Here is a 144,179-nt window from a genome sequence, read left to right as displayed (position 1 = left end):
AAAGATACTTAATTATGTATTTTTCTTAATCTAGGTGAAAGAGGAAGAATTTTAAGAAAACAACCATAAAGATGGATTCCTTGGGTCGAATTATGGTGGGAAGCAAGATTTGAGCTCGAACAAACTAAGCATTAAAAAGATTCCAAAAAGATACCTTGAAGATTCCATAAAGATTCTATCGGAAATGATGGAAGTGGATGTCATATGAATCATCACAATCTGAGGATTTCAAATGTCTCGTTATTTTTGGATTTCGAGGTGCGAGCAAAGAGTTATCATCATTTAAAGTTTGAAATTTATAAAAAGGAATATTCTAGTTAAATCTCCACCATTGATCAAAAGAGAGAATTAAGGCAATTTGAGGGCCAAGATAAAAACAAGTGGCAATAATTGGTTAATTTATCATTAATGAGGCACATGTCATGTCACATGCTTCATTAAGGGTAAATTAGACTAATTAACTATTTTTTTTAGGAGGAATTAGATAAAAGGAAAATAGTAGAGAGCAAGTAATATACAGTTTCCTTTTTACACATGAAATTCGTCCAACCCTCTTCATGGCTTAAAAAAGGTATCTTCCAAGACTCCCACATTGAAAATAAAGAGAGAAAAAGATTCCCAAGGCCCTATATATATAGCCCCCACCACATTGAAGGAAGATATACAAGTTTAGAGAGTTATTTAAGAGCTTTTAGGAGGCTTAAATAGAAACAAACCAAATTTTGGGAGTTTCTAAGATTCTCTTAAGGGTTCTAGGGTTTTAAAGTTTTAGAGTTTTAGAAGATCAATTGGAGAGCTTGGAGGAGGCAGAGAGACGTGGGCTTGCTTGGAGAAGAAGGCTACGACTTTGAGAGCTCTTGGAGGAGAATTTCTTCAATAGTTTTTATTCTCTTTTCCTTTCTCTTTAATTGTGAATCTTATTATTTTTAATAATTATGGATGTTGAAATTATTTTTACCATGAACTAATTTTCATAGCTAGGGCTATGATGTAGCCCTAACTATGAAGGTTTAATTATTTTAATATATGTTGAGTTTTATTTAATTAGTAATATGTTTTGTTAATAAATCATTGGTATACTTAATGCTTTCATAAGCCGGAAGGAATGAATGATTTTAATAATATTTGAGCTTGGAAAAGGATAATATTATGGATCTCCAATGATTTACATGAATGCATAATTGATTGGAAAATAATTATGTCTCATGCCATATTATTTGCTTAATCTATGCTTGATGAATTTGCATGATTTAATTTATAAGACGGAAGGAATAAATTAGGTTATGTGAATATTATCAATTGTGAGTGGAAACTACTTTTGATTAATTTTGTGATTAAGTGTGGTTAACAAAATTACTAGTTAATTAAATTCACATATTTAAGTAATTAAATTGGAATAGTTAGTGGTGAAATCAAATGCCCTAGTATTCATAATTATTCAATTCTCTCTCTTACTTGAAATTGATCTAATTTTAATTGATTGCTTTTGTTTAATTTAGTTTATTTAGTTTTCAATTGCCATCTTAAATTTTAGTTCAAATATTATCAAAACCTAATTATCTTTGGTACTTAATACTTAATCCCTTGAGTACGACAACCCTATTTTTCCACTTTATTACTTGAAAACGATTTGTGCACTTGTGAGTTGATTTTACACATCACCTTCCTATTTAGTTGTTGCTCTATTTTGATTATCATATGCAACATCTCCTCAAGATCCACGTATCAGTGCAAATCCACTTGATTAGCAATGTTCTTTTTCAAACCCACAAGAAATCGAGCCATTGTAGATTCCTTGTTCTTGACCATATTAACTTTAAGCATTAGAGACTCCATCTCTTGGTGGTACTCCTCTACAGTCCTTGAACCCTGAAAACAAGTTTGTAACTTTTGATAAATACTGCGATAATAATGGATAGGTGCAAATCTTTTTCTCATTAAAGTTTTTATCTCTCCCCATGTGGAAATTGGTGCTTGGCCAACTCTCCTTCTAGTAGTACATTCCTTATCCCACCACTTTAGAGTGTAGTTAAGAAACTCTACACTAGCTAGCTTGACCTTCTTAGATTTCGTGTAATCATGACAGTCAAAAATCATCTCAACTCTTTGCTCCCACTCAAGGTAAGCATTGGGATCCATCTTGCCATGGAATGAAGGTATTTTAAGCTTGATACCCCCATTGTCTTCCTCATGGTTCCTTCTTCTTGTACTAGTTGAATCGACCTCTTCATCTCCATAACCATCTACATCACTTCTATTAGTATGGTCATCTTTTTACACACCTTTTTCTTCTATTTCTTCCAACTTGTAGGGCGATTTATTGTATGGAAGCATGCATCCTTCATTTGACTTCATTAATTTCTCCTCGAAGCTCTTTTATTTTCGCCTTCAGTTCAACCTTGAATTCTGCCTTAAGCTTTTCTGCCATGTCACCAATTAGAACTTATAAAAATCTTGGATCAAAATCTGTTTTTTGTGCCATTTATTCTAGAAAAAGATTAGTAATAAAAGCATAATAATATAAAAGATCCTCACAATTTCACTCCTTCATTGTTTCACTCAAATGAGGTCTCAACACTCATGTTTGCAGACTAATATTGGCTTTTACTCTTTAGCTCATACTCTCTTGCCTATTTTCTCTCTTGGTCAAATCTATTGGTTCTTTGCAAACTAGATCCTAAACAATACTAAGCAGAAAATTAGGTCCGATTAACTTATCAACAAGATTAACTGACTTAGAAAAACAAGAAAGAAGGAAAAAAAGAACAAAAAAAAAAACAAATAATAGAAAACTAGTTTCGACTAATGAAAGAAATTGACCCAAGAATTGAAACAAAATAACCCCAAAAGCAAATCTAGAAATAACAAGTGATTTAGATAGCAAAATTAACGACTAGAATTCAGCAAAAAAAGACCAAACAAAAGCCAAATTCTTCAAAGAGAATAATTGATGCAGTTTCGACCAAAATTTAAGAATAGGAAATAGCAATCAATTTTTTTGTTTTTTTTTTGAGGTGAATGGATACAAGGATACCAAAAATTCCATGAGAATGCAATCTAACCTAATGCTAAATTGCAGCAAAAAACACAAAAATCAAATTTAAAAGATAATCAAACCTAAAACTTAGAATCCTTTCTGTGATACCAAATTGATACGAGCTTAAGCAATCCAACCTCGATTTATACAAATTAATCAATCATCTAATTGATTCAACATCTATGGAATGAATGATGCCACAAAAGGGTTGTTTTTACTTTATCAATAAGTCAAGGTTTGAACTTTAATTCTCTTGGTAGAAAAGTTCATAGGATAGTTGTTAGATAACCGAAAGGTTTAACTCTTACAAGTATTAAATTTGCTGAAGATTAAAAGATGTTATGTCAATGAAATTGAAGCCTTTTCATAGGCAAAAGTACTGATGAGAACATGACTAGAAGCACCTCAAGATGGAGTCGAGAGCCACTTCAAATCTCTACGGGACCAATAACCAGGGCTAGAGTAAAGAGGTTCAAAGAAGTACTAAATTGTTTAATCCAGGACGTGTTCACATCTCAAGAAGCAAGTTCGTTGCTGAAGATGAACCAAAATTGGTCCATATGATTGGGATGGAGGATGCCACCATGAAAGAGAGCTTAACGCATGGAATTTTGTACAACATGGCGATGTGGCAAGTTTTGATGACATGGATGGTGACGTGACATCATATGGTAACATGGCACTTTTTCCACGTGGAAGGTGGTGATATGCACCTACATGACATTCAATTAAACTTGACCGAATCTTATAGTTAGGAAACATTAAATTTCTATTTATGTCTTGATTGGATTTTAGCATGTTGCCTATTTTACTTTTCTAATTTAGTTTTATTAGATTTTTAAATTGCTTTCCTATTTTGTTAGAGTTGACATGGCCAAGGAATTAAAGACCATTTAAATTAGGAAACTAGGAGCCAAATTGGGTTTTCTCAACCTAAATTTCGGCCATATTAGTTTAGGAAAGCTTTGTAATTTATTTTGCCTATTTGAAGGCACATAAGTCATGAATAAAGAGAGATTACAATTTTGATTAAAAAGTGAGAGTGATTCTCTTAGTTTTCTAAGAACTATATCGAATTTTTCAAGCTTTACTTGTAGAGTTCAAATTTGACTTATCAATAGGTTATTCCGCACCCTATTATAGCGTCTTCACCATACCAAGGTTCTTACCTCAAATATAGATAAAGGGTCGAGGTCTTCCAATAATAACTTGTAGTTAGACGGTCCACATCAATCTTTGTTACGGGTTTAAAAGTAAGTCACAATAAGTTCGTATCAAGTACATGCAAATAAGATTAGGAAACTAAAATTGTTTCCTAAAACCCTAAATTCTTAACTTATTTCTTAATTTAAATTTGGCTAGTCAATTCTCTTATAGTTTAAGAAAGTGACTAATTACATGATAATTAAGATTAAGAAACTAGTTAACAATTAATTGTCCAACTAAAAATTAATTAAAAACAAGTAAAAGTTAAAGGTTTATTAATTTTAAAATAAGACTAAAATTTTAAAACTTAGAGAACAAGTAACTTGGTTATCAAGTAAGACACATAATTGGCCTAAGAGATAATTTTAAATTTTGAAAAATATTGTTATCTTCTAATAATTTAAACTTAATATTTAAGATCTTAAAATAGATATTTAAAAACATAAAAATATATTAATATATAATTAGTTGTAATAAAAAAATTATATATATAAACATGTATAATCGATTCAAACAGAACAAGCTCACTTTGGTCAGTCTGAATCAGTTTGTACCCAATCCTAGTGTAGTCTAGTGGTAGAAGCTTTGTGTTTTCATAAAAATGTTTTATTTCTATTCGAATGTGGCTATTTCCATTTAAGATTTTTTCCGTTTTGTTTTTTTAAAGGATTTTCCGTTATATCTTCCATTGTAATTTAAAATACACGTACAGTTCAAAATTGATAGATAAAGGCTATCATGAGACAATCATATGTTGAAAGTTAACTAGCAACTTGTTTAGCAAGAACGGTTTTTCCTACACCACCCATTCCATTACCACCAACTTTGTTTACACAAATGTTTCTTCAATGCCTCCAAGATCTTGCTCAAAGTCTCTATTCTGGAACCAAAAGCTTGATAATTCTCGATCATACTAGCTCCCAGGCAAACGATAAGAAATCCATGGAAAATTAAGTCCTTTCAATTACTAGGGAGATAACTTCATAATGATTGAGGTTATTTTTTTCCTTGATTTTTCACTATCACAATTATATATATATATATAGCCCGGCCGTTATCAGGACATTTTGATGAAACAGCAATAAAATTGACGCAGTTTGATGGAATTGATGCATGATGAAACTGCAATGAAATTGATGCAGACTCCTCATCATATAGCATGTTGATGTTAGCATGTTGCCAGAGAATCATGTTGCATAATGCGCATAATGCAAGGTCCACACCAAATTCTATCATATGCTTGATAAAAAACTGATTATATACGTACATATTATTTAACTATTTTATCCGTAACACAAGATAGATTGATCATTTTTTTTTTTTTCCCAATAATCATGTTGAACTTTTTTCTTTTTTTTTTTTTTTTTTTTTTTTTTTTTTAAGTTTAGATAAGAAATATATAGGGGAAAAAAGGCAAAAAGCAAAACGGAAAAAAAAAATAAATAATGAAAAAAAAAAAAAAATGGGAAGCATAACTTGATTGGCTTTTTGCATCATTGCCCCATTTTCCCATTTTGCATTTTTGTCCAACCAACAGCGTAACCTAATGGTTGGAAACATACTTTTGTCCGGACAAAATTCACTATCAAAATTCTTATTCAAAGTTACATTTACACATTGATTACTTTTTTTCATATAACCATCAATCTGCCATTGCTCCTTTACTTCTCTGCTCCTCTGCATCCAGAACACCCTGAATGCACGTACGAAAATCCAGTCAATGCATTAATAGGATAAAAGCACGTACGAAAATCCAGTCAATGCATTAATAGGATAAAAGCAAAGAGAGAGATTAATTTGGATAAGCGAGTTTTCAGGGACAAAACCTTGATAATCATTATAGCTGCATCCTTGTGTAGAACCTCATTATATTCATGGCAAGCAAAATTCTACAACGTGCAAAAATTTAGTAAGTTTGATCTTCTTCAATTAAGCAATTCCAAATTAGTAGAAGGGTTAATAGAGATTGCAAACAGACTTGAATGCAATTTGGGCAACCAGTGTTTCCGGAGCAGCAACAAAATGAGAGAAGCTCCAGAGCAGCAGCTAATAGCTCCATGAAAAATGGTTGGACCTATTACACATTTACATAAACCTTAATATGAAAAATTGATAAAATACATAGGAACTAAGTCAGATGCTTTCCGAACTTTTGATGTTGAATAAAACCAAAGGATATACATAAATTGAACAATTTTCAGAGCATATTCTTAAAAGACGTAATTATTTTCAAAACTCTATAAATTATTAACTTTCAAGTTCATGACATTGACCTGCATTGACACACCCATCCCTCCAGGATGTTGATCATATAATAGAATCCTTTCTGGGTAATAGCGGGTATCATGAGGGTTAGGACACTCCGGTGCCAAGTCCAACGAGTCACATATTATGCGTCTTCGAATCAAAGCATCAAGAATGCAATTAGAATTCACAACTACCAGTAAAGAAGAATTATAAAAGATAAATAAAAATGACAAAAACTGCCAAGTCAACAATTTTTTATCTAAAACTTACAGAGGCACCACATTTAAAACAGCGTGAGAGGCAGCATGCAATCCTGCACGAAAATCCAAATTGTTCATCGTAACTGCTAGTTTTGTTGATTGTGGAACTGGAACCCATACAGCCTGATAATAAAACACCATAGGGAACCAAAAAAAAAAAAAAAAAAAAAAAAAAAAAAAAAAAAAAAAAAACCCGTGAAAAAATAGCTAGATAAACATAATTGAGTCAAAAACATTGTTAATTTATTCAAATCCACCTGTGATGTATATGAAAAATTGGGAAGGGTAAGATCAACTGTTTCTATTATTTGGTTACTTCCTCTCTCCACACGATGGAAGCCAAACCAAGAAGTTGTTACTTTGCAAGGGTCTGCTCTGGCAGCTGTTCCCACCCTCGTTGGATAGGCCTAAGCAACAGCAGGATACAGAGCAACTGAGGATTTTATTATATCAACAAAATAAGCATGCTAGCAAGGTGTTGAGATGAGCACTTGCATAAAGATGCAGAACAGAGGTCATGAAAAATTCTTGGAGATTCTTCCATCCCCACTTATGTAGTGTCATAATAAATTCAAAAACTTAATCACAACATACAGGAGCACCTTTCAGCTTTAGTCACTTCAAAAGGACTGAAAAAAAGAAGAGGAAGAATACGATAATAATAAACATTACAAAAATTGACATACAATATGGCCGCTGATGACATGAATATCAGTGCAATCTCGTGGTCGAGTGTAATACTTCAAATCAGCCTCTACACAGAAAGCAATCTTACTAGAAAACTCTAAGCTTTCGACTAGGTAAGTCTTTCCTTGACGAATATAAACAGCACCTTCATATACCTAAATGATTAAATAAAAATTGAAACATAACAAGTTACTGATCAGATCGATATGCAAAATATTGTTAGTTTACCATAAAAATTTGACAAGAATGAGATTAAAGTGCATTATATTACATCACTACCTGAAAGAAAGCCTTGCTTTCCTCAATCTCTTCAAGGATTTCATTCCTTTGTTTATCTACAACTCGATACTTCTCAGTTTCTATTGCTCGGATACTAACTGAATGTGAGGGCAGTTTCTACAGGGAAACACATAGTGCTTAATATTTGGAAGCCAATTTCTTATAATTACTCCATAACATTTGGAAACAAGAATCACAGTTGAGAGGATGACGAAAGATGGCATATTTGCTAACTGAACAAGAAGACTAAAATTGAAGGATGCAATCAAATAAGATACCGCATGCCCAATATAGTTCCATAGTTTAGAAGGAGAATCAGATGATGTATCAGAACTCAAATATCCACTATTTTTTAGAGACATTATGGCAGTGCTCAAACCAAAACCAAAATATTTCTCGTCATAAAGCAGACTCAGTGGATGTTCATAAGCAGCACAAACCAAATGTTGTTCAATAACCTACAAGAAATAACATAAGAAGAGTAGCTTAAGTTTTACAACTCGAGTACCAGAATAGACATTGCGGACAAAGAAAAGTGAAAACCTGCTTGTTTTGAGCATCAATATGACAACATTCAATTGGGCTTCCAAAGAGTTTCCTTGGAAATTTCATAAAATGCTGATCGAGAGGGCCATCAAAGGCAACATAGACAGCAAGAGATGGTGTTTCTCTCCTCCCAGCCCGGCCAGCTTGTTGCCACAAGCTGCAGATACACAAATTAAATGGTGAAAAAGGTAAGTATACATTATAAAAACTACTTGACTGAAAGAAATACGTTACTAATGGAAAGAAACATGACAGGCCCACCTGGCAATGCTACCAGGAAAACCAAGATGCAGAGTCACGTCAATGTGACCAACATCAATACCCAATTCAAGGGCATTTGTGGCAGCAATTCCACAGAGCTTCCCACTAAAAAAATCTCTTTCTATGCTTCTCCTATCCTGCTCCATTAAGTGGTGAACAGCAAAACCCAACAACGACATATGTTGGTAAGTACTAAACAGGTTCAGCATGGGATTGGGCCCAAAGAAAACATGAACATGAAATACATACTAGAATGATGAAGATTTAAAAGTATGCAAAAATTCTACCAAACAGCAAAAATATATTGCGGCTCAAATGCATTTTCCTTACGTCTCTATCTTTAGTTATAAACTGGATAAGATTAAATTTCCCCTCTCCTCTTCTCTGTTCCACGCATAGATACTGCTTTTAAGTATTATGACATCTCATATATCAAACTGGTATACAACTGTATTAAATGGATAATACATCATCAAGCAAACAATTCATCAACCAATACTCGAGTATTTTAAACCAATGATGAGGGTTTTCATGTCAAGTCATAAGGCAACCACACCACATAGACTCACTTGGTTGCTAAATGAAAGCTAATACAGCAAGACAAAAGATATGCTAATGACAGAGACAGGAAACAATCACAATCATCAAGATGATCGAGAAAATAAAAAAAATAAAAAATGCAAATTGGTAGCAACTGTCAATTAAAACACATTTATTGAGCAACATGGAAATCCTAAGTCAATTTTAATAAGCCAAAGCCACTGCCGCATGTTCAAATATACAGATCAAAATAATTGGTGAAAAGTGGTGGTGCCGCTTATTATGGTGGTCGCCCCACTGTGAAGCTTCCAAGTGCTATAAGAGAATGATGGACCCTTGAATATTGAGAAAATCAATAATTCAGACATATCAGAACTTCTAGACTCATCTGTAGTTAATTTGCAAGGGCACCAAAAAATAATTTCCAAATGAAAAACTCCGTTTTGCATTGAGCATATGAAAACATAAAAGGAAATCTATGCTCAATGCTTAAGGGAATCATGCATGAAGGGTCGACAGCCTACTGACCTCGGCAATGTACCCAGCACGATAAGCACATATAGAGTCAATGAGATGAGGTGCAGTCTCCTCAAGAATTTCACGCCTATCACAGCCATAAATATTTGATTTCAATAGTTTATACAATTCCTAACACTTAAAAGAAAATTTAACATCTACCCCAGCAAGTACAAGCAAATAATAGAAGACACAATAATCAGCCTTAAAGGCCATACCATAAAATATATGCATATAAGATCAACCTACATCAATCAACATACTTACGTGTAGCATAAGACAAGTTCACATAGTTTGCGTGACCTACAGAAAGCAATGCAACGAAGTCCATGTTGAACCATTTCTGCAAAGAGCCGTGAAACATCCAAAATTGGGCTGCTAAGGTGAACAAAACAATTCATATTAAAGTACTCATTCCGAAACCAATAAAACCATATGCATAAATGCTACGTACAAAGTAACTCATAATATGTATATCCATCTATGCAGTATCAGAAATAGAAAACATGGAGTTTATATGGACAGGCCTAAACATGAGGTGTCTTAACAACCAAATGCAATAGATCAAAGAGCATTCGTCCATGAACACAGGAAAAGAGTTGTACTTGATAAAAATTTTACATTATGATTGGAGGATGTAGAATTCACATGGAGATAGCAAATAAGTCATTAATACCATGTTTCCACGAATGGGAAGTTGTTAACCTTTCTTAACAAAATAATATGTATGACATGAAAAGCCACCAGGGTAGCCAAAGTGTATGCTGCTTGTTCAGAAAAAAACATGGTATAATGAAAGAAAATGCGAAATGCCTTTAAATTCTCTAAGTGCAAAAATGTTGTAAATTGTTACCTTGATTTTTTAACTTTAGCAATTCCTTCAGCAGATTTTGTAGTACACATGGTACTATTTGTTTCATTTGACACCTGTAATAAAGTAGCATTAGTCAATTATTATAAAAGCTACTTCTTATAATTTTGTGTGGTCATGACAGTAACAAAGCAAGTACAGTTTCTTGATGCAGAACAGGATTCCAAAGGATGAAAAGCTTTCTAGCAGAAGGACTTCCATCGTTCTCAATCAGCTCTGCCTTTGGCAGATTTGCAAGTTCCTGATGAATCAGAAAAATCATGTTTTTAATCCATATATATAACTAGAATAAAAAATTTAAATTGATGAAACCATTATAATTTTCAAATACGAAATTATCATAAACTAAAACTCTGACTCAACAATGTATTCATCTGGAACTTGATCAACTTAGATCTGTATATGTGTGTGGGTGTGTGCTTATGTGCACAGGAAGTGTGAGCTTTCAAATCCAATATCAGAATATTCAGAAAGAGCGGAAGCATAGAGAAAAGGGAAAGAATTACAATTAGGCCTCTAAATAATAGAGTAAAGCAATCCAAACATAATGACACTAAATTGACTAACTATTCCATTTCAGTATAAACTCCAACATACTCTCAAATTAATGTAGAGTCTAGTTTCTTGAATAACATACACATGTTACAGAACACTCTCTCATGGTTGAGAGAACTTGAAATCTGGTGAGTGTCTACTTGAATGGCTGAAATTTTCATGATAGAGGATTAACCAAAAATTGCAATTACACCTTGAAAATTTTCCTCACATCCTTTATAAGAAGACGGATACGAACAGGACAAATGAGCAACTTCACCAGTAGGCAACATGACTTGATTAATATTTTAGGAATTTCTTCAACAAAAACTTTTAAGACAGATTTATTATTGGAAAAATGCCAATTGGCTTGACAAACTCAAAACAAGAATATTCAAATTTCAGAATAATAGAGAAAGAGAAGAAGAATATGGAAGAGAGAGAAAAGGAAAGAGGGAGAAGAGGAGAGAAAACCATATAGGGAAACATAACTGAATATTCAATAATCATTTTTTTTACCCCTTTAGGGATGCAAATCTAGAAATATAGAAGAAAAGAAAATCTTCTCTTTGCCATATGAGTAAATTATATCTCATAATTTATACAACATAAAATGAAACAAAACCTTGCAGCACAAAAAAATAAATAAATAAAACAGTGTAATTATAAGCCAGAAATCTTTACTTTACAATGCTCAAGAGGATTGGCAGAAGTTGCAGTAGAAAACACAAAAGAAGGATCACTTCCATACACTGCACATTGAAGCAACAGCAGAGTAATTTGTACATGCTACATAAAAAAGAAGAGAGAGGAGAAGAGGGGGGGGAAGGCGGCAGGGGACATGTACTTTGCAGAAAATGTACCATGTGAGCATAGCCGGCGAAGTCTTCTTAATATAAGAGCAGTATGGCAACCAAATGCTCCCTTATAAGCATGAGCCTCATCAACAACTACAAATCTAACAAAAAACACAAAAGTAAAGCTTCATCTTGCTAAATGATGAATGAAATTAATTATTTCAGTGACAGAGAACATAATAGTGCTCAAAATATCAAGGTATACAAGAACTTAAATCAGGATAACAGAAAAGATAAAACAATTCTAGGAGCTGGTTAGTGACAGAAATTAGAGATCAAAGAATTAAAAACAATACCTAAGATTTGATAAAATACGCTCAAATTGTTTATGGTGTGGTAATATTGACATATGCAACATGTCTGGATTTGTGATCAACTGTATGAAAGCAGACAACATATTCCAGCATAAGTTAAGTAGGTGAAATGAGAGTAGGAAAACCGTAACTAAATATGGAGTTATTATTTACCAGTCTAACATTATCACGAAGCCATTTTCTTTCCTCTTTTGGAGTGTCACCATCATAAACACCAATGTTTAAGCTACCATCAAGTTCTTTTTTCAAAACTAATAAAGCTCGTAGTTGATCTTGAGCTAAAGCCTGAATGCATGAAAATTGTCAATCCAAGTGTTATTGAAAAGTAATATCATGATAATGCTTCGCACTTCGGTAGTAAAGAAGTAGAACACGTATGCAAACAAACATGAATGAGATATGTGTAACAGGATAAGATTACTGTGTTCAACATACCTTTGTTGGAAATAAGTACAGGGCACATGCCAACAAATTCTGTGACAGCAGTTCCAGAACTGGCAGATTATAGCAAAGAGATTTGCCACTGGATGTCATTGTTGCCACAACAACATTCTTTCCAGCAAGGGATGCTTGTATTGACTCTGCCTTTAAGAATCATGAGAGCGAATACAACTTAGTGAAATGATCGTTTTCAGTTACATAGCAGCAACTATCATATCCTACCTGGTGGCTATACAATTTAGAAACTCCAAAATCTTTAAGAGCAGATATCATGTTTTGTGAGATTTCTTTAGGGATTTCCGTATAATTTGCTTTCCTGGCATCAATGTCTTCAACATGCACTATCTGCATTAGTCAAAACTGTCAGAATGCAGGCTCAACAAACTAAAATTTAAGAAACAGGTAACAAAAACCATGAATGGCAGATCCACTCAGCTGTCAAGCATAACTTACGTACATATGTTATATGTTGAAAAACAAATAAATGTCTAATGTTTGTTGCGATGCCAGGTCCAAAGAACAACAATGAATAATCTGTGCTCTTTTCTCTTCCCCACCTTAACCAAAAAAAAAAAAAAAAAATCAAGTAGAAAAGAACCTTTCCTTTGATCCAACTCCCTTCCTAAGATGATCGACCATTTCCACAGGTCGCAGCTCATTGGTGGCCTGCTTAATCAAGAAGCTTTTAGAAAGGTGTGTAATTCTTACTCCGATCTAGTATTAAAATATTAATATTTAAGCATGAACTTGTGGTTATGGAGAATATACAAAAACTTCAACATAAGAATTTAATATTCTTAGTAGTCAAGAATCTTCGACTCGCGCATAATTTTATTAGGAATCTTGGAGAAATCAAACTAATGCATTCTATATAAATAATCTCCAATATGCAACTCAAAACGCTTAAAATACATCACCAATATCTTGTTATATTAGCCAGCCATTGAACTTCCTATGCTTATAATTATCCATTCACCATTCCCAATATTTATGCACAACTTTGAATTCCCTCTTATTGGCAAGTCACAACGCTATAAATCAAAAATCACAACAAAAGAGAAGAGGTGGAGTTGGATTTCCGGATAAAGGAACAAAACATTAGCATCATATGATACATTGATCAACAGCAATAAATTCCACTGCAAGTAGTGCACTTCAGCCTATAAGAATATAAATCTAATCTAGATATCACTAACTGACATCACCCTTTTTCTGAACTTGGTGAGACATGAAAAGGAAAACACAATAGCCATGAAATATGTAAATTGAGGATTAAGACATACATTGCATCTCTTTGGACCTGAATAGGAACTTGAAGTGCCATTGCTTCCTTTTGCCTTTCTTCTATTATTACTACTAGCAGCAGTGACACGGTCCTTAAGAGATAGAAGTAAGCCTTCCAAAGAGAAGGTTGCCTTCTCATTTCCAGTAATAAACTGCATGAAAATTCTCTGATTACCAATTATCCACACAATTCTTTGACTAATGAACAGAAAGTATTGATGTTTTAATGTAAAGGATATTTCCAATAATAAAGAATCTTTCTAGATGTTTAGCAAGTAAATTTATAGCTGGAACAGCAGAAAAGTGGTTCCACATTGCCAATGAAAAATGCTTTCATATACATATGTGTTTTTTCATGATAAAGTTCTGAATAAAATTCCAAGTAATGACACAAGGACTTAATAACATAGGTTGAGGGGAAAATTATATATCTAAGAAAAATGAATTTTGCATTTCCTTGATCAGTTGAATTATAATTCACATGTATTCATCATAAAAACTTGCTAGCACTCATCAGTCTTCTGTGCTGTCAACTATAAGTGTTTAATAACTCTAAGATGCAAAAATGAGACGGAAACATTTAAATATACCATCAACTGCTCAACAGCCTTCCACAGATCAGATTTGAAAGAATTTTCCCGTCTCTTCAATGCACATACAATTTCTGCTACGTTCATTTGTCTGGAAACTATTGAACAGGAGCATAAGGCCAATGAAAGAAAAATTGTCCTATCGGCAACTAAGGAAGATAATAAGGAAAAAGAAATGGATTCTTCAACTCTACCAGATTTATGCTTATATTTGACTTGCTCTTGGTATTCTGTTGGACGCTTAATAATAACGAGTGCATCAACATGGCTTCTTTCTAAGATAGCGTTATTTGCAAAACTTACCACCTGAACAAGAAATAGTAATAATGACTACAACAACAGCAATAATAATAAAAAAAACATATATATAATAAGATCAGAAGACCAGTAGATGCTAAAACACAGAAATAGGACAGCAAAGGAGGTAACCACGTGAACTTGGTTTCTTTAATAGAAATGCATGCAAAAAATGTTCCAAAGGAGCAACATCAGAGACAAGGTTTCGAACAAGCGATTATTTTTCACATTCTAAAAATGTTCCTTGCAAAAGTAAAAAATGTTAGCCTGCTTTCTATTAGAAGAGGCCCCAAAATATATAGAGCATAGTACCATGTTTGGGCACTTCATAAAGATTAAACTCTTTCAGACTTTCTTAATTCTACTTTTTACATTAGATGAATGTGTTCCAAGCAATAAAGACTCGTTATGCTACATAACATAAGGCTGTCATGAACAATTAAACTGGGTTTAGCTTTTTAAAGTATTATGCTATTGAAAAATATAAATATTAGATTAGATTTAAAGTATTATGCTATTGAAAATTACAAATATTAGATTAGACGAAAGTGTTTGAAGAGTTACATAATTTTAAAACTGGGTGATACAGCTAGTCTATAACTTAAGGTTATCATGAACTTTTAGAGTATGAGAGTGATAATATAACAAATCCTCTAATAAAAAAACACGAAACATATTATGCTATTGTTAACATAAGTTTCTTAATCAATTACCTTAGGAGAAATAATAGAAAGATGCTCTAGGTCTCTGATACAAAGTTTAACTCCAAATTTCCCAAGCTGGTCCAGCGCTTCCTCCAAAAGGTTTAAAGTTGTTCTTGCCTGTTGTAATTGAAGAAATGCAGAAAAAACATTTAAGAAGGCAAATGCCTTCAGTAGTATCTTCAACCATGTTGGACACAAGCATGTACTACCATCATTTGTAGGCAGTCCAATTCCGAAAGCCTGTGAACAGGATCTTATTGACAACATGCAGTTTCCAGAATGCAAGTCTGATAAACAATTCACCAAGTTCAAAAACTCAATGAATTTTTCACACTTATATTCATCAAGGACATCCATACTCTTCGGGGCCCATAGTATATCATATAAAAGGTCATCACATTCAATACTGCCCCTTTTGCGTTTTGCCTCAGAAGACCAGGAATTAGCAAGTCCCGCCGAGGCGTCTCTTCTATTCCTGAGATTACCAGCTATCTCGAATTCTGGTGCTTTTGCAACTGGATCGTCACTCAAATACGATAAATCATGCATCATATCCGACCAGGCCGATTCAGCAAACTTCGAGATTGAAGGTTGATTGGGAACTTTCATTGAGGCTTTAGGCTGACTAGAATTCTGGGTCTGATTAGAGTCCCTCTTCGCAAACGGAACCAGCACAAGAAATTCACTATTACCCATGTCTAGCGTACCTACCTTCCTTTGCAATTTCAATTTAACACCCTGACGCAAATAAAACCCCAAAATGGTATATATATCAAATATCGATATCCCAATAAAAGAAATTTCAAAGCTATGATACAAGCTTCAACCTATTTATCATTATATAACATGTGTAACAATTGAAAAATAAACAGCTTTTTTCTCATTCATTTTCCTACGTTTTTGCAGAAACTAGACAGGGCGAAGAAAAAGAAAATACCTTGTAAAATAGGTGAAAATTGGGGGAGCGATGCGCGGGAGGGAAAGTCTGCTTGAGCAACAGCTTGAGGTCTTCAACGGAGGAGTTGACGGAAACCCAAAGAGTGGTGGAGTCGCCGCTTATCGTACGGACCTGGATTTCTATATCGCTCGTCGCCATTCTCGCATTCTCGCACTCCCACACGCACTCAACTCTCTCTATGCACAACTGCGTAATTTGGCGGGATTCATAGTCAATACGTCACAAGCAAATAAATTCTTGAACTTTATTTCATTCTAGAGTTTTAATGGCCATCCACACTGTACCTGTATTTTAGGGCTTATTTAGCTTTTTGCTCTCTTTTTTTTTTTTTTAACATAATAATAATAGTAATAATAAGAATAATAATAATAATAATATAATATATCATATACCCGTATTTTAGGTTTTTTTTTTACCTCTTTATCCTCTTTTTTATGAAATAAAAAAATATAATATATTGGTTTTTTCTTTTTTCGTGGGATTTTTTTTTTCCTCTTTGTTCTCCGTGGTTCTTACTTTTTTATTAGTAGATTTTGACTTCTAGAAATTGAGAAAATATAACCTAAATACAATTCACTTCTTTACAATAGATTTTGCATGTCCTACGAGATTAAAAAAATAATAATAATAAAGATAAATTAAAAAAAAAAATCTTTGTTCCTGTTCAATGAGAGAATCAAATAGCAACCTTAAGCACTCTAAAAAAAGCTCATGACCCAATTTATTTAATTTATTTGTTTTGATTGTTAAAATGGGTCAAAAGAAAAAGATAATAAAAATGAAATGCATATAAAAGAAATGAACAAGCCATGTCCGTTTCAATCAATCAAGCTTTCCGTCAAGTGAGATAGCTTTCCGTCAAGTGAGATTAGTTTAATTGATTAACCACAAACAGTACATCCAAAAAGTAGCCAAAATGGAGAGAGAAAGTTGCTTTAGCTCCTTACTTGAAAACTAACTTTACACCTCACCCCACGAGCTCAAAGGTGAGTATCTTTGCTGTTTAAAGGGTGTTTATGTTCTTCCTATGCAAGATAGTTATTCCCTAATCCAATCATTAAATAGCCTTGAAGTAGTTTAATAAAACTTTTAAATATTCCAAAATCATCCTCAATAATCAAAAGCTAATTGATAAAGATATTTTATATGTAAACTACTTTTATAAAAAACTATAAATTGCATTAATCTTTTTTTTCATTTCCTTTGTTTTCCATTAATAATCATTGGAAAACAATTATTATAAGTACTTGATGTTCTTTTGGTTTCATTTCCTTCTATCCTCAAACTTATCTTTTCTTTTCTTTTCTATCATTCCATCGAAACAATGCAAAATTGTCAAATGAAGTTTACTTAGTTAGCATGTCATTCATATCCACTTATGTAAGTTTGTGAATTCAAGATAATGAGATGAAAAGAAATTGTTGTAAATGATCCCCAAAAAAAAAAAAAAATCATAGCTTTAAATTGATCATTCCTCTCCTACTTCTTTGATAATTAACTTTAAAACATACATAATTTGTAAGATTTTTCTTTCATTTGCTAAATTTTATATGATGTTCTTTTACCCAACTGATTGTTCTTTTCCTTTTCTTGTTCCCTTTTTGTTCTCTTTATCCTCTAGGTATGGAAGACCTTACTTTGTCCACCCATTTTGATTTCTTGACGTCCATTCTTAATTTTTGAATGTGGATTTTTTTAGAAGCTCAAGAGCTTTTCTTCTACATATCTGTCTAAAAACTCTTAGAAGCTATAGTTTCAATATGATATAGGAAAGATAATTTCAAGGTCGCTAGAGAGATGCTCCAAAGATGTAAGATTTTGAAACTTCTATTAGTCCATTATATCTTGGAAAATAGGTGCATTTAGATTCACTAGCATCGGTGAAAAGTGAATCTATCATAAGGATACTATGTAAACAATGGCTTCAAACTTAAATTCCAAAGTTCAATCTTACGTTCAATTTCAATCCAATAGGTTATGTTATTTTAAGCTTTTTGTATGTAATGTTTATAAGCTTATTATAGATCAAGCTTATTGTTATTATTGTTATTATTTTGTAATTTATATTTATATATTATTTTTTCACCCTCCATCCTTGCTATTATGTATATTATATTTTATGTAATTTTTCTAACAATCCTAAGAAAAAATCTCTAAGCAAAGTGTACAGGTGCTAGAGAATACACCGCTTAGTGTATCCTTATTTTCTTGTATATTTCAACAATAAGCTAATCATGTGGTATTAGGAAATTTTAAATTTCTCATTTTATGTTTTATGTGAACAATCCTTTTGATAAGCATTAGGTTGGAATTTTTTGGATAGACTTTGAGGATCAATAGAATACTTTGATCTTGGTTGTTGATTCTTGATTAAAATGTGGGGTTCACCAAAATACCCATATCTAGTGATCTGTTTTTTTTTTTTTTTTTAAATTTCCTAGGAGGTTTTAATATTGTTGAACTTTATATTTTTTGGGAATTTCTATATTAATCAAGAATTCTTATATGTTTGGATGGAATCATGTAGCACTTTTAGAAGAAAACCCATAATACTTTCTTAATTTTTTTTAAAGGAAAAAAACATTACTTTTGTAAGATTGAAATCTAGTTTAATTCTACATATTAGTAGATTGGAGCATTTTTTTGGTATAAATCTTCGAATTCACAATATCAGGGTATTCCAACTGATACTTTGCTACTTGATTTGATTTTGTTTTGGTTTTTTTGTTTTTTTTTTTTTTTTTTTTTTGGGAACTTGACTTGGTAGTAAAAGGTTTGTTGAGTGGTTTTTTGTTTGTATGCATAGTCAATTTGGTTTATTAAACCTTATTTTCAGTTAAAATTAAGACACCCATAAATTTTTATCTTTGGGCATTAGCGTTCAAATTTTGATTGGGTATGGCTACCCAAGCAAAGACTAAGAGATCATCATCGAGATGGCTGGCATTTTGAGGCCGAAGAAGCATGGTTTTACGGCAGTTACAGAAAACTTGTTTCATATTTTCTTTAATGTAAATATTATATATTCATATATATATATATATATATATTTATATTCTTTGACTAAATTGAATTCATTTTTAGATTGCCCATGAAGAGATGAAGAGAATGGGACCAACCGTATCTAAAATGGTAGTTAGAGTTGTGACTTTTGATCAGGCTCGTTCAGGTCAAAATCGACCTTGTTAAAGGTTGAAGAAGAGATGCTTGGTGTCACATTCCCACACCTTCGAGTGTGCAAAGTGGGCAGGTAGTAAGCCAACCATTAGTACAAACAACCCACAAGATATTAGTAAGATGCAAGTACCAAGCAAGCAACAAAGAAAACAACAATAATCGATAGTTAAAAGTGCAATCACATAAGGTAATCGAATAAAATGCACTTGTTTTATTGGGTTTCGATGGAGAGAACAATAGAGAAGTTTATAAGCATGCTATAAAAGTTCTTACCTATACTGGTGGTCTCGCTTAACACCTTTCCGACTAGCCACCCCCTTCCAAAGAACTTATTTAGCCATTTTCGGTGGTCTAGCTTAACACCTTGTCGACTAACCACCCCCTTCCAAAGAACTTATTTAGCCATTTTCATCCTAGAGGAATATATATCAAAATATGTGACGAATCATAATGGCACTATTTCTTATAATGCAAAATATAAATCCAAGAAAATGACCATCGGCTTGATTCATGACCCCTGATGAACTTAGCTTAGTGATTACAGCCAAAATGCAAAGGTGCATGTGACTTTCATATCCTCCCCCACTCAATCTATCAATGTCCTCGACAACACAGCTGCTTTGAATTCTTTGATCATCTGCCTGTAGGGTGTCAAGTTGACCTCTTTCTCTCAACTGGTCTCTTCATCTACCAATCCGTTCTACTTGATGAAGTACTTCAGTATTGGTTGTCGGTGGACATGTTTGATTCTCTCGATTAGGATCTCCTCTGCTTCCTTTACTATCTTTGATAGTTTGATGTTGACATCGGCTCTTGCTTGATTGTTGCGCACTAGATCTTCCATGTTCGGGTAGTATGGCTTGAGATTGCTGATGTAAAATACTGGGTGCACCTTCATCTACTCTAGGGTCACCACCTTATATGAGGCTCTCTCAACTTTGGCGATGATTGTTGTTGGCCCTTCATACTTCTTCATCAATTTAGGTTCCCTATCTCATAGCCAGTGAAATTGTTCTCATGTTAACTTTATCACTACCATATCTACCACTCTGAATTCTATAGGTCTCTACTCTTTGTATGTCCATTTCTTTATCCGGTTGGCCACTTTCTTTAAGTAAGCTTTAGCTATCTCCATGTTGCTCCTCCATTCCTTTGTGAAGTTGAAAGCCGTTGGATTCTTATCCTGATACTCATTTACTGTATGTGGCAATAAGGGCTTCTAACCATTAACTATTTCAAATGGACATTTGCTCGTGAGGGAGCCCTTCTATACATTGAAGCAAAATTGGGCTACATCAAGGAGTTATGCCCAATTCTTCTAATTGGCACTAACAAAGTGTCGTAGGTATTCCTATAACATGTCATTGAATCTTTCAGTCTGTCCATCTGTTTATGGATGATAGCTAAAGGAGATGTTGAGTTGGGACTCAAAAAGTTTAAATAGTTTCGTCCAGAAAGACCCTGTGAATTTATTTAACATTTTGATCACTGACAATATGTTGGGGCACACCCTAGTGCTTTACCACAAACTTGAAAAATAGGCGAGAAGTCTCCTCAGCTGTGTAGTAATTTAAGGTTGGGATTAAAGTTGCATATTTTGAAAATATATCCACAACCACCAAAATACTAGAGAGATCTCTAATATTTGGAAGATTGGTGATGGAATCAAGTGACACATTCTCCTATGGACAGGAGGGGCGAGAAGTGGCTCCAAAAACCTTGGTGTTTTCTATCTTTCCACTTTGTCCTGTTGACACACAAGAAAAGTTTAGGTGTAGTCTAAAACATCCTCGTGCATTTGTGGCTAGTAATACCCTTTAATCAATGCGTATGTCCTTTGTCATCCTGGATGTTCAGCTCATAGGGTATCGTGTCACTCCTGCAATAGCATCTTTCTTAAATCTCTAGATATTGGGACGAACAATCTATACCTTTTCGTCCACACTAGGCCATCTTCCTTCCAGAATTGGCATGTTTTCCCTTTTTACACAATTTTAGGATGTTTTGTGCGTAGGAATCTCCCCCTAAGTGCTACCTTATGAGCTCTCGCATTGAAGTAGCTATAGTGCTAACTGCCACGTTAGCTACCATCCTTAATACTACCAGCTCCATCTTATGACTTAATGCATTAGTAGCCTGATTCTTGGTCCCCCGCTTTGTGTCTGAAGTGAAGGTCTAACTTTGTAATAAATTTATGGCAACAAATGATACGAACCTAGAGTGACTTGCCTCTAAACTTATAATAAGGATTGATGTGGACCATCTAACTATAAGTTATGAATGGAAGACCTCAACCCTTTACCAATATTTGAGATAAGAACCTTGGTATGATGAAAATGCCACAATAGGGTGCGGAATATCCTATTGATAAGTCAAATTTGAACTCCACAAGTAAAGCTTGAAAAATTCAATATAGTTCTTAGAGAACCAAGAGAATCACTCTCACTTTTTAATCAAAATTGTAATTTGCCTTTATTGATGACTTACGTGCCTTTAAATAGGCAAAATAAATTACAAAGCTTTCCTAAACTAATATGGCCATAGGTTTAGGAAACCTAATTTGGTTAGGTTTAGAAACCTAATTTGGCTCCTAGTTTTCTAATTTAAATGGCCTTTAATTCCTTGACCAGTCAACTCTAACAAAAATAGGAAAGTAATTTAAAAACCTAATAAAACTAAATTAGAAAAGTAAAATAGGCAACATGCCAAAATCCAATCAATACATAAATAGAAATTTAATGTTTACTAACTATATGATTCGGCCAAGCTTAATTGAATGCCATGTAGGCGCATATCACCATCCACATGACAAAAGTGTCATGTCACCATATGATACCACGTCACCATCCATGTCATCAAAACTTGCCACATCACCATATTGTAGGATTCCTTGCGTTCAGCACTCTTTCATTGTGGCATCCTCCGTCCCAATCATATAGACCAATTTGGGTTCATCTTCAGTAATGAACTTGTTTCCTTGAGATGTGAACACCTCCTAGATTAAACCATTTAGTGTCTCTTTAAACTTCTTTACTCTAGCCCTGGTTATTGGTCTCGTAGAGATTTGAAGTGGCTCTCGAATCCATTTTGAGGTGCTCCTAGCCATGTCCTTATCATTCTCCTTCTTTTGAAAATGATTTGTCCTCAAATTATCACCTGCACAAAAAGGAGATAAATCAGCAACATTAAAGATTACACTAACATTATACTCACCTGGAAGATCTAATTTGTAAGCATTGTCATTAAGTTTCTTCAATACTTGGAATGGACCATTTCCATTGGGCATGAGTTTAGACTTTCTTTGTGCTCGAAATCTTTCCTTTCTCAAATGCAACCAAACCCATTCTCCAGGCTCAAAAACAACTTGTTGGTGCCCTTTGTTTGCTTGCTTCATGTATTGTTGGGTTCTCTGCTCAATGTTAGCTCTAGCTCTAGCCTTCTCATGTAGTTGTCTAACAAAATCAACTTTCTTTTTCCGATCTAAATTAGCATGCTCATTCAAAGGTAATAGTGTTAAATCCAATGGAGTTAAAGGATTAAAGCCATATACAATTTTAGAAGGTGAAAATTTAATGGTTGAGTGTACAGATCTATTATAAGCAAATTCAACATGAGGTAAACATTCTTCCTAAGTTTTGATATTCTTAATTATCAAAGTATGCAACAAATTAGACAAAGTTCTATTTACCACCTCTGTTTGTCAATCAATTTGTGGAATTTTCATCTCTATCAAACACAATTGTTCTAGGCATTCCATGCAACCTAACAATTTCTTTAAAGAACAAATCAGCAATATGAGATGCATCATCTGTTTTATGACATGTAATAAAATGTGTCATTTTAAAGAATCTATCCATAACCACAAAAATTAAATTCCTACCATTCCTTATTCTAGGTAACCCTAAAACAAAGTCCATAGAAATGTCTACCCAAGGGTGGTTAGGTATAGGAAGTGGCATGTATAACCCATGTGGTTGCATTCGTGATTTAGATTGCTTACATTTAATGCATCTATCATAGATTCTTTCTACATCTCTTTTTATTTGTGACCAATAAAAGTGTTCTTGTAGAACAGCTAAGGTTTTAGCTATTTTAAAGTATCCCATTGTTAGGTCTAAAATATTGATGATTTTATGCCATATTTATAGCTTAATATTTGTTAGTTTGTGTTAATTTGTTATGGAAAGATACTTAATTATGTATTTTTCTTAATCTAGGTAAAAGAGGAAGAATTTTAAGAAAACAACCATAAAAATGGATTCCTTGGGTTGAATTATGGTGGGAAGCAAGATTTGAACTCGAACAGACTAAGCATTAAAAAGATTCCAAAAAGATACCTTGAAGATTCTATAAAAATTCTATCGGGAATTTCATGATGGAAGTGGATATCATATGAATCATCAAGATCTGAGGATTTCAAATGTCTCGTTATTTTTGGATTTCGAGATGCGAGCAAAGAGTTATCATCATTTAAAGTTTAGAATTTATAAAAAGTAATATTATAGTTAAATCTCCACCATTGATCAGAAGAGGGAATCAAGGCAATTTGAGGGCCAAGATAAAAACAAGTGGTAATAATTGGTTAATTTATCATTAATGAGGCACATGTCATGTCACATGCTTCATTAAGGGTAAATTAGACTAATTAACTATTTTTTTAGGAGGAATTAGATAAAAGGAAAGTAGTAGAGAGCAAGTAATATACAGTTTCCTTTTTACACATGAAATTCGTCCAACCCTTTTCATGGCCTAAAAAAGGTATCTTCCAAGACTCCCACATTGAAAATAAAGAGAGAAAAAGATTCTCAAGGCCCTATATATATAGCCCCCACCACATTGAAGGAAGATATACAAGTTTAGAGAGTTATTTAAGAGCTTTTAGGAGGCTTAAATAGAAACAAACCAAATTTTGGGAGTTTCTAAGATTCTCTTAAGGGTTCTAGGGTTTTAAAGTTTTAGAGTTTTAGAAGATCAATTGGAGAGCTTGGAGGATGCAGAGAGACGTGGGCTTGCTTGGAGAAGAAGGCTACGACTTTGAGAGCTCTTGGAGGAGAATTTCTTCAATAGTTTTTATTCTCTTTTCCTTTCTCTTTAATTGTGAATGTTATTAACTTTTAATAATTATGGATGTTGAAATTATTTTTACTATGAACTAATTTTCATAGCTAGGGCTATGATGTAGCCCTAACTATGAAGGTTTAATTATTTTAATATATGTTGAGTTTTATTTAATTAGTAATATGTTTTGTTAATAAATCATTGGTATACTTAATGCTTTCATAGGCCGGAAGGAATGAATGATTTTAATAATATTTAAGTTTGGAAAAGGATAATATTATGGATTTCCAATGATTTACATGAATGCATAATTGATTGGAAAATAGTTATGTCTCATGCCATATTATTTGCTTAATCTATGCTTGATGAATTTGCATGATTTAATTTATAGGCCGGAAGGAATAAATTAGGTTATGTGAATATTATCAATTGTGAGTGGAAACTACTTTTGATTAATTTTGTGATTAAGTGTGGTTAACAAAATTACTAGTTAATTAAATTCACATATTTAAGTAATTAAATTGGAATAGTTAGTGGTGAAATCAAATGCCCTAGTATTCATAATTATTCTCTCTCTTACTTGAAATTGATCTAATTTTAATTGATTGCTTTTGTTTAATTTAGTTTATTTAGTTTTCAATTGCCATCTTAAATTTTAGTTCAAATATTACCAAAACCTAATTATCTTTGGTATTTAATTCTTAATCCCTTGGGTACGACAACCCTATTTTTCCACTTTATTACTTGAAAACGATTCGTGCACTTGCGAGTTGATGTTACACATCAAGTTCTTCCTAAGTTTTGATATTCTTAATTATCAAAGTATGCAACAAATTAGACAAAGTTCTATTTACCACCTCTGTTTGTCAATCAATTTGTGGAATTTTTATCTCTATCAAACACAATTGTTCTAGGCATTCCATGCAACCTAACAATTTCTTTAAAGAACAAATCAGCAATATGAGATGCATCATCTGTTTTATGACATGTAATAAAATGTGTCATTTTAAAGAATCTATCCATAACCACAAAAATTAAATTCCTACCATTCCTTATTCTAGGTAACCCTAAAATAAAGTCCATAGAAATGTCTACCTAAGGGTGGTTAGGTATAGGAAGTGGCATGTATAACCCATGTGGTTGCATTCGTGATTTAGATTGCTTACATTTAATGCATCTATCATAAATTCTTTCTACATCTCTTTTTATTTGTGACCAATAAAAGTGTTCTTGTAGAACAGCTAAGGTTTTAGCTATTTTAAAGTATCCCATTAATCCCCCACCATGAGATTCTCTAATAAGTAAATCACGCAAAGGACAACTTGGCACACAAAGTTTATCTTCCCTAAACAAAAATCCCTCAAATCTGTAAAACTTTCCCTCAGCATGCTTTTCACAAAGTTTGTAAGTTTCACCAAAGTCATGATCTAAAGCATATAATTCTTTAATTTGTTCAAAACCAAGTAATTTAGCATCCAAATTAGAAAGTAGCATATACTTGCGGGATAATGTATCAGCTACAATATTTTCCTTACCTTGCTTATAGTAAATAACATAGGGAAACATCTCAAGGAATTCCATCCATTTACCATGGCACCTATTTAGCTTTCCTTGTCCCTTTATATGCTTCAAGGACTCATGATTTGTATGAACCACAAACTCTTTTGGCCACAAGTAGTGCTGCCATCTCTCTAATGATGAGGACATGACAAGGAGCACCTCAAAATGGGGTCGAGAGCCACTTTAAATCTCTACAGGATCGATAACCAAAGCTAAAGCAAAGTGGTTTAAAGAAGCACTAATGGTTCAATTTAGGAGGTGTTCACATTTCAAGGAAGCAGGTTCATCACTGAAGATGAACCAAAATTGGTCCATATGATTAGAACGGTGAATGCCAACATGAAAGAGAGCTTAACGCAAGGAATCCTACAACATGGTGATGTGGCAAGTTTTGATAACATGGATGGTGACGTGGCTAACTATGGTGGCATGACATTTTTGCCACGTGGAGGGTGATATGCGCCTACATGGCTTCCAACTAAGCTTGGCCGAATTTTATAAGTAGGAAAACATTAATTTTTATTTATGTCTTGATTGGATTATGTCATGTTGCCTAATTACTTTTCTAATTTAGTTTTTATTAGGTTTTTAAATTATTTTCCTAATTTTATTAAAGTTGAATTGGTCAAAGAATTAAAGGCCATTCAAATTAGGAAACTAGGAGTTAAATTAGGTTTCCTAAACCTAACCAAATTAGGTTTCTGAAATCTAATTTTCGTCCATCATTATTTTTAGCAAATTTAGGAAGGCTTTGTAATTTATTTGCTTATTTAAAGGCACAAAAATCATGAATAAAAATCAGATTACAATTTTGATTCAAAGTAAGAGTAATTCTCTTGGTCCTCTGAGAACTATATTGAACTTTTCAAGCTTTGCTTGTGGAGTTCAAATTTAACTTATCAATAAGTTATTCCACATCCTATTGTGGCATCTTCACCATACCAAGGTTCTTACCTCAAATTTAGGTAAAGAATCGAGGTCTTCCATTGATAATTTGTAATTAAACGGTCCAAATCAATCTTTGTTATGGGTTTAGAGATAAGTAGCTTTAGGTTCGTGTCAAAGATCTTCCATTGACATGCACTTTTTTCTATGTGGAGGATAATATGCACCTACATGGCATTCAACTAAGCTTGGTCGAATCTTATAATTAGGAAAACATTATATTTTTTATTTATGTCTTGATTGGATTTTGGCATGTTGTCTATTTTACTTTTCTAATTTAGTTTTATTAGGCTTTTAAATTACTTTCCTATTTTAGTTAGAGTTGACTGGTCAAATAATTAAAGGCCATTTAAATTAGGTTTCCTAAATCTCACCCAATCAGGTTTCCTAATCCTAACCAAATTAGGTTTCCTAAACCTAAATTTCGGCCATAATGGTTTTTAGAAAATTTAGGAAAGCTTTGTAATTTATTTTTACCTATTTAAAGGCACATAAGTCATGAATAAATGGCATGGCTCTTCGATATTCCATTACCTGTTTAGGAGATAATGATGCAAGTAAACGTCTTACACTTTAAAATTAAACTCATACTTGTTAGTTCAACCATGATCGAAAGCATCTTTGTCATATTGCCAAGGACAACCTAATAACAAGTGTCTAGCCTCCATACTAATTATATCACCCAAAACTTCATCGGTGTGTTTCTTGATTGTAAAAATAGCTTTAACTTTCTTAGTCACCTTTACATCACCACTATCATTCAACCATTATAATCTATAGGGATATGGATGTTTAAAGGTAGGTAAATGTAGTTTTTTTTTAACAAGTAAAGTACTAGCAACATTGGCACAACTACTGCATACCTTGTCTTGGATTTTGCATCTAGTGTGAAAAACGTTCTCATGCTATATATCCTCCTCATCTTTGTATAATGCCAATGCTCGACTCGCCACCAAATTCAATCCTTTATGATATGGCAGTTCTTCCTCATCTCCACAATCATTGAAATCTTCCAAAGCTGTTATCTCATTGTCAATTGATTCTTCCTTTTCGAACTCTACTTCTCCACTCTCTTTGTATGACCATTTTCCATCGATTTGGACATTGGCTAGTATGTCCCCTACCTTGACACTTGAAACACATTATATCATGATTTTAAGAAGGGGTTGGGTCGGACTTACTTGATTAGAGCATCTTAGAACTTTCAGCCTTAGCTTTTATTTTTGGCTTTTAAGTTGTTTTGAAATTTGGTTTGGCTTTGTTGGTACTTCACGGATTGGTTGTTAACTTCAAAGGGCACATACTAGATATACGTGTGGTACCCCTTCTCTTAAGTTGTTGTTCTATTTTGATCACCATATGCAACATCTACTCAAGATTCATGTATCGGTGCAAATCCACTTGGTCAACAATGTTCTTGTTCAAACCCACAAGAAAATGAGCTAATGTAGATTCCTTATCCTCCACCATATCAACTCTAAGTAATAGAGACTCCATCTTTTGGTGGCATTCCTCTAAACTCCTTGAACCCTAAGAATAAGTTTGTAACTTTTGATAAATACTACGATAAGAATGTCTAGGTACAAACCTCTTTTTCATTAAAGTTTTCATCTCTCCCCATGTGGAAATTGGTGCTTGGCTAGCTCTCCTTATAGTAGTGCATTCCTTATCCCACCACTTTAGAGCATAGTTAAGAAACTCCACATTTGCTAGCTTGACCTTTTTAGATTTCGAGTAATCATGACAGTGAAAAACCATCTCAAGTCTTTGCTCCCACTCAAGGTAAGCGTCGGGATTTATCTTGCCATGGAATGAAGGTATTTTAAGCTTCATACCCCCATTGTCTTCCCCACGGCTTCTCCTTCTTATACTAGTTGAATTGGCCTCTTCATCTCCCAAACCATATCTATCAATTCTATTAGTATGTTCATCTCTTTGCACACCATTTCCCTTATTTGTTCCAACTTGTGGAGCTTTTTGTTGTACAGAAGCATCCATCTTTGATTTGACTTTATTAATTTCTCCCATAAGCTTTTTCATTTCTACCTCCAATTTAGGCTTAAATTTCACCTTGAGCTTTTCCATCATGTCACCAATTAGAGCTTGTGAAAGTCTTAGATTACAATCTATTTTTTGTGCCATTTATTATAGAAAAAGATTAGTAATTTATGCACAATAATATAAGAGATTCTCACAATTTCACTCTCTCACCTGTTTCACTGAAGTAAGGCTTTAAAACTTATATTTACATACTAATTTTGGCTTTTAACCTTTATTGGTTCTTTGCAACTAATCTAAAAAATATAACCTAGAAATTAAGTCCAATTAACTTATCAACAAGGTTGACTAACCTAGGAAAACAAGAAACAAGCAAAAACAAATAAGATAGTAACTAGTTTCGGCCAATGAAAGAAATTGACCAAAGAATTAAAACAAACTGACCACAAGATCAAATCTAAAAATAACAAGTGATTTAGATAGCAAAAGACAAATTAAGATGACCAAGAATTAGTTAAACCAAAGAATCAAAGTGTAAAAAAACAATACCTTTAATCGGATTTAATTGTTTCTTTGAATCTTAAATGATGAGGCCATGATCAGGAGCACCCCAAGATGGAGTCTAGAGCCAAGATGGAGTCCGGAGCCACTTCAAATCTCTACGGGACCAATAACCAAGGTAAGAACAAAGAGGTTTAAAGAAGCACTAAATGGTTTAATCCAAGAGGTGTTCACATCCCAAGGAAGCAAGTTCATTACTGAAGATGAATAAAAATTGGTCCATATGATTGGAACGGTGGATGCCAACATGAAAGAGAGCCTAATGCATGGAGTTCAACAATATGGTGATGCGGCATGTTTTGATGATATGGATGGTGATGTGGAATCATATGGTGACATGGCATTTTTGCCACGTGGAGGGTGATATGCGCCTACATGGCATTGGCTGAATTTAATAATTAGGAAATATTAGTTTTTATTTTATGTCTTGAATGGATTTTGTCATGTTGCCTATTTTATTTTCCCAATTTAGTTTTATTAGGTTTTTAAATTACTTTCCTATTTTGATTAGGAAACTAGGAGATAAATTAGGTTTCCTAAGCCTAACCAAATTAGGTTTCTTAAACCTAACCACATTAGGTTTCCTAATCCTATCAAAATTAGGTTTCCTAAACCTAATTTTTGTCCATAATTATTCCATAATTATTCTTAGCAAATTTAGGAAAGCTTTGTAATTTATTTTGCCTATTTAAAGGTACACAAGTCATGAATAAAATTCAAATTACAATTTTGATTCAAAGTGAGAGTGATTCTCTTGGTTCTCTAAGAACTATATCGAACTTTTCAAGCTTTGCTTGTGATGAGGACATGACCAAGAGTCCTTCAAGATGGAGCCCAGATCCACTTCAAATGTCTACAGTACCCATAACCCGAGCACGAGCAAAGAGATTGAAAGAGGCACTGTTAGGTCTAAAATATTGATGATTTTCGGCCATATTTATAGCTTAATATTTGTTAGTTTGTGTTAATTTGTTATGGAAAGATACTTAATTATGTATTTTTCTTAATCTAGGTGAAAGAGGAAGAATTTTAAGAAAACAACCATAAAGATGGATTCTTTGGGTCGAATTATGGTGGGAAGCAAGATTTGAGCTCGAACGGACTAAGCATTAAGAAGATTCCAAAAAGATACCTTGAAGATTCCATAAAGATTCTATCGAGAATTTCATGGTGGAAATGGATGTCATATGAATCATCAAGATCTGAGGATTTCAAATGTCTCGTTATTTATGGATTTCGAGGTGCGAGCAAAGAGTTATCATCATTTAAAGTTTGGAATTTATAAAAGGGAATATTCTAGTTAAATCTCCACCATTGATCAAAAAAACGGAATCAAGGCAATTTGAGGGCCAAGATAAAAACAAGTGGCAATAATTGGTTAATTTATCATTAATGAGGCACATGTCATGTCACATGCTTCATTAAGGGTAAATTAGACTAATTAACTATTTTTTTAGGAGGAATTAGATAAAAGGAAAGTAGTAGAGAGCAAGTAATATACAGTTTCCTTTTTACACATGAAATTCGTCCAACCCTCTTCATGGCCTAAAAAAGATATCTTCCAAGACTCCCACATTGAAAATAAAGAGAGAAAAAGATTCCCAAGGCCCTATATATATAGCCCCCACCACATTGAAGGAAGATACACAAGTTTAGAGAGTTATTTAAGAGCTTTTAGGAGGCTTAAATAGAAACAAACCAAATTTTGGGAGTTTCTAAGATTCTCTTAAGGGTTCTAGGGTTTTAAAGTTTTAGAGTTTTAGAAGATCAATTGGAGAGCTTGGAGGATGCAGAGAGACGTGGGCTTGCTTGGAGAAGAAGGCTACGACTTTGAGAGCTCTTGGAGGAGAATTTCTTCAATAGTTTTTATTCTCTTTTCCTTTCTCTTTAATTGTGAATCTTATTATTTTTAATAATTATGGATGTTGAAATTATTTTTACCATGAACTAATTTTCATAGCTAGGGCTATAATGTAGCCCTAACTATGAAGGTTTAATTATTTTAATATATGTTGAATTTTATTTAATTAGTAATATGTTTTGTTAATAAATCATTGGTATACTTAATGCTTTCATAGGCCGGAAGGAATGAATGATTTTAATAATATTTGAGCTTGGAAAAGGATAATATTATGGATCTCCAATGATTTACATGAATGCATAATTGATTGGAAAATAGTTATGTCTCATGCCATATTATTTGCTTAATCTATGCTTGATGAATTTGCATGATTTAATTTATAGGCCGGAAGGAATAAATTAGGTTATGTGAATATTATCAATTGTGAGTGGAAACTACTTTTGATTAATTTTGTGATTAAGTATGGTTAACAAAATTACTAGTTAATTAAATTCACATATTTAAGTAATTAAATTGGAATAGTTAGTGGTGAAATCAAATGCCCTAGTATTCATAATTATTCTCTCTCTTACTTGAAATTGATCTAATTTTAATTAATTGCTTTTGTTTAATTTAGTTTATTTAGTTTTCAATTGCCATCTTAAATTTTAGTTCAAATATTATCAAAACCTAATTATCTTTGGTACTTAATACTTAATCCCTTGGGTACGACAACCCTATTTTTCCACTTTATTACTTGAAAACGATTCGTGCACTTGCGAGTTGATTTTACACATCAAGTTTTTGGCCCCGTTGCCGGGGATTAAGGCATTAATATTAATTCGGATTGGGTTTAGTAGTACTTTGAACATTGTTTTCTTATTTTAAATTTTTATATTTATTTCTTAATTTTGGTTTTAGTGTTGCATGCTAGGGTTTTAATTATTTGCTTGTTTGGCCAACTTGCTTTGAATTTTTAATACTTATTTTGTGGTACTTGAAACCAAAATTGTGTTTTTAATTTATTGTTGCTTAGGTTACAAGTCTAGCATACTTAGGGATTTTAGTATTATTTTTTATTTGTTTGGTTGAATAAGATTAGGTTTAGCTTTCTTTTAGTTGAAATTTTAGTTTGGCATAATTGTTTACTTTAAAAGCATACCTACACAAAAGGGTTTAATTTTTTTGCATTCAAATCGTTTGGTTCATTATTTCCTAGAGTTATTTTCATTTATCTTTTAGTTAAGTGTTAGTTTGTTTTTCTCTATTGCTAATTGATTTTAACTGTTAGATTAGTTAGCAACATTATAATTCTAATAATTTTTTTTTTCTTGTTCAATTTTCTAATTTTCTTTCTAATTTATTTTACTTGCTCTCTTTTTAGGAATTAGGTGTTGTGTATGAGTCATAGTGGTGATCAAGAGTTCACGGAGGAAGTTGACTTAGAAAATAAACCAGCACCTAGAAAACAAGCCATAAGAGGTACTTGGGTACGTATAGACCAAGGAACTCAAGAAGGTGCAATGGCCAACCAAAGAGAAGATGATTTGCCCATATGCGAGTATGCTGCTCACAAGAAAGTTGGTGATTTGTCTTGCATAAGGAGACCACCCATTGAAGCAAACAATTTTAAAATTGAAGCATCTACTACTTCTTTGCTTAATAATGTTCAATTTTGTGGTTTGCCTCATGAAGATCCAAACATGCATATTTCTAGTTTTCTTCAATTGTGCGATATGTCTAAACAAAATGGTGTTTCTGATGATGCTTTTCGATTAAGACTTTTTCCTTGGTCTCTTAGAGACAAGGCAAAAGTGTGGTTAAATTCTTTACCTGCAGGTACTATCACTACATGGGATGCTATGGAGGCAAAATTCCTAGACAAATTCTTTCCTCCATCAAAGACCGCAAAATTGAAAAGTGATATAAACAATTTTTGTCAATGGGACCAAGAGACTTTGTATGATGCATGGGAGCGCTTCAAGGAACTATTAAGAAGATGCCCACACCATGGTTTTCCAACATGGATACAGGTACAGATTTTCTATAATGGTCTAGATTATGGTAACAAACAATTGGTAGATGCAACATGTTGGACAAAGAGATGGCACGACAAGATGATTAAAAAGAGGAACTTTCATGTTGGACAAAAGGTACTTCTTTATAACTCTAGACTTAAATTGTTTCCAGGCAAATTAAGATCAAGATGGAGTGGACCATATGATATTGTACAAATTTTTCCAAGTGGAGCAATTGAAATCACCAAACCGGGACATGAAAGTTTTAAGGTGAATGGGCAGCGGTTGAAGCCATATTATGAAGGTGGAGTGCTTGAGACTAGCCTCTACTTGGATGATCTTAATTAAGTTAAAGGGAGGAGTCAAGCTAATGACTTTAAACAAGCGCTCTTGGGAGGCAACCCAAATTTCTTTCTTTACCTTATATTTATCTATTTGTTTTAGTTGTTTTTAGTGGTTTTCTTGTTTTTAGGTTGTTTTGATGTGTTTTGTTTGAGTTTTTGCAAGGTTTTAAGATGTTTAGGTGTAAAAGAGCAAAAGACGAATGTTGAGAATTTCAAGTCTAAAGTTAGGTTTTTGGAGTATAACCACCTTGAATATGCATTGGAGTACATCAAATTGTATGGATACATGCCCTTCTTTTTGGCCGTATGGTGTGTAGGGAAAATGCAACATGTAGATTTTTCCCAAGTTTTCACATTACAAGGAACATTCCATGTCTTCAAAGGGGAGTATTCTTTACCTTTTATTTACTTTTGCTTTATTTTATGTTTTTCACAATGAGGACATTGTTCATTTTAAGTTTGGGGGTGAAAAGCATGCTTTGCATCTTTTAAATCTTGTCCATTTAAGTGTTTTTATAAGTTTTCAAAAATGTTAGTTTTAGTTTTTATTTTCCTTCATTATTAAAAAAAAAAAAAATTGTTTTTGTGGTGTTTTCTTTAGTACTTTAATGAGCCAATGATAAGACTATGATTGAAAATAAATTGGTTTTTAGATGATGGATTTGTTTTTGTGTATGCCTAAATGCTTGAATTTATATTCACATATTGTTACTTTCAATAAATTTTGAGCACATAATCAATAATGCATAATTTAGATTGTGTTTTGAAGAAGGTTTGCATGAATTCGAGTACTTTATTATTAATTGAACTCTAGAACTTGCTTGATTATTGCTTGAGGCGAAATCCTAGGTGAATGCATTACTAAGAACATGATTTAGGCCATCTTTGTTTAAGTTTGAACCTTTCAAGCCAACCTAATACATTATCTTCCACTAGTACCTTATTTGAGCCTTTAGGATGCATAAAGATGTGTTAGAGCCTTTTCTTCATTAAAGCACATTTACTTACCCTTTTTGAGCCTTAAATTTCTTTTTCCTACCTTGAACATACTACAAAGAGAGCTTTAATTGAATTGATATGAATATATGCTTGTGAGCTTGTTTGAGTGTTGAAAAAGAAAAAAATGAAAAAAAAGAAAAAAAAAGTTTGGAGGTTAAGTATTTGGTGAATTTGGCTCTAGTATGCATTTTTGTGTAAATTAGAGATTTGAATGTGCAATAAGAAGAAAAATAAGTTTGGGGGTTTAGTGGAAAAGAAAGAAAGAAAAAAAAAAAGAAATAAAGAAAGAATATGTGTGATTTGAAGAATGTATGCACAATAAAAAGGAGAAAAAGGATATTGAAATTGAAGTTAAAATAAGAAAGGAAGTTCTAATAAAGAAACGAATTTTACAAGTAATTTATTCATTGATATTTAATTTTAGCTTTCTTTCTTTGATTTATTATATCCTATCCTTTTCTTTCTTTAGCCTTATCCATTAGCCTTAACAATAGAAACCATGAAGTCCTAATGATTTAAGGTGGTGCATTAACCTACATTAGTGGAGAGTGATAATTAAGTCAAGCATATGGTAGTTCATACGTTATTATCAATCTCTAATTCTTGTAAATTTATTCAAGCATATGATAATTAAGTGTATAAATTGATTTTCACACACACACATTGGAAGTATCATATATGTTGGATAGAATATAAGGTATTGAGTTACATAATTACTTTGAAACCATTTGAAAAGTCATATGTTATACAATCTTTGAGGCACCTCATTAAAGTATCTTATGTTCTTTAAATAACATTTCATTTTCTTATTCTTTTTCTTTGCTAGGGACTAGCAAATCTTAAGTTTGGGGGTATTTGTTAGGTCTAAAATATTGATGATTTTAGGCCATATTTATAGCTTAATATTTGTTAGTTTGTGTTAATTTGTTGTGGAAAGATACTTAATTATGTATTTTTCTTAATCTAGGTGAAAGAGGAAGAATTTTAAGAAAACAACCATAAAGATGGATTCCTTGGGTCGAATTATGGTGGGAAGCAAGATTTGAGCTCGAACGGACTAAGCATTAAGAAGATTCCAAAAAGATACCTTGAAGATTCCATAAAGATTCTATCGAGAATTTCATGGTGGAAATGGATGTCATATGAATCATCAAGATCTGAGGATTTCAAATGTCTCGTTATTTGTGGATTTCGAGGTGCGAGCAAAGAGTTATCATCATTTAAAGTTTGGAATTTATAAAAGGGAATATTCTAGTTAAATCTCCACCATTGATCAAAAAAACGGAATCAAGGCAATTTGAAGGCCAAGATAAAAACAAGTGGCAATAATTGGTTAATTTATCATTAATGAGGCACATGTCATGTCACATGCTTCATTAAGGGTAAATTAGACTAATTAACTATTTTTTTAGGAGGAATTAGATAAAAGAAAAGTAGTAGAGAGCAAGTAATATACAGTTTCCTTTTTACACATGAAATTCGTCCAACCCTCTTCATGGCCTAAAAAAGATATCTTCCAAGACTCCCACATTGAAAATAAAGAGAGAAAAAGATTCCCAAGGCCCTATATATATAGCCCCCACCACATTGAAGGAAGATACACAAGTTTAGAGAGTTATTTAAGAGCTTTTAGGAGGCTTAAATAGAAACAAACCAAATTTTGGGAGTTTTTAAGATTCTCTTAAGGGTTCTAGGGTTTTAAAGTTTTAGAGTTTTAGAAGATCAATTGGAGAGCTTGGAGGAGGCAGAGAGACGTGGGCTTGCTTGGAGAAGAAGGCTACGACTTTGAGAGCTCTTGGAGGAGAATTTCTTCAATAGTTTTTATTCTCTTTTCCTTTCTCTTTAATTGTGAATCTTATTATTTTTAATAATTATGGATGTTGAAATTATTTTTACCATGAACTAATTTTCATAGCTAGGGCTATGATGTAGCCCTAACTATGAAGGTTTAATTATTTTAATATATGTTGAATTTTATTTAATTAGTAATATGTTTTGTTAATAAATCATTGGTATACTTAATGCTTTCATAGGCCGGAAGGAATGAATGATTTTAATAATATTTGAGCTTGGAAAAGGATAATATTATGGATCTCCAATGATTTACATGAATGCATAATTGATTGGAAAATAGTTATGTCTCATGCCATATTATTTGCTTAATCTATGCTTGATGAATTTGCATGATTTAATTTATAGGCCGGAAGGAATAAATTAGGTTATGTGAATATTATCAATTGTGAGTGGAAACTACTTTTGATTAATTTTGTGATTAAGTATGGTTAACAAAATTACTAGTTAATTAAATTCACATATTTAAGTAATTAAATTGGAATAGTTAGTGGTGAAATCAAATGCCCTAGTATTCATAATTATTCTCTCTCTTACTTGAAATTGATCTAATTTTAATTGATTGCTTTTGTTTAATTTAGTTTATTTAGTTTTCAATTGCCATCTTAAATTTTAGTTCAAATATTATCAAAACCTAATTATCTTTGGTACTTAATACTTAATCCCTTGGGTACGACAACCCTATTTTTCCACTTTATTACTTGAAAACGATTCGTGCACTTGCGAGTTGATTTTACACATCAGGCACTAAGTGGTTTAATCTAGGAGGTGTTTATAACCCAAGGAAGCAAGTTCATTAGTGAAGATGAACTAAAATTGGTCCATATGATTGGGATGGTGGATGCCAACGTGAAAGAGAGTTTAACGCATGGACTTCTACAACATGGTGATGTGGCATCATATGGTGACATGGCATCCAGCTAAGCTTTGCCAAATTTTATAATTAGGAAAATATTAATTTTTATTTATGTTTTGATTGGATTTTGGCATGTTGCCTATTTACTTTCCTAATTTAGTTTTTATTAGGTTTTTAAATTACTTTCCTAATTTTATTAGAGTTGAATTGGTCAAAGAATTAAAGGCCATTCAAATTAGGAAACTAGGAGCTAAATTACGTTTCCTAAACCTAACCACATTATGTTTCCTAAACCTAACCAAATTAGGTTTCCTAAACCTAATCACATTAGGTTTCCTAAACCTATCAAAATTACGTTTCCTAAACCTAATTTTCGTCCATTATTATTCCACCTTTACTTTTAGCAAATTTAGGAAAGCTTTCTAATTTATTTTGCCTATTTAAAGGCACATAAGTCATGAATAAAGAGGAGATTACGATTTTTATTCAAAGTAAGAGTGATTCTCTTGGTTGTGGAGTTCAAATTCGACTTATCAATAGGCTATTCCGCACCATATTGTGGCATCTTCACGATACCAAGGTTCTTATATCAAATATAGGTAACGGGTCGAGGTCTTCCATTGATAGCTTGTAATTAGATGGTCCTAATTCTATCTTTATATTACGGCTTTAGAGACAATTTGGTATCAGAGCTAGTTTCTAATTACATGTTTGATCTATAGATTTATTTTCATTATTTTGTTCTTTGTTCTTCGTTTTCTTTTATTTATTTATTTTTTTTGTTGTCTCATCCGTTTGGTCATTGCGTTCTTCTTTGCATCTTTTCTTTTGTTTGTTCTTCTTCATTCTTTACTCATCTGATCATACCAAATCGAACGGTCAAAAAAAAAAAAAAAGCCGAATTTGTTTTCAACCCTTGAGGACAATAAATTGGTCTATTCTCATTGCAGTTTTGTGCAATTGAGGTTTCCTTATTTATAAAGCTTGTTCTTTTTGTTGAACCAAAAAAAAAAAAAAACATTATTGTTCTTGTGGTTTGTGGCATTGAATTATTGAGATTTCAAGAGAAACCAAGCAGTGAATTTTTATTTTTTTTTTATTTTTTATTTTTGGTTGATTTGAGGAGCACCAAAAACAAGCCAACATCAATACTGAAGATAAGGTTTGTTGAATATTCACTAATTCCATTTTGCAAATCTCATTCCAATTTGTTCCTCACATTCTAGTTTCTTTTGTTCTTGCTAAATTTCTTGTTGAGCTTTCATTGTTGCCTTTTTCTTGTTACTTTTCATTCTATTTGTCTTTTTAGCCTTATTTTCATAACTTTTTGGTAGGTCTATTTGGATTGTTACTTACTAGTTTGTTTTAGTTTGAAATTAATTTGCAAAAAACCAAATAGAATTACTAGAGTGGTAAAAGGCAAGGAAGGTGAGAATTATAGAGGGTAAAAGCCGAACTATAACTAGAGTACAAACACGAGTGACCTTGAATTTAAGCGAGACATGTGAGGGAGTGCTGTGAGGCATTTCTTTTTTACCAACAAATTTTGCAGAAAAATCATGTCATAAGACAAAAGCAAAGAAAGCATGGATGAACTTTCAGGTGTGGCTGATCTGAAGTTAGACATGCAAGCCATGGTGGGAGAACTTCAAAGAGTACTATGGTTGGAGATGGGGCAGATCCATGATAGGTTGGATAGGATGGAGTCATCAATCCAAACACCACAGCCACAACCTCCACAAAGGTTTGCTCATGGACGTGGTAGAGGAAGAAATACTCCAAGAAGGGAAGAATGGGAACGTGTGAGAGATGACTATGAGGAAGAAGAGGAAGACATTGGTTTGGGAACCAACCAATTTCGTGGGAGAGAGAGGTTAGACCGAGGTAGTGACTATGGAGGAATTAAGATGAAAATACCATCATTCCAAGGTAAAAGTGATCCAGAAGCATATCTCGAGTGGGAGAAGAGAATTGAGATGGTATTTGATTGTTAGAACTACTCCGTGGCATCATATGGTGACATGGCACTTTTGCCACGTGGAGGGTGATATGCGCTTACATGGCATTCAACTAAGCTTGGCCGAATCTTATAGTTAGGACACATTAAATTTCTACTTGTGTTTTGATTGGATTTTGACATGTTGCCTATTTTACTTTTCTAATTTAGTTTTATTAGGTTTTTAAATTACTTTCCTATTTTTGTTAGAGTTGATTAGTGATGTGTAAAATCAACTCGCAAGTGGACGAATCGTTTTCAAGTAATAAAGTGGAAAAATAGGGTTGTCGTACCCAAGGGATTAAGTATTAAATACCAAAGATGACTAGGTTTTGATAATATTTGAACTAAAATTTAAGATGGCAATTGAAAACTAAATAAACTAAATTAAACAAAAGCAATCAATTAAAATTAGATCAATTTCAAGTAAGAGAGAGAATTGAATAATTATGAATACTAGGGCATTTGATTTCACCACTAACTATTCCAAATTAATTACTTAAATATGTGAATTTAATTAACTAGTAATTTTGTTAACCACACTTAATCACAAAATTAATCAAAAGTAGTTTCCACTCACAATTGATAATATTCACATAACCTAATTTATTCCTTTCGGCCTATAAATTAAATCATGCAAATTCATCAAGCATAGATTAAGCAAATAATATGGCATGAGACATAACTATTTTCCAATCAATTATGCATTCATGTAAATCATTGGAGATCCATAATATTATCCTTTTCCAAGCTCAAATATTATTAAAATCATTCATTCCTTTCGGCCTATGAAAACATTAAGTATACCAATGATTTATTAACAAAACATATTACTAATAAAACTCAACATATATTAAAATAATTAAACCTTCATAGTTAGGGCTACATCATAGCCCTAGCTATGAAAATTAGTTCATGGTAAAAATAATTTCAACATCCATAATTATTAAAAATAATAAGATTCACAATTAAAGAGAAAGGAAAAGAGAATAAAAACTATTGAAGAAATTCTCCTCCAAGAGCTCTCCAAGTCGTAGCCTTCTTCTCCAAGCAAGCCCACGTCTCTCTGCCTCCTCCAAGCTCTCCAATTGATCTTCTAAAACTCTAAAACTTTAAAACCCTAGAACCCTTAAGAGAATCTTAGAAACTCCCAAAATTTGGTTTGTTTCTATTTAAGCCTCCTAAAAGCTCTTAAATAACTCTCTAAACTTGTATATCTTCCTTCAATGTGGTGGGGGCTATATATATAGGGCATTGGGAATCTTTTTCTCTCTTTATTTTCAACGTGGGAGTCTTGGAAGATACCTTTTTTAGGCCATGAAAAGGGTTGGACGAATTTCATATGTAAAAAGGAAACTGTATATTATTTGCTCTCTACTACTTTCCTTTTATCTAATTCCTCCTAAAAAAAATAGTTAATTAGTCTAATTTACCCTTAATGAAGCATGTGACATGATATGTGCCTCATTAATGATAAATTAACCAATTATTGCCACTTGTTTTTATCTTGGCCCTCAAATTGCCTTGATTCCCTCTCTTGATCAATGGTGGAGATTTAACTAGAATATTATTTTTTATAAATTCGAAACTTTAAATGATGATAACTCTTTGCTCGCACCTCGAAATCCAAAAATAACGTGACATTTGAAATCCTCAGATCTTGATGATTCATATGACATCCACTTCCATCATGAAATTCCCGATGGAATCTTTATGGAATCTTCAAGGTATCTTTTTGGAATCTTTTTAATGCTTAGTCCGTTCGAGCTCAAATCTTGCTTTCCACCATAATTCGACCCAAGGAATCCATTTTTATGGTTGTTTTCTTAAAATTCTTCCTCTTTTACCTAGATTAAGAAAAATACATAATTAAGTATCTTTCCATAACAAATTAACACAAACTAACAAATATTAAGCTATAAATATGGCATAAAATCATCAATATTTTAGACCTAACAATTAGTCAAGGAATTAAAGGCCATTTAAATTAGGAAACTAGGAGCCAAATTAGGTTTCCTAAACCTAACCAAATTAGGTTTCCTAAACCTAAATTTCAGCCATATTAGTTTAGCAAGCTTTGTAATTTATTTTGCCTATTTAAAGGCACATAAGTCATGAAATAAAGGAGATTACAATTTTGAGTAAAAAAAGTAAGAGTGATTGTCTTGGTTGTCTAAGAACTAGATCGAACTTTTCAAACTTTGTTTGTGGAGTTCAAATTTGACTTATCAATAGGTTATTCCACACACTATTATGGCGTCTTCACCATGCCAAGGTTCTTACCTCAAATATAGATAGTGTCGAGGTCTTCCATTGATAACTTGCAGTTAGACAGTCCAAATCAATACTTGTTGCGGGTTTAGAGGCAAGGCACTCTATGTTCGTATCATTTGGTATTAAAGCCAAGATTTTGTTCAGGTTTGATGTATCTTTATTTGTTTTATTTATTCTATGTTGATCTGTAGTTTTAGCATTAGGTTAAGATTGCTTCTATCATCATACAAGTTCTGCATATTAAACCTCCTTGGCTTATCGTATTTTTGCTTGCTAGTATGTTGGTTGCTTTTCATCTTTGTTCTTAGTAATTTAGTTTATTGTTGATTTTTCTTTGTTTTTTTTAATCTTAATTATTTGCATTAATATATTGAAAGAGAAAGTGAGAGAGAGAGAGAGAGAGAGAGGGGTTTGCAATAACCAAAAAAAAAAAAATTACAAAATTTGCAAGTTGAATTTTAGAGGTCATAGATTTGTTGAAATTTTGGTGTTGGAATTGCAATTTTGTTGTTGATGAGTTTTAAGTTCTGTGAGTGAAAGAAAAAAAAAAAAAAGCAAAGTCGAATAAAAAAAAAAAAGTTGGTTTGTTGAAATTTGGAGTTTGAAATTTGTTTGCTGGAAATTTGTTGGAGCTGTTGAATTGTGCTTATTTATTCAAATTTGGAATTGTAGGAAATTCAATTTTGCTGCTTGATATTTGAATTTTAGATGCTAATACTATTGGATTCAAATTAGTTAAAGAATTTGATATAAAAACTTGAATTACAAAGAACAATAACCAATAACTATCCTATATTTTTGTTTGATTTGATTCTTGTTCGTGTTTGAATTTCTTTCTCTATATTTGTTCCTTGAATTATTGTCTCATTAATATTATGGTTTGCTTTTAATACATTCCAAAAAAAATTCCTTGTTGAGTTACCTTGTTTTTGCTTAGAAAAGCCAAGAATAGTTATTTTCATTCCGCTCGGTATTTGTTTGATTTAGTTGCTGTTTTATTGACAGGTTTAAATTAAGGTACACTTACAATTTAGATGGTGTTTAAGTGTGTTTTAATTAGAATTTTAAGTTAATTCTTTGAGTGGAAAAGGCAAGAATATGTGTGCTTAAAAGAGGGTCAAAAGCCGAACTATAACTAGAGTACAAACACGAGTGAATTGAGACCTTGAATTTGAACGAAACACGTGAGGGAGTGTCACGAGGTCCTTTTTCACTAACAAGTTTTGCAAAAAAAATCATGTCACAAGTCAAAAGCAGAGAAAGCATGGAAGGAACTCTAGGTGTTGCCGATCCGAAGTTATACATTCAAGCTTTTGTGGGAGAACTCCAAAGAGCACTACGGTTGGAGATTGGGCAGAACCATAGTAGGTTGGATAGGATGGAATTATCAATCCAAATGCCGCAACAACAACCCCCATAAAGGTTCACTCATGGTAATGGGAGATGTTAGGCCTAAAATATTGATGCTTTTATGCCATATTTATAGCTTAATATTTGTTAGTTTTTGTTAATTTGTTATGGAAAAATACTTAATTATGTATTTTTCTTAATCTAGGTGAAAGAGGAAGAATTTTAAGAAAACAACCACAAAAATGGATTCCTTGGGTTGAATTATGGTGGGAAGCAAGATTTGAGCTCGAACGGACTAAGCATTAAAAAGATTTCGAAAAGATACCTTCAAGATTCTATAAAGATTCTATCGGGAATTTCATGATGGAAGTAGATGTCATATGAATCATCGCGATCTGAGGATTTCAAATGTCTCGTTATTTTTGGATTTCGAGGTGCGAGCAAAGAGTTATCGTCATTTAAAGTTTGAAATTTATAAAAAGGAATATTCTAGTTAAATCTCCATTATTAATCAAAAGAGGGAATAAAAGCAATTTGGGGGCTAAGATAAAGACAAGTGGCAATAATTGGTTAATTTATCATTAATGAAGCACATGTCATGTCACACGCTTCATTAAGGGTAATTTAGAGTAATTAACTATTTTTTTAGGAGGAATTAGATAAAAGAAAAGTAGTAGAGAGCAAGTAATATCAAGTTTCTTTTTTACACATGAAATTCATCCAACCCTCTTCATGGCACTTGCAAGTTGATTTTATACATCAAGTTTTTGGCGCCGTTGCCGGGGTTAAGGCATTAATATTAATTCGGATTGGGTTTAGTAGTATTTTGATCATTGTTTTCTTATTTTAATTTTTTTATATTTATTTCTTGGTTTTGGTTTTAGTGTTGCATGCTTGGGTTTTAATTCTTTACTTGTTTAGCCAACTTGCTTTGAATTTTAATACTTATTTTGTGGTACTTGAAACCAAAATCATGTTTTCAATTTATTGGTGTTTAGGTTACAAGTCTAGCATACTTAGGGATTTTATTATTATTTTTTATTTGTTTGGTTGAATAAGATTAGGTTTAGCTTACTTTTAGTTGAAATTTTAGTTTGGCATAATTGTTTACTTTAAAAGCATACCTGCACAAAAGGGTTTAATGTTTTGCATTCTTTTCGTTTAGTTCATTATTTCCAAGAGTTATTTTCATTTATCTTTTAGTTAAGTGTTAGTTTGTTTTTCTTTATTGCTAATTGATTTTAATTGTTAGATTAGTTAGCAACATTAGAATTCCAATTTATGTTTTCTTGTTCAATTTTCCAATTTTCTTTCTAATTTATTTTCCTTGCTCTCTTTTTAGGAATTAGGTGTTGTGTATGAGTCATAGTAATGATCAAGAGTTCAAGGAGGAAGTTGACTTGGAAAATAAACCAGCACCTAGAAAACAAGCCATAAGGGGTACTTTAGTACGTATAGACCAAGAAACTCAAGAAGGTGCAATGGCCAACTAAAGAGAAGATGATTTGCCCATATGCGAGTATGCCGCTCACAAGAAAGTTGGTGATTTTTCTTGCATAAGGAGACCACCCATTGAAGCAAACAATTTTAAAATTGAAGCATCTACTACTTTTTTGCTTAATAATGTTCAATTTTGTGGTTTGCCTCATGAAGATCCAAACATGCATATTTATAGTTTTCTTCAATTGTGTGATATGTCTAAACAAAATGGTGTTTCTGATGATGCTTTTCGATTAAGACTTTTTCCTTGGTCTCTTAGAGACAAGGCAAAAGTGTGGTTAAATTCTTTACCTGCAGGTACTATCACTACATGGGATGCTATGGAGGCAAAATTCCTAGACAATTTTTTTCCTCTGTTAAAGACCACAAAATTGAAAAGTGATATAAATAATTTTTGTCAATGGGACCAAGAGACTTTGTATGATGCATGGGAGCGCTTCAAAGAACTATTAAGAAGATGCCCACACCATGGATTTCCAACATGGATCGATACAGATATTCTATAATGGTCTAGATTATGGTAACAAACAATTGGTAGATGCAGCTGTAAGAGGTTCTTTAATGAAGAAGAGGCAATCAGAAGCATTTGAATTAATTGAACGAATGGCCCATAATAACTACCAATATCCAAGTGAGAGGAGACTAAATGGAAGAAGTCAAGTAAAGGCTGTGGAAGATGTTGATATTAACAATTGATACGAACCTAGGACGACCTACTCCTAAACCCGTATTATATTAGCCCGGATCTAATTATGTTCAAGTTCTAATGGTCACCTTGACCCCTAACCAACCTGTGATTAGAAAACTTGGTATATAATGAAGAGGCCACAATAGGTGATGGAAATCCTATTGATAAATCAAAACTAAAACACTCATTCACTAATGGTGTTTTAGGTGTTCAAAAGAACAAAGAGAATTCAATCTCACAAATAATTTTCTGTATAAAATTCAAACTTCATTCTTATTGAAAAATAAGCCTTTAAATAGGCTACAAAGCCACAAAATAAAGCCCTAAAAACAAGGGAAAAACCAGCCATACAAGGTAGTTTCCTATGGTGGCCGAAATTCTCACTCCTTTCCTAATCTAATTTGGATTGATTAATTCCTTTATTTTGAATTAGGAATTAATTAATTCACAATGCAAATAATAAAATAATAACTTTCCTAAACTTATTGTTCCAGAAAATAAATAAATAAAAACTAAAAAGTAATGGTAACTTCCTAAAACAAAAAATAGAATCATATTAGGAAACTATAATACTAGCTTTTTGACTAAGTTGATTTTGACCAATCTTTGACCAAATTGAGATCTAAATCAGCTTCAATATGCTTTGTAGGATGCTAAATAAGCTGAATATGAAGTCCCACACATTGCCCTTGCGTGGAAGAAAGAGAAAAAGCCAACTCAGCAAAATATAGTAAAGCTAGCACAAAATACAATAAAAACAGGCCAAATTTGAAGCTGTCCGTATAACCCCTTTTTAAATGCCTTTGAAGCTGGCTTGACTTAATTCCATATCCTCTTAGACATATGTATTGAATCCCTAAAGAATTGGAACAATTTCATGCTGCCCGTTGTCCATATTTGCACCAAAACTGCTACCCGGGTCCGTATCGGCTTCCACCACTTGGATGCTTAGAATAGGCTTTGTATCTTCAAGTATGGACAAGCTCTGTTGAGATTGATTACCCCCTATATAAATGCTCCCAGGTTTTCCTTAAATCTCTTAATTTGAGCTCTTGTGATTGGCCTAGTCTTCATCCGTGTCGGGTCAGCACCCCAGCGGGTATAGGTTGAGCGGCCTCGAGCGGAATCACATCATTCCCCTCCTCTTGAAAAGGATTTGTCCTCAAATCAAGATCATCACCTGCAGTAAAAGGATTTAAATCAGCAACATTAAATGCAGCACTCATGTTATACTCACCCAATAAATTAAGCTTGAAGGCATTCTTGTTATTCGACTCCAAAACTTGAAAAGATCTATCCACATGCGGCATAGGCTTGGACTTTTTTTGTTCGAGGAACCTCTTCTTTCTTGGGTGCAGCCAAACAAAATCTCCTGGGTCAAACACTATCACAACAAATACTAGAAATACATGTTCATCACACTTTTTAATATTAGCAAATAATATCTCCCAAATTTTCAAATTTCCACTAAGTAAAGCTTTTAATAATGCAGATAAAGTTTTATACAACAAAAACATTTTTAATTTAGCATCTTTGTAATTCATAACCAGCAATGGTTTCTTACCTAAGATAGCCTTATTAACATCCCCAAAACTCAAATAAAATTTTTTACTTTTTCTTTCTTTCCTTTCTTTTCCTTTCTCTCTCTCGGTTTTCTCATCATTTCTCTCGAGTTTCTCCATTCTTCTCACCTCACTTTCAGCCTTCTCAAGGTTTTTGCACTCAATTTATGTTTTAAAATGCTTGCCTTGGACAGCAAGCTTGGACTTACCTTCTTGGATGGATGGTGAAGCCGTTAATGCCACACTAGCCTTCTCCTTGAGTGTTTCGGCCTCCCTCCTTTGTTGGATTTGTAATTGGTCTCTATATACTTCCTTTGGAGTTAATGGCTCCAGCTTGACCTTCTTACATTTGAATCTAAAAACAATACAATTCTCTCAACCAAAATGGGTAGCATCTTTATCAAATTGCCATGGTCTATCTAATAAAATATGACTAGCATGCATAGGCACAACATCACACAAAACAACATCCATATATTTATCTATGTTAAATTCTACCTTGGCTTGTTTATTCACTTTTATTTCACCACTATCATTAAGCCATTGTAATCTATAAGGTTCTAGATGTTTAATAGTGGTTAAGCCTAATTTATCAACTACAAGATTAGTAATTACATTTGTACAACTCCCATTATCAATAATCATACTACAAATTTTACCTTGGATTACATATCAGGTGTGGAAGATGTTTTCTCTTTGAACATGGTCATCATCCTTGTATACAGCAAGTACTCTTCTAGAAACCAAGTTTAATTCGGCATTGGATGCATTCAAAGTTTCGGCCTCATCCTCTAAGTCCTCCTCCTCTTGCTCGGCTTCATCTTCACTTTCCTCACTTCCCGATTCTAGCTCACCATTGCCTTTCAACACCATGATCCTTCTATTCGGGCATTGGCTAGCGATGTGTCCTTGTCCCTGGCACTTAAAACAAATAATTTCTCTAGATCATGAAGGTTTAGGATCAGATTTTACCTTATGTTTAGGTGCTTGGATAGATTCGGCTTTGGACTCCCTTTTTGGCCAAATGGAGCTTTCTTCTCCTAGTTTTGGTTTTTGTCTTGCTTCAAAGATGGGATTACTTCTCCAAGCACTTGGATTTGATTTTCCACTATTAGAAACTCCTCCAAACCGTGAGCCTATGCCCCTTCTCTTGAATTGATGCTCCAATTTAATAGCCACATGCAACATCTCCTCCAATTCTACATATTGTTGCAATTCTAATTGGTTGGCTATCTCAAGATTAAAACTACCAAGGAATCTTGCGATGGTTGCTTCTCTATTCTCATTCATCTTTAATCTCATCATAATCATCTCCATCTTCTTGTAATAATCCTCCACGAACATACTTCCTTGAGATAGGGATTGAAGCCTTTGATGCAGCAACCTATGATAATGTGATGGTACGAACCGCTTCCTCATGGCTCCTTTCACTTGGCGCCATGTAATGATCAAGTCATCACCAACTCTCCTTCGGGTGTTTTACTCATTGGTCTACCATTGGAGTGCATAATGGTCAAACTCCATTGCTGCCAACTTCACCTTCTTACCCTCCGAATAATTATGGCAGTCGAATATCATCTCCATCTTTTCTTCCCACTCCAAATATGCCTTGGGATCACTTTTTCCCATGAATGGTGGGATGTTGATCTTGATATTGCTAAGATTGTCAGCTGTTTCTTCCCTCCTATACCTTCCTCGGCCAGCTCTCTCTTGGACAGCAAAGGTTTCGTCCATGCCTTCCTCAAAGTCTCCACCGAAATTCTCCTCCTCAAATTCCTCTCTCGGTCTCTCACGGCCTCGTCGTCCTCGACCTTGACCTTTATGGAATTCTTGCCTATTTCTTGTGTTCGGCATTCCTTGGGAAACTTCTAGCCTTCCCATCCTTTGATTCATGTGCTCAACTTGTGCACTCACCCGCTGTAATTGTTCCAAAACAGCTTTCAATTCCGTTTGCTCACCATTCCTGGTAGCTTGTGGATCACCATGAAATCCTACGGACTTTTCTTCATTAATTCTTAGTGGTGTGTCTCCTCTTCTTATTCTAGAATCTGCCATGTTAGTAAAATACTGCAAAAATAAAATAAATCCTCACAATATTCACTCCCTCACGTGTTTCACTCAAACAAGGTCTTAACACTCGTGTTTGCACACTACTTTTGGTTTTTACCCTCTTATTAAGCTCACACTCTCTTGCCTTTTTCCTCTCAAAAAATTATCTCAAAGTTCTAATTAAAACACTCTCAACACAGCAATTAGATCACAAGTATGTTTTAATTAAACTTATCAACAAAATAGTAAGCAAAAATAAACAAATACCGAACGGAATGAAAATACCTATTTTCTGTTTTTCTATACAAAAAAAAAAGCAAATTAATGAGATAACTTTGGAATTTTTAAGAACTGGACCAGATGGTAAGAGATTAAGGATTCAAGAATAAAATTTAGAAAAAAAGAATTTCAAACTCAAACAAGAATCAAATTGAACAAAAATATAGAATAGTGTTGGTTGTTGTTCTTGTAATTCAAATTTTGTATCAAATCCTTTAACTAATTTTAATCCAATAATTTAAGCACCCAAAATTCCAAATATCCGGCAGCAAAAATAATTCTCCAGCAACTCCAAATATGTAACAAATAGTCAACAATGCAGCAGTTCAAGGAAATTTCCAGCAAACACCAAATTCAACAAACAGATTTTTTTTTTTTTTGTTTTAATTCGGCTTTTTCTTCTTCTTCTTCTTCTTCTTCTTTTTTTTTTTTTCACTCACAAAACATAAATCTACTGTAGTAGAAAAGCTAAACACTAAAAATTGCAATTCTACACCAAATATCCACCAAACCCGTGACCTCCCAATTAAAAATTCAAATTGTGCGAATTTTCTTTTTATTTTATTTTATTTTATTCCGCAAACCTTCAATTTTTTTTTTTTGTTGAATATATGAATGCAAATATTTAGGACTAAAACAGCAAAGAAAAATCAACAAAAACCAAAGTTAACAAGAACAATGATGAAAAACAACCAACAAACTAGGAAACAAAAATACGATAAAACTAGGAAACCTAATTCAACTAGGAATGAATTTTTTTTTTTTGTTTTTGTTTTTTTGAATGATGCAGAACGTGTATGATGATAGAAGTAACCTTAACCTAATGCTAAAATTGCAGATTAACACAAAAATAAATAACGCAAATAAAGATACAAACTCCCAAAATTTGGTTTGTTTCTATTTAAGCCTTCTAAAAGCTCTTAAATAACTCTCTAAACTTGTATATCTTCCTTCATTGTGGTAGGGCCTATATATATATAAGACCTTGAAAATCTTTTTCTCTTTTTATTTTCAATGTGGGAGTCTTGAAAGATACATTTTTTAAGCCATGAGGAAGGTTGAACGAATTTCATGTGTAAAAAGGAAACTTGATATTACTTGCTCTCCAATACTTTCCTTTTCTCTAATTCTTTTTTAAAAAAATAGTTAATTAGTCTTATTTACCCTTAATGAAGCATGTGACATGACATGTGCCTCATTAATGATAAATTAACCAATTATTGCCACTTGTCTTTATCTTGGCCTCCAAATTGCCTTGATTCCCTCTTTTGATCAATGGTGGAGATTTAACTAGAATATTCCTTTTTATAAATTCCAAACTTTCAATGGCAATAACTCTTTGTTCGCACCTCGAAATTCAAAAATAATGTGATATTTAAAATCGTCAGATCATGAGGATTCATATGATATCCACTTCCACCATGAAATTCCCGACAGAATCTTTATGGAATCTTTAAGGAATCTTTTCAATGCTTGATCCGTTCGAGCTCAATCTTGCTTCCCACCATAATTCGACCCAAGGAATCCATTTTTATGGTTGTTACGGGTAATTAGACGGTTTAAATCAATCTTTGTTACGGGTTTAGGACCAGGTCGTACCAATTTTGTATCAGAGCTAGTTTCTAATTGCAGGCTTGATCTATCTATTTGTTTTCTTTTGTTTCATTGTTTTTCTTGGTTTTTTTTTGGTGATTTTTAGCATTAGGTTAGAAATTGCATCTTTGAGTTCTTTAGTTGTTCTTTGTGTTTGGGTTGCTGTGTTTGTCTTTGCATTTTATTTTCGTGTTCTTCTTCATTCATTCCGATCAGATTGTATTAAAAAAAAAAAATTCGTTCTTAAATTTTTTTTTTCTTGTTCTTGTGGTTTGTGGCATTAAATTATTGAGATTTCAAGCGAAACCAGGTAGTGAAATTTCTTTTTGGTTGATTCGAGGAGCACCAAAAACAAGCCAAAATCAATACTGAAAATAAGGTTTGTATTCACTAATTCCGCTTTGCAAACCTCATTCCAATTTGTTCCTCACATTCTAGTTTCTTTTATTTGTGCCAAATTTCTTGTTGAGCTTTCATAGTTGCCTTTTTCTTGTTACTTTTCATTCTATTTGTCTTGTAAGCTTATTTTCATAACTGTTTGGTAGGTCTATTTGAATTGTTACTTGCTAGTTTGTTTTAATTTGAAATTAGTTTGCAAAAAACCAAATAGAATTATTAGGGTGGTAAAAGGTAAGAGAGGTGAGAATTATAGAGGGTAAAAGTCGAACTATAGCTAGAGTGCAAACATGAGTGAATTGAGACCTTGAATTTGAGTGAAACATGTGAGGGAGTGTTGTGAGGTCCTTTTATATTCAAGCCATGGTAGAAGAACTACAAACGGATGATGCAACCAAAGAAAATCAAAGAAAACAAAGAACAAAAAAAGAAATAATGACAACAAAGATAGATAGATCAAAACTGTGATTAGAAACTAGCCCTATTACCAAATTGATACGAACCTAGAGCGACCTGCCTCTAAACCTGTAACAAAGATTGAATTAGACCATCTAATTACAAGTTATCGGTGGAAGACCTCGATCCGTTACCTATATTTGAGGTAAGAACCTTGGTATGGTGAAACCGCCACAATAGGGTGCGGAATAACCTATTGATAAGTTAAATTTGAACTCCACAAGCAAATCTTGAAAAGTTTGATATAGTACTTAGAGATCAAAGAGAATCACTTTCACTTTTAATCAAAATTGTAATCTAATTTTTATTCATGACTTTTATGCCTTTAAATAGGTAAAATAAATTACAAAGTGATGTGTAAAATTAACTCGCAAGTGCACGAATCGTTTTCAAGTAATAAAGTGGAAAAATAGGGTTGTCGTACCCAAGGGATTAAGTATTAAGTACCAAAGTTAATTAGGTTTTGATAATATTTGAACGAAAATTTAAGATGGCAATTGAAAACTAAATAAACTAAATTAAACAAAAGCAATCAATTAAAATTAGATAAATTTCAAGTAAGAGAGAGAATAATTATGAATACTAGGGCATTTGATTTCACCACTAACTATTCCAATTTAATTACTTAAATATGTGAATTTAATTAACTAGTAATTTTGTTAACCACACTTAATCACAAAATTAATCAAAAGTAGTTTCCACTCACAATTGATAATATTCACATAACCTAATTTATTCCTTCCGGCCTATAAATTAAATCATGCAAATTCATCAAGCATAGATTAAGCAAATAATATGGCATGAGACATAACTATTTTCCAATCAATTATGCATTCATGTAAATCATTGGAGATCCATAATATTATCCTTTTCCAAGCTCAAATATTATTAAAATCATTCATTCCTTCCGGCCTATGAAAGCATTAAGTATACCAATGATTTATTAACAAAACATATTACTAATTAAATAAAGCTCAACATATATTAAAATAATTAAACCTTCATAGTTAGGGCTACATCATAGCCCTAGCTATGAAAATTAGTTCATGGTAAAAATAATTTCAACATCCATAATTATTAAAAATAATAAGATTCACAATTAAAGAGAAAGGAAAAGAGAATAAAAACTATTGAAGAAATTCTCCTCCAAGAGCTCTCCAAGTCGTAGCCTTCTTCTCCAAGCAAGCCCACATCTCTCTGCCTCTTCCAAGCTCTCCAATTGATCTTCTAAAACTCTAAAACTTTAAAACCCTAGAACCCTTAAGAGAATATTAGAAACTCCCAAAATTTGGTTTGTTTCTATTTAAGCCTCCTAAAAGCTCTTAAATAACTCTTTAAACTTGTATATCTTCCTTCAACGTGGTGGGGGCTATATATATAGGGCCTTGGGAATCTTTTTCTCTCTTTATTTTCAATGTGGGAGTCTTGGAAGATACCTTTTTTAGGCCATGAAAAAGGTTGGACGAATTTCATGTGTAAAAAGGAAACTGTATATTACTTGCTCTCTACTACTTTCCTTTTATCTAATTCCTCTTAAAAAAATAGTTAATTAGTCTAATTTACCCTTAATGAAGCATGTGACATGACATGTGCCTCATTAATGATAAATTAACCAATTATTGCCACTTGTTTTTATCTTGGCCCTCAAATTGCCTTGATTCCCTCTTTTCATCAATGGTGGAGATTTAACTAGAATATTTCTTTTTATAAATTCCAAACTTTAAATGATGATAACTCTTTGCTCGCATCTCGAAATCCAAAAATAACGAGACATTTGAAATCCTCAAATTGTGATGATTCATATGACATCCACTTCCACCATGAAATTCTCGATAGAATCTTTATGAAATCTTCAAGGTATCTTTTTGGAATCTTTTTAATGCTTAGTCCGTTCGAGCTCCAATCTTGCTTTCCACCATAATTCGACCCAAGGAATCTATTTTTATGGTTGTTTTCTTAAAATTCTTCCTCTTTTACCTAGATTAAGAAAAATACATAATTAAGTATCTTTTCATAACAAATTAGCACAAACTAACAAATATTAAGCTATAAATATGGCATAAAATCATCAATATTTTAGACCTAACAAATACCCCCAAACTTAAGATTTGCTAGTCCCTAGCAAAGAAAAAGAATAAGAAAATGAAATGTTATTTAAAGAACATAAGATACTTTAATGAGGTGCCTCAAAGATTGTAAACATATGACTTTTCAAATGGTTTCAAAGTAATTATGTAACTCAATACCTTATATTCTATCCAACATATATGATACTTCCAATGTGTGTGTGTGGAAATCAATTTATACACTTAATTATCATATGCTTGAATAAATTTACAAGAATTAGAGATTGATAATAACGTATGAACTACCATATGCTTGACTTAATTATCACTCTCCACTAATATAGGTTAATGCACCACCTTAAATCATTAGGACTTCATGGTTTCTATTGTTAAGGCTAATGGATAAGGCTAAAGAAAGAAAAGGATAGGTTATAATAAATCAAAGAAAGAAAGCTAAAATTAAATATCAATGAATAAATTACTTGTAAAAGTTGTTTCTTTATTAGAACTTCTTTTCTTATTTTAACTTCAATTTCAATATCCTTTTTCTCCTTTTTATTGTGCATACATTCTTCAAATCACACATATTCTTTCTTTATTTCTTTTTTTTTTCTTTTTCTTTTCCACTAAACCCCCAAACTTATTTTTCTTCTTATTACACGTTCAAACCTCCAATTTACACAAAAATGCATACTAGAGCCAAATTCACCAAATACTTGACCTCCAAACTTTATTTTTTTTCTTTCCTTTTTTTCCTTTTTTTTCTTTTTCAACACTCAAACAAGCTCACAAGCATATATTCATATCAATTCAATTAAAGCTCTCTTTGTAGTATGTTCAAGGTAGGAAAAAGAAATTTAAGGCTAAAAAAGGGTAAGTAAATGTGCTTTAATGAAGAAAATGCTCTAATACATCTTTATGCATCCTAAAGGCTCAAATAAGGTACTAGTGGAAGATAATGTATTAGGTTGGCTTGAAAGGCTCAAACTTAAACAAAGATGGCCTAAATCATGTTCTTAGTAATGCATTCACCTAGGATTTCGCCTCAAGCAATAATCAAGCAAGTTCTAGAGTTCAATTAATAATAAATTACTCTAATTCATGCAAACCTTCTTCAAAACACAATCTAAATTATGCATTATTGATTATGTACTCAAAAGTTATTGCAAGTAACAATATGCGAATATAACTTCAAGCATTTAAGCATACACAAAAACAAATCCACCATCTAAAAACCAATTTATTTTCAATCATAGTCTTATCATTGGCTCATTAAAGTACTTAAGAAAACACCACAAAAACAATTTTTATTTTTTTATTTTTTTTTTATAATAATGAAGGAAAATAAAAACTAAAACTAACATTTTTGAAAACTTATAAAAACACTTAAATGGACAAGATTTAAAAGATGCAAAGCATGCTTTTCACCCCCAAACTTAAAATGAACAATGTCCTCATTGTGAAAAACATAAAATAAAGCAAAAGTAAATAAAAGGTAAAGAATACTCCCCTTTGAAGACATGGAATGTTCCTCGTAATGTGAAAAAATTTGATGTACTCCAATGCATATTCAAGGTGGTTATACTCCAAAAACCTAATTTTAGACTTGAAATTCTCAACATTCATCTTTTGCTCTTTTGCACCTAAACATTTTAAACCCTTGCAAAAACTCAAACAAAACACATCAAATCAACCTAAAAACAAGAAAACAACTAAAAACAACTAAAATAAATAGATAAATATAAGGTAAAGAAAGAAACTTGGATTGCCTCCCAAGAGCGCTTGTTTAAAGTCATTAGCTTGACTCCTCCCTTTAACTTAATTAAGATCATCCAAGTAGAGGCTAGTCTCAAGCACTCCACCTTCATAATATGGCTTCAACCGCTGCCCATTCACCTTAAAACTTTCATGTCCCGGTTTGGTGATTTCAATTGCTTTTGTCCAACATGAAAGTCCCTCTTTTTAATCATCTTGTCGTGCCATCTCTTTGTCTTTTCTTTGTAAATCTTTGCATTCTCGAAAGCATCCATCCTAAATTCTTCAAGTTCATCCAATTGCAATAGCCTATTCTTGCCCACAGCCTCTTGATCAAAATTGAGAAACTTGGTTGCCCAATATGCTTTATGCTCCAATTCCACGGGAAGATGACATTCCTTACCAAAAACCAGTTTATACGGAGAAGTACCAATGGGGGTCTTGTAGGCGGTCCGGTATGCCCAAAGTGCATCATCTAGCTTTAAGCTCCAATCCTTTCTTGAAGCATTGACCGTCTTCTCCAAAATCCTCTTTATTTCCCTGTTTGAAATTTCTACTTGCCCACTAGTTTGTGGGTGGTAAGGAGTAGCAATTTTATGTCTAACACCATATTTAGCAAGAAGGGATTCAAATTGTTTGTTGCAAAAATGAGTGCCACCATCACTAATGATTGCTCGGGGTGTACCAAATCTAGTAAAAATGTATTTTTTTAAAAATTTCAATACAACTCGTGCATCATTAGTAGGTAGTGCACTAGCTTCAACCCATTTAGAAACATAATCCACAGCAACTAAAATATATTTATTACCACAAGAAGAAGGAAAAGGACCCATGAAATCAATACCCCAAACATCAAACAATTCTACCTCAAGGATATTCTTCAAAGGCATCTCATTCTTCCTTGATATGTTCCCGGTTCTCTGGCACCTATCACACCCTTGCACATAAATATTAGTATCTTTAAACATAGATGGCCAATAAAATCCAGAATTTAAAATTTTTGCTATGGTTTTTCTAGTCCCAAAATGCCCCCCATACTCACTAGAATGACAACTTTTAATAATGGACATTGTCTCTTCTCTAGCAACACACCTCCTAATTATACCATCGGCACACTTCTTAAAAAGATAGGGGTCATCCCAAAAGTAATACCTACTTTCCTTAAGAAACTTATGCTTTTCATATGGTTTTTCCAAACTAGGCGGCATAACATTAGTAACCAAATAATTAACAATGTCAGCATACCAAGGTACATCAAACATACCATCAACCTTAAACACTTTCTCATCTGGAAAACACTCTTCTATATCTCTTTCTTCTTTTTCCTCACTCAATTCCAACCTAGACAAGTGATCAGCTACTAGGTTTTCTACTCCTTTTTTATCCAAAATTTCTAAGTCAAACTCTTGAAGTAACAAAACCCATCTAATTAACCTAGGTTTAGACTCTTTCTTACTCATGAGGTACTTAATTGCACTATGATCGGTATAGACAATGGTCTTAGAACCTAACAAATATGCTCTAAACTTATCAAAAGCAAAGACAATGGCAAGCATCTCTTTCTCAGTAGTAGCATAATTAAGTTGAGCATCATTCAAAGTTCTAGAAGCATAATAAATAACATGCAGTTTTTTATCTTTCCTTTGTCCCAAAACAGCTCCTATAGCATAATCACTAGCATCACACATAATTTCAAAAGGTAGATTCCAATTAGGAGTACACATAATGGGAGCACATATTAATTTTTCTTTCAAAAGATTAAAAGCATGCATGCATTCATCATCAAAAACAAAGGGAACATCTTTATTCAACAAGTTACAAAGAGGTTTAGTTATCTTGGAAAAATCCTTAATAAATCTCCTATAAAAGCCCGCATGCCCAAGAAAACTCCTAATACCTTTTATTGAAGTCGGTGGAGGCAATTTCTCTATAACTTCTATTTTAGCTTTATCTACCTCAATTCCCCTTTTAGAAATCTTATGACCTAAAACTATGCCCTCTTGAACCATAAAGTGACATTTTTCCCAATTAAGCACAAGATTCATTTCTTTACACCTTAGAAGAACCCTAGATAAATTTTGCAAGCAAGAGGTAAAAGAATCACCAAATACACTAAAATCATCCATAAAGATTTCAATGATATCTTCTACCATATCCGAAAAGATGGACATCATACACCTTTGAAAGGTTGCAGGTGCATTGCATAAACCAAAAGGCATCCTTCTATAGGCAAAAGTTCCATAAGGACAAGTAAAAGTAGTCTTTTCTTGATCATCAGGGGCAATAGCTATTTGATTGTAACCGCTATAACCATCTAGAAAACAATAATATTCCTTACCGGCTAACCTTTCTAACATTTGATCAATGAATGGCAAAGGAAAATGGTCTTTTCTAGTGGCCTTATTAAGCTTCCTATAATCAATGCACACTCTCCACCCAGTAACTAACCTAGTAGGAATAAGCTCACTCTTATCATTCTCTTGCACAGTCATCCCACCTTTCTTAGGAACTACTTGAATAGGACTTACCCAATCACTATCCGAAATAGGATAGATAATCCCGGCATCTAAAAGCTTTAAAATCTCACCATGAACCACTTTCTTAAGATTAGGATTAAGCCTCCTTTGATGTTCTACAGTTGGTTTATGGTCTTCCTCCATAAGTATTTTGTGCATACAAATAGAGGGGCTAATACCCTTAATATCAGCTATAGTCCAACCTAGTGCAGTTTTATGTTCTCTTAAAACTTCTAAAAGTTTGGCTTCTTGGTCCTCACTAAGGGTGGATGAAATTATTACCGGCAGGGTATTATTAAATCCTAGAAAAGCATATTTTAAATGACTAGGTAGTGGCTTCAAATCAATTATAGGTGGGTGCTCCACACTCGGTATCTTTCTAGGTCCACTCTCACCTAAATCCTCAAACTTTCCAACATAATCTACCTCACAGTGGGTGGCTATATCTATGATGTTACACTCATGTTTTTCTTCTTCTGTACATGGTTCAAATAACTCACTCAATCCTAAGGGATCTAAATTACTTTCCTTTGCCATATCATTTACCAATTCATCACATGCATCAACAAGAAAGCAGCAAGAAATTTCATCAAGATTAGGAAATTTAACAACATTAGGGATTTGAAAACTTACCTCCTCATTGAGTACTCTAAGGGTTACTTGCCTTTGTTGTACATCAATTAGGGCACGTCCGGTTGCAAGAAATGGTCTTCCAAGAATGATTGGAATGTTGTCATCTTCCTCCATATCAAGTATCACAAAGTCTGCAGGGAATATGAACTTGTTTACTTTTACAAGTACATCCTCCAATATTCCCCTTGGCCTTTTTATGCTTCGATCTGCCATTTGAAGAGTCACTGTGGTAGGCTTCACATCTCCCACTCCAAGCTTCCTGTAAATGCTATATGGCATCAAATTAATGCTAGCACCTAAATCACAAAGAGCCATAAAATTATAATGTCCAATGTTACATGGGATATCAAAGCTTCCTGGATCTTTTAACTTGGGTGGAATCCTATGGTGTAACCTAGCACTACTCTCCTCACTCAAAGCTACTAACTCATAATTCTCCCACCTCCTCTTGTTTGACAATATCTCCTTCAAAAACTTAACATAGGAAGGCATTTGTTCTAAGGCATCTATGAAAGGGATATTTACATGCAATTGCTTAAATACATCAAGAAACTTTTTAAATTGATTATCTAACTTTGCATTCCTAAACCTAGATGGGAAAGGTGGAGGTGGGGTTTTCTTGTAGGCTTGATTCTTCTCCTCATTTTCGTTGTGCTTGTCAATAGGTTTGGTTAGGTAAGGTGCTGGTTCAACTTTCTTTGATCCAGTTGGTGAGCTCTCGGCCTCTCTTCCATGTGGTGGTATGTACTTTGTTGGTGGAGACTTCATGGCATCACTTAAACCTTCATCTTTTCTCCTATAAGCCTCCTTATGCTCCACATTTGATTTTGAGTTGTCATGTGTGACCAAGTGTGATGTTGAGTCTATAGGGCTCTCTTCATCTTCATCATCAAGAATTACCATCCCTTTGTCACTTTCTTTAGGCTCGGCTACTTGCTTTCCACTTCTTAATGTAATGGCTTGAACCTGCTCCTTTGGGTTCTTCTCCGTTTGGCTTGGCAAAGTTCCTTGACTTCTTTGGAATTGAGTTGCTAATTGACCTATTTGGTTCTCCAAGCTTTTGATTGCAGCGATTTGGTTGTTGAACATTTGACTATGGTTTGTCAATTGTTGCTCAGTTCTCTGCATGAAAGAATTAGTACTATTAGATAACTCTTGCAAAGATTGTTGAAGTGAAGAAAATTGAGTTTGAGCTTGAGAAGAATTTTGATTTTGATGTGCAAGTTGCGGCTTTTGGTAGAATGGAGATTGGAATTGTTGTTTTTGAAACCCTCCACTTTGTCCTTGATTAGACCCTTGCTGGTTGTTGTTAGACCATGAAAAATTTGGGTGGTTCCTCCATCCTGGATTATATGTGTTAGAATATGGATTGTTTTGTTGCTTTTGGAAGTTCCCTACAAAATTAACATCATCAGAAGCAAAGGGATTTCCAACTTGGCAATCCACACTCTTATGATCATGAGCACCACATAAATCACAAAATAAAAAATTATTAGTAGATTGGATAGAATTCACCCCTATTTGACCAAATTGAGTGTTCAAGGTCTTCATGAATTGGGTTGCAAGTTGAGCTCCTAAGTTGTTAATATCAACGTCTTCCACGGCCTTTACTTGACTTCTTCCATTTAGTCTCCTCTCACTTGGATATTGGTAGTTATTATGGGCCATCTCTTCAATTAATTCAAATGCTTCTGATTGCCTCTTCTTCATTAAAGAACCTCCTGCAGCTGCATCTACCAATTGTTTGTTACCATAATCTAGACCATTATAGAAAATCTGTACCTTTATCCATGTTGGAAAACCATGGTGTGGGCATCTTCTTAATAGTTCCTTGAAGCGCTCCCATGCATCATACAAAGTCTCTTGGTCCCATTGACAAAAATTGTTTATATCACTTTTCAATTTTGCGGTCTTTGATGGAGGAAAAAATTTGTCTAGGAATTTTGCCTCCATAGCATCCCATGTAGTGATAGTACCTGCAGGTAAAGAATTTAACCACACTTTTGCCTTGTCTCTAAGAGACCAAGGAAAAAGTCTTAATCGAAAAGCATCATCAGAAACACCATTTTGTTTAGACATATCACACAATTGAAGAAAACTAGAAATATGCATGTTTGGATCTTCATGAGGCAAACCACAAAATTGAACATTATTAAGCAAAGAAGTAGTAGATGCTTCAATTTTAAAATTGTTTGCTTCAATGGGTGGTCTCCTTATGCAAGACAAATCACCAACTTTCTTGTGAGCAGCATACTCGCATATGGGCAAATCATCTTCTCTTTGGTTGGCCATTGCACCTTCTTGAGTTCCTTGGTCTATACGTACCCAAGTACCTCTTATGGCTTGTTTTCTAGGTGCTGGTTTATTTTCTAAGTCAACTTCCTCCGTGAACTCTTGATCACCACTATGACTCATACACAACACCTAATTCCTAAAAAGAGAGCAAGTAAAATAAATTAGAAAGAAAATTAGAAAATTGAACAAGAAAAAAAAAAAATTATTAGAATTATAATGTTGCTAACTAATCTAACAATTAAAATCAATTAGCAATAGAGAAAAACAAACTAACACTTAACTAAAAGATAAATGAAAATAACTCTAGGAAATAATGAACCAAACGATTTGAATGCAAAAAAATTAAACCCTTTTGTGTAGGTATGCTTTTAAAGTAAACAATTATGCCAAACTAAAATTTCAACTAAAAGAAAGCTAAACCTAATCTTATTCAACCAAACAAATAAAAAATAATACTAAAATCCCTAAGTATGCTAGACTTGTAAACTAAGCAACAATAAATTAAAAACACAATTTTGGTTTCAAGTACCACAAAATAAGTATTAAAAATTCAAAGCACGTTGGCCAAACAAGCAAAGAATTAAAACCCTAGCATGCAACACTAAAACCAAAATTAAGAAATAAATATAAAAATTTAAAATAAGAAAACAATGTTCAAAGTACTACTAAACCCAATCCGAATTAATATTAATGCCTTAATCCCCGGCAACGGCGCCAAAAACTTGATGTGTAAAATTAACTCGCAAGTGCACGAATCGTTTTCAAGTAATAAAGTGGAAAAATAGGGTTGTCGTACCCAAGGGATTAAGTATTAAGTACCAAAGTTAATTAGGTTTTGATAATATTTGAACGAAAATTTAAGATGGCAATTGAAAACTAAATAAACTAAATTAAACAAAAGCAATCAATTAAAATTAAATAAATTTCAAGTAAGAGAGAGAATAATTATGAATACTAGGGCATTTGATTTCACCACTAACTATTCCAATTTAATTACTTAAATATGTGAATTTAATTAACTAGTAATTTTGTTAACCACACTTAATCACAAAATTAATCAAAAGTAGTTTCCACTCACAATTGATAATATTCACATAACCTAATTTATTCCTTCCGGCCTATAAATTAAATCATGCAAATTCATCAAGCATAGATTAAGCAAATAATATGGCATGAGACATAACTATTTTCCAATCAATTATGCATTCATGTAAATCATTGGAGATCCATAATATTATCCTTTTCCAAGCTCAAATATTATTAAAATCATTCATTCCTTCCGGCCTATGAAAGCATTAAGTATACCAATGATTTATTAACAAAACATATTACTAATTAAATAAAACTCAACATATATTAAAATAATTAAACCTTCATAGTTAGGGCTACATCATAGCCCTAGCTATGAAAATTAGTTCATGGTAAAAATAATTTCAACATCCATAATTATTAAAAATAATAAGATTCACAATTAAAGAGAAAGGAAAAGAGAATAAAAACTATTGAAGAAATTCTCCTCCAAGAGCTCTCCAAGTCGTAGCCTTCTTCTCCAAGCAAGCCCACATCTCTCTGCCTCTTCCAAGCTCTCCAATTGATCTTCTAAAACTCTAAAACTTTAAAACCCTAGAACCCTTAAGAGAATATTAGAAACTCCCAAAATTTGGTTTGTTTCTATTTAAGCCTCCTAAAAGCTCTTAAATAACTCTTTAAACTTGTATATCTTCCTTCAACGTGGTGGGGGCTATATATATATAGGGCCTTGGGAATCTTTTTCTCTCTTTATTTTCAATGTGGGAGTCTTGGAAGATACCTTTTTTAGGCCATGAAAAAGGTTGGACGAATTTCATGTGTAAAAAGGAAACTGTATATTACTTGCTCTCTACTACTTTCCTTTTATCTAATTCCTCTTAAAAAAATAGTTAATTAGTCTAATTTACCCTTAATGAAGCATGTGACATGACATGTGCCTCATTAATGATAAATTAACCAATTATTGCCACTTGTTTTTATCTTGGCCCTCAAATTGCCTTGATTCCCTCTTTTCATCAATGGTGGAGATTTAACTAGAATATTTCTTTTTATAAATTCCAAACTTTAAATGATGATAACTCTTTGCTCGCATCTCGAAATCCAAAAATAACGAGACATTTGAAATCCTCAAATTGTGATGATTCATATGACATCCACTTCCACCATGAAATTCTCGATAGAATCTTTATGAAATCTTCAAGGTATCTTTTTGGAATCTTTTTAATGCTTAGTCCGTTCGAGCTCCAATCTTGCTTCCCACCATAATTCGACCCAAGGAATCTATTTTTATGGTTGTTTTCTTAAAATTCTTCCTCTTTTACCTAGATTAAGAAAAATACATAATTAAGTATCTTTTCATAACAAATTAGCACAAACTAACAAATATTAAGCTATAAATATGGCATAAAATCATCAATATTTTAGACCTAACACAAAGCTTTCTTAAATTTGCCGAAAATAATGATAGAATAATAATGGACGAAAATTAGGTTTAGGAAACCTAATTTTGATAGGTTTAGGAAACCTAATTTAGCTCCTAGTTTCCTAATTTGAATGGCCTTTAATTCTTTGACCAATTCAACTCTAATAAAATTAGGAAAGTAAATTAAAATCCTAATGAAACTAAAATAGGAAAGTAAAATTCGACCAAGCTTAGTTGGATGCCATCTTACCATATGATGCCACATCACCATCCATGTCATCAAAATGCACCACATCACCATGTGTAGCATCCACCATTCCAATCATATGGACCAATTTTGATTCATCTTCAGCAATAAACCTACTTTCTTGAGATGTGAACACCTCCTGGATTAAACTGTTTAGTGCTTCTTTAAACCTCTTTGGTCTTGCCCTGATTATTGGTTCCATAGAGATTTGGAGTGGCTTTGGACTCCATCTTGAGGTGCTCCTAGTCATATCCTCATCATTCCCCTCCTCTTGAAAAGGTTTTATCCTCAAATCATCACCTGCATAAAAAGGCGATAAATCAGTGACATTAATGGTAGCACTTACATTATATTCACTTGGAAAATTTGATTTGTAAGCGTTGTCATTAATCCACTTCAAAACTTGAAAAGGTCCATCCCCACGCGACATATACTTTTGAATTTTGTAGCTCTGAAAACCTCTCATTTCTTAAGTGCAACCAAACCCAATATCCTAGGTTAAACACTATCACAACAAGTCCTAGACATACAAGCTCATTTTGACAAAAATCACACTTTTTTATATTTGCAAATAATCTTTCTTTCCTAAGAACATCTAAAACTAATTTAAGATGCCCTACATGCTCTTCTAAACTCCTACTATATACAAGGATATCATCAAAGTACACAACCACAAAGTTTCCAATGTAAGCACACAAAACATGATTCATAAGTCTCATAGACTAAGGGCATTAGTTAACACAAATGGCATAACCAACCACTCATACAAACCATGCTTTGTTTTAAATGCTGTTTTTCATTCATCACGTTCCTTTATGCAAATTTGATGATAACCACTCTTAAGATTAATTTTTGAAAACATGTATGCACCATACAATTCATTAAGCATATCATCTAACCTAAGAATAGGGTAACGATATTTGACAGTTATATTGTTAATAGCCCTACAATCTACACACATCCTGCATGTTCCATCTTTCTTAGGGATTAGTAACACAGGTACAGCACATGAACTCATGCTTTCTCTAACATATCCCTTTTCAAGTAATTCACTTACTTGCTTTTAAAATTCCTTTGTCTCCTCTAGATTACTCTTATAAGCCGGTTGGTTTGGAATTGCTGGTGCTGGAACAAAATCAATTTGATGTTCAATCCCTCTAATTGGTGGTAACCCATTTGGAATCTCTTCAGGAAAGACATCATCGAACTCCTATAAAAGAGTAACAATGGAACTAGGCAAAACAAATTCATCAGGGTTAGTTAAATGATTCATATATGCTTCTTTGTACATCATTACAATCATAGTTTTTTTACAACAAAAAAGCTTCTTTATCTCACTTTGTTTTGCATAAAAACTCTCTTTTTTCTTTCCACTCTTTTTCTTTTCTTTATCACTCACACTCTCATCCTCACTAGTCTTTTTCTTCTCTTGGTGGTTGGATACAGTTTGATTTTTTTGTTGTTGCTTTGTAAAGCCAATTGATCATCAAAAACCTATTTAGGAGTCATTGGCATAAGCACCACTTGCTTACCCTTGAAGTTGAAGACAATCTTGTTAGTATGACCGTGATGATTAGTATCTCTGTCAAATTGCCACGGACGTCCCAAAAGCAAATGACCAGCTTGCATTGGTACCACATCACAAATAACCTCATCTTCATAATTACCAATAGAGAATGCAATATTCACTTGCTTATTCACCTGCTTGGTTTCGAACAAATTAAAGAATTATATTCTTTAGATCATGACTTTAGTGAAATCTACAAACTTTGTGAAAAGCATGCTGAGGGAAATTTTTTATAGATTTGAGGGATTCTTGTTTAGGGAAAATAAACTTTGTGTGCCAAGTTTCTCTTTGCGTGATTTACTTGTTAGAGAATCTCATGGTGGGAGTTTAATGGGACACTTTGGAATAGCTAAAACCTTAGCTGTTCTACAAGAGCATTTTTATTGGCCACATATGAAAAGAGATGTAGAAAGAATTTGTGATAGATACATTAAATGTAAGCAATCTAAATCACGACTGCAACCACATAGGTTGTACATGCTAGTTCCTATACCTAACCACCCTTGGGTAGACATTTCTATGCACTTTGTTTTAGGATTGCCTAGAACAAGGAAAGGTAGGGATTCAATTTTTGTGGTTGTGGATAGGTTTTCTTAAATAGCACATTTTTTTGCATATCATAAAACTAATGATGCATCTCATATTACTGATTTGTTCTTTAAAGAAATTGTTAGGTTGCATGGAATGCCTAGAACAATAGTGTCTGATAGAGATGCAAAATTCTTGAGTTACTTTTGGAAAACATTATAGGCTAAGTTGGGTACTAAATTGTTATTTTCTACTACTTGTCATCCACAAACTGATGGACAAACAGAGGTAATAAATAGAACTTTGTCTACTTTGTTGCGTGCATTAAAAGTAAGAATATCAAAACTTGGGAAGAATGTTTACCTCATGTTTAATTTGCTTACAATAGATCTGTACATTCAGCCACTAAATTTTCACCTTTTGAAATTGTATATGGTTTTAATCCTTTAACTCCATTGGATTAAATACCTTTACCTTTGAGTGAGTGTGCTATTTTAGATGGGAAGAAGAAAGCTGATATTGAGAGGACAACTGACATGAAGCAAGCAAACAAGGGGTGCCAACAAGTTGTTTTTGAGTCTGGAGATTGGGTTTGGCTACATTTGAGGAAGGAGAGATTTCCCACACAAAAAAAGTCTACACTCATGCCGCGTGGAGATGGTCCATTCCAAGTATTGGAGAGACTTAATGACAATGCCTACAAGTTGGATCTTCCAGTTGAGTATAATGTGAGTGCTACTTTTAATGTCGCTGATTTATCTCCTTTTTGTGCAAGTGATGATTTGAGGACAATCCTTTTCTATAGGAGGGGAATGATGAGCACATAACCAGGAGCACCCCAAGATGGAGTCCAGAGCCACTTCAAATCTTTATGGGACCAATATTCAGGGCAAGAGTAAAGAGGTTTAAGGAAGCATTAAATGGTTTAATTCAAAAGGTGTTCGCATTTCAAGGAAGCAAGTTCATTACTGAAGATGATCCAAAATTGGTCCATATGATTAGAACAGAGGATGCTAAGATGAAAGAAAGCCTAACGCATGGAATCCAACAATATGGTGATGTGGCACGATTTGATGACATGGATGATGATGTGGTATCATATGGTGATGAGGACATGACTAGGAGCACCCCAAGATGGAGTCTAGAGCCACTTCAAATCTCTACGGTACCAATAACCAAGGCACGAGCACAGACGTTTAAAGAAGCACTAAATGGTTTAAGCCAGGAGGTGTTCACATCCCAAGGAAGCAAGTTCATTACTGAAGATAAATCCAAATTGGTCCATATGATTGGAATGGTGGATGCCAACATGAAAGAGAGCCTAACGCATGGAATCCAACAATATGGTGACATGGCACGTTTTGATGACATGGATGGTGACATGGCACTTTTGCCACATGGAGGTTATATGCGCCTACATGGCATTCAACTATGCTTGGCCGAATTTTATGATTTGGAAAACATTAATTTTTATTTATGTCTTGATTGGATTTGGCATGTTGCCTATTTATTTTCCTAATTTAGTTTTATTAGGATTTTAATTTACTTTCCTAATTTTATTAGAGTTGAATTGGTCAAGGAATTAAAGACCATTCAAATTAGGAAACTATGAGCTAAATTAGGTTTCCTAAACCTAACCACATTCGGTTTCCTAAACCTATCAAAATTAGGTTTCCTAAACCTAATTTTCATCCATTGTTATTCCATCATTATTTTTAGCAAATTTAGGAAAGCTTTGTAATTTATTTTGCCTATTTAAAGACACAAAAAGTCATGAATAAAATTCAGATTACAATTTTGATTCAAAGTGAGAGTGATTCTCCTGGTTCTTTAAGAACTATATTGAACTTTTCAAGCTTTGCTTGTGGAGCTCAAATGTGACTTATCAATAGGTTATTCCGCACAGCATTTTCACCATACCAAGGTTTTTACCTTAAATATAGGTAATAGGTCAAAGTCTTCCATTGATAACATGTAATTAGATGATCTAATGCAATCTTCGTTACGGGTTTAGAGGCAGGTTGCTCTATCATATGGTGACATGGCACTCTTGCCACGTGGAGGGTGATAAGCACCTACATGGCATTGGCTGAATTTTATAATTAGATAATATTAGTTTTTATTTTATGTCTTGATTGGATTTTGGCATGTTGCCTATTTTATTTTCCCAATTTAGTTTTATTAGGCTTTTAAATTACTGTCCTATTTTATTAGGAAACAAGGAGATAAATTGGGTTTCCTAAACCTAACCAAATTAGGTTTGCTAAACCTAACCACATTAGGTTTCCTAAACCTAATTTTCGTCCATAATTATTCCATAATTATTTTTAACAAATTTAGGAAAGCTTTGTAATTTATTTTGCCTATTTAAATGCACACAAGTCATGAATAAAATTCAGATTACAATTTTGATTAGATGTGAGAGTGATTCTTTTAGTTCTCTAAGAACTAATTGAAATTTTGAAGCTTTGCTGGTGGAGTTCAAATTTGACTTATCAATAAGTTATTCCGAATCGTATTGTGGCATCTTCACCATACCAAGGTTCTTACCTCAAATATAGGTAACGCGTTGAGGTCTTCCACTGATAACTTGTAATTAGATGGTCTAATTTAATCTTTGTTGCGAGTTGCGAGGCAGGTTGCTCTAGGTTTGTATCAGAAGCATCCAGAAACAAACAAGTGAATGTTTGTGGAGAGTTGAAGGTGAACAAACAAATGAAGGTTGCATTATCTATTTGTGATTATGAAGATGAGGTTATATGTGATGTGGTGCTAGTGCAAGCTGGCCATTTGCTTTTAGGACGACCATGGCAATTTGATAGAGATAGTTACATCATAGTTGTGCTAACAAGATTGTCTTTAACTTTAAGGGTAAACGAGTGGTGCTAATGCCAATGACTCCTAAACAGGTTTTTGATGATCAATTGGCTCTAAAAAGGAGGAGAGAAGTTGAACAACAACAAAATGCTGCGTCCAACAACCAAGAGAAGAAAAAGAGTGGTGAGGTTGAGAGTGTGAGAGAAAAAGAAAAGAAAAAGAATGGAAAGAAAAAAGTGATTTTTTTATGCAAAACAGAGTGAAGTAAAGGAGGTTTTGTATTGTAAAAAGCCTATGATTGTAATGATGTATAAAGAAGCATATATGAATCATTTAACTAACCTTGATAAATCTTTTTTTCCAAGTTCTATTGTTTCTTTTTTGTTGGAGTTTGATGATGTCTTTTCCAAGGAGATTCCTAGTGGATTACCACCGATTAGAGGGATTGAACATCAAATTGATTTTGTTCCAGGATCAACAATTCCAAACCGAGAAGGTTATAGGAGTAATCCAGAGGAGACAAAGGAACTTCAAAGGTAGGTAAGTTAATTGCTTGAAAAGAGATATGTTAGAGAAAGCATGAGTGGGTGTTGTACCTGTGTTATTAGTCCCTAAAAAAGATGGAACATGGAGAATGTGCATAGATTGTAGGGCTATTAACAATATAAATATCAAATATCATCATCCTATTCCTAGGTTAGATGACATGATTGATGAATTTATATGGTGCAAGCTTGTTTTCAAAAGTTGATCTTAAGTGGTTATCAACAAATACAAATGAAGGAAGGTGATGAATGGAAAACAACATTTCAAACAAAACATGGTTTGTATGAGTGGTTAATTATGCCATTTGGATTAACTAATTCGCCTGGCATTTTTATGAGATTGATGAATAATGTTTTGCATGCTTACATTGGAAAGTTTGTGGTTATGTATTTTGATGACATCCTTGTATATAGTAGGAGTTCAGAAGAGCATGTAGAGCATCTTAGGTTTGTGTTAAATGTTCTCAAGAAAGAAAGACTTTATGCCAATCTTAAAAATTGTGACTTTTGTCAATCTGAGCTTGTTTTTCTAGGCTTTATGATTAGTGCTGCAGGTATCAAAGTTTATTAAGAGAAGGTGAAAGCCATTCAAAGTGGTCCACACCTACTAGCATCAGCCAAGTTAAAAGTTTCCATGGTTTGGCTAGATTCTATCTATAACAGCCCAGACCACCCGCATGCGATATTGTCTGCTTTGGGCCTAGCCCGCACGGTTTTGTCAAAACGCGTCGCAAGGGAAAGATATCCACACCCTCTTTTAAGGCATCCTTCGTTCCCCTTTCCAACCAATGTGGGATCTCACAATCCTCCCCCCGTAGGGCCTAGCGTCCTTGCTGGCACACCGATCCGGTTACTAGCTCTGATACCATCTGTAACAGCCCAGACCACCCGCATGCGATGTTGTTCGCTTTGGGCCTAGCCCGCACAGTTTTGTCAAAACGCGTTGCAAGGGAAAGGTATCCACACCCTCTTTTAAGGCATGCTTCGTTCCCCTTTCCAACCGATGTGGGATCTCACAATAACCGTGCGGGCTGGACCCAAAGCGGACAATATCTCATGCGGGTGGTCTGGGCTGTTACACTATCGAAGGTTTGTTAAAGATTTTAGTACTAATGCTGCACTTTTGATAGAGGTTATTAAGAAGAATGTAGGTTTTCAATGGGGAGAAGCTCAAGAAAGGTCTTTTAATTTATTGAAAGAAAGACTAAGAAATGCTCCTTTATTGGTGTTGCCTAGCTTTTCCAAAACTTTTGAGATTGAATGTGATGCTTTAGGATAGGTATAGGTGCTCTGTTGATGCAGGAGGGAAAATCAATTGCATATTTCAGTGAAAAACTAAGTGGTGCAGCCTAAAACTATCCAATTTATGATAAAGAGCTATATGCATTGGTTAGAGCATTAAAGACATGGCAGCACTACTTATGGCCTATAGAGTTTGTGATTCACATAGATAATAAGTCCTTGAAGCACATCAAGGGACAAGGAAAGCTAAAGAGGCATCCATGGCAAGTGGATGGAATTCCTTGAGACATTTTCCTATGTTATTCGCTACAAGCAAGGTAATGAAAATATTGTAGTTGATGCATTATCCCATAGGTATGTACTACTTTCTACATTGGATGCCAAATTACTTAGGTTTGAACAAATTAAAGAATTATATGCTTTTAGATCATGACTTTGGCAAAATTTACAAAATTTATGAAAAGCATGCTGATGGAAAGTTTTATAGATTTAAGGGATTCTTGCTTAGGGAAAGTCAACTTTGTGTGCCAAGTTGTTCTTTGCGTGATTTACTTGTTAAAGAGTCACATGGTGGGGGATTAAGAGACACTTTGGAATAGCTAAAACCTTAGTTGTTCTACAAGAACATTTTAATTGGCTACATATGAAAAAAGATGTAAAAAGAATTTGTAATAGATGTGATACGAACCTAGGACGACCTACTCCTAAACCCGTAACAAAGATTGATTTAGACCGTCTAATTACAAGTTATCAATGGAAGACCTTGACCCGTTACCTATATCTGAGGTGAGAACCTTGGTATGGTGAAGACGCCACAACCGGGTGGGGAATAACCTATTGATAAGTCGAATTTAAACTCTACAAGCAGAGCTTGAAAATGTTCGTATAGTTCTTAGAGAACCAAGAGAATGACTCTCACTTTAAATCAAAATTGCAATCTGATTTTTATTCATGACTTATGTGCCTTTAAATAGGCAAAATAAATTACAAAAGTGCCATGTCACCATATGATGCCACATCATGATCCATGTCATCAAATCGTGCCACATCACCATATTGTTGGATTCCATGCGTTAGGCTCTCTTTCATGTTGGCATCCATCGTTCCAATCATCTGGACCAATTTAGGTTCATCTTCAGTAGTGAACTTGCTTCCTTGGGGTGTGCACAGCTCCTGGATTAAAATATTTAGTGCTTCTTTAAACCTCTTTACTCGTGCCTTAGTTATTGGTCCCGTAGAGATTTGAAGTGGATCAGGACTCCATCTTGGGTGCTTCTAGACAGGTCCTCATCAAGATGCCTTAAATGGAAGCAATCTAAATCACGGCTACAACCACATGGCTTGTACATGCCACTTCCTATACCTAAACATCCTTGGGTAGATATTTCTATGAATTTTGTTTTAGGATTGCCTAGAACATGAAAAGGTAGGGATTCAATTTTTGTGATTGTGGATAGGTTCTCTAAAATGGTACATTTGATTGCATGTCATAAAAACTGATGATGCATCTCATATTGCTGATTTGTTTTTTAAAGGAATTGTTAGGTTGCATGGAATGCCTAGAGCAATAGTGTCTAATAGAGATGCAAAATTCTTAAGTTTTTTTTTGGAAAACATTGTGGGCTAATTTGAGAACTAAATTGTTGTTTTCAGTACTACTTGTCATCCACAAACTAATGGAAAAACAGAGGTAGTAAATAGATTTTTTTTTTCTATTTTGTCGCGTGCTTTGATAAGTAAGAATATCAAAGCTTGGAAAGAATGTTTACCTCATGTTGAATTTGCTTACAATAAATCTTTACATTCAGCCACTAGATTTTCCCATTTTGAAATTATATAGGTTTTCAATCCTTTAACTCCATAAGATTTAACACTTTTACCTTTGATGCATGCTAATTTAGATAGGGAAAAAGAAAGCTGATTTCATTAGGTACCTACATGAGAAGACTTAAGCTAACATTAAGAGGAGAATCAAACAATACATGAAGCAAGCAAACAAAGGCATCAACAAATTGTTTTTGAGCCTGGAGATTGGGTTTGGTTGCATTTGAGACTGTCCATTCCAAGTATTTGATACGAACTTAGGACGACCTACACCTAAACCCGTATTATTTTAGCCCGGATCTAATTATGTTCAAATTCTAATGGTCACCTTGACCCCTAACCAACCTGTGATTAGAAACCTTGATATAATGCAGATGCCACAATAGGTGATGGATTTCCTACTGATAAGTTAAATTAAAACACTCATTCATTAATGGTGTTTTAAGTGTTCAAAGAGAACAAAGAGAATAAATAATTTTTTGCATGAATAATGTATTGTATATGATTGATCAAACATGCCCAAATAGGCTAAAAAGTTACAAAATAAAACCTTAATTAACTAGGTAAAACCGGCCACATAGAAGAGGAAACCTAACATTGGCAGAAATTCACCTCCTTTCCTAATATAATTTGGATTAATTAATTCCTTAATTTTGAATTAGGAATTAATTAATTTACAATGAAAATAATAAAATAATAACTTTCCTAAGTTGATTTGTCCAGTAAATAAATAAATAGAAACCAAATAAAAGACTAATTTCCTAAAACAAAAAGTCAAAATCAAATTAGGAAACTAATTGACTAGTTTGATAACTAAGCTAACTTTGACCAATCTCCAGTTTGTTTGGGCTCCAAATTAGCTTCCATATACCATGTAGGATGCCAAATATGATTAATAATGATTCCCACACATTGCCCATTGATTGGAATAAGTCACACAAGAAGAAAAGTCAAAGCCAAAGGCTAAACAGCACATTTTTTTGCCAAAGTGAGATGCTGTCCATACAAGTCCTGTTTAGATGCTTTTGATTCTACCTTCCCTGGATTGCATGTCCTCTTAATGATATTCATTGAATCCAGGAAGTGTTGGATCCATTCATTGCTGCCCAAAGTTCATATTTACACAAAAACAGCTACTGCGGTCCGTAACAGCCTCCACCACTTGGATGCTTAAAACAGGCTTTGTATCCTTGGGTATGGACAAGCCCTTTTGCGAATTGATAACTGCTTGTCTAAAGGTAGCTTGGTTGCCCTTAAATCTCTTGGTTTGAGCCCTAGTGGTTGGCCCAAACTTCATCTGTACTGGATCGGTACCTCAGCGGTTTGTCGGTTGTGTGGGTTCGGACATATTCTTATTAGGTTTTTAAATTACTTAACTATTTTTATTAGAGTTGACTAATCAAGGAATTGAAGGCCATTTAAATTAGGAACCTAGGAGCCAAATTAGCTTTTGTAAACCTAATCAAATTAGGTTTCCTAAACCTAGCTAAATTAAGTTTCATAAACCTAATCAAATTAGGTTTCCTAAACCTAAATTTCAGCCATATTATGGCCGTCTAACCCTCCCCTAAGACTTGTAAGCGGTAGAGTTATGAAGCTGAGCTATTACTAGTCTATGAACTCGTGTCGATGAGTACTTTTCCATGGTACCTCAGTTAACGTAAAATTCCTCTCAGAATAAAACGTTAACCGTGGGACCTACTTTGTCAACATTGGGTAAAACTTAGTCAAAATTTCTAACTTTGGGCATTTTCTTCAGTCTGGGTGTTACATCACTATTTAATATATTCTAAACCAAAGCAACTAGATCATAAGCCTTGAGAGAGACACCCAATTATCATGCTAAAACCTGATTGGAATTTCTACCAATCAACCACTACAACTCCCTATTATAGAATCATAACCCTTCCTCAAAGCAGGCTAAATAGAAGAACTAAGATAAAATTGTTTCCCTCTAAGTAATTTATGAAAAAATTTGACTTGAAGAAATAAAAGAATTGTTGAGTCCTGAGTTATAAACCCCTAAATAAAAAGAAGCAAGAAGAACATTATTAAAAAGTTGGAGATTTTTCATTCCCATACCTCTTGTATGAATCGGTCTACAACAAATATTCCAAGCAAATTTAATAATCTTTATATTGTCTACATAACCTCACCAAACAAAATTTATAATGTCCACAGTAAGAGATTTAATAATTGATGCAAGCCATTTATAAATCACGAAAGTATGAACAAACATGATAATCGAATGAACTAAACACACTGTTCCTACCAATTGATACGAACCTAGAGTAACTTGCCTCTAAACCCGTAACAAAGATGGATTTGAACTGTTTAATTATAAATTATCAATGGAAGACCTTGACTCTTTACCTATATTTGAGGTAAGAACCTTGGTATGGTAAAGACGCCATAATAGGATGTGGAATAACCTATTGCAAATTTGAACTCCACAAGCAAAGCTTGAAAAGTTCGATTTAGTTCTTAGAGAACCAAGAGAATCACTCTCACTTTGAATCAAAATTGTAATCTAATTTTTATTTATGAATTTTGTGCTTTTAAATAGGAAAAATAAATTACAAAGCTTTCCTAAATTTACTAAAAATAAAGATGGACGAAAATTAGGTTTAGGAAACCTAATTTGGTTAAGTTTAGGAAACTTAATGTGATTAGGTTTAGGAAGCCTAATGTGGTTAGGTTAGGAAGCCTAATGTGGTTAGGTTTAGGAAGTCTAATTTGGCTCCTAGTTTCCTAATTTGAATGGTCTTTAATACTTTGACCAATTCAACTCTCATAAAGTTAGGAAAGTAATTTGAAAACCTAATAAAAACTAAATTAGGAAAGTAAACAGGCAACATGCCAAAAATCCAATCAAGTCATAAATAAAAATTAATGTTTTCCTAATGATAAAATTTGGCCAAGCTTAGTTGGATGCCTTGTCACCCTATGATGCCACATCACCATCCATGTCATCAAAACGTGTGACATCACCATGTTGTAGGCTTCCATACATTAAGCTCTTTTTCACGTTGGCATCCACCATCCTAATCATATGGACCAATTTTAGTTCATCTTCAGTAATGAACTTGCTTCCTTGGGTTATAAATACCTCCTAGATTAAACCATTTAGTGCTTCTTTAAATTTCTTTGCTCTTACCCTGGTTATTGGTCCTGTAGAGATTTGAAATGGAGTTGGACTCCATCTTGAGGTGCACCTGGTCATATCCTCATCACCAGTAACAAAACTTTACCTTGCCAAGAAGAGAATTTACTTTAATATCATCAAGACTAGCCTAGAAATAGATGACTTTAGCTAGCCAACAAATAAAGAGACACCCAAATAATTTAAAGGCAAAAATCCCTACTTGATATCCAAAGAATTTATTCCTCCTTCAAGAATCAAAGATACCTTTACCAAAGTAAAGAAAAGACTTATGCCAACTAACCAATTGGCCTCAAAGACATCCATAATGAGTTCAAATTTGATGTAATAAATGACATTGCTTTTACATACCTTTACAAAACAATAACAAATCATCAACTTGCAAAAAAATGTAAAGGAACCACAACCTCTTTTGAAGAGAAGATCAGGACAAGCTTATTAGAAGAAACATGCTGAAGAAGCAACCGAGTTAAATAATCCTTAGCTAAACCAAGGTAAAGGAGACAAAGGATCATCTTAATGAACACCTCTCGAACACTTAAAATAGCCTTGTGAAGACCCATTAATTAAAATTGAATCTTTGGCATTAATAAAGATTGAGGAAATCCAAATACTGAAAAGTATCAGAAAAACCAAAACATTAAAGAACCTCAATAATAAAAAACTAACTAATGGAATCAAAAGCCTTTCGAAATCAAACTTCAAAGCCATTTTATCACCAAAGCTTTTTGTAAGAAATAAATTGATACCTTTGAAAGTAGCCATAATATTATCTCCAAGTTTCCTACCTCGAAACAATAGGACTAGTTAGGACAATAAGCCAATCAACCAAAAGCTGAGCAATTATATTATATACAAAACCTTGAAAATCATGTAAATCAACATCAACATCATCTCTATTATACATATTAGAAATATAATAAATAATGTGACTTTTAATATGATGAGAATTCGCCAATACCCGTATAACCTATAACCCGCTAGCGTGCTGATCCTATACAACTGAAGACGGGTCCAATTGCAAGGTCTGATTATACTTGAAGATTCTAAGCCTGTATTGTGCATCTAAGTTATGAAGGCAGAAATGGACCTGGGAAGCTGTTTTAGTGCATCTATGGACTCCAGGCAGCAAAAGACAAGTTTGTTTGGTTATGAATTTGATTGAGCTCACCAAGAGGCCATGGAATCATGTCAGGCCAGAAGCAAGGCTGACCATACAACACATTTGTGCATAGAGATCAACATGGCTGGATTTTGACTGTTTCGGCGTTGGAAAGGACCTTACTTGCATTTCAAGCAAGCATTGATCATTCCAATCAAGAGCAACATATGAGAACGGGTTCTAGTCCTATTTGGCATCTTATGTGGTATATTGGAGTTGATTTGGAGCCTAAACTAGTTGCTGGTTAGACAAAGATAGCTTGTTTGGAAAGTTAGTCAACTACTTTCTAAATCTGAAATTTGACTTTTTGTTTCAGGAAATAGTCTTCTATTTTGGTTTTTATTTAATTATTTGCTGGAAAAATTAATTTGAGAAGGTTGATATTTTATTATTTAATTGTAAATTAATTAATTCCTATTTCAAAATTAAGGAATTAATTAATCCAAATTAGTTTAGGAAAAGACTTGGAAATTCGGCCACTTTCCTAATCTCTTTCTATGTTAGGCGAAATTAATCTAGTTGTTTTAGGGTTTGATTTCCGATGACTTTAGCCTATTGGGCTTATTTTCTAATGAAACGGTAGGTTAGATTATTATTCAAAAATTATTTGCGAGAAAAATTCTATTAGTTCTCTTTGAACAACTAAAACATCAAATAAAGATCTAATGTTTTAGTTTCACTTATCAATAGGATATATATCACTTATTGTGGAGTTTTCATCATATACCAAGGTTTCTAGTCACAAGTTGATTATGGGTTAAGGTGACCATTAAAATTTAAACTTAATTTTTGATCCGGCCTAATTTAAAATGAGTTTAGGAACAAGTCGACCTAGGTTTGTATCATTTGGTATCAGAGCCGAATTTTGTTCAGGTTTGATGTATCTTATTACCTTTATTTATTATTATTTTTTTTAGCATTAGGTTAAGGTTGTTGCCTACTTTTACACGTTCTGAATATTTAAAAAAAAAAATTTCTTCATAGCCAAATTTGATTACCTTTGTTAGCCGAATTTTTGCTTTCCTGTTTGTTGGTTGTTTTGTATAATAGTTCTTAGTAATATGGTTTATTGTTGATTTTTCTTCGCTGTTTTAATCTTAATTAGTTGCATTCATATATTCAGAAAAAAAAAAAAGAAGAGGAATTTTGAGAATATATTGCATAAACCTAAAAGTTTTGTAATTTGCTTTTGCTTGGAAGTTTGGATCGAGTTTGATAATTTGTGGGCTTTGGAATTGCATATTTTATTTTTTTTTAAGGTGATTGAGCTGATGGAGATTGTGTGATATTTTTTTGGTTTGTGATTTAAAAAAAAAAAAGAAAGAAGAAAAAGCTGAAGTTGAAAATAAAATTATGCAAAAAGGCACATTTGAAAGATTGCAAATTTGAGTTTGTTTGAATTTGGAGGATTCAATTGTGTTAGTGGGACCTGTCTCTTTAATATTTAGTTGCTGGATATTAGAATATTGTTTGCTAAATTAATTGGATTAACATTGGTTAAAGGATTCGAGACAAAGACCTAAATTACGAGAACTACAACCAACAACTATCTCATACTTTATTCGAATTTTGTTCTTATTCATTGTTTGAATCCTTTTCTAAATTTGATCTTTAAATTTTAGTTTCTTATTTTTCTAGTTTATCTCTTTGCTAAATTCGAAAAAAATTGTCTTGTTAATTTTCCTTGTTTTTTTTTATTAGTAAAGCTGGGATTAGGTTTTATCAATTCACTTGGAAATTACTTGCTACTTGCTTTTGTGTTCTTGATACATTTAATTAGAACATACTTGTGATCTAGTTTCTATTTAAGAGTGTTTTAAAAGAATTTTGATATATTATTTTGAGTGGAAAAAGGCTAGAGGGAGTGAGCTTAAAAGAGGGTCAAAAGCCAAAACTAATGTGTAAACACTAGTGTCTTAACCTTATTTAAGTGATACACATGAGGAAGTGAATTTGGTGAGGTTTTCTTTTACTATTTCACTAATATGACAGATTCAAGAATAAGAAGAGAAAGATACTCTCTAAGAAATCTTGAAGACAAAAGCATCGGATTCAAAGGAGAATCTAGAGCAATGGGAAGTGGAGGAGAACCTACCAACATGTTGGTGGTTTTAGAACAACTACAAAGGATGAATGCTCGCTTTGATCAACTTGATCAAAGGATGGAAAAGTTTGAAACTTCATAACGAGGATCGAACCCAAGGCATGCACCACATGGAGGCCATGGTCAAGGTCAAGGAGACCGCAAACATTTTAGGGAACAATTTGGAGTAGGTGATTTTGGAGATAACCTTGAGGAGGAGTTCTTAGATATTTTTGCACTCCAAGGAAGACAAAACTGTGGAAGGCAAACCCAAGATGAAGGTGATGACCATAGAAATATTAAGGTCAACTTACCACCATTTTTTAGGAATGAGTGATCTGGAGGTTTACTTTGAATGGGAAGAGCAAATGGAGATGATTTTCGATTGTCATAACTATTCCGAGGCTAAAAAGGTTAAGTTGGCTCCTTTGGAATTTGGACATTATGCTTTACAATGTTGGAGTAATGATCAAAATACCCAAAGGAGAGTTGGTGATGAATTAATAACCACTTGGAGACAAATGAAAGGAGCCATGAGGAAAAGGTTTGTACCAAGCCATTACCATAGGATGTTGCATCAAAGGTTATAATTTTTAATACAAGGAAGTAGGATTTTGGAGGACTATTACAAGGAGATGGAAATTCTCATGATGAGATTGAACATGAATGAAGATTGAGAGGCAACAATGGCTAGGTTTCTTGGAGGCATAAACCAACTCAAGAGGAGGGGTAGTAGCTCACAGTTTGGAAGAGTTCCAAGTAGTGGGGGGACAAGTTCAAATGGTTGGAGAAGTAATCCCACATTCAAATCAAGACCAAACTGAAGCCAGATGAAGGGAGTACCAATTGGCCAAGGGGAGACAATTAGGCCGAAAACGTGCAAGCACCAAAACTGAAGGGTAAGGATGATACTAAACCATCTAGAACCCATGAAATTGTGTGTTTTAAGTGTCAGGGCCCAGGACATATTGCCAATCAATGCCTAAATAGAATAATTAAGGTGCTGAAAGGTAATGGAGAGTTGGAATCCGAAAGTGAAGGATCCGAAGCTGAAACCGAACTTGTTGAGGAATAAATTAAAGATGAAGAACAAGATGAACCCATGACTATAAAAGCTTTAAGGGTCAAATTGAGTTTGGTTGTAAGAAGAGTATTAACCGTGTACAAGGATGAAGATCAAGTGCAAAGGGAAAACATCTTCCATACTATATGTGACATTCAAGGTAATATTTATAGTATAATTATTGATAGTGGAAGTTATGCCAATGTTATTAGTAATGTTGTAGTGGAGAAATTAGGTTTAACAACAATCAAACATCCTGAACCATATAGACTTTAGTGGCTTAATGATAGTGGAGAGATGAAATTACATAAACAAGCCAAGGTTAAAGCTTACTATTGATAAATATATGGATGTGGTTTTATGTGATATTGTACCTATGTATGCTGGTCATATTTTCTTGGGAAGGCCATGGCAATTTGATAAGGATACCATATGTTGTGGTCAAGAAAATGCCATTGTATTCTGATTTAAAGGAAAGAAGATTAAATTAGAGTCATTGACACCTAAAGAAAAATTTAGAGATCAAATACAAATGCGACAGAGGAGGAAGACCAAATCGCAGAAGGATAAGACAAGCATGCCACCCACAACTTCATCTATCAAACAATAGAGTAAGGCTCAACCATACAACCAAGGTAAGTTTTCTAAGCCCGAGAGTGAGAAGAAAAAGAGAGAGAAAGTCAAGAGCGATAAGAAGAGAGAGGAAGCCGAGAGTGATAAAAAGAGAGAGGAAGTTAAGAGTGATAAAAAGAGAAAGGAAGCCGAGAGTGAGAAAGAGAAGAAAGAAAAGAAAAAGGAATTTTTTTATCTTAGCCAAGGTGAGATTAAAATGGCATTTTTGAGTAATAAACTTATGCTGGTCTTGATGTTTAAAGATGCTTATTTAAGTCATCTAGCTAACTCTGAAGAACCTGCATTGCCATGTTTTATATCTTCTATTTATAGGAATTTAATGATGTCTTTCTGGAGGAGATTCCAAGTGGTTTACCACCTATTCGAGGGATCGAGCATCAAATAGATTTTATTCCCGAAGCTTCTTAATAGGCTTGCATATAGAAGTAATCCCGAAAAGACAAAGGAACTAAAAAGCCAGGTAAGTAAAATGCTTGAAAAGGGATCAGTTAGAGAAAGTATGAATCCTTGTGATGTTCCTGTTTTATTAGTGACGTGTAAAATCAACTCACAAATGCACGAATCATTTTCAAGTAATAAAGTGGAAAAATAGATTATCCTACCCAAAGGATTAAGTACCAAAGATAATTAGGTTTTGGTAATATTTGAGCTAAAAATTAAGATGGCAATTGAAAATTAAATAAACTAAATTAAACAAAAGTAATAAAATTAAAATTATATCAATTTCAAGTAATAGAGGGAATTGAATAATTATGAATACCCATTTGATTTCACCACTAACTATTCCAATTTAATTACTTAAATGTGTGAATTTAATTAACTAGTAATTTTGTTAACCACACTTAATCACAAAATTAATCAAAAATAGTTTTCACTCAAAATTGATAACTTATTCCTTCCGGCCTATAAATTAAATCATGCAAATTCATTAAGCATAGATTAAGCAAATAATATAGCATGAGACATAACTATTTTCCAATCAATTATGCATTCATGTATTGTAGATCCATAATATTATCCTTTTCCAAGCTCATATATTATTAAAATCATTCATTCCATCTGACCTATGAAAACACCAAGCTTACCAATGATTAACAAAACATATTACTAATTAAATAAAATTCAACATATATTAAAGTAATTAAACCTTCATAATTAGGGCTACATCATAGCCCTAGCTATGAAAATTAGTTCATGGAAAAAGTAAATTCAACATCCATAATTATTAAAAATAATAAGGTTCACAATTAAAGATAAAAGAGAATAAAAACTATTGAAGAAATCCTCCTTCAAAAGCTCTCCAAGTTGTAGCCTTCTTCTCCAAGTAAACCCACATCTCTATGCCTCCTCCAAGCTCTCCAATTGATCTTCAAAAACTGTAAACCTTTAAAACCCTATAATCCTTAGGAGAACTTAAGAAACTCCCAAAATTTGGTTTTTTTCTATTAAAGCCTCCTAAAAGCTCTTAATTAAGTCTTTAAGCTTATATATCTTCCTTCAATGTGGTGGGAGCTATATATATAGGACTTTGAGAATATTTCTCTCTCTTTATTTTCAATATGGGAGTCTTGGAAGATACCTTTTTTAGGCCATCAATATGGTTGGACAGATTTCATGTGTAAAAAAGAAACTTGATATTACTTGCTCTCTACTACTTTCCTTTTCTCTAATTCCTCCTAAAAAAATAGTTAATTAGTCTAATTTGCCATTAACGAAGCATATGACATGACATGTGCCTCATTAATGATAAATTAACCAATTATTGCCACTTGTCTTTATCTTGACCCCCAAGTTGCTTTGATTCCCTCTTTTGATCAATGGTGGAGATTTAACTAAAATATTCCTTTTCATAAATTCCAAACTTTAAATGACGATAACTCTTTGCTCGCACCTCAAAATTAAAAAATAATGAGACATTTGAGATCGTCAGATTGTGAGGATTCATATTACATCCACTTCCACCATGAAATTCTTGACAGAATCTTTATGGAATCTTCAAGGTATCTTTTTACAATCTTTTTAATGCTTCGTCCATTTGAGCTCAAATCTTGCTTCCCATCATAATTCGACCCAAGGAATCCATTTTTATGGTTGTTTTCTTGAAATTCTTCCTCCTTCTTCTAGATTAAGAAAAATGCATAATTAAGTATCTTTCTGTAACAAATGAACACAAACTAACAAATATTTTAAGCTTAACAAAATACCCCCAAACTAAAGATTTGCTAGTCTCTAGCAAAGAGAAAGACTAAGAAAATGAAATTTTCTAGAGAACATAGGATACTTTAATGGGTTGCCTTAAAGATTGTATAACATATGAATTTTCAAATGGTTTCAAAGTAATTATGTAACTCAATACTTTATCTTCCATCCAACATATATGATACTTCCAATGTGTGTGTGTGTATGTGTGGAAATCAATTTATACACTTAATATCATGCATTTGAATAAATTTACAAGAATTAGAGATTGATAATAAAGTATGAACTACCATATGCTTGACTTAATTATCACTCTCCACTAATGTAGGCTATTGCACCACCTTGAATCATTAGGACTTCATGGTTTCTATTATTAAGGCTAATGGATATGGCTAAAGAAAGAAAATGATAGAATATAATAAATCAAAGAAAGAAAGTTAAAATTAAATATCAATAAATAAATTACTTATAAATTTTGTTTCTTTCTTAGAACTTCTTTTCTTCTGTTAACTTCAATTTCAATTACCTTATTGTATTATTTTCTTCAAATCACACATATTCATTCTTTATTTCTTTTTTTTTTTCTTTCTTTTCCACTAAACCCCCAAACTTATTTTTCTTCTTATTGCACATTCAAACCTCCAATTTACACAAGAATACATGATAAAGCCAAATTCACCAAAAACTTAACCTCCAAACTTCACTTTTCATTTTTTTTTTCAACATTCAAACAAGTTCACGAGAATATATTCATATCAATTCAATTAAAGCTCTCTTTATAATATGTTCAAGGTAGGAAAAATTCTCTAATACATCTTTATGCATAAGGCTCAAATAAGGTACTAGTGGAGAATAATGTTTTAGGTAGGCTTGAAAGGCTCAAACGTAAACAAAGATGGCCTAAATCATATTCTTAGTCATGCATTTACCTAGGATTTCGCCTTAAGCAATAATTAAGCAAATTCTAGAGTTCATTTGATAATAAAGTACTCTAATTTATGCAAACGTTCTTCAAAACACAATCTAAATCATGCATTATTGGTTATGTGCTCAAAATTTATTGAAAGTAAAGATATGTAAATATAACTTCCAGCATTTAAGCATACACAAAAACAAATCCACTATCTAAAAACTAATTTATTTTCCATCATAGTCTTATCATTGGCCCAATAAAGAACTTAAGAAAACAACACAAAAACAATTATTATTATTGTTTTTTTTTCAATAATAAAAATCAGCCAAATAAAACATTTGTGAAGGAAAATAAAAACTAAAACTAGCATGCATGAAAACTAATAAAAACACATAAAAGACAAGATTTAAAAGATGCGAAGCATGTTTTTCACCCCCTGATGCACGTTACACTTCCAACGATCCCTTTCAGCTGCCTCAAGGCCCAATTCCTCGAAGTAAAGCCAAAAGATTCAAGGAGGCCCTATTTACATTCATGAAGGATCTTGATGTGTTTAAAGAGGAGGACATTACCAAACCCACTTTTAAGAATTCCAAGTTTCAGAACAGCTATTTCACAGCCAAAGATCAAGTGTTTTTGGTTTAGAGAGTAAGCCAAAATTAAATAGGGACGTTTTGGGTTTAGAGAATTATAAAATGGGCTTGAGGAAATTGCAAAATGGGCTATTTTGGTGCTATTTTAGGAGACCAAGTCTTTTAGAACATTCAGGCCATGTAATTTGATGCTAGCTAGGCCCAACTAGGTTAAATTAAGCATTTAATTTTATCTTAGTAATTTTGGAGTGTAATAACTATATAAGGTAATTCTAGCTAGTTTAAAATAAGTCAAAATAATCTTTAATGCTTTGTCTAGGATTTCTAAAGAGTTTTAGACTATATTTAAGGGTTTTATTTTTCCATTTGTAAGGAGATTGGTTTATTTTGAATGAAATTTTCTCTCATTGAGAATTGGTTTTTCACCATTATTCTTGGACCAGGTTACTCACTTGAGAGTGTCTTTATACTTATGGTTCTTATCTTCCATAGATAAAGGGTCATAAGTCAATACCATAGGTTCCTACCTCTAAATAGGTAGTGAGTCTTGGTTCGATATATTTTATTTTATTTTATTTTATTTTTACTTCTATTTTTAAGTTCCTTGCAATTGTTTTTCATCCCATCTCCATATCCAATCACTATCTGGTTATTCACTTTCATTTCATTGACTCAAAATCATCATCTCACTACCATACATGCATCCGCGAGTGTATCAAGGAAAGCCAAAAGATTCAAGGAGGCCTTATTTGCATTCATGAAGGATCTTGATGTGTTTAAAGAGAAGGACATTACCAAACCCAGTTTTGAGAATTCCAAGTTGAAGAACAACTATTTGTCAGCCCAAGATCAAGTGCTTTTGGTTTGGAGAGTAAGCCAAAATTAAAGGGGGATGTTTTAGGCTTGGAGAATTATAAAATGGGCTTGAGGAAATTACAGAATGGGCTATTTTGGTGCTAATTTAGGAGACCAAGTATTTTAGAACATCTGGGCCATGTAATTTGATGCTAGCTAGGCCCAAGTAGGTTAAATTAAGCATTTAATTTTATCTTGGTAATTTTGGGCGTGTAATAACTATATAAGGTAATTCTAGCTGGTTCAAAATAAGTCAAAATTATCCTTAATGCTTTGTCTAGGGTTTTTAAAGAGTCTTAAACTCTATTTAAGGATTTTATTTTTCCATTTGTAAGGAGTTTTGTTTTTTTTTTTAATGAAATTTTCTCTCATTGAGAATTGGTTTTTCACCATCATTCTTGGACCTCCAGGTTACTCACTTGAGAGTGTCTTTATACTTATGGTTCTTATCTTCCATAGATAAAGGGTCATAAGTCAATGCCATAAGTTCGTACCTCTAAATAGGTAGTGGGTCTTGGTTGGATATATTTTATTTTATTTTAATTTTTTTTCTTTTTTTCCTTCTGTTTTTAAGTTCCTTACAATTGTTCTTCATCCCATCTCCATATCCAACCACCATCTGGTTATTCACTTTCATTTCATTGACTCAAAATCATCATCTCACTACCATACATGCATCCATGAGCGTATCATTTTTGGTATCAGATCTTGGTTACAAGGTATGTTAGAATTCTCTTTGTTTGATCTATTTCCTGATTATAACATATTGAAACCATAGCTTGCATTGTTTTTTCTTCTGGTGTTTTTCTTTTGTTCCTTGTTTCTTCTTTCCTTTTTATTTACTATTCATTTTTTTTCTTCTATTCCCATTTTGTGTTTCCGTCCATTTTTGTTGTGTTTCTTTTGCTTGGCATGCCCTAGAAAATCAACAATCTTGTTCATTGAGTTTCGTTGGAATCTTTGAATTATTTCTACCGTTTGAGTTTTGTTAGAATCTTTTTGGCACTTGAAAGTAGATCCAACCTTTCAATACCATAGATTTCTACCTCTAAATAGGTAGTGGGTCTTGGTTGGATATATTTTATTTCATTTATTTATTTTTCCTCTATTTTTAAGTTCATTGCAATTGTTCTTTATTCCATCTCCATATCCAATCACCATCTGGTTATTCACTTTCATTTCATTGACTCAAAATCATCATCTCACTACCATACCCGCATCCACGAGTGTATCATCTAGGTTCATATCAAATGCAAAACAAAATAAAGAGAATAAGATAGATAAAACTTGAACAAAATTCGGCTCTGATACCAAATGATACGAACCTAGGTCAACTTGCTCCTGCACCCATATTATATTAGCCCAGATCACAATTAAGTTCAGATTCTAATTGTCACCTTAATCCCTAATCAACTTGTGATTATAAACCTTGGTATATGATGAAGACACCATAATAGGTGATGCATATCCTATTAATAAGTCAAACTAAAATACCTGAATTCTATTAAGTGTTTTAGGTGTTCAAAGAGAACAAAGATAATTCTTTCTCAAAAATATTTTTCTATATGAATGGTGCATTGAATATTATTGAGAAGTAAAGCCCTTAGGTTTCAAAAATAAAATAAAAACCCTAATGGATTAGGTCAAAACTGGCCAAGCATAGACAATTCCTAGTGGCCGAATTTCAACTTCTTTTTCTAGTTTAATTTAGATTAATTAATTCTTTTATTTTGAATTAGGAATTAATTAATGTACAATTGAAATAATAAAATATCAACTTTTCCAAGTTAATTTTTCTAACAAATGATCAAATAAAAACCAAAATAAAAGATAGCTTCCATGGTTTGGCTAGTTTCTATCGAAGTTTCGTTAAAGATTTAAGTACTATTGCTGCATCTTTGACAAAGGTTATTAAGAAGAGTGTAGGTTTTCAATGGGGAGAAGCTCAAGAAAGGTCTTTTCATTTATTAAGAGAAGAACTAACAAATGCTCCTATATTGGTGTTGCCTAACTTTTCCAAAACTTTTGAGATTGAATGTGATGCATCAGGAATAGGTATAGGTGCTGTTTTGATGCAGGAGGGAAAACCAATTGCTTATTTTAGTGAAAAGCTAAATGGGGCCGCCTTAAACTATCTAACTTATGACAAAGAAGTATATGCATTGGTTAGAGGATAGGAGACATGGCAGCACTTGATACGCTCACGGATGTGAATATGGCAGTGAGATGATGATTTTGAGTCAATGAAGTGAAAGTGAATAACCAGATGGTGATTGGATATGGAGATGGGACGAAAAACAATTGCAAGGAACTTAAAAACAAAAGGAAAAAAAAAGAAAAGAAAATAAAATATATCCAACCAAGACCCACTACCTATTTAAAGGTAGGAACCTATGGTATTGACTTATGACCCTTTATCTATGGAAGATAAGAACCATAAGTATAAAGACACTCTCAAGTGAGTAACCTGGAGGTCCAAGAATAATGGTGAAAAACCAATTCTCAATGAGAAAATTTCATTCAAAAAAACCAATCTCCTCACAAATGGAAAAAAAAAAAAATCCTTCAAATAGAGTCTAAGACACTTTAGAAACCCTAGAAAAAGCATTAAAGATTATTTTGACTTATTTTGAACCAGCTAGAATTACCTTATATAGTTATTACACATCCAAAATTACCAAGATAAAATTAAATGCTTAATTTAACCCAGTTGGGCCTAGCTAGCATCAAATTACATGGCTCGGACGTTCTAAAATACTTGGTCTCCTAAAATAGCACCAAAACAGCCCATTATGTAGTATGATTATTGATGGTGGGAGTTGTACAAATGTAGCTAGTGTTATTATAGTGATTATGAAGATGAGGCTATTTGTGATGTTGTAACAATGCAAGCTGGTCATTTGCTTTTGGGACGTCCGTGGCAATTTGATAGAGATACTAATCATCATGGTCGTACTAACAAGCTTGTCTTCAACTTCAAGGGTAAACAAGTGGTGCTTATGCCAATGACTCCTAAATAGGTTTTTGATGATCAATTGGCATTACAAAGGAGGAGAGAAGCTGAACAACAACAAAATCAAGTTGTGTTCAACCAAGAGAAGAAAAAGAGTGGTGAGGGTAAAAGTGTGAGAGAAAAAGAAAAGAAAAAGAGTGGAAAGAAAAAAGAGAGTTTTTATGCAAAGCAGAGTGAGATGAAAAAGCTTTTTTGTTGTAGAAAGCCTATGATTGTAATGATGTACAAAGAAGCATATATGAATCATTTAACTAACTCTGATGAATCTGTTTTGTCTAGTTCCATTGTTTCTCTTTTGCAGGAGTTCGATGATGTCTTTCCCGAGGAGATTCCAAGTGGGTTACCACCAATTAAAGGGATCGAACATCAAATTGATTTTGTTCTAGGATCCACAATTCCAAACCAGGCGGCTTATAGGAGTAATTTAGAGAAGACAAAGGAACTTCAAAGGCAGGTAAGTGAATTGCTTGAAAAGGGATATGTTAGAGAAAGCATGAGTCCATGTACTTCACCATTCCAGGGTTCTTACCTCAAATATAGGTAACGTGTTGAGGTCTTCCACTGATAACTTGTAATTAGATGGTCTAATTCACTCTTTGTTATGGGTTTAGAGGCAGGTCGCTTTAGGTTTGTATCATCTATCACAAAGAGATGTATGCTTTGGTGAGAGATTTGGAGACATGGCAACATTACTTGATGCTGAAGGAATTTGTGATTCATACGGATTATGAATCTTTGAAGCATATCAAAGGCCAAGGGAAGCTTAACCAAAGACATGGGAAGTGGATTAAATTCATTGAAGCCTTTCCTTATGTCACCCGCTACTAGAAAGGCAAGAAAAATGTGCTAGCCGACGCATTATACAGAAGGTGTGTATTGTTTTCTACCTTAGATGCTAGATTGCTTCGATTTAAACAATTGAAAGAACTTTATGAGCATGATGTGACTTCAGTGAAATATTTAAAAATTGTGCTAAGCATGGTTATAATAAATTCTACATTTTTTTGGGATATTTGTTTAGGGAAAATCAATTTTGTATACCTAATTATAGTGTTAGGGAATTACTAGCTAAGGAAGGTCATGGTGCGGGGTTAATGGGTCTCTTTGGTGTTGTTAAAACTTTATCCTTACTGCAAGAACATTTTTATTGGTCTAATATGAAGAGAGATGTGGAAAGGATATGTGAAAATTGTCTAAAGTGCCGAAAATCTACATCTAAATTGAAGTCACATGGATTATATCTACCTTTATTGATTCCATCACATCCTTAGGTTGATTTATCTATGGATTTTATTCTTGGTTTACCTAGGACTAAGAACGGAAAAGATTCAATTTTTGTAGTTGTTGATAGGTTTTCTAAGATGATACATTTTATTGCATGTAATAAAACTAATGATGTATCAAATGTAGCTAATTTATTCTTTAAGGAAATATTAAGACTACATGGAATGCCTAGAACTATTATTTCAATCAGGGATGCTAAATACCCAACAACATGATAATTCCTAAGCTAAATACAACAAAACTTAGGCATTCAAAAGACATGAAAATGAGCATAAAACATAGACATAAATATTGCTTGAAGACATTTAACAAAATATTTCTTATGAAGAAAGAAAGATGATGCAAACCTTGGTGGACTTTGGCTTGCACAAGGTGGCAAGATGACCACCTTTTCAACACTCCTCCTTGGTAATCTTGCTAAAGACATTAAGGAGAGTCCTCATGCCTCAAATCTGGTTTTTCTAAAAGGCTTTGTGAACACGTCCATAAGGTTGTCCTCCGAATTCACATGCTACAAATAAATTTCTCCAAGATCTTCAAACTCGCTCAAGGAATGATATTTCACTGGAATATGTTTTGTTCTTCTATATTGTACCAGGTTCTTGGCTATGGAAATTGTTAAAATGTTGTCACATTTGCGAATGGTTGGACCTTCTTAAGTATGATCAAGATCTCCTATCAACTTCCTTAGCCATATACATTGGTTTGCATAAGTTGAGCAAGCAATGTATTCGGCTTCTCTGGTACTTTGAGCCATTGTGCTCTGCTTCTTTGCATTCAATGAGAAAGGACTACTCCCAAGTGAAAAAAAGTAATCCAACATACTCCTCATATTATCATTGCAACCCACCCAATCACTATCCAAATAGCCAACAAGCTTCAACTCATCATTTCTTTCATACCAAACTCCATAATCACTAGTGCCTTTAAGATACTCAAGAACTTTTTTAGCACCTCTAAGATGAGTTTGGGTGGGTACTTACTTGAATCTTGAAAGCACACATATGGCATACATAATATCTGACCTAGATGAGTACACATAAATCAAACTACCAATCAAGGATTGACAAAGATTAGGATTTACCTTCGATGTGCCATCCTTCTTTTGGTACTTCCTCATTGGATCATTGGAGTGTTCATTGGATTGCATTCTTCAAGATTAAACTTCTTCAAGAGATCCTTGATGTACTTTTCTTGTGATATAAATATTCCTTTTTGGCATTACATTACTTCCACACCAAGGAATTAATTCACGAAACCTAAGCTAGACATCTCCAACTCCTCCTCAAGTTCATGCCTTAGCTTATCCACATTCCTTGGGTCCTCATCGGTGACCAACAAGTCATCCACATACAAATAAGTCACTACCATGCTTCCTTCAATCCTCATATACAAGGTGGGCTTATTTTGGCTCATTCTAAAGTCATGTTCAAGCAAGTAGCCATCAGTCCTTCCATACCAAGCTCTAGGTGCTTGCTTGAGACCACATAAAGCTTTAGGAAGCTTATAAACCTTATCTTCATGCCCTTGAACCACATAGCCCCCAGGTTGCTTCACATACACTTGTTCTTGCAACTCACTATTCAAGAATGTAGATTTCACGTCCAAGTAAAACACACTACATTGCTTAGTAGCCAAAAGAGCAAGGATGAATGTAATGGTTTTCATCCTAGCTATGGGTGTAAATTTCTCCCCATAGTCAACTCTGGCTTGTTGTGCATAACCCTTGACCACCAACCTGCCTTGTGTTTGCAAATGGTGCCATCTAGATTTTATTTAGTTCTAAAGATCCATTTAACACTAATTGCTTTCTTATTTTCAGTTTAGTGATCAAGGACCAAGTCTCATTCTTCTTAATCATCTCCATTTCCACATCCATTGTTTCCTTCCACTCTTTCTTCATCAAGGCCTCTTGCACACATGTAGGGTCACCAAGTGCAACGTTACACCTTTCATAAATCTCAGAAAAAGATCTCTCCCCTCTACACCATCACCAACCTCCAAATCATCTAATGTGAACCCGCGCATGCCCGCACAACTAACAACCTGCTGGGTTGCTGACCCAATAGGGATGAAGACTAGGCTGAACACTAGGGCTCAAGATAAGAGGTTTAGAGATAAATTTGCAGCCTTTATCCAAGGGGTAATTTATTCTCAAGAGCCCTTGTTCGTACCAGAAGATCCAAGACCTATTTTGGGCATACAAGTGGTGGAAGCCGATATGGACCCGGGTAGCGGTTTTGGTGCATTGATGGAGTCCGGGCAGCAAGAAATGGTTCCAACTCTTTATGAATTCAATAAATATCACTAAGAGGTCATGGAAACAATTCAAGGAAGAAGTAAAACCAACTCGTATGGACAGCTTAAAAATTTGGCTGAAAATTACTGTATTGCTTGCTGGCTTTACTATATTTTGCTGAGTTGGCTCTTTCTCTTTCCTCCAAGCAAGGAAAATGTGTAGGACTCCATAATAATCTTATTTGGTATCCTATAAAGCATACAGAAGCTAATTTGGAGCTCAAATTGGTTAAAGATTGATCAAAGTCAACTTAGTCGAAAAGCTAGTATTTTAGTTTTCTAATTTGATTTCTACTTTTTGTTTTAGGAAATTACCTTTACTTTTGATTATTATTTATTTATTTTCTGAACAAATAAGTTTAGGAAAGTTAGTATCTTATTATTTTCATAGTAAATTAATTAATTCCTAATCCAAAATAAAGGGAATTAATTAATCCAAAATTAGATTATGAAAGGGTGTGAAATTAGGCAATCTCCTAATTGGATTCTATGTTGGCCAAACTTTTATAATCCTTTTAGGGTTTTATTTTGCTCATTCAAAGCCTATTTAAAGGCGTATTTTCAATTAGAAATCAAGCATGAATTTTATACAGAAAATTATTTGTGAGATTGAATTCTCTTTGTTATTTTGAGCACCTAAAATACTATTAGTAAAAGAGTGTTTTAGTTTGATTTATCAATAGGCCTTCCATCACCTATTGTGGCGTCTTCATTATATACAAAGGTTTCTAATCACAGGTTGGTTAGGAGTTAAGGTTACCATTAGAACTTGAACATAATTAGATTGGGACTAATATAATAGGGGTTTACAAGCAGGTCATCCTAGGTTCGTATCATTTGGTATCAGAGCCAAATTTTGTTCAGGTTTGATCTATCTTTGTTTGCTTTATTTGTTTTTGTGTTATTCTGCAATTTTAGCATTAGGTTAAGGTTGCTTCTATCATCATAGACATTCTACATATTAAAAAAAAAACAATTCATTTCTTGTTGAATTAGGATTTCCTAGTTTTATCATACTTTTGTTTCCTAGTTTGTTGGTTATTTTTCATCATTGTTCTTGTTAATTTTGGTTTTTGTTGATTTTTCTTTACAACAAAGTCTTAAATATTTGCATTCATATATTTAAAAAAAAAAGAAAACTGCACAATTTATATTTTGTTTGGGAGGTCATGGGTTTGGTGATTATTTGGTGTTGAATTTGCAAATTTTGGTGTTGATTCTTGCTACTGCAGTTGTTTTATATTCCGTGAGTTAAAAAAAAGAAAACAAAGGAAGAAGAAAAGGCCGAAGAAAAAAAAAATTTCGGTTTGTTGGAATTTTATTTGTTTTCTAGAAATTATTGGAATTGCTATTTAGTTGATTATTTATCCAATATTTTGAGTTGCTGAAGAATTATTTTTGTTGTTGGATATTTGAATTATTGGGTGTTTAAATTATTTGGATTAAAATTAGTTGAAGGATTTGATACAAAACTTGAATTATAAGGACAACAAGCAACACTATTCCATATTATTTGATTCTTGTTTGTGTTGAAATTCTTTTTCGATAAGAACATGACTAGGAACACTTTAAGATGGTGTCGAGAGACACTTCAAATCTCTACAGGACCAATAGCTAGGGCAAGAGCAAAGAGGTTTAAAGAAGCACTAAATGGTTTAATCCAAGAGGTGTTCCACATCCAAAGGAAGCATGTTCATTACTGAAGATGAACGAAAATTGGTCCATATGATTGGAATGGTGGATGCCAATGTGAAGGAGAGCTTAACGCAAGGAATCCTACAACATGGTGATGTGGAATGTTTTGATGACAAGGATGGTGATGTGGCATCCTATGGTGACATGGCACTTTTGCCACATATAGGGTGATATGCGGCTGCATGGCTTTCAACTAAGCTTGGTCGAATTTTATAATTAGGAAAACATTAGTTTTTATTTATGTCTTGATTGGATTTTGGCATGTTGCCTATTTACTTTCCTAGTTTAGTTTTTATTAGGATTTCAAATTACTTTCCTAATTTTATTAGAGTTGAACTGGTCAAAAAATTAAAGGCCATTCAAATTAGGAAACTAGGAGCTAAATTAGGTTTCCTAAACCTAATTTTCGTCCATTATTATTCTATCATTATTTTGAGCAAATTTAGGAAAGCTTTGTAATTTATTTTGCCTATTTAAAGACACATAAGTCATGAATAAAAATCAAATTACAATTTTGATTCAAAGTGAGAGTGATTCGCTTGTTTCATTAAGAAATATATCGAAATTTTCAAGCTTTGCTTGTGGAGTTCAAATTTGACTTATCAATAGGTTATTCCGCACCCTATTGTGGCGTCTTCACCATACCAAGGTTCTTACCTTAAATATAGGTAACGGGTCGGGGTCTTCTATTAATAACTTGTAATTAGATGGTCTAATTCAATATGTGGTATGGGTTTAGAGGCAGGCCGCTCTAGGTTCGTATCATTTTTACTAAATTTTATTCTTGAATCCTTAATCTCTTACATCTGGTCCAGTTCTTCCTAATTCTGAAATTTTCGTTTTTATTTTGCCTAGAAAGTCGAAAACTAGGTTTTGTTAATTCATTTTGTATTGCTTACTTTTTGCTAATGTTTTGTTGATAAATTTAGTAAAAACATACTTGTTATCTAATTGCTGTTTTGTGGGTGTTTTAATTAAAACTTTGAGATAATTCTTTAAGTGGAAAAAGGCAAAAGTGTATGAGCTTGAAAGAGGGTAAAAGCGGAAACTAGTGTGAAACACGAGTGTCGAGACCTTGATCAATTGAAACATGTGAGCGAGTGATATTTGGTGAGAATTTATTTATTTTGCATTTTTTGTACTAACATGGTAGATTCAAGATTGAGAAGAGGATTCCATGGTGGTTCCTGAGCTACGGGGAATGGTGAGCAACCGGACATGAGGGCTATATTGGACCAATTGCAGCGGATGAATGCCCGATTTGATAACATAGACCAAATGATGGACAGGATAGAAACATCACAAGAAGGGCCAAATATAAGGTTAGATGCTCATGGAGGTCGAGGTTGAGCTCGAGGAGGCCGAGGACGATCGAGAGAGGAATTCGGGGGAAGTTGATGAGGACATGACCAAGCGCCCTTCAAGATGGAGCCCAGATCCACTTCAAATGTCTACATGACCTATAACCCGAGCACGGGCAAAGAAATTGAAAGAGGCACTAAATGGTTTAATCCAGGAGGTGTTTACAACCCAAGGAAGCAAGTTCATTAGTGAAAATGAACTAAAATTGGTCCATATGATTGGGATGGTGGGTGCCAACGTGAAAGAGAGTTTAACGTATGGACTTCTACAACATGGTGATGTGGCATCATTATGGTGACATGGCATCCAACTAAGCTTGGCCAAATTTTATAATTAGGAAAATATTAATTTTTATTTATGTTTTGATTGGATTTTGGCATGTTGCCTATTTACTTTCCTAATTTAGTTTTTATTAGGTTTTTAAATTACTTTCCTAATTTTATTAGAGTTGAATTGGCCAAACAATTAAAGGCCATTCAAATTAGGAAAGTAGGGGCTAAATTAGGTTTCCTAAACCTAACCAAATTAGGTTTCCTAAACCTAATCACATTATGTTTCCTAAACCTATCAAAATTAGGTTTCCTAAACCTAATTTTCGTCCATTATTATTCCACCTTCACATTTAGCAAATTTAGAAAAGCTTTGTAATTTATTTTGCCTATTTAAAGGCACATAAGTCATGAATAAAGGAGAGATTACAATTTTGATTCAAAGTGAGAGTGATTCTCTTGGTTCTCTAAGAACTATATCAAACTTTTTCAAGCTTTGTTTGTGGAGTTCAAATTCGAATTATCAATAGGTTATTCCGCACCCTATTGTGGCGTCTTCACTATACCAAGGTTTTACCTCAAATATAGGTAAGGGGTCGAGGTCTTCCATTGATAACTTGTAATTAGACGGTCCTAATTCAATCTTTGTTATGGGTGTAAAGGCAGGTCGCTCTAGGTTCGTACCAGCAAAGAATGAAGATGATGATTTAGGGAATATCAAGGTAAGCATTCCACCTTTCATGGGAAAAAGTGATCCGGAGGCATATTTGGAATGGGATGAGAGAATGGAGATGATTTTTAATTGTCATAATTATTTGGAGGCCAAAAAGGTGAAGTTGGTAGCAATGGAGTTTGGCCATTGTGCACTCCAATGGTGGACCAATGAGCAAAACACCTGAAGGAGCCATGAGGAAGCGATTCGTACCATCACACTATCATAGGTTGCTACATCCAAGGCTTCAATCTTTATCTTAAGGAAGTAGATCCATGGAGGATTATTACAACAAGATGGAGATGCTTATGATGAGGTTAAGCATGAATGAGGATAGAGAAGCAACCATGGCAAGATTCCTTGGTGGTTTAAATCGTGAAATAGCCAATTAACTAGAATTGCAACAAGATTCCTTCGAGGAGATGTTGCATGTGGCTATTGAATTAGAGCATCAATTCAAGATGAGGGGTGTAGGCTCATGGTTTGGGGGTGTTGCCAACAGCGGAAGATCAAATCCAAGTGCTTGGAGAAGCAATCCTATCCATGATTCAAAGCGAAAACCAAAACTTGGTGAAGAAAGTTCAAATCGGCCAAAAATAGAGTCCAAAACCGAATCTGTCCAAGCACCAAAGAATGAGGTAAAATCTGATCCTAAACCTTCAAGATCAAGAGAAATTATTTGTTTTAAGTGCCAGATACGAGGACACATTGCTGGCCAATACCCAAATAGAAGAATCATGGTGTTAAAGGGTAATGGTGAGTTAGAATTGGAAAGTGAAGAAAGTAAGTGTGAGACCAAGCAAGGAGAGGAAGAACTTGAAGATGAAGCCGAGACACTCCATGCATCCAATGCCAAATGAAAATTGGTTTATAGGAGAGTACTTGCTGTATACAAGGATGAGGACCAAGTTCAAAGAGAGAACATCTTCACACCCGATTTGTAATTGAAGATAAGATTTGTAGTGTGATAATTGAAGGTAACATTGTGGTTGACAATTAGGCTTAATAACTATTAAACATCCATAAAAATATAGGTTACAATGACTTAATGATAGTGGTGAGATGACAGTGAATAAACAAGCCAAAGTAAAATTTAGCATAGATAAATATGTGGATGTTGTGTTGTGTGATGTTGTGTGTATGCATGCTGGACATATATTGTTAGGGAGGCCATGGCAATTTGATAAAGATGCCATACATTATGGGAGAAATAACTCTATTGTTTTTAAGCTTAAAGGCAAGAAGGTTAAACTGGAGTCATTGAACCCGAAGGAGATTTTTAGGGACCAATTACAAATGCAACAAAGGAGGGAAGCCAAGAAGCTCAAAGAAAGGGCTAGTATGTCACCAAGGGTTCCACCATCCATTCAAAAGGAAAAAGGTGAGCTTGCTGTCCAAGGTAAGTCCTCTAAAACCCAAGTTGAGTGGAAAAATTTTAATAAAATCGAGAGTGAGAAACTTGGAACAAAAGCCAAGAGTGATGCAAAATTCAATGAATCCGTGAGTGAGAAAGGAAAAGAAAGAAAAGAAACGAAAAATCAAAATTTTTATCTGAGTTTTGGGGATATTAATAAAGCCATTTTGGGTAAGAAACCATTGCTGGTCATGAACCATAAACATGCTTACTTAAATTTTTTTTTTTTGTTATATAGAACTTTATCTACCATGTTAAAAGCTTTACTTTGTGAAAATTTGAAAATTTGGAAGAGATTATTTGCTAACTTTAAAAAGTGTAATTTTTGCCATAATGAGCATGTATTTTTAGATTTTATTGTGTTAGTGTTTGACCTAGGAGATTGGATTTGGTTACACTTAAGAAATGAAAGGTTTCCGAAGCAACAAAAGTAAAAAGCTTATGCCTCGAGGGGATGGACTTTTTCAAACTTTGGAGTGAATCAACGAAAATGCCGACAAACTTTACTTACTAGGTTAGTACAATGTTAGTGCCACATTTAATTTTGTTGAATTATCTCTTTTTTCTGCAGGTGATGATCTTGATTTGAGGACAAATCCTTTTCAAGAGGAGGGGAATGATGCGAATCCATCCGTGCCTGCACAACCGACAACCCGCTTGGTTGTTGACCCGATATGGATGAAGACCGGGCCGATCACTAGGGCTCAAGATAAGAGGTTTAGGGATAAATTTGCTGCCTCTATCTAGGGGGTAATTCATTCTCAAGAGCACTTGTCCACACCCGAAGATCCAAGACCTGTTTCGGGCATACAAGTGATGGAAGTCGATACAAACCCGGGTAGCGGTTTTGGTGCTTTTATGGAGTCCGAACAGAAAGAAATGGTTCCAACTCTTTATGGATTCAATAAGTATCACTAAGAGGTCATGGAAATAACTCTAGGAAAAAGTAAAACCAACTTGCACGGACTTGTATAGAAAGCTTCAAAATTTGGCCGAAAATTGCTGTATTGCGTGCTGGCTTTATTGTATTTTGCTAAGTTGGCTCTTTCTCTTTCCTCCCAACAAGGGCAATGTGTGGAACTCCAAATTGGTTAAAGTCAACTTAGTCAAAAAGTTAGTATTTTAATTTCTAATTTGATTTCTACTTTTTGTTTTAGGAAATTACCATTATTTTTTATTTTTTTTATTTATTTGTTGGAAAAATAAGTTTAGGAAAATTATTATTTTATTATTTTCATTGTAAATTAATTAATTCTTAATTCAAAATAAGGGAAATAATTAATCTAAATTAGATTAGGAAAGGGTGTGAAATTAGGCAATTTCTTAATTGGATTCTATGTTGGCCGAAATTTCCTAATCCTTTTAGGATTTTATTTTGTTCATTCAAAGCCTATTTAAAGGTTTATTTTCAATGAGAAATCAAGCTTGAATTTTATACAGAAACTTATTTGTAAGAATGAATTCTCTTTGTTCTTTTGAGTACCTAAAACATCATTAGTGAATGAGTGTTTTAGTTTGACTTATTCGTATCATAAGCTCGAATGGTTTTTTGGAGTAGATCATCATCCTCCTTATCATCCTCATCATTGTCATCTTCATCATTGCTGTTTTCAACTTTTCTTTCTTCATTTTTTTCTTCAAACCGTGGCTCATCCTCATTCACCAATAGCTCCTCCTTACTCCAATCCCATTTTGCATTCTCATCAATCTTCATATTTCTAGTTACCACAAGCTTTTTGGACTTTAGGTTATAGACTCTAAAACCTTTGGTAATCTCACTATATCCCACTAAGACACCAACATTTGCTTTCTTGTCAAGCTTATCTCTCATGTGTGAACATGGAGAAAGCACACACTACCAAACACTTTAACATTCTCCAAAGATGGTTTCTCTCCAATTGATTTGGTGAACTATCAATTTTGAATGTAGAAACTAGTATAGATAACCTTGCTCTAAAATTTCTTTGGCATGTTCTTTTCATGTATCACACACCTAGCCATCTCCATTAATGTTCTATTCTTCCTCTTACATACGCCATTTTGTTGTGGTATGTAGGGTGTGGTAAATTGATGAATTATACAACTTTCTTTGCAAAAATCTTCAAGAGTTAGGCTAGTGTATTGACCACCATTCTTGGTCCTCAAGCGCTTCAAGGTGGACCTACTTTGATGTTCAACCAACTTCTTGAATTTTATAAATTTTTCCAGAACTTATGACTTGTGTGTGTGAAAATAAACCCAACACATCCTAGAGTAGTCACCAATAAAGGTGAGAAAGTATCTACAACCACTCGAGGAAGACACACTCATGGGACCACACACATTCGAATGAGCAAGTTCTAACTTCTCCTAGTCATCCATGCACCCGGTTTTAGGAAATGGTAACCTAGTGGACTGTCCAAGTTGACAAACTTCATAAATATTTTTCATATCATCAATCAAGGGCATATCATTCACTAAAGCATTAGTATTCTTCATTGTACCATAACTAGAGTGACCAAGCCCTTTATGCCGAAGTTGATAAATGGACTCAACTTCGTCTTTTAAAGCTTGTTCACTATCTAGTAAATTCAACTTCTAACTTTTATCTTTCAAGGCAACTTTAAACAATTCATTTCCAAAAGCATCCGATGTCAAACAATCATCACAACTAAAGTTCAAAACAGATCTCTTTTCAACCAATTGTACAACACTCAACAAGTTTTCACACAATATAGAACATTTTGGATAAGTTTTGTACCTTTATTGTTATTCAAAGAGGTGTCTCATTTTCCTTCTACATCCATGAAGCTTCCATTCCCAATCTTTAGTGTTGTCTTGTAGGATCAAGCTCCACAAAGTTGGATTCTTCAAAAGTCATATGGTGTGAGCAACCACTATCTACCAACCAACCAAGAACCACTACTTGTAGCTTTAAGGCATGTAAGCCACAAATAAAGTCTTAGCCTCCTCATTTACCACATTTTCTTATTGCCTTCCTTGCTTGCATACTTTACCAACATGTCCTCTTTGTCCACACTTATCACAAGTTGCATCTCGTCTCCAAAAGCACTTGTTTGGTGCATATCCATGCTTCTTGCAATGGGGGTATGGTGGATAACCTCCATGGTTTTGTCGTTGTCCTCCTTGTTGTTGCCTTGCATTGTTGTTGTTGTTGAAATTGTTATTGTTGTTGAAACCTCCATAGCCGATTCGCTTTTTATTGTTGTTGTTCTTTTTGCTTTGAGTAGACATAAAAGTACTATCTAAAGACTCCTCCTTTCTTATGGCTCTTCTTTGTTCGGTAGCTTGGAGAGCATTGATAAGCTCACTTAATGTAATCTCACTATGATTCCTTGATTACTCAAGGGAAAAAATCTTAGCTTCAAATTTTTCGAGTAAGCTCACCAATACCTTTTCTACAATCCTTTGGTTGGTTAATGGCTCTCCAAGGTCTTCTCCAAGCAAGCCCACATCTCTCTGCCTCCTCCAAGCTCTCCAATTGATCTTCTAAAACTCTAAAACTTTAAAACCCTAGAACCCTTAAGAGAATCTTAGAAACTCCCAAAATTTGGTTTGTTTCTATTTAAGCCTCCTAAAAGCTCTTAAATAACTCTCTAAACTTGTATCTCTTCCTTCAATGTGGTGGGGGCTATATATATAGGACCTTGGGAATCTTTTTGTCTCTTTATTTTCAATGTGGGAGTCTTGGAAGATATGATGTGTAAAATCAACTCGCAAGTGCACGAATCGTTTTCAAGTAATAAAGTGGAAAAATAGGGTTGTCGTACCCAAGGGATTAAGTATTAAGTACCAAAGATAATTAGGTTTTGATAATATTTGAACTAAAATTTAAGATGGCAATTGAAAACTAAATAAACTAAATTAAACAAAAGCAATCAATTAAAATTAGATCAATTTCATGTAAGAGAGAGAATTGAATAATTATGAATACTAGGGCATTTGATTTCACCACTAACTATTCCAATTTAATTACTTAAATATGTGAATTTAATTAACTAGTAATTTTGTTAACCATACTTAATCACAAAATTAATCAAAAGTAGTTTCCACTCACAATTGATAATATTCACATAACCTAATTTATTCCTTCCGGCCTATAAATTAAATCATGCAATTTCATCAAGCATAGATTAAGCAAATAATATGGCATGAGACATAACTATTTTCCAATCAATTATGCATTCATGTAAATCATTGGAGATCCATAATATTATCCTTTTCCAAGCTCAAATATTATTAAAATCATTCATTCCTTCCGGCCTATGAAAGCATTAAGTATACCAATGATTTATTAACAAAACATATTACTAATTAAATAAAACTCAACATATATTAAAATAATTAAACCTTCATAGTTAGGGCTACATCATAGCCCTAGCTATGAAAATTAGTTCATGGTAAAAATAATTTCAACATCCATAATTATTAAAAATAATAAGATTCACAATTAAAGAGAAAGGAAAAGAGAATAAAAACTATTGAAGAAATTCTCCTCCAAGAGCTCTCAAAGTCGTAGCCTTCTTCTCCAAGCAAGCCCACGTCTCTCTGCCTCCTCCAAGCTCTCCAATTGATCTTCTAAAACTCTAAAACTTTAAAACCTTAGAACCCTTAAGAGAATCTTAGAAACTCCCAAAATTTGGTTTGTTTCTATTTAAGCCTCCTAAAAGCTCTTAAATAACTCTCTAAATTTGTATATCTTCCTTCAATGTGGTGGGGGCTATATATATAGGGCCTTGGGAATCTTTTTCTCTCTTTATTTTCAATGTGGGAGTCTTTGAAGATACCTTTTTTAGGCCATGAAAAGGGTTGGACGAATTTCATGTGTAAAAAGGAAACTGTATATTACTTGGTCTCTACTACTTTCCTTTTATCTAATTCCTCCTAAAAAATAGTTAATTAGTCTAATTTACCTTTAATGAAGCATGTGACATGACATGTGCCTCATTAATGATGAATTAACCAATTATTGCCACTTGTTTTTATCTTGGCCCTCAAATTGCCTTGATTCCCCCTCTTTTGATCAATGGTGGAGATTTAACTAGAATATCATTTTTTATAAATTCTAAACTTTAAATGATGATAACTCTTTGCTCGCACCTCGAAATCCAAAAATAACGAGACATTTGAAATCCTCAGATCATGATGATTCATATGACATCCACTTCCATCATGAAATTCCCGATAGAATCTTTATGGAATCTTCAAGGTATCTTTTTGGAATCTTTTTCATGCTTAGTCCGTTTGAGCTCAAATCTTGCTTCCCACCATAATTCGACAAGGAATCCATCTTTATGGTTGTTTTCTTAAAATTCTTCCTCTTTCACCTAGATTAAGAAAAATACATAATTAAGTATCTTTCCATAAGAAATTAACACAAACTAACAAATATTAAGCTATAAATATGGCATAAAATCATCAATATTTTAGACCTAACAAGATACCTTTTTTAAGCCATGAAAAGGGTTGGACAAATTTCATGTGTTTTTAGGAAACTGTATATTACTTGCTCTCTACTACTTTCCTTTTATCTAATTCCTCCTAAAAAAATAGTTAATTAGTCTAATTTACCCTTAATGAAGCATGTGACATGACATGTGCCTCATTAATGATAAATTAACCAATTATTGCCACTTGTTTTTATCTTGGCCCTCAAATTGCCATGATTCCCCTCTTTTGATCAATGGTGGAGATTTAACTAGAATATTATTTTTTATATATTCTAAACTTTAAGTGATGATAACTCTTTGCTCGCACCTCGAAATCCAAAAATAACGAGACATTTGAAATCCTCAGATCTTGATGATTCATATGACATCCACTTCCATCATGAAATTCCCGATAGAATCTTTATGGAATCTTTTCAATGCTTAGTCCGTTCGAGCTCAAATCTTGCTTCCCACCATAATTCGACCCAAGGAATCCATTTTTATGGTTGTTTTCTTAAAATTCTTCCTCTTTTACCTAGATTAAGAAAAATACATAATTAAGTATCTTTCCATAACAAATTAACATAAACTAACAAATATTAAGCTATAAATATGGCATAAAATCATCAATATTTTAGGCCTAACACAAGGACTCTAATTTGGTTCACAACCTTTAGTAGTCTATTGGTGAAGTCCTTAACCAACTCATTTTCTTTCATTTTAATTGTTTCAAACTCTTTTCTTAAGTTTAAAACTTGCATTTGTCTAGTCCTAGTGTTTCCTTAAAATTCTTCTTGCAACTTTAACCAAACTTCTCTAGCATTTGTAAAGACATAATTCTAGTGAAGATGGAGTCACCCACCAAAGAATGAAGGGCTGTTAAGGCCTTGAATCCTTTAGTGATCTCAGTCTCTTGTGTAAGTCTTTGCACTTGTGTGGCATTTGCTCTCAACTCCTCAACTTCATAACCTTCTTCCATCACATCCCAAAGTCCAAAGGCTTATAGGAAGGTTTTCATCTTTATGCTCCAAATGGAGTAATTTTGGCCTTCAAATTTTGGTGAAGTGGATGGTGCAAAATTGGAGAAGCGATGACACAAAATTGGATTTTGAAAAGAGTAACTCTTGGGTTAGATTTTTGGTGAGTTTTCTAGCTTGATTTTTTTTTTTTTTTACCACTTCAAACCAAAAGTGAAAAGAATGAAATTAGGGGTTCTCTCACAAGAAAATAGGCTACATAGAAAGCCCAAAAGGTCCCTTAATGGTTAAAGCAAAGCTCTGATACCATGTTGGAGTTTAGTGTGGTTTTGTATTCACTTGGCCAAGAGCGTTGTACACAAGGTGCTAGTCTTGTGCACAACCCTTAATCCAATTTTTGGTTTGGTGTTTAGGTGATTTTTGTGTTTGGTTTTGGTATGGTGACACTAAGGTTTGTTAAAAAATTTTCTTTGGAAGGAAGAAGAAGAAGATGAAGAAGAAGAGAAGATGCAAAGAATAGGCCACACAAACTAGACAGCATAATAATTTTGTTTTTCATTTTTTTGTTGCATTATATTGGTACAAAACTTGTCTCACACACGTGAAATGTGTGTGAGACCAAATAAAAGTCTTTAAAATCCGAAAAGTACAAATTTCCCACACGATAATGTAATAAAAAAAGTTCAAATACCAGCTGCACATGTAAGTGTACAAAGATGATAATGATTGGTGAGAATTTGAATTCCAAAAACAATCTCCTACCAAATCGGGTAAAGCTACTTTGACCTGATGGAAGGCTTGGATATCTTCATACAAATTGCTTGAATTTTGACATGTGGCATGTGGTATGTTGAAATACTAAGGATCATATCGGGAGAAGACTAGGTCCAAAGGAATTGGATAGGGTCTCCAATTTGTCTCAAACCTGTGGCCCATAACTGCTGGAAATCTTAGCAATTATGCTAACTTGCAACATACATATCTTAGGCGTCCCAAGTCCTTTTTGAGTCATTCTTTTTGCTATATTTTATTTTACATGTCTGTTACAAAATATAAAAAAACCATAACCTCATTCAAACAACCCAAAATACGCCAGCCCCTACAATGGACCTATGTTGCTAGAAACATAACTTTCAACACATGGCCATTTTACAAAACAAAATCAATACCTAACAAAGAGACAATTCCTAAGCTAAATACAACAAAACTTAGGAATTCAAAAGATATTAAAAGGAACATAAAATATAGACATAAATATTACTTTAAGATATTCAACAAAATATTTCTTATGAAGAAGAAACATGATGCAAACCTTGGTGGACTTTAGCTTGTACAAGGTAGCAAGATTACCACCTTTCCAACAATTGTTTATGGTTTTTAATCTTTTGACTCTATTAGATTTAACACCCTTGCCTTTAAGTGAACGTGCTTATCTAGATGGAAAGAAAAAAGCGGATTTTATTAAGCAGATTCATGTGAAGACAAAAGCAAACCTTGAGAGAAGGGTGGACCAATATGCAAAAAATGCTAATCAAGGTTGAATAATGGTTTTATTTGAACTTGGAGATTGGGTTTGGTTGCACCTAAGGAAGGAGAGGTTCTCGAAGCAATGAAAGTCAAAGCTTATGCGTCGAGGGGATGGACATTTTTAAGTCTTGTAAAGGATCAGTGAAAATGCTTACAAACTTGACTTACCAAGTGAGTATAATATGAGTGCGACCTTTTAATGTTGCTGATTTATCTCCATTTGCCACAAGTGATGACTTTAATTCAAGGGCAAATCCTTTTCCAGAGAAGGGGAATGATGAGAATCTTCTTGTACCCATACAACCGACTACTCGCTAGAGTACTGATCTTGTATAATTAAAGATGGGGACAATCACAAGGGCACAAGCTAAGAGATTTAAGGACAACCTGGTTAGCTTCATCCAATGTGTGATTGAATCCCATGAGGGCATGATAATATCCAAGGATCCGAACCTTATGTTATGCATCCAAGTTATAAAGGCAAAAATGGACCCGACAAGCTGTTTTGTTGCATATAAGGGTTTCGGGTAGCAAGGGTTACTTTGTTAACTTATGAACATGATTAAACTCACCAAGGGACCATGGAATCTTGCCGAGGCAGAACCGAAGCTATTCAAATGAGGTATTTTGACTCTGGCTTTGGCCTTTCTTCTGAATCAAGTAAGTTTTCCTTATTCCAATCAAGAGCAATGTATGGGAACCAATATTAATCCTATTTGGCATCCTACATAGCATGTTGGAGCTGATTTGGAGCCTAAACTAGCTCGTGATTGGACAAAGGTAGTTTAGTTGTGAAACTTATTAACTAGTTTCCTAATCTGAAATTTGACTTTTGTTTTAAAAAATTAGTCTTTTATTTTGGTTTTTCTTTATCTAATTGCTGAACAAATTACTTTAGGAAGGTTGATACTTTATTATTTTGGTTGTAAATTAATTAATTCCTATTTTAAACTTCAGGAATTAATTAATCCTATTTAGTTTAGAAGGTTAGAAAATTCGACCACTTTCCTAATTTCTTTCTATGATGGCCGAATGTTCCTAGTATGTTTAGGGTTTATTATTTTGTAACTTTAGCCTATTTAAAAGGCTTATTTTTCAATGGAACAGCAGGTTAAATACTAATTATGAATTATTTGTGAGAAGAATTATCTTTGTTCTCTTTGAACACCTAAAACATTGAATAGATCAAGTGTTTTAGTTTGACTTATCAATAGGACATCCATCACCTATTGTGGCATCTTCATCATATAATAATGTAAAATCACAAGTTGATTACGGGTTAAGGTGACCATTAGAACATGAACTTAATTGAGATTTAGGCTAATATAATACAGGTTTAGGAGCAAGTCAACCTAAGTTCTTATCAATTAAGCAATGGAGGATTTAGAGGAGTAGTCAATGCCCAATAGTCGGTATATCTTAGAGAGGTGGTCACACTCAAGGCTCTAAATATTAGACAACAGGCAATGGCGATGGCCATTACCAGAGACTTCCAAGCTAAGATAGTTTTCATGGTGATTGTAGACTTTGTGTAAAATATCATGTCTCACATTATCACTGGGATAGAGTATGTTTCCTTTGTACTGAAGGATTGTCCCTATCTTGGACAAACTAAGATACAAGCCTATAGATCTACCACTCAGTTTCAATAGATTGATGGTTACAGAGGATAAAGTGCATAGGTTGGCCAGACTATAAGAGGATCCACATGCTCTAGATAGCAGTCTACAAGTGCTGCTAGAGGCAAAGGTCAAAAGCGATGTACAGCATGTTAAGGGTTGTTATTTACAAAAGTTACAACAGATAGTTGGCTGACAATGAATGGTGCTTGGAAGTTGAACTAGGTCTTGATATTTTTGTTTTACATAGTGAAATTTAAGGTTACTAAGTAAGGTGGAACCAAATGGAAAGCCTTTCATGGATGAGCTGAGTTTCAATTACCTTTGTATGTTTGAATAGTTAATCCAAGGTATGTGCAAATTATGTAAATGTATATTGATATTTTGATTGTGTGAAATGGGCATAAGAGAGCAAGAAAATTCTGTGAGTTGAAGATGGAATTTAAGGATTGAAGATTATTAATAGTCAATATGCATTTAAAAACTATTGGTTTATTTCATGAATTTGTACTTTAATAATAGTATTAACCCTTGCTGGAACAATAGCTGACTACAATTACCAGCGTATAAAAACACTTTGCAAATAAAGTAATTCCTTATGGATTACCTAATGAGTTCTTTGATTTGAGGTATGGATTTTGGGAAAGGAAATGAACTTTTTTATATTGACCATATTGGTTGAATCAATAATTCTTTTTTGGATATTCAGTATATGCAAAATGACACTGTGAAAAGAATATACAACATTATACTTATGTTGTTAAAAAAATACATTGACAAAAATCATTTAGCTATTTAGCAATAAACTAAGTAGCTTGTCAAACATTGTGAAGATGAGCATTATTAGTTGTTACATACTAATACTTTTAACCACATATTGGCTGATACGAACCTAGGACGATCTGCTCCTAAACCCATATTATATTAGCTCGGATCTAATTATATTCAAGTTCTAATGGTCACCTTGACCCCTAACCAACCTGTGATTAGAAACCTTAGTATATAATGAAGATGTCACAATAGGTGATGGAAGGCCTATTAATAAGTCAAACTAAAACACTCATTCACTAATGGTGTTTTAGGTGTTCAAAAGAACAAAGAGAGTTCAATCTCACAAATAATTTTCTGTATAAAATTCAAGCTTAATTATTATTGAAAAAAATAAGCCTTCAAATAGGCTACAAAGTCACGAAATAAACCCTAAAAACAAAGGGAAAATCGGCCATACAAAGTGGTTTCCTATGGTGGCCGAAATTCTCACTCCTTTCCTAATATAATTTGGATTAATTAATTCCTTTATTTTGAATTAGGAATTAATTAATTTACAATGAAAATAATAAAATAATAACTTTATAACTTTCCTGAACTTATTTCTCCAGAAAATAAATAAATAAAAACAAAAAAAGTAATGGTAATTTCCTAAAACAAAAAGTAGAATCAAATTAGGAAACTGAAATATTAGCTTTTTGATTAAGTTGACTCTGACCATTCTTTGACCAATTTTAGCTCCATATTGGCTTTAATATGCTTCGTAGGATGCCAAATAAGCTGATCATGAAGTCCCACACATTTCAAAAAAGCCAACTCAGAACAATACACTAAATCCAGCACAAAATATAGTGAAAATAGGCCAAATTTACTAATTGTCCATACAATCCCTTTTTGCATGACGTTGAAGCTGCTTTGACTTGACTCCATGTACTGTTAGACATATGTATTGAATTCATGAAACATTGGAACCATTTCATGCTTCCCGGCCTCCATAATTGCACAAAAACTGCTATCCGGGTCCGTACCGACTTCCACCACTTGTGTGCTCAAGATAGGTCTTGGATCTTCGAGTATAGACAAGCCCTTTTGAATACGAATTACTCCCTGGATAAAGACAGCAAGATTATCCTTAAAATTCTTAGCTTGAGCACTAGTGATCAGCTCGGTCTTCATCCGTATTGGATCGGGTTATCGGTTGAGCGGGTTTGGGCGGATTCGCATCATTGGTAGGCAACATACTCAAGTATGTTGCTAAATCCTAATGACAACATGCAACACAAGTTTTTAATTTATATTTTTGTTATGGTGGTGATGATGACAATTTTCCTTACCCATGTTGCTTTCAGGACATCGTGGAAAGTTATCCCCCTCCACTTATATCCTATGGTACCTTGGAACGACAAGAGGCTACTTGGAAAACACTAGATATATTGTATGGTACACAAGTCTTTAAAAATGGATAAAAATTTACAATGAGAGTTTATTTATGAAATTATTTTTGATCTTGACTATGTATTTATAAAAGTTTGACTTGGTTTAATTTTGGATCTAAAAATATGGATTTGGCAATTTTATTTCAATCGGTAACAGTGTTGCTTCCACATGCTTTGAAAATATTTGGATTATGGTTTTAAAATAGTTGGCTTATTAACACATTATACATTGCCAAGGATCTAGTTTCGTATTACAATGATAGTTAAATGTTATGGACTATATGCATGTTCTGATCCCTTAATCGGCCACATGATAGGAGAGTGATATACATACCCATCCTTTGCCTTGATTGTAAAGGGATGAATGCAGTCATTGTTCCCAACCCTTGAGATAAAAGGGTAATGTGTAGTCATCCTCTATCTTGTTTATATTCAATTCCCCTACTTGGTCATGTGATAAAAGGGTGATATGCATACCCAACCCTTGTCTTGAAAACATGACAAAAGGGAGAGTTGTTTGTGTATTAAGTAGTTGATATGGCATAGAGGTTTTTCTCTTTGCCTTGATGATTTGTTATGATGGTTTATTTATAGATCTAGTACATTTCTAATTAATTTAATTGTGCATTCAATTATGCTCATTCCATTATATGGGTTATGTTGATGATATGGTTTTGCATTTAATTTATTGCTTACGGTGTACTATTTTAATTAATATTAATTGTTGGATCTTAAATGTTTTGACATTCAAGTTATATCTGGTTTTTCACCTCTTATTGTGATAGCTACTTGTGCTTATTGATTAATTCATTCAGATAATTTTAATCTTGTTAATTGTTCAATTTATAATGCTTCAATTGGATTTAAAAGAACTCTACTTTTGATTTCAGTTATGGTATTATATTGTAAACTCAGCCATGATTTTGTATATGTTAAATGATTGTATGGTTATAAAGTTGAATTTTGCAAAATCATTTTAAAAATGGAAACTTTTTGGAAGAATGGAATTCGAGGTTTTGAGAAAACAGTTCACAATAGCAACAATTTTTTTTTTTTTTTTTTTATAGTATGATATCACTTACTTAGATATTTTTATCTCATGTTGTATTTGTATTTACTCCATTCCCCTAGGTTTGAGTAGTTAGCAAAGAGTCTAACTCACACATCACTTATTTACTTTTATATTTCATAGCAGCAATAATATTTATAGTTTCATTGTTTATCATTGGTATGCTTAATGTTTTCATAGGCCAAAAGGAATGAATGATTTTAATAATATTTGATATTAGAAAAAAACAATATTATGGATCTACAATTATTTACATGAATGCATAATTTATTGGAAAATAGTTGTCTCATACCATATTATTTGCTTAATCTAGAGCGACTTTGCCTCTAAACCCATAACAAAGATTGAATCGGACAGTCTAATTACAAGTTATCGATGGAAGACCTCAACCTTTTACTTATATTTGACGTAAGAATCTTGGTATGGTGAAGATGCCACAATAGGGTGCGGAATAACCTATTGATAAGTCGAATTTGAACTCCACAAGCAAAGCTTGAAAAGTTCGATATACTTTTTAGAGAACCAAGAGAATCACTCTCACTTTGAATCAAAATTGTAATATGATTTTTATTCATGACTTATGTGCTTTTCAATAGGCAAAATAAATCATAAAGCTTTCCTAAATTTGCTAACAATAAAGGTGGCCGAAAAATAGGTTTAGGAAACCTAATTTGGTTAGGTTTAGGAAACCTAATGTGGCTTCTAATTTCCTAATTTGAATGGCCTTTAATTCTTTGACCAATTCAACCCTAATAAAATTAGGAAAGTAAATTAAAAACCTAATAGAACTAAATTAGGAAAGTAAATAGGCAACATGCCAAAATCCAATCAAGACATAAATAAAAAACAGTAATGTTTCCTAATTATAAAATTCGGCCAAGCTTAGTTGAATGCCATGTAGGCGCATATCACCCTTCATGTGGCAAAAGTGCCATGCCACCATATGATGCCACGTCACCATCCATGTCATCAAAATGTGCCACATCACCATATTGTTGGATTCCATGTGTTAGGCTCTTTCATGTGGGAATCCACCATTCCAATCATATGGACCAATTTTGGTTCATCTTCAGTAATGAACTTGCTTCCTTGATATGTGAACACCTCCTGGATTAAACCATTTAGTGCTTCTTTAAACATCTTTGCTCTTGCACTGGTTATTGATCCCATAGAGATTTGAAGTGGCTTGGGACTCTATCTTGGGATGCTCCTATCATGTCCTCATCATTCCCCTCTTCTTGAAAGGATTTGTCCTCAAATCGTCACCTGTACAAAAAGGAGATAAATTAGCGACATTAAAAGTAGCACTTACATTATACTCACCTGGAAGATCTAATTTGTAGGTATTGTCATTAAGTCTCTCCAATATTTAGAATGGACCATCTCCATGTGGCATGAGTTTAGACTTTCCTTGTGCGAGAAATCTTTCCTTTCTCAAATGCAACAAAACCCAATCTCTAGGCTCAAAAACAACTTGTTGGCGCCCTTTATTTGCTTACTTTCAAGTATTGTTGGTTTCTCCTCTCAATGTTAGCTCTAGCCTTCTCATGTAAATGCCTAACAAAATGAGCTTTCTTTTCCCCATCCAAATTAGCATGCTCATTTAAAGGTAAAGGTGTTAAATCCAATGGAGTTAAAGGATTAAAACCATATACAATTTCAAAAGGTGAAAATTTAGTGGCTGAATGTACAGATCTATTGTAAGCAAATTCAACATGAGGTAAACATTCTTCCCAAGTTTTACTACCTCTATTTGTTCATCAGCTTGTGGATGACAAGTAGTAAACAACCCAACTTATCCCACAATATTTTCCAAAAGTAACTCAAGAATTTTGCATCTCTATCAGATACAATTGTTTTAGGCATTCCATGCAACCTAACAATTTTTTTCAAGAATAAATCAGCAATATAAGATGCAATATCGGTTTTATGGCATGTTATAAAATGTTACATTTTAGAAAACTTATCCATAACCATAAAAATTGAATCCCTACCTTTCTTTGTTCTAGGCAATCCTAAAACAAAGTCCATAGAAAGTGGCATGTACAACCCATGTGGTTGCAGCCGTGATTTAGATTGCTTACATTTAATGCATCTATTACAAATTCTTCTATATCTCTTTTCATATGTGGCCAATAAAAACGTTCTTGTAGAACAGCTAAAGTTTTAGCTATTCCAAAGTGCCCCATTAAGACCGCAACATGAGATTCTCTACCAAGTAAATCACGTAAAGAACAACTTGGCACAGAGTTTATTTTCCCTAAACAAGAATCCATCAAATCTATAAAACGTTCCCTCAGCAAACTTTTCACAAAGTTTGTAAATTTCACCAAAGTCATGATCTAAAGCATATAATTCTTTAATTTGTTCAAAACCAAGTAATTTAGCATCCAAAGTAGAAAGTAATACATACATGTGGGATAATGCATTAGCTACAATATTTTCCTTATGTTGCTAGGAAATGTCTCAAGGAATTCCATCCACTTGCCATGGTGCCTATTAAGCTTTTCTTGTCCCTTTATGTGCTTCAAGGACTCATGATCTGTGTGAATCACAAACTCTTTAGGCCACAAGTAGTGCTGCCATGTCTCCAATGCTCTAACCAATGCATATAGCTCTTTGTCATAAGTTGGATAGTTTAAGGCAGCTCCACTTAGCTTTTCACTGAAATAAGCTAGGCTTTCCCTCTTACATCAAAACAGCACCCATACCTATTCAGGATGCATCACATTCAATCTCAAAAGTTTTGGAAAAGTTAGGCAACACCAATAAAGGAGCATTTGTTAGTTTTTCTTTTAACAAATTAGAAAACATTTCTTGAGCTTCTCCCCATTGAAAACCCACACTCTTCTTAATAACCTCTGTGAAAAGTGCAGCAATAGTACTAAAATCTTTAACAAACCTTCGATAGAAACTAGCCAAACCATGGAAGCTTAACTTGGGTGATGCTAGTTGGCGTGGACCACTCTTGAATGGCTTTCACCTTCTCTTGATCAACTTTGATACCTGCAGCACTAATCACAAAGCCTAGAAACACAAGCTTAGATTTACAAAAGTCATACTTTTTAAGATTAGTATAAAGTCTTAGATTTACAAAAGTCATACTTTTTAAGATTAGCATAAAGTCTTAGATTTACAAAAGTCATACTTTTTAAGATTAGCATAAAGTCTTTCTTTCCTAAGAAGCCTAAGATGCCCTACATGCTCTTCTAAACTGCTACTAAATACAAGGATGTCATCCAAGCATACAACCAGAAACTTTTAACTTTCCAATGTAAGCACACAAAATATGACTCATAAGTCTCATAAAAGTACTAAGGGTATTAGTTAACCCAAATGGCATAACCAACCACTCATACAGACCATGCTTTGTTTTAAATGCTATTTTCCATTTATCACCTTCCTTCATGCGTATTCGATGATAACCACTTTTAAGATCAATTTTTGAAAACATGCATGCACCACACAATTCGTCAAGCATATCATCTACCTAGGAATAGGATGATGATATTTCACAGTTATATTATTAATATGATATGATTCCATCCAAACCTGCACAACCGGCAACCCATTAGGGTGCTGACCCGATACAGATGAAGGCTGGGCCAATCACTAGAGCTCAAACAAAGAGATTTAAGGTCAAACTTGCTACCTTTATCTCGGAGGTAATTCATTCTTAAGAGGACTTGTCCATACTCAAGGATCCAAGACATTATCTGAGCATACAAGTGGTTGAAGCCAGTACGGGCCCGAGTAACGATTTTGGTAACATTTTTGGAGCCTGGGAAGCATGAAATGGTTCCAATGTTTCATGGATTCAGTACATAGGTCTAAGAGGACATGGAATCAAGTCAAAACAGCTTCAAAGTTGTCCAAAAAGGAGTTGTACGGACAGTTAGTAAATTTGGCTGGTTTTTTGCAGTATTTTGTGTTGGCTTTACTGTATTGTGCTGAGTTGACTTTTTCTTTTCTTCCAAGCAAAGGCAACGTGTGGGACTTCATAATAAGCTTATTTGGCATCCTTGAAAGCATATGAAAGCTGATTTAGAGCTCAAAGTGGTCAAAGAGTGGTCAAAATCAACTTAGTCAAAAAGCTAGCATTTTAATTTCCTAATTTGATTCTACTTTTTGTTTTACGAAATTACTATTAATTTTTGGTTTTTATCTATTTATTTGCTAGAGAAATAAGTTTAGGAAAGTTATTATTTTATTATTTTTATTGTAAATTAATTAATTCCTAATTCAAAATAAAGAAATTAATTAATCCAAATTAGATTAGGAAAGGAGTGAGAATTTCGGCCACCATAGGAAACCACTTTGTATGGCCGGTTTTCCCTTTTGTTTTTAGGGTTTTATTTTGTGACTTGGTAGCCTATTTAAAGGCTTATTTTTTAATAAGAATAATGATTGAATTTTATACAGAAAATTATGTGTAAGATTGAATTCTCTTTGTTCTCTTTGAACACCTAAATCACCATTAGTGAATGAGTGTTCTAGTTTTGACTTATCAGTAGGACATCCATCATCTATTGTGGCATCTTTGATATACCAAGGTTTCTAATCACAGGTTGGTTAGGGGTTGAGGTGACCATTAGAACTTGAACATAATTAGATCCGGGGCTAATATAATATGGATTTAGGTGCAGGTCATCCTAGGTTTGTATCATTTGGTTTCAGAGCCAAATATTGTTCAAGTTTGACCTATCTTTATTTACTTTATTTGTTTTTGCATTATTCTGCAGTTTTAGCATTAGGTTAAGGTTGCATCCATCCCATACATGTTTTGCATCTTAAAAAAAAATAAAAATTAATTCCTAGTTGAATTAGGATTTCCTAGTTTTACCGTATTTTTGTTTCCTAGTTTGTTGGTTGTCTTTTATCATTGTTCTTGATAATTTTGGTTTGTGTTGATCTTTATTTGATGTTTTAGTCTTAAATATTTTCATTCATATATTCAAAAAAAAAAAAAAAAAGGAAAATTCGATCAGAGATTAAAAAAAAAAAAAAATTGCACTTTGTTTTTGTTAGAGGCCACGGTTTTGGAGGATTTTTGGTGTGGAATTGCAATTTTTGGTGTTGATCTTTGCTACTGCAGTTGTTTTATGTTCTGCGAGTGAAAAAAGAAAAATTTTAGTTTGTTGAATTTGGTGTTTGCAGGAAATTTCTTGAACTGCTGCATTGTTGACTATTTGTTACATATTTGGAGTTGCTGGAGAATTATTTTTGCTGCTGGATATTTGGATTTTGGGTGTTTAAATTATTTGGATTAAAATTAGACAAAGGAATTGATACAAAACTTAAGTTCCAATTTTTTTTTTTTCATTGTTTTTCCTTATTTGCCTAGAAAAGCGAAAAACTAGGATTTGTTACTTCATTCGGTATTGCTTACTTTTTGCTATTGTTTTGTTGATAAGTTTAATTAAAACATACTTGTGATCTAATTGCTGTTTTATGGGTGTTCTAATTAGAACTTTGAGATAATTCATTGAGTGGAAAAAGGCAAGAGTGTGTGAGTTTAAAAGATGATAAAAGTCTAAACTAGTGTGAAAACATGAGTGTTGAGACCTTGATTGAGTGAAAAACGTGAGGGAGTGACTATTGGTGAGAATTTATTTTATTTTGCATTATTTACACTAACATGGCAGATTCAAGGGTGAGAAAAGGAGATCCACCTTTAAGAATTAATGAAGAAGAGTCCGTAGGATTCCATGGCGGTTCCCGAGCTTCGGGGAGTGGTGACCAAATGGACATGAGGGCTGTCTTGGAGCAACAACAGCGGATGAATACTCAATTTGACCATTTAAATCAAAGGATGGACAAGCTAGAAACATCCCAAGCAGTGTCGAATATAAGGTTAGATGCTCATGGAGGATGAGGTCGAGGAGGCCGAGGGCGACCAAGAGAGGAATTCAAGGGAAGTAACTTTGGAGATGACTTGGATGAAGGGTTTGATGAAATTTTTGAACCTCAAGAAAGGCCAATCCAAGGGAGACCAGCAAGGAATGAAGATGATGATCTAGGAATAACAAGGTAAACATTCCACCTTTCATGGAAAAAAGTGATCTGGAAGTATATTTAGAATGGGAGGAGAGAATTGAGATGATTTATTATTGTCATAACTATTCGAAAGCTACGAGGCGAAATTGGCAGCAACGAAATTTAGTCATTATGCACTCTAACGGTGGACCAATGAGCAAAACACCTAAAGAAGAGTTGGTGATGACTTGATCACTAAATGGCAACAAATGAAAGGAGCCATGAGGAAGTGGTTCGTACCATCACATTATCATAGGTTGATACATCAAAGGCGTCAATCCCTATCTAAAGAAAGTAGGTCCGTGGAAGATTATTACAAGGAGATGGAGATGGTTATGATGAGGTTAAACATGAATGAGGATAGAGAAGCAACCATGGCAAGGTTCCTTGGTGGTTTAAATCATGATATAGCCAACCAACTAGAAATGTAACAATACGTGGAATTGGAGGAGATGTTGCATATGGATACAAAATTTGAGCATCAATTCAAGAGAAGGGGTACAAGCTCATAGTTTGGAGGAGTTTCCAACAACGGAAGATCAATTAAAGTGGCTGGAGAAACAATCCAACCTATGAAAGCAAGCCAATGCCGAAGGTGGGAAGAAGAAAGCACCAATCGACCAAGAAAGGAGCTTAAGGCCGAATCTGTCCAAGCAAATACCAATAAGATAAAGTCTGATCCTAAACCTTCTAGATCAAGGGAAATTATTTGTTTTAAGTACCGGGAACGGGAACACATCGCTAGCCAATGCCTGAATAGAAGAATCATGGTGTTGAAGGACAATGGTGAGTTGGAGTCTGATAGTGATGAAGCTGAAATTGAGACCGTGCATGAAGAGGAAGGAATTGAGGTTGAAGCCTAAACGCTAAAGGTTTCAAATGCTAAATTGAGCTTAGTAGCAAGGAGAATGTTGAGTGTTTACAAAGATGAGATCAAGTTCAAAAAGAAAACATCTTCCATACCCAATGTAAAACTCAAGGTAATGTATGTAGTATGATAATTGATAGTGGAAGTTGTGGTAATGTAATTAGTAATTTGGTAGTTGATAAATTAAGATTAACAACCATTAAACATCCCGAACCATATAGATTACAATGGCTTAATGATAGCAGTGAGATAAAAGTAAACAAATAAGCCAAAGTAAAATTTAGCATTGATCATATGTGGATGTTGTATTGTGTGATGTTGCTTCTATGCATGTGGGTCATATTTTGTTGGGTAGGCCATGGCAATTTGATAGAGATGCTATCTATTATGGTAGAGAGAATAGCATTGTATTTAAATTTAAAGGGAAAAAGGTTAAGCTGGAGCCATTGAACCCGAAGGAGATTTTTAGGGACCAATTACAAATGCAATAAAGGAGGAAAGCCGAGAAGCTTAAAGAAAAGGCTAGTATGTCACCAACGATCCCACCTTCCATTCAAAAGGGGAAAGGTGAGCTTGTTGTCCAAGGTAAGTCCTCTAAAACCTAGGTTGAGTGGAAAAATTTTAACAAAATTGAGAAAGAGAAAGTGAGAGACAAAGCCGAGTATGAGAGAAAACAAATGCAAACCGTGAGTGGGAAAGAAAAAGAAAGGAAAGAGAAGAAAATAAAAATTTTTATCTTAGCTTTGGTGATGTTAATAAAATAATTATGAATAAGAAATCATTGCTGGTCATGAATTTTAAAGATACTTATTTAAAGATGTTTTTGCTTCATAGAACTTTATCTACATTGTTGAGAGCTTTACTTAGTGGAAATTTGAAAAATTGGAAAAAATTGTTTGCTAACTTTAAAAAGTGTAATTTTTACCATAATGAGCATGTATTTCTAGATTTGGTTGCGATAGTGTTTGACCCAGGAGAATTGGTTTGGTTGCACTTATGAAAGGAGAGGTTTCCTAAACAAAGAAAGTCAAAGCTCATGGTGTGTGTGGGTGGACCTTTTCAAGTTTTGGAGCGGATTAACAAGAATACCTACAAACTTGATTTGATAGGTGAGTATAGTGTTAGTGCCCCATTTAATGTTGCCGTTTTATCTCCTTTTTCTGCAAGTGATGATCTTGATTTGAGGACAGCTGACAACCCCCTGGGGTACTGACCGGATATGGATGAAGGCCGGGCCAATCACCAGGACTCAAACTAAGAGGTAATTTAAGGTCAAACTTGCTGCCTTTATCCAGGAGGTAATTTATTCTCAAGAGGACTTGTCCATACTAAGATCCAAGACATGTTCTGGGCATACAAGTGGTGGAAGCCGGTATGGGCCCGAGTAGCTGTTTTCATACATTTTTGGAGTCCGGGAAGCATGAAATGGTTCCAATGTTTCATGGATTCAATACATATGTCTAAGAGGACATGTAATCAAGTCAAAGCAGCTTCAAAGTTATCCAAAAAGGGGTTGTACGAACAGTTAGTAAATTTGGCTGGTTTTTTGCTTTATTTTGTGCTTGCTTTACTGTATTGTGCTGAGTTGGCTTTTTCTTTTTCTTCCAAGCAAGGGCAACATGTGAGACTTCATAATGAGCTTATTTGGCATTGTAGAAAGCATATAGAAGCTGATTTAGAGCTCAAAGTGGTCAAAGATTGGTCAAAGTCAACTTAGTCAAAAAGCTAGTATTTTAATTTCCTAATTTGATTCTACTTTTTGTTTTAGGAAATTACCATTACCTTTTAAATTTTATTTATTTATTTGCTGGAGAAATAAGCTTAGAAAATTTATTATTTTATTATTTTCATTGCAAATTAATTAATTTCTAATTCAAAATAAAGGAATTAATTAATCCAAATTAGATTAGGAAAGGAGTTAGAATTTCGGCCACCATAGGAAACCATTTTGTATGGCCGGTTTTCCCTTTTGTTTTTAGGGTTTTATTTTGTAATATAGCCTATTTAAAGGCTTATTTTTCAATAAGAATAAAGCGTGAATTTCATATAGAAAATTATTTGTGAGATTGAACTCTCTTTGTTCTCTTTGAACACCTAAAACACCATTAGTGAATGAGTGTTTTAGTTTTGACTTATCACTAGGACATTCGTCATCTATTGTGGCGTCTTCGAGATACCAAGATTTCTAATCATAGGTTGGTTAGAGGTTGAGGTGACCATTAGAACTTGAACATAATTAGATCTGGACTAATATAATATGAGTTTAGGAGCAGGTCGTCCTAGGTTCATATCATAATAGCTCTACAATCTACACACATTCTCCATGTTCCATCTTTCTTAGGGACTAATAACACAGGTACAGTACATGGACTCATGCTCTCTCTAACATATCCCTTTTTAAGTAATTCACTTACCTGTCTTGAAGTTCCTTTGTCTTCTGTAGATTACTCCTATAAGCAGCGGCGTTTAGAATTGTTGATCCTGGAACAAAATCAATTTGATGTTCGATCCCTCTAATTGGTGGTAACCCACTTAGAATCTCCTCGGGAAAGACATCATCGAGCTCCTACAAAAGAGAAACAATAGAACTAAGCAAAACAGATTCATCAGGATTAGTTAAATGATTCATATATGCTTCTTTATACATCATTACAATCATAGGTTTTTTAAAACCTTTTTTATCTCACTCTATTTTGAGTAAAAACTCTCGTTTTTCTTTCCACTCTTTTTCTTTTCTTTTTCTCTCAAACTTTTAGCCTTACCACTCTTTTTCTTCTCTTGATTTTTGAACACAACTTGATTTTGTTGTTGTTTAGCTTCTCTCCTCCTTTGTATCTATAGGTCTTCATCTTGCTCGCCTCCTAGAAAGTGTCTCTTTGTCCCACCATCTAATAGCATAGTCCGTAAATTCAACAGCAGCTAATTTAACCTTTTTAGCCTCCGAATAGTTCTGACAATCGAATACCATCTCAATCCTCTTCTCCCACTCACGATAAGCTTCTGGATCACTTTTTCCTTGGAATGATGGTATTTTCATTTTAATTCCTCCATAATCATTGCCTCGGTTTAATCTCTCTTCCATGGAATTGGTTAGTACCTGAACGAATGCCTTCTTCTTCTTCCTCATAGTCATCTCCAACTCGTTCCAAATCTCCCATCTTGGAGAATTTCTTCCTCTACCCCGACCATAAGTGAACCTTTGTGGTGGTCATTGCTGCGGTGTTTGGATTGATGACTCCATCCTATCCAACCTATCATGGATCTGTTCGATCTCCATTCGTAGTGCTCTTTGGAGTTCTTCCACCATGGCTTGAATGTATAACTTCGAATCAGCCACACCTAGAGCTCCTTCCATACTTTCTTTGCTTTGGTCTTGTGACATGATTTTTCCGCAAAACTCATTAATAAAAAGGACCTCACAACTTTCCCTCACGTGTTTCACTCAAACTCAAGGTTGTCACTCGTGTTTGTACTCTAGTTATATTTCGGTTTTTACCCTCTATGATTCTCACCTCTCTTACCTTTTTTTTTCACTCTAGTAATTCTATTTGGTTCTTTGCAAATTAAATTAAACTAGCAAGTACGAATCCAAATAGACCTACCAAATAGTTATGAAAGAAAGGCTTATTTGCAGTATTGATTTTGGCTTGGTTTAGTGCTCTTCAAATCAACCAAAAAAAATTTCACTACCTGTTTTCTCTTGAATTTATTATTATTATTATTATTATTATTTTTATGTTTAAGCAACAAGAACAATCTTTATCAAACTAAAGTAATCCCAACTGCACCAAACTTCAATGTAAATAAACCTCAAGCGTTCGGAAACAAATTTGCCTAAAATATTTTTTCTTTTAATTATGTCCATTTAGTTTGGTATGATCATATGAATGAAGAAGAACAAACAAAAGAGAAGATGCAAAGAAGAATGCACTGACCAAATGGATGATACAACCAAAGAAATCAAAGAAAATGAAGAACAAAAAAAAATAATAATAATGACAACAAAGATAGATAGATCAAACCTGTAATTAGAAACTGGCTCTGATAGCAAAGATTGAATTGGACCGTCTAACTACAAGTTATCGATAGAAGACCTCAATCCATTACTTATATTTAAGGTAAGAACCTTGGTATGGTGAAGATGCCACAATAGGATGCGGAATAACCTATTGATAAGTCGAATTTGAACTCCACAAGTAAAGCTTGAAAGTTCGATATAGTTCTTAGAGAACCAAGAGAATCACTCTCACTTTGAATCAAAATTGTAATATGATTTTTATTCATGACTTATGTGCCTTTAAATAGTCAAAATAAATTACAAAGCTTTCCTAACTTTGCTAACAATAAAGGTGGCTGAAATTTAGGTTTAGGAAACCTAATTTGGTTAGGTTTAGGAAACCTAATGTGACTTCTAGTTTCCTAATTTGAATGGCCTTTAATGCTTTGACGAATTCTACCCTAATAAAATTAGGAAAGTAAATTAAAAACCTAATAAAACTAAATTAAGAAAGTAAATAGGCAACATACCAAAATCCAATCAAGGCATAAATAAAAAAAAGTAATGTTTCCTAATTATAAAATTCGGCCAAGCTTAGTTGAATGCCATGTAGGATCATATCACCCTCCACATGTTAAAAGTGCCATGTCACCATATGATGCCACATCACCATCCATGTCATCAAAACCTGCCACATCACCGTATTATTGGATTATATGCATTAGGCTCTCTTTCATATGGGAATCCACCGTTCCAATCATATGGACCAATTTTGGTTCATCTTCAGTAATGAACTTGCTTCCTTGGGATGTGAACACCTCCTAGATTAAACCATTTAGTGCTTCTTTAACCCTCTTTGCTTTTGCCTTGGTTATTAGTCCCGTAGAGATTTAAAGTGGCTTTGGACTCCATCTTGGGATGCTCTTGGTCATGTCCTCATCAATTAAGACCAAATCATATTTGGAAGCTAATATGAATCTAGAGTCACTTGCCTCTAAACCCATAACAAAGATTGACTTGGATGATCTAACTATAAGTTAATCAAAATTGTAATCTCCTCTTTATTCATCATTTATGTGCCTTTAAATAGGCAAAATAAATTACAAAGCTAATTTAGGTTTAGGAAAGCTAATTTGGTTAAGTTTAAGAAACCTAATTGATGAGAAACTGTCTGTGCCCTCACAACCGACAACCCATTGGGGTGATGACCTAATACGGATGTAGACTAGGCTGATCACTAGGGCTCAAGCTAAGAGATTTAAGGACAACCTTGCTGCTTTTATCTAGGGAGTAATTAATTCTCAAAGGGGCTTGCCAAAACCTGAAGATACAAGATCTATTTTAAGTATACAAGTGGTGAAGTCTGATACGGACCTGGATAGCTGTTTTCATGCAAATATGGATCCGAGCAGCAAGAAATGGTTCCAACGCTTCATGGATTCAATTAATATCATCAAGAGAACATGGAATCTAGCCAAGGCAGAATAAAAAGCATCTAAATTGGGATTGTATGGACAGCAAGTCAATTTGACCGAAAATGTGATGTTTAGCCACTGTTTGGCTTTGATTGTTCTTCTTGTTCAAGTAAGTTTGATCTATTCCAGTCAAGGGGAAACATGTGGGAATCATTATTAATGATATCTGGCATCCTACATGGCATATGCAAGCTGATTTGGAGCCCAAACAAGCTGGAGAGTGGTCAAAGTTAGCTTACTTAGAAAGATAGTCAATTTGTTTCCTAATTTGATTTTACTTTTTGTTTTAGAAAATTAGTCTTTTATTTGGTTTCTATTTATTTATTTTCTGGATAAATCAACTTAGGAAAGTTATTATTTTATTATTTGCATTGTAAATTAATTAATTCTTGTTTCAAAATTACGGAATTAATTAATCCAAATTAGATTAGAAAAGGAGGTGATTTTCGACCATCATTAGGTTTCCAATTCTATGTGGCCGGTTTTACCTAGTTAATTAGAGTTTTATTTTGTAACTTTTTTAACCTATTTAAGAGCTTGTTTTATCAACAATATAGTACATTATTCATACAGAAAATTATTTGTGAGATTGAATGTGTGTTTTAGTTTGAATTATCAATTAGATATCCATCACCTATTATGGCATCTTCATTATACCAACATTTCTGATCACAGGTTGGTTAGGCATTAAGGTGACCATTAGAACTTGAACATAATTAGATCCAAGCTAATATAATACCGGTTTAAGCGCAGGTCGTCCTAGGTTCGTATCACTAATTTGGTTAGGTTTAGGAAACCCAATTTGGCTCCAGTTTCCTAATTTGAATGGCCTTTAATTCCTTGACCAGTCAACTCTAAAAAAATAGAAAAGTAATTTAAGAACCTAATAAAACTAAATTGGAAAAGTAAAATAGGCAATATGCCAAAATCCAATCAAGACATAAATAAAAATTAATGTTTCCTAGTTATAAAATTCAACAAAGCTTAGTTGGATGCCTCCACATGGCAAAAATGCCACGTCACCATTACCATGTTGTAGGATTCCATGCGTTAAGCTCTCTTTCATGTTGGCTTCTAACATCCCAATTATATGGACCAATTTTGGTTCATCTTCAGTAATGGACTTGTGTCTTTGAGATATAAACACCTCCTAAATTAAACCATTTAGTGCTTCTTTAAACCTCTTTGTTCTAGCCCTGGTTATTGGTCCCATGGAGATTTGAAGTGGCTCTAAATTTAGTTTGAACAGTGTTAGGTCTAAAATATTGATGATTTTATGCCATATTTATAGCTTAATATTTGTTAGTTTGTGTTAATTTGTTATGAAAAGATACTTAATTATGTATTTTTCTTAATCTAGGTGAAAGAGGAAGAATTTTAAGAAAACAACCATAGAGATGGATTCCTTGGGTCGAATTATGGTGGGAAGCAAGATTTGAGCTCGAACGGACTAAGCATTAAAACGATTCCAAAAAGATACCTTGAAGATTCCATAAAGATTCTATCGGGAATTTCATGATGGAAGTGGATGTCATATGAATCATCAAAATCTGACGATTTCAAATGTGATGTTATTTTTGGATTTCGAGGTGCGAGCAAAGAGTTATCATCATTTAAAGTTTGAAATTTATAAAAAGGAATATTCTAGTTAAATCTCCACCATTGATCAAAAGAGAGAATCAAGGTAATTTGAGGGCCAAGATAAAAACAAGTGGCAATAATTGGTTAATTTATCATTAATGAGGCACATGTCATGTCACATGCTTCATTAAGGGTAAATTAGACTAATTAACTATTTTTTTAGGAGGAATTAGATAAAAGGAAAGTAGTAGAGAGCAAGTAATATATAGTTTCCTTTTTACATATGAAATTCGTCCAACCCCTTTCATGGCCTAAAAAAGGTATCTTCCAAGACTCCCACATTGAAAATAAAGAGAGAAAAAGATTCCCAAGGTCCTATATATATAGCCCCCACCACATTGAAGGAAGATATACAAGTTTAGAGAGTTATTTAAGAGCTTTTAGGAGGCTTAAATAGAAACAAACCAAATTTTGGGAGTTTCTAAGATTCTCTTAAGGGTTCTAGGGTTTTAAATTTTTTAGAGTTTTAGAAGATCAATTAGAGAGCTTGGAGGAGGCAGAGAGACGTGGGCTTGCTTGGAGAAGAAGGCTACGACTTTGAGAGCTCTTGGAGGAGAATTTCTTCAATAGTTTTTATTCTCTTTTCCTTTCTCTTTAATTGTGAATCTTATTATTTTTAATAATTATGGATGTTGAAATTGTTTTTACCATGAACTAATTTTCATAGCTAGGGCTATGATGTAGCCCTAACTATGAAAGTTTAATTATTTTAATATATGTTGAGTTTTATTTAATTAGTAATATGTTTTGTTAATAAATCATTGGTATACTTAATGCTTTCATAGGCCGGAAGGAATGAATGATTTTAATAATATTTGAGCTTGGAAAAGGATAATATTATGGATCTCCAATGATTTACATGAATGCATAATTGATTGGAAAATAGTTATGTCTCATGTCATATTATTTGCTTAATCTATGCTTGATGAATTTGCATGATTTAATTTATAGGCCGGAAGGAATAAATTAGGTTTTGTGAATATTATCAATTGTGAGTGGAAACTACTTTTGATTAATTTTGTGATTAAGTGTGGTTAACAAAATTACTAGTTAATTAAATTCACATATTTAAGTAATTAAATTGGAATAGTTAATGGTGAAATCAAATGCCCTAGTATTCATAATTATTCTCTCTCTTACTTGAAATTGATCTAATTTTAATTGATTGCTTTTGTTTAATTTGGTTTATTTAGTTTTCAATTGCCATCTTCAATTTTAGTTCAAATATTATCAAAACCTAATTATCTTTGGTACTTAATACTTAATCCCTTGGGTACGACAAGCCTATCTTTCCACTTTATTACTTGAAAACGATTCGTGCACTTGCGAGTTGATTTTACACATCAAACAGAAAAAGAAAGAGAGGAGTTTTGAGAACAACTTGCATAAACCTATAAATTTTTTTGCAATTTGTTTTTGTTTGAAAAGTTTGGATAAAGTTTGTTGAATTTTTTTGGCATTGATGTTTGCATTTTTGTGGTGAATTGTGCTACTAGAGATTGTGTGATACTATTGTGTTTAGTGATAAAAATAAATAAATAAATAAATAAAGAAGAAAAGCCAAAAATAAAAATAAAAAATTGGTAAAAGGCCGGTTTTGGTAGATTGATTGTTTTTTAGAAACATAGTTGTAGTTATTGAGTTGCTAATTATTTATTCAATATTTGGTTGCTGGATATTTGAATTTTGAGTGCTAAAATTGTTTGGATTAAAATTGGTTAAAGGATTTGAGACAAAGATTAACTACAAGAACTACAACCAACAACTATTCCATATTTTCTTTGAATTGTTTCCTGTTCGTTGTTTGAATCTATTTTCTAAATTTTATCCTTGAATAATATTCTGGTAGCTTATTGGTTATAAAAACTGCATTGTTATTTTTACCTTGTTTTTTGTTAGTAAGGCCGAGACTATGTTTTATCAATTCACTCAGTATTTGCTTGCTTTTTGTTACTGCTTTATTGATAAGTTCATTAGGACATACTTGTGATCTAATTGTTGCTTGAGTGTGTTTTAAAAGAACTCTGAGAGTGTGTGAGCTTAAAAGAGAGTTAAGAGCTAAAAATAGTGTGCAAACACAAGTGTTGAGACCTTGTTTGAGTGAAATACGTGAGGGAGTGATTTTGGTAAGGATTTTTAATTTTTTGCATTATTTTTTAGTAACATGAAAGATTCAAGGATGAGAAGAGAAGATGGTTCATTTCGAAACATTGAAGAAGAATCTATGGGATTCAAAGGGGATTCTAGAGCTACGAGTAGTGGAGGTGAACCTACTGACGTGATGGCGGTCTTGCAACAATTACAATAGATGAATGCTCGCTTTGATCAACTTGATCAAAAGATGGACAAGTTTGAAACATCACAAGGTGGGCCAAATCTAATGCAAGAAATTCATGGAGGCCGAGGTCATTTTAGAGAGGAATTCAAAAGAGGTAATTCTAAATATAACGTCGAGGAGGAGTTTGAAGATATTTTTGCACTCCAAGGCAAACCCATGGAAGACAAGCCCGAGAGGAAGATGATGACCTTGGCAACATTAAAGTCAACCTACCGCCATTTTTAGGTAAAAATGACCCAGAAGCTTACCTGGAATGGGAAGAATGCATGGAGATGATTTTTAATTGCCATAATTATTCCGAGGCAAAGAAGGTAAAATTGGCCGCTTTAGAATTTGGACATTATGCACTTCCATGGTGGAATAATGAGCAAATTACCTGAAGGAGAGTTGGAGATGAATTAATTTTCACTTAGCGAGAACTGAAGGAAGCCATGAGAAAGAGATTTGTGCTAACCCATTACCATAGGATATTGCATCAAACACTGCAATTTTTATCACAAGGAAGTAGGACCATGGAGGACTACTACAAGGAGATGGAGATGCTTATGATTAGATTGAGCATAGATGAGGATCGTGAGACAACCATGGCATAGCTTTTGGGAGGTTTAAACAAAGAGATAGCCAACCAAGTGGAATTACAACAATATGTTGAATTGGAGGAGATGTTACATGTAGCCATCAAAATTGAGAGCCAATTCAAGAGTAGGGGTACAAGTTCATGGTTAGGAGGGGCTTCCAATAACACAAGGTCAAGTTCAAGTGTTTGGAGAAGCAATCCCGCATTCGAATCATGGTTAAAATCAAAAGAAGGCGAGGAAAGCTCCAATCAGCCAAGGAAGGACAATCTGGCCGAACACACACTAACACCAAAGCAAAGTGGTAAGTTTCATTCTAAACCATCTAGAACTTGAGATATTGTTTGCTTTAAGTGCTGAAAGGTAATGGAGAGTTAGAGTCCGAAAGTGAAGAATCCGAAGAAGAAGTGGAACATGTTAAGGAAGCAATTGAAGATCAAGAACAAGATGAACTTAAGACACTTAAAGCCTCAAGAGCCGAACTTAGCTTGGTGTTAAGGAGGGTTCTAACTGTGTACAAGGATGGGGATCAAATCCAAAGAGAAAGCATCTTCCATACTATGTGTGAAATCCAAGATAATATTTGTAGTATGATAATTGATAGTGGAAGTTGGGGTAATGTCATTAGAGATGTTGTGGTTAAGAAATTAGGATGAACAACAATTAAACATCCCGAACCATATAGAGTACAATGGCTTAATGGTAGTGGTGAGATGAAAATAAACAAACAAGTCAAGGTAAAATTTAGCATTGATAAATATGTGGATGTTGTTTTATGTGATGTTGCACCTATGCATGCCAGACATATTTTACTAGGTAGACCATGGTAACTTGATAAGGATAATATAAATTATGGTCGAGAAAATGCTATTGTTTTTAAATTTAAGGGAATGAAGATTAAGCTTGAGTCGTTGACTCTAAAAGAGGTGTTTAGAGACCAACTACCGATGTGACAAAGGAGGGAGACCGAACGGCTAAAAGAGAGGGCAAGTGTGGCACCAACGGCTTCACCAATTGAAAAAGGAGGTAAGGCTGATCCAAATATCCAAGGTAAGTCCTCTAAAACTGAATTTGAGGGGAAACAGAGAGATGAACCCAAGAGAGAGAGAAAAAGGGTGAGAAAGCCAAGAATGAGGGAAAAAGGGAGGTGGCTGAGAAAGGTAAAGAAAAATAGAGTAAAGAGAAGAAGAAAAAAAAAATTTTATCTTAGTTTAGGTGATATTAATAAAGCATTTAAGAGTAAAAAACCTATGCTGGTTATGATTTATAAAGATGCTTATTTGAATCATCAAGCTAACCCTGAAGAGCTTGAATTGTCAAGCTCTATTTCTTGTCTTTTGCAGGAATTTGAAGATGCCTTTCGGAAAGAAATTCCTAGTGGTTTACCACCTATTTGAGGGATTGAACATCAAATTGATTTTTTTCCTTGAGCTGTAATTTTTTTTTTGGCATGGAAATAGAAGCAATCCTGAGGAGACAAAGGAGCTACAAAGCCAGGTAAGTGAATTGTTTGAAAAATGTTATATTCATGAAAATATGAGTCTATGTGCTATCCCTATTTTATTAGTGCCTAAGAAAAATGGATCATGACGCATGTGTGTAAGAGTGGATATCTTATGTGTAAAATTAACTCGCAAGTGCACGAATTGTTTTCAAGTAATAAAGTGGAAAAATAGGATTGTTATACCCAAGGGATTAAGAATTAAGTACCAAAGATAATTAGGTTTTGGTAATATTTGAACTAACAATTAAGATAGCAATTGAAAACTAAATTAAACACAAGCAATCAATTACAATTCGATCAACTTCAAGTCAAACAGAGAATTGAATAATTATGAATACTAGGGCATTTGATTTCACCATTAACTATTCCAATTTAATTACTTCAATATGTGAATTTAATTAACTAGTAATTTTGTTAACCACACTTAATCACAAAATTAATCAAAAGTAGTTTCCACTCATAATTGATAAATATTCACATAATCTAATTTATTCCTTTTGGCCTATAAATTAAATCATGCAAATTCATTAAGCATAGATTAAGCAAATAATATGGCATAAGACATAATTATTTTCCAATCAATTATGCATTCATGTAAATCATTGGAGATCCATAATATTATCCTTTTCCAAGCTCAAATATTATTAAAATCATTCATTCCTTCCGACCTATGAAAGCATCAAGCATATCAATGATTTATTAACAAAACATATTACTAATTAAATAAAACTCAACATATATTAAAATAATTAGACCTTCATAGTTAAGGCTACATCATAGTCCTAGCTATGAAATTAGTTCATGGCAAAAATAATTTCAACATCCATAATTATAAAGAAAAAAACCATAATGTTCACAATTAAAGAGAAAGAGAAGAGAATAAAAACCATTGAAGAAATCCTCCTCCAAAAGCTCTCCAAGTCGTAGCCTTCTTCTCCAAGCAAGCCCACGTCTCTATGCCCCCTCCAAACTCTCCAATTGATCTTCTAAAGCTTTAAAACCCTACAAGCCTTAAGAGAACCTTAGAAACTTCCCAAATTTGGTTTGTTTCTATTTAAACTCCTAAAAGCTCTTAAATAACTCTCTAAACTTATATCTCTTCCTTCAATGTGGTGGGGGCTATATATGTAGGACCTTGGGAACTTTTTTCTCTCTTTATTTTCAATGTGGGAGTCTTGGAAGATACCTTTTTTAGGCCATGAAGAGGGTTGGACGAATTTCATATGCAAACAGGAAACTTGATATTACTCACTCTCTATTACTTTTCTTTTATCTAATTCCTCCTAAAAAAATAGTTAATTAGTCTAATTTACCCTTAATGAAGCATGTGACATGACATGTGCCTCATTAATGATAAATTAACCAATTATTGTCACTTGTCTTTATCTTGCCACTCAAATTGCCTTGATTCCCTCTTTTGATAAATGGTGGAGATTTAACTAGAATATTCCTTTTTATAAATTCCAGACTTTAAATGATGATAGCTCTTCGCTCGCACCTCGAAATTAAAAAATAATGAGACATTTGAAATCCTCAGATTGTGATGATTCATATGACATCCACTTCCATCATGAAATTCCCGATACAATCTTTATAGAATTTTTAAGGTATCGTTTTGGAATCTTCTTAATGCTTAGTCCGATTGAGCTCAAATCTTGCTTGCCACCACAATTTGACCCAAGAAATCCACTTTTATGGTTTTTTTCTTAAAATTCTTCCTCTTTTACCTAAATTAAGAAAAATACATAATTAATTATCTTTCCATAACAAATTAGCACAAACTAACAAATATTAATATATAAATATGGCATAAAATCATCAATATTTTAGACCTAACAATATCATCAAATTAGAATGAAAGAGGGAGATGAATGGAAAACCTTATTCAAAACTAAGTACGGATTGTATGAATGGTTAGTAATGTCTTTTGGTTTAACGAATGCACTTAGCATTTACATGAGATTAATGAACCATGTCACGCATAATTTGTGGTTGTTTACTTTGATGATATTCTTGTATATAGCCGAAACTTAGATAGGACACCTTAGGTTAGTTTAAGAAGTAGTTAGAAATGACAGATTGTTTGCTAGTATTAAAAAGTGTAATTTTTATCGAAATGAGCTTATATTTCTAGGATTTGTTATGACAGTGTTTGACCCAGGAGATTGGGTTTGGTTGCACCTAAAAAAAAGAGAGGTTTCCAGAGCAATAAAAGCCAAAGCTTATGCCTCAAGGGCATAAACCTTTTCAAGTTTTGGAATAGATCAATGAAAATGCTTACAAACTTGACTTGCCAGTGACTATAATGTGTGTCCTACATTTAATGTTGCTAATTTATCTCCATTTGTTGTAGGTGATGATTTTGATTTCAGGGCAAATCCTTCTCAAGAGGAAGGGAATAATGAGAATCCACTTGTACCCGTACATTTGATGATACGCTCACGGATGCATTTATAGTAGTGAGTTGATGATTTTGAGTCAATGAAATGAAAGTGAATAACCCAGATGGTGATTGGATATGGAGATGGGATGAAGAACACTTGCCCACTTAAAAACAGAAGGAAAAAAAGAAAAACAAATTAAAATAAAATAAAATATATCCAACCAAGACCCACTACCTATTTAGAGGTAGGAACCTATGGAATTGACTTATGACCCTTTATCTATGGAAGATAAGAACCATAAGTATAAAGATACTCTCAAGTGAGTAACCTTGGAGGTCCAAGAGTAATGGTGAAAAACTAATTCTTAATGAGAGAAAATTTCATTAAAACAAAACCAATCCCTTTACAAATGGAAAAATAAAATCCTTAAATAGAGTTTAAGACTCTTTAGAAACCCTAGACAAAGCATTAAAGATTATTTGACTTATTTTGAACCAGCTAGGATTACCTTATAGTTATTACACGTCCAAAATTACCAAGATAAAATTAAAAGCTTAATTTAACCTAGTTGGGCCCAGCTAGCATCAAATTACATGGCTCGGACATTCTAAAATACTTGGTCTCTTAAAATAGCACCAAAACAGCCCATTTTGCAATTTTCTCAAGCCCATTTTATAATTCTCCAAGCCCACAACGTCCCTCTTTAATTTTGACTGACTTTCCAAACCAAAAACACTTGATCTTAGGCTGTCAAATCTTGGAATTCTCAAAAGTGGGTTTGGCAATGTCCTCCTTTTTAAACATATCAAGATCCTTCATGAATGCAAATAAGGCCTCCTTGAATCTTTTGGCTCTATTTCGAATAATTGGGCCTTAAGGCAGCATTGAAAGGGATCGTTGGAAATTTGATGTGCATCATTCCCCCTTTCTTTGAAGAGATTCATGCTCGAATCTTCACCTGCATCAAAGAGAGATAAATCATTAACATTGAATGTGGAACTCACATTGTACTCACGGGGCAAGTCAATTTTGTAAGCATTGTCATTAATTTTCTCTAAAACTTGAAATGGACCATCCCCTCTTGGATGCAACTTAGTTTTCCTCCTTTCGGGAAATCTCTCCTTTCTCATGTGTACCCAAACCCAATTTCTTGTTTCAAAAATCACTTGCTTCCTCCCTTTATTAGCCTTCTTTTCATAGATTTTAGTTTTCTTCTCAATGTGCTCTTTCACCTTGGTGTGTAAGTTGTGCACAAACTTTGCTTTTGCTTTGCCAGCCATGGAAACAATTTCATTAGTAGGTAAGGGCAGCAAATCCAATGGTGTAAAGGGATTAAAACCATAAACAACTTCAAATGGATAACAATTGGTGGATGAATGTAATGTCCGATTGTAGGCAAATTCTATGTATGGCAAACAATCCTCCCAAGTTTTCAAATTCCTTTGAATTAAAGCTCTCAAAAAAGTTCCTAAAGTTCAATTAACCACTTCAATTTGTCCATTCGTTTGTGGATGACAAGTAGATGAAAATAATAGCTTTGTTCCTAACTTTCCCCAAAGTGTTTTCCAAAAATGACTTCAAAACTTAACATCCCTATCCGAAACAATGGTTTTGGGAATGCCATGTAGTCTTAACTATCTCCCCAAAGAACAAATCAGCAACATGTGTAGTATCATTTGTTTTGCTGCATGGAATGAAATGAGCCATTTTTAAAAATCTATCTACTACCAGAAAGATAGAATCCTTTCCTTTACTAGACCATGGCAAACCGAAAACAAAATCCATTGAAATGTCTATCCAAGGGGCATTTAGAATAGGTAATGGAGTGTATAAACCATGTGGTTGTACTTTGGATTTAGCCTTTTTGCAAGCAATGCATTGTTGGCAAACCCTCTCCAAATCCTTTCTGATGTGTGGCCAAAAGAAATGCTCACCTAAGATGTCCAATGTTTAAACAACACCAAAATGGCCCATAAGGCCACCCTCATCTGACTCTCTAACTAGTAATTCCCTAAGTGAACATTGTGGCACACAAAGTTTGTTTTCCCTAAACAAATATCCATCACTTCTATTAAACTTATCAAAAGCAATCTTTTCACATGCAGCAAACACATTTCCAAAATCAGGGTCTTTTGCATACAATTCTTTAATTTGTTCAAATCCTAACATCTTAGCATTCAAGGTTGAGATTAGAGCGTACCTCCTGGACAATGCATCTGCCACTATGTTCTCCTTTCCTTGCTTGTACTTGATGATGTATGGGAACGATTCTGTGAACTCCACCCACTCGGCATATCTTCTTTGCAACTTGCTTTACCCTTTGATATACCTTAAGAAATCATGATCTGTATGGATGAAAAACTCCTTGGGCCAAAGATAATGCTGCCAAGACTCCATAGTTCGGTACAAAGCATATAATTCCTTGTCATACACTGGGTAATTCAAAGCAACTACTCCAAGTTTCTTACTAACGTAAACTATGGGCCTCCCGTCCTGCATTAAAACACCTCCTATGCCAATACTAGAAGCATCACATTCGATTTCAAAAGTTTTAGCAAAATTAGGTAAAGCAAGAATAGGTGCATTTGTTAGCTTATTTTTAAGAGTATTAAAAGCTCTCTCTTATTCTTCTCCCCATTTGAAAATTACATTTTTCTTAACAAGCTCATTCAAAGGTGCAGCAATGGTGCTAAAGTCCTTAACAAACCTCCTATAAAAGCTAGCTAACCCATGAAAGCTCCTAACCTCACTTGCACTTTTAGGTGTTGGCTCATCAATTTTCACACCATTAGAACTAACAACAAAACCTAGGAAAACACTTCATTCATGCAAAAACAACATTTTTTTAAATTATCATACAATCTTTTACTTCTAAGAACATCTAGCACATTCCAATATGCTCTATATGCTCTTCCAAACTCTTACTATATATGAGAATGTCATCAAAATACACAATTACAAACTTTCCTATAAATGCACGCAGGACATGGTTAATTAACCTCATGAATGTACTAGGTGCATTTGTCAAGCCAAATGGCATGACCAAGCACTCATATAAACCTTGCTTGTTTTGAATGCTGTTTTCCACTCATCCCCCTCCCTCATCCTAATGTGGTCGTAACCACTCCTAAGGTCTATTTTGGAAAAAATTTGGGAACCATGCAGCTCATCAAGCATGTCATCTAATCTTGGGATAGGATAACGATACTTTACCGTAATTTTGTTGATGGCTTTGCAATCCACTCCCATTCTCCAAGTTCCATCTTTCTTAAGCATTAAAAGCACCGGTATAGCACATGGGCTCATACTCTCTCGAATATACCCTTTTGCTAAAAGTTCTTCAACTTGTTTTTCCAGGTCCTTGGCTTCTTCCGGATTGGTTTTATAAGCTGGACGATTTGGTATTGTAACTCCCGAAATGAAATCTATTTGGTGCTCAATCCCTCTTAGTGGTGGTAATCCACTTGGAACCTCGGGAAATACATCTTCATATTCTTGCAAAAGAGATACCATTACACTAGGCAAGGTATTATTAGTATCAAGTTTCTCATCCTTGTACAACATAAGAAAAATGGGTTTTTGAGTTATAAATGCACTCTTCAAGTCACTCATTTTTGCATAAAAACTCTTTTGTTTTCTCTCTTTTTCACCACTCTCTTTTTCTTGGTAGTCATTCCCTTTTCTCTCGTTTCTTTCCCTTTTTCTTCCCTCACTTTCTTTTCTTTTGCATCTTCACTCTTTTCACTATTTTTCTCATCCTTTTCTTTTTCTTCATTTTTCTCACTTTTCTCACTTTTATCTTTCATTTTTACTTCCAAGATTTGATGTGGAGTCATGGGAGCAAGAGTTGTTTTTCTCCCATCCTTGTTAAAGGTGTATTTGTTGGTGAATCCATCACGGATAACCTTCCTATCGTACTACCAAGACCTTCCTAAAAGAGTGTGACCAACTTGTATTGGAACCACATCGGACTCCACTTCATCTTGATATCTTCCAATGGTAAACAAAACTTTAACTTGCTTAGTAACTTTGATTTCCCCACAATCATTCAACCATTGTAGCTTGTATGAGCAAGGATGCTTGGTTGTCTTTAGCTTTAACTTCTTCACCAATTCTTCACTTGCCACATTTGTACAGCTTCCTCCATCGATTGTTAGATTGCAAACCCTTCCTTGGAGTTGACATCTTGTATGGAAAATGTTCTCCCTTAGGTCATTTTCTTCTTCCTTGGCTTGTGCATATAGAGATCTCCTCACCACTAAAGATTTTCCTTCTTTTGCATATTCACATTCACTTTTTTCCAGCTCTGATTCTTCATCTTCACCTTCTTCATTTTCGCTTTCGGACTTGATTCCTCCATTCCTCATTACCATGGTTCTGCGATTAGGACATTGAGAGCCAATATGTCCTTTTCCTAAGCATTTGAAACATTGGATGTCCCTATGCCTTTTTGGTTCTTCTTTAGCTTTCCCTTTGTCCCTTTCCTTAGAAACTTCTCTCCTTTTGGGTTGTTGAATTTACTGCTGTATGGTTTGTCATTCTTCTTCCAATTTGAATTTCCACCTTTCCAAAGGTGCTAATGGAGTTGTTTCTCCACCTTGATTGCCAAGTGAATCACATCCTCCAATTCCATATATGTTGTAGCTCCACCACATTTGTTATATCCTTATTAAGCCCTTCAATAAACCTAGAAATTGTAGCTTCTCGGTCCTGCACAACATTAGCTCTAATCATAGCAACCTCCATTTCCTTTGTGTACTCTTCCACACTCATATTGCCTTGAGTTACACCTTGAAGTTTTCGGTATAACTCTCGATAATAATAGTTTGAAATGAATCTTTTCCTCATAACAGCTTTGAGTTCTCCCCATGTTCTTATGGGCCTCTCACCATTCCTTCTTCGGTTCATTTTAAGTTGATCCCACCATATGATTGCATAGTCACTAAACTCAAAGATTAGATCTACCTTCTTTTCCCAATTGAGATACTTATCTGGATCATTCCTTCCTTGGAATGATTGTATGCTCATTTTGATGCTATTCAAATTACCATCCTCTTCATCTTGACATCTATGATTCCTCCTTGGTAAATTCCCTCTCGTTACTCCTCTCCTTGTACCCATTCTAGGATCCTCAAACTCAAACTCTTCCTCATATTCATCCTCACTAGTTTCTTGAATATCTTATTCTCTAGGCATTGAAGCTCTTCTATTGTTTCTCCCTCCTTCATTAATAACCTGTGGTGTTCCCTCTCGTGGGCTAGGGAAACTCCTTTAAGTATTCATTTGTTCTTCTATCAAAGTCATACGCCTCATTAATTCTTCAAACTTCCTTTCTATATTGCTGTTGGCATTGATTTCTTCATATTTTTTCCTAAGCTCATCGGATGACATGGTGAGAGAAATGTCCTCACTACACTCCCTCACGTATTTTCTCTCACTCTCGTATTTCACACCCACACAATAAAGAAAGAAAATATGCACCAGGTGATTCAGCAAGTTCTATTGGACTCAACAAGTACCACTATCAAGCACAATATACTTATTTGAACAAAGGCGAAACAAGACATGCAGCACTTTTATGAGATGATGAACAAAAGAACAAAATAACAAAAAATGCCCAAGCAAGAAAAAGGAAGGAACAAGATTCTAAGAAGGATAGGAAGAGAAAATGACAATGGAAATAGTGAGCAACAAAAGGCAAATAACAATCAATGAATTAAGATCAAATGAAGATTTATAGCAACTAATATAGATAATCCTTTTTTACCAATGGCCTTTTAAACAAATCAAACAACCAGATCAATCAAGATGAAAGATTTTGAAAGGTTGGATCTACTTTCAAGTGCCAAAAAGATTCTAACAAAACTCAAACGGTAGAAATAATTCAAAGATTCCAACGAAACTCAATGACCAAGATTGTGGATTTTCTAGGGCATGCCAAGCAAAAGAAACACAACAAAAATGGACGGAAACACAAAATGGGAATAGATGAAAAAAAATAAATAGCAAATGAAAAGGAAAGAAGAAACAAGGAACAAAAGAAAAACACCAGGAAAAAAAAAAACAAAGCAAGCTAGGGTTTCAATATGTTATAATCAGGAAATAGATCAAACAAAGAGAATTCTCACATACCTTGTAACCAAGATCTGATACCAAAAATGATACGCTCATGAATGCATGTATGGTAGTGAGATGATGATTTTGAGTCAATGAAATGAAAGTGAATAACCAGATGGTGATTGGATGTGGAGATGGGATGAAGAACAATTGCAAAGAACTTAAAAACAAAACGAAAAAAAAGAAAAAAAATTAAAATAAAATAAAAAACATCCAACCAAGACCCACTACCTATTTAGAGGTATGAACTTATGGTATTGACTTATGACCCTTTATCTATGGAAGATAAGAACCATAAGTATAAAGACACTCTCAAGTGAGTAACCTGGAGGTCCAAGAATAATGGTGAAAAACCAATTCTCAATGAGGGAAAATTTCATTAAAAAAAAAAACCAATCCCTTTACAAATGGAAATATAAAATTGTTAAATAGAGTCTAAGACTCTTTAGAAACCCTAGACAAAGCATTAAAGATTATTTTGACTTATTTTGAACCAGCTAGAATTACCTTGTATAGTATTACACATCCAAAATTACCAAGATAAAATTAAAAGCTTAATTTAACCTAGCATCAAATTACATGGCCCGAACGTTCTAAAATACTTGGTCTCTTAAAATAGCACCAAAATAGCCCATTTTGCAATTTCCTCAAGCCCATTTTATAATTCTCCAAGCCCAAAACGTCCCCTTTTAGTTTTGGCTTACTTTCCAAACTAAAAACACTTGATCTTGGGTTGTCAAATAGTTGTTCTTAAACTTGGAATTCTCAAAAGTGGGTTTGGTAATGTCCTCCTCTTTAAACACATCAAGATCGTTCATGAATGCAAATAACTCCTTAAATCTTCGGGCTTTACTTCGAGTAATTAGGCCTTGAGGCATCTGAAAGGCATCATTGGAAGTGTGATGTGTGTCAATCGACTACTCGCTGGGGTGTTGATCCTGTACAACTGAATACGGGACCAATCATACGGGCACAAGTTAAGACATTTAAAGACAACCTAGTTAGCTTCATGCAAGCTATTATTAAAACCTTTCCATAACTCATATGGTGTTTTAATTAACCCAAAACAATTAGATTAAAAACAGAAGGAAAAAAAAAGAAAAAAAATTTAAATAAAATAAAATATATCCAACCAAGACCCACTGCCTATTTAGAAGTAGGAACCTATGGTATTGACTTATGACCCTTTATATATAGAAGATAAGAACCATAAGTATAAAGATACTCTCAAGTGAATAACCTGGAGGTCCAAGAATAATGGTGAAAACTCAATTCTCAATGAGAGAAAATTTCATTAAAAAAAAACCAATCCCTTACAAATGGAAAAATAAAATCCTTAAATAGAGTCTAAGACTCTTTAGAAACACTAGACAAAGCATTAAAAATTATTTTGACTTATTTCGAACCAACTAGGATTACCTTATAGAGTTATTACACGTCCAAAATTACCAAGATAAAATTAAATGCTTAATTTAACCTAGTTGGGCCTAGCTAGCATCAAATTACATGGCCCGGATGTTCTAAAATACTTGGTCTCCTAAAATAGCACCAAAACAGCCCATTTTGCAATTTCCTCAAGTCCATTTTATAATTGTCCAACCCAAAACGTCCCCTTTTAATTTTGGCTTACTCTCCAAACCAAAAACACTTGATCTTGGGCTGTCAAATAATTGTTCTCAAACTTGGAATTCTCAAAAGTGGGTTTGGTAATGTCCTCCTCTTTAAACACATCAAGATCCTTGATGAATGCAAATAGGATCTCCTTGAATCTTTTGGCTCTACTTCGAGTGATTGGGCTTTGAGGTAGCTGAAAAGGAACGTTGGAAGTGTAACGTGCATCACATAAGCAACAAAAGAGGTTGTTTGGACATGGAGGACTTTTTTCGCAAAAAATACACCTTTTGACCTCTGTGATTGACATATCTTGATAAGCTCTTTCTTTTTGTTCCAATCAAGGACAACATATGAAATCATAATTAATCCTATTTAGCATCCTATTTGGAGCCTTTACAAGCTGGAAATTAGTCAAAGTTAGCTTACCTGTTAAACTAGTCAACCAGTTTTCTAGTTTAAGTTTGACTTTTGTTTTAGGAAACTATCTTTTATTTTGATTTTTATTTGTTTATTTGCTGGATAAATAAATTTAAAAAAGTTAGAATTTTATTATTTTGATTGTAAATTAATTAATTCCTAATTCAAAATAGAGGAATAATTAATACAAATTAGTTTAGAAAAGGAAGGTGAAGTTTGACCAAGCATAGTTTCCTATTCTCAATGGCTGGTTTTAACCTAATTGTTTAGGGTTTTATTTTGTTGATTCAAACCTATTTAAAGGCTTATTTTTCAATGAGAAGGCAGCTTAGAATTTTACTGAAAATAATTTGTGAGGAAGAATTCTCTTTATTCTCTTTGAACACCTAAAACACTATTAGAGAGTAAGTGTTTCAGTTTGACTTATCAATAGGGCATCCATCATCTATTGTGGTGTCTTCGATAGACCAAGGTTTTCTAGTCACAGGTTGATTAGGGGTTAAGGTACCATAATAACTTGAACTTAATTTTCTTTTATCTAGGCTAATATAATACAGGTTTAAGGACAAGTTGACCTAGGTCCATATCAGGTAATGCTGCTATGTTTGCAGTGCTCTAACTAACGAATAGAGCTTCTTATCATATGTCGGATAATTTAATGCGGCTCCACTTAATTTCTCACTGAAGTAGGCAATGGATTTACCTTCTTGCATAAGAACAACTCCTATACCAATACCTGATTCATCACACTCAATTGCAAATGTTTTAGCAAAGTTAGGCAAAGAAAGCAAAGGTGCATCGGTAAGTTTATCTTTCAATAAATTAAATGACTTCTTTTTCTCCTCTCCCCATTTAAAACCTACACTTTTTTTAATCACGGTAAGTGGTGCTGCAATGGTACTGAAGTGCTTCATGAACATCTTGTAAAAACTAGCAAGACCATGAAAACTTCTAACATTGGTTATAGATGTAGGGGTCGGTCATTCCCTAATTGCGCTTACCTTTTCATTATCAACCTTGATGCCTTCTGCACTAATGACAAAACCTAAAAACACAAGTTCACTAGTGTAAAAAGTACACTTCGTAAGATTGGCATAGAATTTTTCCTTTCTTAAAACATCACAAACAGCCCTAAGATGCTCAACATACTTCTCTAAATTTTGATTATATATTATGATGTCATCAATATGTACAAAAACAAATTTTCCTAAATATGCTTTTAAAATATGATTCATAAGATGCATAAATGTACTAGGTGCATTAGTTAAACCAAAAGGCATAACTAACGATTCATATAATCCATGTTTAGTTTTAAAAGTTGTTTTCCATTTATAACCCTCTTTCATGCGAATTCGATGATATCCACTTTTAAGATCAATTTTAGAGAAAACACAAGCACCATGCAACTCATCAAGCATTCATCCAACCTAGGTATTGGATGTCTATACTTAATAGTTATGTTATTACTGGCCCTATAATCAACACACATTCTCTATATTCCATCTTTTAAGGCACTAATAACATAGGCATAGCACAAGGGCTCATACTTTGTCTAACATAGCCTTTTTTAAGAAGTTCACTTACTTGACATTGCAATTCCTTTGTTCCCTCCAAATTGGTCCTATATGCCAGGCTTGTGGGGAATTGAAACTCCATGAATGAAATCTATTTGATATTCAATTCCTCTCAATGGAGGTAATCCTTTAGAAATCTTCTCTAGAAATACATCTTCATATTCTTGCAAAAGAGATATAATAGAACTAGGCAAAACAAGATCATCAAGGCGAGCTAAAGAATTCAAATAACATTATTTATACATCATTACAAACATTGGCTTCTTGCTCAAGAAAGCTTTCTTTATTTTACTCTGTTTTGCATAAAATGCCTCTCTTTCCTTTTCCTTCTTTCCCTTTTGTTTTCTTTTTCTCTCCTCTCACTTTCCCCTATGGGTTTAACACTCCCTTTCTTGGAATGCAACTCGACCTCTCTTGTATTTTGCTTCCGCATTGACTTTTGTGTGGCTATTTAATATTGTGATACCTGTTTAGGAGATAATGGTGCAAGTACAACTCTTTTTACCTTTAGAATTAAACTCATACTTGTTAGTTCGACCATGATACAAAGTATCCTTTTCATATTGCCAAGGACGACCTAATAACAAGTGTCCAACCTCCATAAGAACTACATCACACAAAACTTCATCAATGTATTTCTTGATAGTAAAAGTAATCCTACCCTGTTTAGACACTTTTACATCACCATTTTCATTCAACCATTGTAACATATAGGGTTCTGGATGTTTAAATGAAAGTAATCCTAGTTTTTCAATAAGCAAAGTACTAGCAACATGCACACTACTACCACCATTAATTATCACACTAAATACCTTGTATTGGATTTTGCATCTAGTGTGAAAGATGCTCTCACGTTGTATATCCTCCTCATCTTTGTACAATGCCAATGCTCATCTCGCCACCAAATTCAATCCTTCATGATATGGTAGCTCTTCTTCATCTTCATAATCAATGCAATCTTCCGAAGGTGGCATCTCATTGTCGCTTGAATCCTCTTCATGGCTTTAATTTCCGAAGGTGGCATCTCATCTCATAAATATTTATAGCTTAATATTTGTTAGTTTGTGTTAATTTGTTATGGAAAGATACTTAATTATGTATTTTTCTTAATCTAGGTGAAAGAGGAAGAATTTTAAGAAAACAATCATAAAGATGGATTCCTTGGGTCGAATTATGGTGGGAAGCAAGATTTGAGCTCGATCAGACTAAGCATTAAAAAGATTCCAAAAAGATACCTTGAAGATTCCATAAAGATTCTATCGGGAATTTCATGATGGAAGTGGATGTCATATGAATCATCACAATCTGAGGATTTCAAATTTTTCGTTATTTTTGGATTTCGAGGTGCGAGCAAAGAGTTATCATCATTTAAAGTTTGAAATTTATAAAGAGGGATATTCTAGTTAAATCTCCACCATTGATCAAAAGAGAGAATTAAGGCAATTTGAGGGCCAAGATAAAAACAAGTGGCAATAATTGGTTAATTTACCATTAATGAGGCACATGTCATGTCACATGCTTCATTAAGGGTAAATTAGACTAATTAACTATTTTTTTTTAGGAGGAATTAGATAAAAGGAAAGTAGTAGAGAGCAAGTAATATACAGTTTCCTTTTTACACATGAAATTCGTCCAACCCTCTTCATGGCTTAAAAAAGGTATCTTCCAAGACTCCCACATTGAAAATAAAGAGAGAAAAAGATTCCCAAGGCCCTATATATATATAGCCCCCACCACATTGAAGGAAGATATACAAGTTTAGAGAGTTATTTAAGAGCTTTTAGGAGACTTAAATAGAAACAAACCAAATTTTGGGAGTTTCTAAGATTCTCTTAAGGGTTCTAGAGTTTTAAAGTTTTAGAAGATCAATTGGAGAGCTTGGAGGAGGCAGAGAGACGTGGGCTTGCTTGGAGAAGAAGGCTACGACTTTGAGAGCTCTTGGAGGAGAATTTTTTCAATAGTTTTTATTCTGTTTTCCTTTCTCTTTAATTATGAAACTTATTATTTTTAATAATTATGGATGTTGAAATTATTTTTACCATGAACTAATTTTCATAGCTAGGGCTATGATGTAGCCCTAACTATGAAGGTTTAATTATTTTAATATATGTTGAGTTTTATTTAATATGTTTTGTTAATAAATCATTGGTATACTTAATGCTTTCACAGGCCGGAAGGAATGAATGATTTTAATAATATTTGAGCCTGGAAAAGGATAATATTATGGATCTCCAATGATTTACATGAATGCATAATTGATTGGAAAATAGTTATGTCTCATGCCATATTATTTGCTTACTCTATGCTTGATGAAATTGCATGATTTAATTTATAGGCCGGAAGGAATAAATTAGGTTATGTGAATATTATCAATTGTGAGTGGAAACTACTTTTGATTAATTTTGTTATTAAGTATGGTTAACAAAATTACTAGTTAATTAAATTCACATATTTAAGTAATTAAATTGGAATAGTTAGTGGTGAAATCAAATGCCCTAGTATTCATAATTATTCAATTCTCTCTCTTACTTGAAATTGATCTAATTTTAATTGATTGCTTTTGTTTAATTTAGTTTATTTAGTTTTCAATTGCCATCTTAAATTTTAGTTCAAATATTATCAAAACCTAATTATCTTTGGTACTTAAGACTTAATCCCTTGGGTACGACAACCCTATTTTTCCACTTTATTACTTGAAAACGATTCGTGCACTTGCGAGTTGATTTTACACATCACTCCTCTACACTCCTTGAACCCTGAGAAAAAGATTGCAACTTTTGATAAATACTACGATAAAAATAGCCAGGTACAAACCTCTTTCTCATTAAATTTTTCATCTTTCCCCATGTAGCAATTGGTGCATGGCCAGCCTTTGTCCTGGTAGTGCATTCCTTATCCCACCACTTTAGAGCATAATTAAGAAACTCCCATATTTGCTAGCTTAACCTTCTTAGATTTCGAGTAATCATGATAGTCAAAAACCATCTCAACTCTTTGCTCCCACTCAAGGTAAGCTTCAGGATCCATCTTACCATGTGATGCACATCACAATTCCAACGAGCCCTTTCAGCTGCATCAAGGCCTAATTACTCGAAGTAAAGCCAAAAGATTCAAGGAGGCCTTATTTGCATTCATGAAGGATCTTGATGTGTTTAAAGAGGAGGACATTACCAAACCCACTTTTGAGAATTCCAAGTTCAGAAACAACTATTTGGCAGCCAAGATCAAGTGTTTTGGTTTGGAAAGTAAGCCAAAATTAAAAGGGGACATTTTGGGATTGGAGAATTATAAATGGGCTTGACGAAATTGCAAAATGGGGGCCCAACTAGGTTAAATTAAGCATTTAATTTTGTCTTGGTAATTTTGAACGTGTAAAAACTATATAAGGTAATTCTAGCTGGTTCAAAATAAGTCAAAATAATTTTTAATACTTTGTCTAGGGTTTCTAAAGAGTCTTAGACTCTATTTAAGGATTTTATTTTTCCATTTGTAAGGAGATTGGTTTTTTTTTTTTGAATGAAATTTTCTCGTTGAGAATTGGTTTTTCGCCATTATTCTTGGACCTCTAGGTTACTCACTTAAGAGTATCTTTATATTTATGGTTCTTATCTTCCATAGATAAAGGGTTATAAGTCAATGCCATAGGTTCCTGCCTTTAAATAGGTAGTGGATCTTGGTTGGATATATTTTATTTTATTTATTTTATTTTTTTTGTGTTTTCAGTTCCTTGCAATAATTTTTCTTCCCATCTCCATATCCAATCATCCTCTGGTTATTCACTTGTCATTTTATTGAATTCAAAATCATCATCTCACAATCATACATGCATCCATGAGT

At 33.6% G+C, this 144,179-nt stretch overlaps 2 protein-coding genes and 3 non-coding genes across 10 annotated transcripts; 1 reads left to right on the top strand and 4 right to left on the bottom strand.

Moving 5' to 3' along the window:
- Positions 1 to 5,708: 5,708 nt before the first annotated feature.
- Positions 5,709 to 16,798, bottom strand: LOC107433954 (uncharacterized). 6 transcript variants are annotated; one of them, XM_060818234.1, is made up of 28 exons: positions 16,409 to 16,796; positions 15,481 to 16,209; positions 14,665 to 14,776; positions 14,471 to 14,568; positions 13,880 to 14,032; positions 13,202 to 13,262; positions 12,819 to 12,943; positions 12,591 to 12,740; positions 12,309 to 12,440; positions 12,138 to 12,217; positions 11,848 to 11,942; positions 11,669 to 11,736; positions 10,590 to 10,691; positions 10,433 to 10,506; positions 9,847 to 9,957; positions 9,592 to 9,667; positions 8,854 to 8,925; positions 8,524 to 8,660; positions 8,260 to 8,419; positions 7,995 to 8,174; positions 7,717 to 7,833; positions 7,437 to 7,592; positions 7,008 to 7,157; positions 6,761 to 6,873; positions 6,517 to 6,640; positions 6,222 to 6,317; positions 6,070 to 6,132; positions 5,709 to 5,936 (listed from the first exon to the last, which is right to left on the bottom strand). In XM_060818234.1, exons 1-28 carry the CDS (start codon positions 16,565 to 16,567, stop codon positions 5,886 to 5,888), a joined length of 3,744 nt encoding a protein of 1,247 aa, XP_060674217.1. In that variant the 5' UTR covers positions 16,568 to 16,796; the 3' UTR covers positions 5,709 to 5,885. The 6 variants fall into 6 exon arrangements, with proteins under 6 accessions (XP_060674217.1, XP_060674219.1, XP_060674218.1 ...); XM_060818236.1 differs by having other exon boundaries at positions 8,854 to 8,907; XM_060818235.1 differs by having other exon boundaries at positions 9,847 to 9,954; positions 16,409 to 16,795.
- Positions 16,799 to 33,478: 16,680 nt separating this feature from the next.
- Positions 33,479 to 33,585, bottom strand: LOC132804360 (small nucleolar RNA R71). Its single transcript, XR_009639482.1, has one exon. It is a non-coding gene; the product is annotated as a small nucleolar RNA R71 (small nucleolar RNA).
- Positions 33,586 to 45,124: 11,539 nt separating this feature from the next.
- On the bottom strand, positions 45,125 to 45,231 carry LOC112489154 (small nucleolar RNA R71). The gene has a single exon (XR_003053442.2). It is a non-coding gene; the product is annotated as a small nucleolar RNA R71 (small nucleolar RNA).
- A 15,316-nt stretch (positions 45,232 to 60,547) lies between these two features.
- On the top strand, positions 60,548 to 60,654 carry LOC132804359 (small nucleolar RNA R71). Its single transcript, XR_009639481.1, has one exon. It is a non-coding gene; the product is annotated as a small nucleolar RNA R71 (small nucleolar RNA).
- Positions 60,655 to 90,472: 29,818 nt separating this feature from the next.
- LOC132804045 (uncharacterized) lies at positions 90,473 to 134,993 on the bottom strand. Its single transcript, XM_060817929.1, has 5 exons — positions 134,571 to 134,993; positions 133,779 to 134,172; positions 133,328 to 133,427; positions 132,950 to 133,141; positions 90,473 to 90,992 (listed from the first exon to the last, which is right to left on the bottom strand). The coding sequence occupies exons 1-5, from the start codon at positions 134,991 to 134,993 to the stop codon at positions 90,473 to 90,475; spliced, it is 1,629 nt and encodes a 542-aa protein (XP_060673912.1).
- Between the last annotated feature and the right edge of the window lie 9,186 nt (positions 134,994 to 144,179).

The sequence above is a fragment of the Ziziphus jujuba genome, chromosome 6 (genome assembly GCF_031755915.1).
Source record: "Ziziphus jujuba cultivar Dongzao chromosome 6, ASM3175591v1".
Lineage (NCBI taxonomy): Eukaryota > Viridiplantae > Streptophyta > Magnoliopsida > Rosales > Rhamnaceae > Ziziphus > Ziziphus jujuba.
This window is presented reverse-complemented; position numbering and strand designations above follow the sequence as displayed.

Bases quoted from the DNA above. Each gene is read 5' to 3' on its own strand.
- LOC132804045 (XM_060817929.1), bottom strand. From the start codon at position 134,993: ATGGTAATGAGGAATGGAGGAATCAAGTCCGAAAGCGAAAATGAAGAA. The intron at 133,142-133,327 runs GTTTGTTAAGGA...TGATGCTTCTAG, and splicing joins TTAGCTAGCTTTTATAGGAG to TATTGGCATAGGAGGTGTTT. The intron at 90,993-132,949 runs GTATATCAAAGG...AATAAAATCTAG, and splicing joins ACAGATCATGATTTCTTAAG to ATGGCACCATTTGCAAACAC.
- LOC107433954 (XM_060818234.1), bottom strand. From the start codon at position 16,567: ATGGCGACGAGCGATATAGAAATCCAGGTCCGTACGATAAGCGGCGAC. The intron at 12,441-12,590 runs GTATGTTGAACA...TCATGCATTCAG, and splicing joins TGTACTTATTTCCAACAAAG to GCTTTAGCTCAAGATCAACT. The intron at 8,420-8,523 runs GTGGGCCTGTCA...GTGTATCTGCAG, and splicing joins TTTCCTGGTAGCATTGCCAG to CTTGTGGCAACAAGCTGGCC.